At 43.5% G+C, this 144,179-nt stretch overlaps 1 protein-coding gene across 4 annotated transcripts; it reads left to right on the top strand.

Moving 5' to 3' along the window:
* The first annotated feature begins 84,656 nt into the window (after positions 1-84,656).
* Positions 84,657-132,149, top strand: MECOM (MDS1 and EVI1 complex locus). Of its 4 annotated transcripts, none has more exons than XM_053986705.1 (15): positions 84,657-84,749; positions 95,023-95,125; positions 96,888-97,104; positions 100,151-100,298; positions 101,306-101,462; positions 106,799-108,161; positions 110,267-110,354; positions 113,226-113,252; positions 120,305-120,471; positions 122,810-122,887; positions 124,623-124,792; positions 125,872-126,016; positions 128,731-128,967; positions 129,529-129,715; positions 130,655-132,149. In XM_053986705.1, exons 2-15 carry the CDS (start codon positions 95,077-95,079, stop codon positions 130,787-130,789), a joined length of 3,168 nt encoding a protein of 1,055 aa, XP_053842680.1. In that variant the 5' UTR covers positions 84,657-84,749; positions 95,023-95,076; the 3' UTR covers positions 130,790-132,149. The 4 variants fall into 4 exon arrangements, with proteins under 4 accessions (XP_053842680.1, XP_053842681.1, XP_053842683.1 ...); XM_053986706.1 differs by having other exon boundaries at positions 84,676-84,749; positions 101,309-101,462; XM_053986708.1 differs by lacking the exon at positions 113,226-113,252 and having other exon boundaries at positions 84,676-84,749; positions 101,309-101,462.
* Positions 132,150-144,179: the final 12,030 nt, after the last annotated feature.

Below are 144,179 nucleotides of genomic sequence, written 5' to 3'. Positions count from 1 at the left end.
GGGTTGGATCATTTCATGGCCGATAGAATGTGGAGCAATAAAAGTTGATATAATAAGAAGTATAGTGCAATGACATGTTTTAGGGCATAAATGGATCCAAATGTTGGGGTGGAAAAGGAGATGCCACTGCCATGCCCACATCTCATGGCACACAAGCTTCTTCTATATCTTTAGCTAGGACAGATATGGGACATCTGTTTCAACAATGTACGTGATATTAAGGAAGACTCTGGCACACTAAAGCAGCTCTGGGATGGGCTGGTTTTGGCATTGAGCTGTTTTTCTTGTTTTTAACGCATTTTCCACAACAAAAACTGGTGGATCTTGTCACTGCAGAGAAATTACTTTTTTTCCTTTAGGTGTTTGAGTGGGAGCTGAGCTTGTGTCACAGGTAAATGAGTGCATAACTAGGACTTGGCTGAGCTGGCCAAATCCTCAAAGCTAATGATAAATAATTTTTTCTGTGAAAGAGGAAAGACTAAGATTTCCCATTTATATTCCTTAAAACAAACAAGCACCAGCATCTTTTGTAGGTCTTGAAGGAAACAGGGAAAAGCACATATGTGAGATGACTTGAAGTGGAAGAAATAGAAGGATAATATTTAAAAAGGACATAACTCAATCACTTTAATTCCTTTGGGAAATCCACCCTGTGGTATAGATGAGACCAGACCCTTTCATTCCCCCTGTTGTCCAACATCCGTCTTCATTAGGAGTTTTGCCCTTCCAGGGTCCAAAGATCTCAGACTTTTGATTAGTTTCAGCTGGGCTCGAGTAGCAAACCTGAAAACCAGTTATTTTGTCTGCACATGTTACTTTTCCGTAAGCAAAGGCACATCCTACAAATAAAATCTTCAGGGAGGTTTAAAACTGGCCTGCAACAGCAAGAAGAGAGAAACAAGCTGGCTTGCTTTATAGGAAAGACTACACAGGTACTGACCCCAGAAAATTTGTCAAGTCAACACCTAATGATGGCTTAGCTGCCGGGCTTGGCTATGCAATATTTAGATCAGGCTCTGTTTTTTTACACCTTGGGGTTTCACATATGGAGCCCGAATGAGTGAAGAGAAACAGAAGCGCCGTGTGAGCATTTCTCCCCGGGAGCCGGCTGGAGCTGCTCTGCTGAATTTTCTCCATAAACTCTTTAACCTGCCAGGTCTCTGAGGAAGGTCCAGGTGAGCGTCCCCACAGCTGCCATCTGCTGTTAAAAACCAATCCTCCAGCACCACTGGGGAAGGGAGAAGACTCTTTCCAGAGGCAGGATGCTCATCACAGGCAGCAGGCGAAGTGTAGAGCGCAGGGAGGGTGGGCAGAGCGGTCCCAGCAGTGGGATGGGCACTCTCAGTCCAGGGCACTGGGAACACCTGATAAATAGCTGCTTCCTAAGCAGAAAGATGTGACCTTGAGGCAAAACCAGTGTCCAGCCTGGAGCTGTTGGTGATTCTCTTGCTCGAATAAAGGAAATGGTTTTCTGTCAGGAAATATGGATTCATTAAACCCAAGAGGCTTTCCTGAGAATCTTCTCCTTGCATTGAGGTTTCCCTTTGGAAATGCGTCTCAGGGTTGGGCGTGGTGGTTCTAGGCACAGAAAATATGACCATCCTGGTTGGTAAGTGTGTCTGCAATGTGTCAGTGCCCAGCTGAGCTGGTGTTACCGTTCCGTGAGCCGTCTTTTGCTTGGTCAGGTGTTTGATCCAGAGCAGGGAGTTAAACCCAGCTCCTGCATATCACAACACATGTCCTGACCACCAACTCTCTCCTTGAGGTCTTGGTCTCACCTGGGAGAGAGATTAGAAATAATAGGAAATTCCAAAAATTCATTGACAAATAAAATGAACATGGAAGTTTTTTCCTTTTCAGCCACCTGAGTCACTGAAGGCATGAAAAGACAGGGTGGTTCCATTCCCCTTCCAGGCCTTTTGGTTCGTGAGAAACAAAATGTGTAGCAGGTGCTATTTATCAGTTGTCTTCTGAAAGAAGGTGACTATGCAGATACCAAGGAACATCTGGTGTCTTCATCCACCTGATGGTGATATTGTTTCACTGTAGGCAAAACCATTGAGAAATCTTCCAATAGGACACCAGTGTTTTGTGGGACAGTGTCTACATTTCCACACTTTTAATGGGAAAGTTGAAGTGACTTATTTAAAAATTAAAATTTGTGTTCAGTTTTCCCACTTTGTTTCTCCAGTGTCAGCATATTTCTTGTTTTGAGAGATATATATAATAGAATAATTTTTTATATTAAATACAATTTTGTAATACAACATTTTTTTTCTTAACATTTTTCAGGCTTTAAAATAAAAATTAAAAGTGAACAGACTTAACCTAGGCAAGTTTAAATATTAAATGAAATATTGACATATGTGTTTAAGTGTCTCTGAATCCAGGAATTTTTCCTGAGTATTTGTTTCAAAGGCAGCATCGGCCTTTTGGTTTTCAGTTCTGATTTAGAGGTTTTTTCCTCCAAAATTGAAATTTCCCGTTTCTACTATGCAGCTCTGACAATTCTATAACCTGGGATTTCCAGGATATGGAAGAGTTTCATAAGCAGCTGAAATGCACAGAAATATTGCGGTAGAGTTAGGAACTGAACCTAAGTTTATCTTAATCCCAGTCCAGTGATTTAGATAGAGGGATTTTAACATTTCTTCTCGTGATCACAGATAGTGCCAAGAGCTGGATGGGGGCTTTTTCTGAGTGTAAGAATAGATGCTCACGCACACTGAAAGGTGTTCCTGATGTTGCTTTAATAAAACATGAATTCTGAGCTGTGCTCCCTGCCAGGCTGACGGGGTGGACTCTGTTCAGGTTTTCTGGGAGGCTGGGCTGGGAAAGCCGCTCTGGCTGGATGCAGTCCAGGGAGGAACTCCACTCAGAGCACAGCCAAGGCTGGAGAACTCCTTCCACGTCCTCTAAAGTCAGAGCAGGCCAGAGCTGGAGTGCTCCACTGACCTAACAGGGAAATGTGATTTTGGGGAGGTTCCCCAGCTGTCTGGGGGGGCTTTTGAGGGGCCCTGGGTGTGGGGAGCTGCCTGCAGAGGCTCTTGGTCAACAAAGGGGATAAACCCTTACAGCAAACCCGATGGGTAATGGGCACATTCCTCATCCCCCTGGAACTGTGCTATTTCTGGGAGTGTTTGAGCCAGATCCAGGATTTTCAGCTGCTTTCAAGGGTGCCTGAGTAAAATACAATAGCCTGAGCAGTGTAGTCACATGGGATAGCTGCTTCTGCCCTTTTGTCTTGTGAGTGTACTAATAAATCTGATTCAGTGCAAGCCAGTATTTGAGTTGGCTATTTGTTTACCCAATAGTAGTTTTTAAGCTGGGCTGATTGTCAGCATCCCTGTCTGAATGGAATGCCCCAGTATAAAAACTGGACAGTTTTGATATTAAGCAAAACTTGTGGATGCAGTTACAAGGACTGTAATTTTTTAAATGACAGCCCTTTGGGGTGCAGTGGGGTGGGAGGCTCTATCATTTATTTTTCTTTTGGGTAATGACAAAGAGAAAGAAACATGCTGCTTGTTTAAACTGACAATTCACAAGTTTAGCATTTGAATCAGGCAAATTTGTACAGTGAGTTTTTGAAACCAAGGAAGTATTAATCTTACCCCATTTATGCAGTGATCCAAAAACGAATATAGCATTTGTAGCCAAAAATTAAGGCAGGCTTTTCCAGCTCTGAGTTGTGACTCTGTTTCATATTCAGTATCAGAAAAACATAACATCCCATTATTTTGTACAGATTAAAAAAAAAAATAAAAGAAGAAAAAGAAAGTTAAAGGAGAACGAGCAAGTTGTATGCCTGTGATTTCCTTTCCCATGCAAAAAGCAGGGCGACACACTGGGCTGAAATCTCATCAGAGAAAACGCCAGGTACCGTTGTTAACAAAATGACAACAATTTGATATTTAGTTCTTATAAAAATGACTTTAGAAAAGAGTCTGGCTCAAAGCGGGAAGTTCACTAATAGGTCTGAAGCAAACGTGTTCCTGATTACACCCCATTAAGAAGGTGGAATGCAGCGAGTGCTGCTTCCCCCGAGGAAGCCCCAGCGCACGCGATGCGGAGTCTGCAGCCAGCCCAGCAGACGATGCCAGACCCACTGACCCTGGGAATTCTGCAGCATATTTTCGAAGATAATGTGTCTTTTGGGCTTCAGTGGCAGGGAGGGGAAGAGGGACTTCACTGCATGGATTTTGAGAGGGTCTGGAATAAGATCAGTTAATTGTGTGCTTTGTTCTCGGATGGGTTTGTTCATCTCTAATAAGATATTAAAACTCAGAAGCGTCTTGAGCTCTGCTATATTTTGGCGTGCTCATTTGTTCCATGGCTGCCTTGTGCACATCCAAAGCAATGATCCTGTTCCAAGTGGTTTCTGGTGAGGCAGAGCTGTATGATTCCTTTGAATCATAACATAAGTCTGGTATGAGTCTTGTCGTGATGTGTCCCTGTCTGTGGAATATGAGAAATTTGTTCATTATTTTTCATCAGACAGTCCCATGGAAAATAAAGTTCACGTGGCGAAACTGCAGAGGCAGAGTGAGGTGAGGATATTGCAAGGACCATTGTACATGCTGTCCTGTTGGTCTGTATGGCCAGGGAGAGAAATGCATGACTGGCTGGTGATTAACCATCCCTGGAGGTGGCTGGGAAACCTGCACATGCTGGCTCAGAGGTAGGACCAAGGGAAGGAAGGCTTGGGCATCTTATCAGAAATCACACCACTAATGCCATCAGCATTTCTTGGGAAGACTGGGTTATAACTCAGCTTTATAACTGGGAATTTGTACCTATGCCAGCCATCCCGGGGGGTGCAGATTTTAAATGCGCACACATTTCATTCTGCATGACAACACCTTGAAAATGTAGGTTAGTTAAGACAGACCACCGTCAATTAAGTTTATTGGATGATGTCAGTGATGTAGGTGATATATATATATATACATAATCATGGATTTAGAAAAAGGCCCACTCATCTCTGGATCTGCAAACAGTTTGTCAATAACAAGAGAAAATTTACAGTGACAGTCAGTGTGATTTTGCAATACGCAAAATGGACTGAATTATCAGTATGAGAAATCATGGCAGGAAGAGTAGGGATTTTGATCTGTGTTTTGTTCTTAGTTTTGAAAAAAACACCATCTGCCAATAGTAGAATTCTTTTCACAGCCATTTCCTATGGATGTACTAGAAAAAGAGCCATGCTCTGCCCTTCAGCTGGAGCTGGTGGTCCCTAGAAAGGTGCACACAGAAGCAGCCATGCCTGGTCCATTGGACTTTAATTATAATCAGACACCAGGTAGTTTAATTTTCCCTGGTGCTATTTTTTGCCAGTGGTAGATGATGCTAACAGCTGGCACTGAATTTTCATAGCATTTTATTTAATTGCAAGCTGTGAGGAGAGACAACAAAGAGTAAAGGAATGAAGACTTCAGACACTGTCCCAAATTATGTGGATGTGCTGGCTTTGGTAATTCAGTTTTGAATTTCTGAAGAAAATAATTAAATTGTTATCTTCACATTCTGAAAATTATTCTTCTTAGATCTCAGTGTGTAATTCCTTCTGCTTTGGACTATAAAAGTACTTGTGACTTTTTCACCTCAGGTGTCTTCAGCTCAAATTAAAGCCAAAAAGATTGCACTGGAATTCTTGTCTTCCACAGCCTTCTGATGGGACCAAAAATCACACTGGCTTTCAAAAAGAATATGATTCAAACTCCTTCCAAACTCATACAAGATTAAATAGATTTAAGTTTACGGCCAAAATATGTATTAAATATTATAAGGGCAATATAATAAGTTTAGTTACTGACATTTGTAACTGGGGCAATGTATTGCAAAATGACATTTGTAATTGTTAGAGTATTTATATAATTATTACTAACAGCTAAAATATTAAAAAGCAAGAGCAATGACCTTAGCCTCAATACAGGATTTGCAGTGCAAGCCATTGGGTACTGAGGGATGTCTCATCCACTTTCACACTTAGAAATAAGGCATCTGCTTCTCTCACTCAATTGGAGTGGTTCGAGTGCAGGATTTAGCCCTTCAGTTTCCTCTTTTTCATTCCTTCTGTTTTTCCCCTTGGCAGGGTGGGGGAAGGCAATCTCAGCGTGTTGGGGATTATCTAAGGGCTCAGGCATTGCACTGAAGTGTGCTCTCTAGGACTGATTTCATATTTGATCAGTCTCTCAAGATGGGTTTCAAATCCAATATTGATGCATTTTTTTCTCAGGACTGTAAATTGTTTGACAATTCCTGGGAGCGACTCTTGTAAGGGCTTAACCCCCTATTTGCTTATACAAAGTAAACAGTTGCAATAACAACTTCAGTAATTTCTAAATCCCTACTCCTTCGTTTATTAGGTTAATACAAACTGAGCACTGCCCCATTCTCTTGCAGGCTACTAATGCTGGATTTCTGTGTTGGGTTTTGAAGCAGTCCATGGTTTTAGAAGGCCTGACCATCTCCCCTTCAGTGTGTTACAATTCCTTTATTATTTGTTTTAATGTCCTCTCCCTCAGCTTGGCTTACTCAAGTCTGTGCTTGGACCTGGCTAATGGTAATTGATCCAAATGAAATTAAATTGGAGAAAAGCCATTGCTTATGAAGAAAGATCTGTGTGACTTCAGCTGGACTGATGGGTTCTCAAGTCCTCGATTTTTCTTACTTCTTCCATAATGTCATCCCTATTTACCGAACCAGATCTTAAATTATCTCCTCTGCCTCTGATCCAAAGACTTTTTGAATTTATTTTTGTTTTTCCTGTTCTTTTGCTCCTTGCCTGGCAGTCATGTTCCAGCTATAGCCTTGTTCCCGGAGCAAAGGTGCCTAATATTACACGTACTGCACGCTTCTTCCATTGGGGCAGCTGTAATTTGCACTGATAATTCTTATTTTTGCACAAAGTAATTTGTATTCTCTCAGAGGTTTTTGTTTTTTTTTTTCAATACTGATGAAGAAAGGAGCTTCAGCATCTCAGATGCATGTTTTGACATATGATTTCTTACAAAGTGATCTGTGGTTCAGAAATAGGTTATCCTTGTGGGTCAAGAGCTGTTGCTTTAACTAGTGCTCATGCCTTGTATTCATGAGAGGCTGTAATTGATTCCCATCTCTTTTATGGAATAGTCCTATTTTCTCACTGAATAGATACTTCTGGTTCTTTTAAAGGCAGCATTCATCTCAATCAGCTCACTGTTGCTTTTTCACTACTGTCACCCAAGGAGGAGCCCCCTCAACCTCCTCCTCCTCACTTCAAATCATAGCATTCAAATACTAATTTTCTTTTCTGGGTAGATCCAGACTCATTGAAGAGCTACTCCCCAACAGCAGGAAAAATACCAAAGGTTTTGAGATTTAAGATAAAATACTAAAAGTTGGCACCTGTGCTTTGAAGTGTCTTTGAAACAGGTGCAATTTCTGGGGAGGAAGCTGAACTGAGCTGAAGGATTTCCAGAGGCTGTACCTAATAATATGGACTTGAGGCTGCAGCCTCAGAGCTTAACATTGTAAAACGGCAGAATCAAAGGGTTAATAGAAAAAGTTAAGTGCAAATTGGGTAAAATAAGAGAAAATCAATGTTTGTAACCTGCCATGAAGAGGGCATTCAGTCTCTTTGTTGTCTTTTTTCAATTTGGAAATCTATAGGTACGTGGGCTTCATGGCCACAGGATCCCTAGTGAATAAAGCTGCATGTGGGGAATAAAAATCCAGAGTTCACATCAAGGAGGTGTGGGTTTTTGAGATACTCATTGCAGTATCTCTAAATACTGCAAAAAATAAATAGCTTGGCATTGGTTATTTATTTTTACTGTTTTCTACCAAAGAAGAAATTAAATGTTCCTTTGGCCATCCCTCTACAGTAATCTTTTTGGCACCTTCTTTGAGACTTATGGGACAATTTGTTTCATAAAAATTTTCATAGATACAGGCACAATGTGTTATTAAAACTAGCTGATTTTAACAGAGAATGAGAATGTCTTAAGATTTCTGCTTTATTGCATCATGGCATGTAACTCCATAGTGGGGAAGGCCAGGAGCAATTGGAATGAGAAACCAGAGCCCTGAGAAGTATTTGCCAGGAAACCTGAGGTCCCATAGAATGTGCTGCCTGTTGAAGGCAGCTGTCTAGGCTGAGGTTTGCAAATTTTTTGCACAAATCTAAGCTCAATTTCCAGTAAAACCCATCTTGATTTATCAATTCAAATCAAAGCCAGGTGGGATTTCATGTGCTTGCAGGTGAGATCCGCTGGCCTCTCAAGGGTTTTGCTCCCTGAGCTGAGGCAATGGAACCCTCTGCCAGATAATGCTGATTTTTATTTCCATGGGCTCCTGCAAATTGACGCTGGCACAGTTTATATGAGGACAAGGTTTTGGTGTGGCTGGAGGGCAAATTTCACCAGAGCAATGTTGTGTGACAGCTGAACTGGTGTTCTCCCAAAGCTGCTGTGGTAGCCAGGGCTGGTGTTATAGCCTAGAGTGAAATAATCTGTGAAAGGGCCTTAAATCTGATATAACCGCAATTAAATTCTTCCATAGTGGGCATGCCATAATCCTATCATAATTGCCAGCATGGGTTAACAGCACTGTTCTTATGGCACATAAACAGCAGAAAATGCATGCTCCAATGGATTTTCCTTTCTCCCCTTCATATTGCCCTGATAAAGTAATAGGCAATTAGGAATAGTTGGAAATTCCTTTGGAATTTACCATTTAATTAAGATACTCGTATTAAATAGCCCCAGGCCGCCAGCACGTGCACCAAATCCTCAGGCTATCACTGCCCCCCGTCCCAAGCTCCTCCATTTCCTTGGAGCTTGGCTGGAAGTTTGGACACTGGAGGTCCCGAGCTCTGTTTTTAAGACTTTTTCAAGGGGTTTGTGGCATTTTGTGATACTGGTTTTAGTGCAGAGATAAACCAGTTGGACACACGCTCCTGTGTTAAAACAAACTGATGCCCTGTATTGTGCTGTTCACTTTATCACCAGGGAGGAAGGGTGGAGAGGTGGTGGGAATGGTTAGGGAGGAGAGAGAGGTATTGAAGACTCAGGTGAGTTGAATTTCCAGTGAAAATACTTTGACTTGATGGGTCCAGTTTTATCCTCAGAATAGATTAATCCATGAAGGACCCAATTCCACTTTAATTTTTCTTACAGCTCTCACTGATGTCATTAAAACATACATTCCTCGGGACAGGCAGGATAAATGGGCCAGGATTTAAAAGTCCATAAGGATCGTTAAAGAGCAGAGTTAAAATATTCGTTTGCCCATGAATGGCACACAAAGACATTGAACCTTTGATGCCTTTATGCTTCTCAACAGAGAAACAGGGATTGAAGCAGATTTCCCAAATAAACCAATAAATAATCTCAGTAATGTCTCCACACTAGTGTGCTCAGACTCAGTTAAACTGTTAACCCTCTTGAGGAAGGTTGATGTTCCAACCGAAGCTGTGTTGGGGTAAACACTTTTAAAAATATTTATATAAGAAATGCAGTCAATAAATGCCAGGAAAAACCACCTCAGCTTTCCTGCAGTGGGACAGCTACTGTGGACTTCAAACCTCCCTGGCTGCTGGCAGTGGGAATCCACCTGTACCAGACTGTTTGCCCATGGTTTTACGGGGTTGGCTGTCACAAACCTTCCACACACTTCAAAAGGCACAGCTTACCTTGGTACTCTTTGTCCCAGAAAGGGATTACAAGCTGGCTTCATGCTATTCCTGGTGTGCTGTCTTAGAGCTGCCCAGACACAACTGAGAGCTGGGTAATTGTTTTATGGGTTACTTAGCAAATCCAGACGTATTTATTTAGCATTAAGGCCTCGATAAGTGAGAACTACTGAGGTGGTACCAGAGTTCTGTGCATCTCCTCAGTTCAGTGCTTTGCCACATAATCTCTGGTAGAATAAGAAGGATTTTGGACATCATATTGTATATTTAAACCAGCATCCTGCATCAGCCATTGAATTCCTTAAAATAATCAGTTGGGGTCAGATAACTGCTTTAATAAATGCTCTTGAAATGCCAGTTGGTCTGTAAACAGCACTAAATGATATGACAGAAAATGCAGCAGCCCAGTTGAGAGATGGTGTGTGTCTGTTCTCAGAATTTGTTTGGCAGATAATGCCAGAAAATTGGATGCACCTTTTGTAGACTTTGATAATTCATAAAACTATTGATCAAGGTGTTCCATCATTAACCTTTAATCTTTTAGAAGCAAGTTGGCTGGAATCTATTTACTTTAACTAGCTTGTTCACTGATAATGCATGATTTTTAAATTTCCCTTTGTGCATTCCTTAGCTAAAGAAAAACACAGCTGTGTGTGAGACAAATTCTATTTATTTTCTCGTTAAGAAAAGTACAAGAAGATAGCATCATTTGAAAGCTAATAATAAAGAACTACTAAAGAACGCCCTTCATCTGTTTGCTCTGCCACTTTACGAAGGCTTTCCAAACAATCTTTTCAGCTGTATTAATAAGGAAAGATATCTTAAAAGTCAAAGGAAGACAGAGTTAATGCATTTATAGAAGTACCATTTCAGATAACATTTTACCTGAGTGTTTAGATTAGTTAAATATTAGAAAGGTAGAGATAATAGCGTTGTTTGTATTCATAAATGTGGAAAGTTGCATTTTCAGGGCAGTGAAGTGTAAGGCATATCAAAGGTTTATCATCCTGGAATGTGTGGGGAGCTGTGTTCCCATCCACACCAGGAGGCTGCAGGGTGCTCCCTCCTGCCAAAACCCCACTGAAGAACGGGAATGCTTTGGTTTAGATTTGTAAATCCCTTTCCTTCCCCCCGCTTTTCTATCCATAGTTAAATATTGGGAATTAGGAAAATTACTTGGCACTACCTAACTACCTGCCTGGACCTAAACAGTCCAGGCAAGCACTGAGGGAGATCCACTGATTCAGCAAGGAAAATGAGACCAGGCAACTGTCTGGCCATTTTTAGGACCTTCTGCAAACCTCAAACACCTTCTTTTCTGTAAATAATATATAAAATGAACATCCACAAAGCACCCTGGGAACAGCCAGCACACAAACACCCCTCCAGTCACACACACGTGTCACACACGACCCTGCCAGTCCAGCCACAGGGGTGTGCGTTTGGCAGGGGGGTGGAGGAGACGTGGCCTGCACCCACAGGGGCACAGGTGGGCACATCGAGCTCCTCTGGCATTGCCATCCCCTCTCTGCTCATCCAAACCTGAGGAGGAGCCCACAGCCTTGCAGAGCTGACCAGTGGAAACAGCCCACGTGCAAACTTCTTCCACAGGGGTGCAGCAGTCCTGCCAGCAAATCCCAGCCACTCTTTTTCGTCTCGTTACCATCCTCACAGTCAAATCTTCAAATATATGTGTTGAAACGATCTGACAATAATGGCCCTGGCTAAAATATGATGTTGTTTTGACTGAATGTGGTTTAAACTGCCATCTGCTGGCTTGTACTTTTCAGGGCCAATATTAAAAACAATGTTCCCTCTTACAGTAACCCTCATTCATATGAAAATAAAGCAGGCTGAGTAATGCCTCCCCTCCTGCAATGCACAGCTGAAAATTGCACCGAGGAATACAAATGTTGCTGAGTGCAAAGGCAAATCCCAGTGCTTGTAGGTAGATTCCTCAGGGATGTTTTTGTTCAATTTACACCTAGAAGAGAAGTTTTAGTTGCAAATACACGTGTGCAACTTCCCCTGAAGTAAATGAGATGTGCACATACGCATGGTGAGTTCAGATAGTTGCTTACGGGTTTCTATGCCTATAAAAGCAGCTTCCTGGAATATTACCTGGGACTTCTGCCAGAGCAGGAACCAAAGATGGCCTAACTCATTCTATTCAGAGTTACATAATGAAGTTTTGCTTTTTTCCTCCCCTTTCCTAGACTGTGAGAAAAAACGCCAACTATTCCGCTCGAAATTTGGCAGCTTCTTGCGAAGGAGGAGTTTAATACCTGTATAGCTGCTTTGAATTATTTTCCCACTGGTTTTCTTTTAAAGCCTTTGAAATATCAGGGTGTCGTTGTCACTTGTTGCTCAGAGGCATTGGCAAGATCCCTGGAGGACATGAGTAGTGATGGGGTGATGTGCAGGACCATGACGTGAGCTCCGGCTGACTGTCCCTGCTGGGAACGGAACAGGATGCTTGGCTGGAGGGTGGAGGGATCCAGTGGCAGAGGATGTTACTGCCTTGTGTCTCTCTGCTTGCCAGAAATTTAAAAATAAAATAAAATAAATCCATAAGCAGAGAAAGAAAAGGGAGAAATTTGGCGTTTCTCATTAAAAAGCAACAGAACTTGTTCTGCAGGTTTAGGGAATATTGTGTATCCTTGAGAGAAATAGCAAGGAGAAGGATGGCTAAGAGGCAGGATGGGCCAGATCTGCAAACACCAGCAAGGACCTCATTTGCAGAGTCTTCCAGCAAGCCCCATAAACCTTGCCATGTTTATTGTAGAACCATAAAATGGTTTGGGTTGGAAGGGCCTTTAACGATCATCTTGGTCCAATTCCCTGCCAAGGTAGGGACAGCTTCCACTAGAGGAGGTTGCTCAGAACTCCATCCAGCCTGAACACTTCTGGGGGAGGGGCATCCACAACTTTTCTGAGTACCCTGTGCCAGGGCCTCACTCAGGGCCTCACAGAGAAGAGTTTTTTCTGTTCATGGTGGCAAAGTGAACTCAGAGCACCGTGCACAAGTGCATCCTGCAGCCTGGGTGATGTTTGACCCTGTTCCCACCAGCATATGCAGGGCTGTTCCACACCCCAACACACCAGCACGTGGCACATGGGCACCTCCAAAGCCACAAAAAAACCCTACAGGTCCAGTGCTGCTGGCTTCTCTCATTGGCTGGCATAGTCAGGGCAATCCAGGAGGGGATTATAAACCACCTTTCACCTGGGGGATCTCAAGGTGCTTTGCAAACATTGAGTCATTAATTCCCCCAGGCGCCCCTTTGAAGCTGGCAGATACTGGGGGAGCAGAAGAGGGAGCAGAGGCAGCTGTGCAGTGGCTGGGGCAGAGGAATGCAGTGACGACATTGATGACATGACTAATTTATTTAGCAAACTGAGTTTAGCATGGTAATGAGGATGTATTTGCCATCATCCCATCACTCATCGGATTTATGAGGCTCTTTGGGCAATGAGCGCTGCTGTGACTAAGTTTAGTTTGATTTGTTTAATTAATTCATCTAATTCATTTTGACTGAAGAACACCCTGTAAGTTGTTTTGCAGATTAGAGGGACTCCAGTGCTATAAATGTGTATGTGTATCTACCCATGTGCATCTATTTATCTACCTCGACACGTGGCTAGGGGTGCCTATGACTATAAAGTGCATTAAGGTTTTATATTTTACTTTAAATCAAATTACTACATAAACTTCTTGCTTTTGGCTCCATAAATATTAGTGTACATAGTCTAATCTAGACTGTTTCAAGTTAAAGTATAGGGTTTTTGGTAGCATTCCTGTTCTCTTTTTTTGGTATAATTCACCATCCATAATGCTCAGCAAAGCAAAACACTCAGGTTTTATGTCCCATGTGGAGCAAATGACAATGTTGTTCCTGGTCCCAGAAACACAATGTGGCAGAGTTGTGACATCACTGTCTAGCTGAAGCCAAAGGGATCCCTGGAGCTCTCAGGCTCCAAGTGCTGGGAGTTGCTCTGGGATCTGCTTTGAAAGCATTTTTCTGCCATGTCCCTTTTTAAAGTAAATTTTAAAAATTTGCATGTGATTTATTATTGAATTCATCCTCAGCAAAGGTGAGGAAAAATGAAAGCAAAGTCCTGGTGAAAAAGTATCACTTTGACTTGTCTCTGATGCCAGATATTTAAACAGAGACAAGAAGGAAAAAATCCACTTGCAGTCTCATGTGCTGGTTTAAATCAATCATGTGCTTAATACACCTTTTGGGTTTGTCTTCTCAGCAACCATCCTCCATCTACAATGTTGAAACATTTTACCTCTTCCAAATCAGACAGATATAACTGGGAAATTGATTGCCAAAAACTCATGCCAAGGCCTCTCTGCAGCCCGTGGATTCACCTGGCCACTGCCTGTGGCGGCAGTGCAGATGAATGATGCTGGTTTTATAGGAAAATCTGTTCATGGGAACTCAAAAAAGCAGATTCTGGTCAGGCTGTCACTCAGCACAGAGCATTGGTGGTTCCTTTAACAGCAGATTTCTGCCCTGCTCGTAGCCTTTAGCCGAGGCAGCATATGGAGCCTGATGAAGAAATCAGTCTCCAAGCCATGCAGGATGCTCTAGCAGGCAGCCAGCAGCAAGGAGTTGGAGGTATAATTTTCACAGATTTAACCAAGAGCAATGACACTATTTGCAACCAAGGGGCACAGCCAAAAATTATTTGCCAGAGTGCCAATGTGCATTCCCTAGTGAGTAATTGGAAAATGAGAACAACCTGACAAAGATTAGCCCAATTTCTAAAGCAAGCACAAGACAGTCTGATTTTGTTTATGCAAAAGAGGCGTCTAATTACAACTCAGATTTGGGTTTCAGAGCCAGTTATTTGGAGCTTTTGAATTGTGTGTACACACTCATTATCAGCGTGGGGTTACAGAGCATGGCAAATTCCAGCCAAGGTGGGTTTAACTCCACCAGAGCCCAGCACAGCTTCTCCCAGGCTGGTGTCTGTCTCCCCCTGACATCAGCACCAGCTTTACAGAAAGCAGCTGCTAATGCTCATAGGTTTGAGGGCTTTGGTAAAACCGGTTTTCATTACCATGTTTATTTTATGAGATACATAGTATATTCTGATGAGGGCTTCTGGTAGTAAATCTTCAGGATTTGGTTTGGCTTTTTGCTTTGTCTGCTGTGATAAGGCTCTGGGACAAAGTGTTTCCCTGGAGCTTGCAGTGGGATGAGGAAAGAGGAGACAGCTCAGGGACAGGGGGCAGAGCAGGGGTTGGCCCTCAGCAGTGTTTGCAACTCAAATGAGAGCCTTCCTGAGATGTTAACAGGGATTTACATCCACAAACCCACATTGGCAGCTGAGTTGTGTGCTTAAGAGCTGAGTCAAAATTCAGTCCTGGCTTGGAAATACTCCCATGCCTGCTGTGAGTGTCCCATGCACCTGTGGGTGACACGAGCTCCCTGTGATGGGCTCTTGGCATCACGTGGTTTTCAGTGGCTGATGGCAACACATCACTTCCAGTAGCAGGCCAGCAGTGAAGGATGATGCTTTTATGACCTACAGAGTGAAATTGTGTTATTTTTCTGTTATTTGATACTCTCCTGTACATTTAGGATGGCATCAGGTGAAGGGTGAATGTCCATTGGGTGTCTGAAGGGAAACCCTCCCATTTACTGGTGATACACTTGAGTTTTTACCCGGTGTCTGTCAGGGTGTAGCTACACAAAGGGGTTGTACTCCTGCTGACAGATGTGTTTTCACTAAGTCACTCTTCTGGTTTTCTTCTCAAACCCTTGTGGAGAGCAAAAAAGAGCTGATGGAGTGGCCATGGGGAACATATCCCTTGCTATGAAGGGACTGATGCCATCATCAGCAGGGTGATGGCAGCAGTCATCCCTAATGCTCCAAATCCTTCCAGGCTCCCAAAATTTTGTGCAAAAAGCAGCTTTTTCTGCAGAACACTTCAGTTTTGTTGATGTTTTGACACAAGGTGATTCAAGCCCTCAGCAAAGAGAGATTCTGGGGGTGCCAAGTGGATGCTGCTTCTCACAAGCAATTAGAGAAGCTACTAAACCTTGTCACAAGCCTAAAAACTGTTGTGGAGAGAAACTGGGGTAACCCTTGCTTGTTGTGAGAACATAGAAATGAGTCTCATTTTCACAGCAGTGGGAGACCACATTATAAGAAAATTAAGTGGAGGTATCTTCTGCTGCTGTATAAACCTTGGGTTCCTCCTTATCTTAATGCATGATCCAAAACCCTTGGAAAGATTGTGAATGTAGGTGACTGTCCTGGGCAGCAATTTGCGAGGGATTGAGAGCTTTCCATCACAGTGACAGCCCTGGGAGGGCAGCAATGCCCAAGCTTTTGGAAGATAATAGTTTGGAAACACGGGACGACCTTCCCCATCACTGGAGGTGGCCATGTCTAAGTGGTCTCTGTCTGGAAAAAGGTGGAAATATAAGAGAGGAAGAGATGAATACAGATTTCTGTCTCTCACCTTAGTTACTGTTTTTAAAGGCACCGAAGGTAGGATGTAATTCTGCCTCTCAGAAGCTCATCCAGCACTGGGAGTGTCTCTCCCTTCACACCAGTGCCCTCTGATCACATCAAAGTCCACTGAAAAGCGATGTGAGATTCCACCTTTGCAGGACAAATTTTGCAGTGTGACAGCAGGAAAATGATTTTGCTTTTACTGCATTATCTACTTCTGCTGTGGCATTTGTGGCCAAGCTGTGATGACCTCAGCTTGCCAAAGGGACTCTGCTCTGCCCCTTTCAGAGCACCCTCTGCCCACAGCTCAGCCCGTGAGGGTGGGAGGACTCGGGATGTCCCATTCCCCCAGCTGTGGGTGGTGGGAGGTTCCTGTGCTAGCATCCCCATGCTGGGCTGAGACAGCACTGCAGCCAGGCTGCTCCTCGCCAGGCTAAACCAATCACCTCCATGAAACATCTCCTGCCAGAGCCAGCCCAGGCTCTGGAATCTATGTGCTTGTCACCAGAGCTTTTGCACATAACAATACGATGCATTGCAACTGCGTTATAAGAACCATAAAAAATCCTGGCACACATAACACATTCACTTCATATAAATATTTCCAAAAATATTCAGTGATTGAAGACTCAAATCATATCGCAGTGCAGTCTTGTTTATTCCATAACATTATTTTTATTGCAGGTTGACTTATACATAACCTTGAATTTCAAGTTCAGTAGAACAGACAAAGTATTTGTTTAGAGGGCAGGACGATTAAAAGCATTTTTTTCCCTGTTTGAATTGGATAAAATTGTAATATATCCTTTACGTCACAGTAGCACCCTAGTGGTTATCATATTGCATGAGTTACATGAGTTTTCAGTGAACATTATACAGTATATACTACTTTCAGTAAATAGACCAGTCATGCTCATAGTTACATGGAAAACTCCAGGAAATTTGTGATGACATTCCCTGCAGGTTAGTAATTCTACCCATTATTTATACTGGTTTGATTTGAGCTTTAAAATAATCTGGTGAAATTAGATAAGGCTCAACATTCTGCAAAACCTTTATTTCAGACAACTCCAAAAATAGTTTAGGCTAAATATTTGGGATTTACTGAATTTTAAGATCAAGTGTGTTCTCTTTATATCTTTGCTACATCAGATTAAAAAAAAAATCCCCCCAAGCTCTTTGAGTAACATAATTGCAGAAAATTATGTTGATTTTTTTTTTTTTACATCTTTGTGTATCATTAAAAATAGCAGGAGTTTAGAGCAGAATTTATTTTCCAAGTGGGTTGGGAAAGTTCTTCTCTGGGACCAAATCCTTCCTAATCCCTCACTGTGTGCTCTGTGCCTCTCCAGCATAACATACAGCGACATTTGTGCTACAGCCCATCCTCACTGAGCCACCACCTGCCCCAAGCAACCATTACAAATGGTATTAAATAACCCCTGCTCCAGCATGACCAGAGACCACCCAGCATTTTTGCAACAACTTCTCAGCGTCAGGTTTTACTGCCCACAAGGAGCTCCTGGGGGACCCACCTGTGGCACCCACAGGCATCACCCAAAATTGTCCCAGGTCAGAGTTTGTGCACAGGATACAGGCACTTTCCATTATTTGGTGAATCCACCAGAGATTTTGCACGAGGTAACAGTTAAGGAACGCTGTGCACTTAACACGTGTCTGAGCATGTCCATCCTGATTTTGCAGAGCTCTTAAGTGTCTGCTCAAATTGATGCATATACTTAAGCTTATTCCTGTAGAGTTAAGCATGAAAAGTATGTATTTAACCTTAAACATATGCTTAAATGCTTTGCTGAATGAAGACCATAAGGCATAATCCAGTGATCATTTAAACCAGTATCCCATTATTTCCGTGGCTGCCGTGTGCATCTGTTCACTGAATGAACACTGGAGACAGATGAAGGAAAAGGAGCAGATATATCAGTCTTTTGTTGATATGGACTCCTTTATATACAAAACTCTTACAATTTGAAATATTCCTCTAAAGGCATTTTTAAATGGACAGGCAGTGTCATTTTTTTTTCTTTTCTATATTGCTAATATTCCCGCATTTTTAATCAGTTTTTCTGGTGTCTTACTCTGCGTGGCCTCTGCGTTCCTACACACAGCATCTCAGCTCTCTTTAATAAAAAAAAAAACAGTCTTGCTGTGAAAGAAACTATTTGTTAGCCCTGCAGATGTCTCATGGTGTGTGGTTTACTGACAACTCTGGCTGAAGCAGGTGACTTTCCAACTGGGGAAAAAAAGGAGAAGAAAACCCTTATGGCCACTTTTGCCTCCATGCAAAGCTGAGCTCTTCCACGTGCCTAAGAGCAGTGCATATGGGGATTTCAGCTTGCCAGGGCAGTCCTTGAGTCACATTTGCTGTGACCTGTGGGTTTTTAAAGGGATAATCTCAGTTATTCCTTACTGATGGCTGCTTTCGTCTTCCCCACCCCTGCTGCCCTGAGCCTGGGGAGTGGTCCCGTGCCCCAAAGCGTCTCTGCACATCCCTGCCAGCCCCTCGTGCAAGCCCAGGCATGTGGAGCCCCTGCACATGGATCCCCTCATCAGCACCAGCAGAAAGGCATAAGAAAAGGCTCAACTCCTGTCCAGCTGAAAGCCCACCCACCCATCCATCCCATATCTCAGGTAACACCAGTAGCAGATCCCAGTGAAAATGACTTAGGGATTAGGTGAGGTTGGAGTGACCCTCCCTTAGAGAGACTGTTTTGGTTTCCAGTGATCCAAGACAGAGGTGATACCTCTCGTTACAGCCCTGGGTGGACTTTAGGTCCATTAACTTGCCTAATTGTGCCTCTTGGCTGAATTCTACTCAAGCTTCCCGTTGTGCCCTAGTGCACCCCAGAGCTGCAATTCCTAATGCTGATGTATTTGCTGTGGGCAGTGCCAGGTCTGTCACTGTGCCACCACACACCAGCAAGCTGGGCAGTGGCACTTATCCCCTTCTAAACCTCCTCTTCTCCTCCAATGCAGATGGTAAAGCAGCCTCAAGGGACCTCAACCATCTTGCAAAATAAATTTGCTTGTAGATGTGCCCCTTTCTCAAGTGCTTTGGCACTTACAGATAAAAGGAAGCTGCTGTGTGTTATTTTTTGTTGATTGAGATGATTGGTCAATACTCAGCTACCAACACCCTGTGATTCACAGAATTTGGCTGCAAGAGGTAGAGTAAGGGAAAAAAACCCACATTTTTTGGCTTTTTTTCCTTCTCTCTAGTTGTCACCAACAGCTGAATGCCTAACTAAGGGACATTAGCAAAATCTCCCTGATTTATCCAAAATAGCTAGAGGGGGATCATATTTATGTGTCTTTGTAATTTAAATAAATTAAAAAAAAATCCTCAGCAATATATAACTTATATGCTAATGCTATAGAAAATAGGATAAGAATATACAGCTTTGTATAGTAGAAGCTCCTGTTAATTTTCAAACCTCCCAGAGCCTTTCCTTTGCTAAAGAGAGATAAACCACGTTTTGTTTAGCTTGACAAAGTCGTTCACTCCCAGACTGGGAAGCTGTACGCCAGCTTTCAGCCTGAAGTGGCTTTTTGTGGCTGAGCTGGAAACCCTTTAAAAAGGTTTGTAATGGAAATGCTGACAAACAGCACGAAAAGTGGCACTAAGCGAGCTATGATATTTCCAGCTTTCTAGGAAGTTCATAGACAGCAAGTGGTGAGTTAGGCTGCCTGGAAATAGACTTTTAGCAATCCTGGTTCTCTTTTTCCTCTGGTGCATGAATAGAATTTCAAGTTCAGAGGCAGGAGTTGGAGTAGGAGCTGTGGTCCTGCCCCGGCGTGGGGTCTGGCCCCATCCCCAGCTTGCTGCAATCACTCCAAGACACGCCACTGCTCCAGTTCACTCCCCAGACCTGTAAATCAGGTTCATATTTCTGTGTCTCTCACAGGACTACCTGTTCTATCTTTACACTAGTTCTCTAAAACCTTGCAATGGTGTTTAATTTACTGTTTTCTTTCTTGGCAAGAAGCATCTTCGTGCTCATTTTCCTTGATAGAATACTGTCTTTTTGTTGGATATATTTTAGCCTGTGACATACTTGTTAGTTATTTTATATAGGGATTACCACTGACTACAGCCTTTTATAAACCAGAAAAGGTCTCTTGGTGAATAACAGTGTTAATCTACATAGACATGTAACTAAATTCTTAGTGGGGAGAATAGCAGGTTGCACAGTATGGATATTGCTGGTTCGGATGTGCACAGTGGGATGCTTTTACTGCCACTAAAATCAATATTAGGTCTCACAGGTTTTACTGGGAAGAGACATGAATTTTTAAAATGTCCCATTAAGAGCCCAATTCTGCCACCCTTGCTCACATGTGAAATCCTATTGGTATCAGGGAGTCTATTTGCCTGATTAAGGACTAATTCTGTGAATAAGGATTTGCAGGAAGTGGCCTTATCTCCTCTGCATACCACAGATCCTGCTCTCTAAAAGTGTTTGCTGTGAGCGCTTATCATTTATGTAAGTGCCCTTCAATGGACATTTATATAATGGGGTAAATATTTAAAAAGTTGTGCAGCGCTTTAGCTATGCAGGGCTAAAGGACGTGAGTGCTCCTGGCTGGAGCATCAGGGACCTTCTCCCCAAGTGCCAGGAATTATGAAAGGAAAACCTGTGATTGCAGTGAGGTTTGGGAAACACAGTGCTGTGCAAGAGGGATCAAGACATTAGCGTTTTTTAAGTGGGATTCACTAGGACATAAAATCCACCTCTGCTGAAAACACAAGCAAAGCCAACTCAGAAATCATGTTGTTGCTTCTACAGTAAAAGGTTTGTTGTAACTTGGCTTTCTGGCGAGCTGTCAAGTGAAACTTCAGCCACATAAATAAAGGTGTTTCAAAATGAAATGAAGAGGGCAAAATGTTTTGAGGAGAAGGCAAACCCTGAGTAGTGTGACTTTCCCTGGGATATAGATACACCGTTATTTACAACCATTACTGGAAAAACACATGCAGTGGCTAAGAGCTTTGTTGGTTTTTTAAAATTGAACAAACTCTTTTGCATTGTTTGTTCATCACCATCAGAATACTACAGTCACCAAACTAATGAAAACCAAGTGATGCCTCTGAAGAATTTTTAAATGAACCTTAACCAGTGCCTACGGTGACTCACTCAAAATGAAGGAAAAAAAAAAATAAATAAAATAAAATTAAGGTGAACTAGCCACTGTTACTAAGAGTCAATTGACAGAAGGCATGGGTCATTAATTTTGTGTCCTTTGTTTTGTCAGTTTGTTTTCGTGAGGCCTGGTAGAGAAAGTAAAACCAGTCAAGCTGAAAATTGTCTGCTCTGTAGCTTATTTCCCCTCCCAGCATGCCCTGACCCAGGGGAGCGGCTGCGGGGCCGTGGCCCTCCCGGCCCACATCCCCATGGCAGGAGGGGTTTGTTAGCAGAATGTTAATTCTGCCCCAGCTCAGCTTTAATCATGTACAGGTTCTGGACATCGGGAGGAATGAAATGTTCCCCCATGTGCTGTAACTTCAGTGAGGGAAAAAGACCCCGCGGTGCTTTTGGCCTTAGAGTAAACTCTGACCGAAAGTCAGAAGGAAAAAAAAAAAGGCCGTGACCAAAGGCATAAAGAAATGTATTGCTAATTTTCAAACATCCTCACAATATTCTCCAGCCTTTTTCTCCTCTGCTTGTGCATCCTTCCCACCTGACTCCCTGGAGTGCCCATGTGGGGCGGGATGCTGCAGGTGAGGACCTTGGTGCCCCAGCTCATAGGTGGGATCTCTTCTTTCACCAGTTCCACAGAAAACCCCTGTGAGGCTGAAGTATTTTATTTTTACATAACCCTGAATTTCTTCACTGAATAATCATGGCTAGTCCAGTTTTATACTGATAGGAATGCTTAACTCTCTGATTGTGGTGGGCTCAGAGGTCCTACAGTTGACACAGCTCTCACTCCTGCACAGTCCATCCACAGAGGAATGCCTCACTCTGCGATAGTTTTCTCCTCAAAACACAAGAAAAGTTGTCGGCAATCAGAGAAAGCAAATATGACACATTTGCAACCAAATCCCATAAAATTAGCAGTGAAAACACTTTTCTTTCCGTGCCAGAGATGCAGGAGGTGATAGGTAGACATCGGATACACGAGGCAGATGCTCGTTGTTTTGCTTTTCCACACCAAGTGCACCCACGTGAGACCCAGCAGCCCTCCAGCACGACCACTCATTTCCGTGGCCGCCCACATAATCTCTCCCCAAGATGTAAAAGATAAATGTGAACCTTTGGTACATGATTATGCCAAATTAACGTGTTCCCCCGTGCCTGTAAGGTTTAGGTGGATAATTGGATTCCTCTTCATTTTCGGTTTGAAACAATCTTTTCCGTCATTAGGCTGGTTGCCAGAAGTGGGTGTTTGTGGCTGGGTGTTATTGCAAGGGCTGAGGGCCAGTGGGCTCATAAACAGAGAAGTGACATAATGTCTTTGGTATAATGAGACAGCTTAATGCAAAGCACTGCAGGAATTAGGGGGCATGCTTCAAGAATGGAAACGAAACGTATGGAAAATGTACCGTTAATGCTCTGTCAAAAAGACACTAGAAAAAAAACCCACCTATTTGATTAAACACTCTTGGAACGAGTTGTATTAAGAAAAAATATTGCTTTAGCTCCGTTATCTTAACGTTCATTGGAAATAAATTTCCATTAATTGAGTAGCCTTTAAACCAACAGTTAAAATTGATTTTGATACGTGCCAAAACCTCAGTTTTTGGCATTATCTCCTAGATGCTGGATGTTGGTAAGAATGCGCTAAAAATGTCTTTCTTCCTGTTGAGAGATGGCTAACTTTATTTTTTGTTGTATAAATTAGCATTGGTGTTGCTTAATATTTGTTTTTAAGAGACCAAAGCAGTTTGCTGAATCACTTTCATGGTTCATTAAAGCAAAAGCTGCAGCTTCTGTTCTGACTGCCCAGATAACATTTTCAGATAAACACAATTTCCTGGAGTTTGTACTTTTTTTTTTTTTTGGTGGGTTTTGTTTTGTTTTGTTTTGTTTTCTCCTAGGTCAAGCCCACAACCTTTACCTTATGAAACAGATTACGCTTTCCAAATATTGTATGTTAAGTGTGTGTTGTTGCTTGTTATCTATAAATCAGATGCAGAGTCTTAATGCCCAAGAATGTTCCGTTAACTCTAAAGAGAAACGTTCACTTTTATATAGGAAAAAAAGTCTTGGCAGACAAGTTGGAAGTACCAGATGGAATAGGTTGTGCCACACGGATTATAAGATTTCCCCCCCTCCTCCCTTCTTATTGATGTCTTAAATTGAACATGTTCCATCTGTCTGCTCTCAATAATGAATAGTAACTTTTTTTTTTTATTGTAAAGGTAACAAATTCCATATAGAATAAATTAATTCAAGCATGTAATGAAATGTGCTAGGAGTGTATGCGTTAGAATTATGTGTAGAAATCTAATATAGTTTGTAAACTGCAGCAGGTAAGACTGGTGGCAGAATTGACAGCTACTCAGGGAAGGGCAGGTAAAAATTGCTGTCCGAAATGATGCCAGGAGAAGTTTGCAGCGAGAACCTCAGGATCTCACAGGATGATAAATTTGGTTGTGCCCCCAGAGTTTATTTGATTTAACAGGGCTTGGATAAGGGGCTTTCAGTTGTGTCAGGTCCTCTTCCAGCATGAAGGGTCTGTGAGTAGGTAGAAATGTGGTGTTTTACCTGTGCCGAGGCCCCTTGGTGCTGCTGGAAGGAAACAGAGCAGTGTCCATTAGGCTCCAGTTCCCCCTGCATCTGCTTAAGAGGTTGAACATTGCTCTGTTAGACCAAAAGCATTTTTAATTTCTCCTCATTGGAAAAAATCCAAAGGACATAAACTTAAAGCAAACTCGAGTGCTTTGTACACTGAAGCAAAAAACAAAGTAACCTTTTAATGCAGTGATGAGCTGTTGGGTTTCAGACTGATATGTTTGGTTTGAGATAAATCCCTGCTCCTGCTTGGGACTGAATTTTACTTTCTCTTCTTTACTATGTAGTGGCTTGAGATAAAGGCACTGTGCCTTTTTTGCACATGTTTCTATAAATAGAGATTGAAATACAGAGCTTTAAATACTAAAACAGGCACACTTTTCTGTTAAAAGTTGATTTTATTTTCATCTGAACACACAAATACATGCATTTTTGCTCTTGTATCAATGAATTTGAAAAGGTTGGCTCTTTAAACTTTTGGGAACAGTTGGTTTTGATTTGGGATGTAATAATCTTTTCTTTCTGTGACAGGGGTTTTTATCTGGAATTGGAAATTACTCTTTCTTTACTTACAGATAATTGATGCAGACCGAACTTGTTAAAGTCAAAACAAACAACTCAGTTCTTTATTACATGCTTATGTGCTTAGTCACTGACTTTATATTAGATTCTGCAAATGGCACAATTTATGCAGTGACATGTCAGAGACTTAATGTTGTAATTTTCCTGTTCCTAATGGAGAATTAAGAACCTGGAGAAGCTTGGAGGTTCACATGCGCAGAATCCCTACTGCTCGGGTGCAGAGGTCTCGCAAAAATTTAGTAAGTGAGAAGGAGAACAAAGATCCTTAGTCGGGGGGGAAAAAAAAATTGGATAGCCTGTGGCTGAGAAGCTGATTGGGACAGGTAGGCACAGTGGGGCGCGGGATAATGAGGCACATGGCAAATGTGATGCACAGATGTGAAGCCAACTGTAGCTTTGGTTCCAGGAGCCGCGCATGCCACAGCGCTGCGCCTCGGGGCTATGTCTACACCAGAACATTTGGAGCAGTAAACGACGGGCAACATTAGGTTCAAATTAATCTATTACTCCAGAGCTGTGAAATGTTGGTTGCTTGTTGCGGAATTACATTGCCTCTGGGTGAAATGTTTTAGGGAGATTTTAATGCATGCTCATGGCTTGCAGAGCAGATTAAGAGGAGAAAGGGAAATTAGAAGGGTTAGGAGGGCTGTTGAGGTGCACATTTCTGGTTAAAGTATATGAAAAGGGTATTACATATTTCACAAACAGGCCTGCTCTCCTGTTGGCCACCTGCTGGGACTGAAATATCCTATGCCATAATGAAGGCAGGTTTGCAGAAGCCTTGTAAATAGTTTAGAACGCAGATAAAGGCAATCTTGGCCTTTCCGGAAAATTTGGGAACACAGCAAATTTCTTCTATCCTGCTCCAGGATCCCAAAAACCTTCACTGAGACAATGCCAAACTTCATCTCTTAGCTATTTACCACTTCAATTTTGACCACGATGCTAAATGACAGGTAGTCTCCTAAAGTTTCACAATATGTTATTAGGATTAAGTAATCAGATCCAAGCTGTTTTCCCCTGGTGCCTAAGTGGTCCTGGCAGGCCCTTTTAAACAGATCCATGGTCCAAAAGGACGTGTATTCCAAGTTGTAGCATAAGATATTCTAAATCCTCATCAATTAAATAAGCTTTATTAAATCGGCACAAACTGTTTGGAACTATCTATAAAGAATATATTCTTTTACTATATTGTTGCTTTTCTTATAAAAAAACACTTAATTGAAATGCCTAAGAGCTGCCTGGCACAAAAGTCAATAAAAAGCCTAGAATAGAGTTTATAGGGGTTGTCTATGTACATAATTAAATCCTTCAGGCACTTTAAAACTCTGCAAAATAAATGGTTATGCAAGAATGGCCTGCTGAGAGAAGAAATGCTTGTATCAGCTTTAAGCAGCTGCTCTCTGCTCGGTGTTTCTGTGCTGGAATGAGAAAGCTATTAGAAGAGGGGATGACTGCAAGCCCTATACAAATCATCTTTGTTACTGACACTTCAGGGAGTGCTTTATGGTGGCTGTAAGGCCCAATACAGAACTTGGGCCGTGCCTGCAAAAGTCAACCGGCGTTATTTGAAAAGGAGACGGTCGTGACAAAACCAGCATCTCTGCCCAAATAACGTTGGGGGCCAGGACGGAGGGAGCTGAGGCAGGAGTTAATGCTGGCTGCAGCCAGGCACTGCCGGGCGAGCGTGCGGCTGAGGCCTGGGTCTGATGGAATAACAGAGGTTAATTGCTTGCAATGGTCTATTGCTGTAATAGGAGTAAAAGGGGAGGACTGTACTTAGATTTGATTTCACTGTTCTTTAGGGAATACAGATCGAGGGGGTGGGATAGTTATTAGGGGCAAAGGAAGTGGTGCTAAAAAAAGAAGAGTTTAATGAATGTAACCAATAGAAAAATTGTAGGTTTGTTTCTCCCTCTGGCCCTCAAAGTTATGATAAATGATAGCACAAGGAAAAGATAACCTACCATGAGAGTAGGATCACCAAGGCCAAATACTAAAACTCCCAGCTGACTGCCCCATACACTGCAGCCTCTGTTCGTGTTTATTTTTTCTGCTCACTCTTGGTTTCGTCAATCAGTATGATAGACGATAACTCCTGACTAGAGCAGCCTGTGTCCTGCTCTCTCACGGTGGGTAGCATGTTGTGGTTGGCGCCGTGCAGTCGGAGGATCACCCGCATCAGAAGCATCAGGGGATGAGGTAGGGAGCAGTCTTCCAGCAGCCCCGCTCCTGGGAGAATAGCAGGCAGCGGTGTTATCAGCATGCAGCCACGCTGCCAAGAAAATGACCACACATTAGTAGCTTTGTTTGGGTAGAGTCTAGGGGGGATGTCGCTCGCAAAAAAATTGAGACGCTCTCTTTCTGTTAAATCATCCCGGTTGTGAGTGTTAAAAGATAGCTTGTTCAAAAAGAAACCATACGCGGCTGGCCCGAGGCGAGGCCGCGACAAGGCTGCGGGAGCAGCTCAGAATTTGTAGCGCTGCAGTCTCGGGGGCAGACACACACCCGTCTGTCTCTGTGAAGCAACAGGTTTTCCGCTTGCTTCTGCACCAAATCTTCTGCCCTGCCCCAGGGCAGCCTTGCCTTCCTTCCCGCTCCATGCCTTTCCCAACGCCTCGCCTTGCTTTTGCTTTGCCCCTGCCTTGCCTTTCCTATGCCTTTCCAGGGAACCAGCAAGAAAAGAAAATAGCCTTTGCTGGCCGCTGACATGTGAAGAGCTGCTTGTTAAGCCAACAGCTCATCAGATGGCTGGAATTTCCTGCGCCCGATCTGCGGATGGCTGGCGTTATTTATCTCCTCTCTCAGCACCAATATTTGCCATGTGTGTTGTTGTTGAAGGTTTTGCTCCCATTTTTGCTAATAAAGGAAAAGAGAAACTGCGTTTACTGTTGCTGAAACCTCAGCTCTTTTGGGGGGTTTGGGTAGGGCCTCTGGGGCCATTTTATTTTTGAGCCGAGCACCCCCTGCCTCCCCTCAGAGAAGGAAGTAGCCAATGTGAAATTCTTTTGATATCTTGTGATGTAGCAGTGGTCAAACATTTCCTGTTCAACATTTTTCCAGTGTATTTGTGGTTCTTTTCACAGGAACAAATGTTTCAGGATTCTGGTGGACTGGGCTTTACCAGACACTTTGGGCAAGGCTGACAAATGCATCCACCTTGGAGCAGGGAAGCTGATGTGACTGCAGTCACTTGAAGTATCCAAATGGGCTTTTTAGGAAATAACCCCTGTGTGTGCATTCCCACTCGGTGTAAATTTCTTAAATGAAACACATCTTTCCTCATTCTCACTGGTTTCTCCCTAATAAGTGCTGGTCTGTGTTGAGGTGAAATTTAACACTAGAATATTAGTTTTATTCCAGCTAATTATGTTACTGCTCATGAACCCTTGGATTTAGGGTTGGTCTGTTTCTAGTTATCCTGCCAAGTTTTTTACTTGACGGAGGGGGTCTGTTTCATACTACTTGGCCTCCCAACCTTTGTAACCCCTGGTTTCCTCTCTTTTCTGAATCACAAGTTTATGTTCTCCCCTTCTGTGAAAAGATTGAAAGCTTGCTCAAGCACAAACTGACCGAAAAGCAGTAGTAATTTTTAGTAGATTTTTTCTTAGCAAAACATTTTCGCTGAAAAATAAGGTAAATGCAGTAATGACTGCTGATAGAAAGGAATCCAACTATTAATAAAAAGCAGAGAGGGATTTTGAAACAGGGCTTCCACTGTTACAATGGAGACATTTTCTATTACTTTATTTAGAGCAACACCTGTGGCTGCTCACATTGCTCGTGGCTGAAACAGTCCAGGTCTACACAGAAAAAAAAATATTGCGGTTTCATTAACTTATTTGTCCTTTATGTCAGTGTTGTGGTGAGGGCTGGGCTTGCAGGGACCAGGTTTGGGAGGGGGAAGGGGGCCAGGAGCAGAGCCATGTGTAGTGGATAGGTCCTGGAAAACAGGAATCCTTTGGAGGATGCAGGGATGATCCCAAATCCCACATGCCATGAGTGGATGATCACTGGTGTGACCTACAGCTGGAGCTCTAATCAGAGAGGAAAGTGGAGCTAAAAGCATAGCAGATGGTAAGAAACTGTTAGCTATCTGTGCACTCAGTTTGTCCCAGGAAATATCCTTGAGTGATTAAACTTCCCTCTCTGAATCACTTTGTGCTCCTGCTTGCTATAAAAGAGATGCTCATTGTTTTCCGAGTCAGATATTGCTGCTTAAATTGAATCAAGAATATGTGACCTGGGTTTTGGCTGCTCCCTGTGTTCACAGACCTCTCCTCCCCCTGCCAATCCTGGTGCCTCAGGGAGTCCTCTGCCTTCCTCTGCAGTTGGTGTCCACCGTGCTCCTAAGGACAGTCAAGTCACCTCAGTGGGATGTAAACAAATGGATGTGTTTGCTAAATTTCATAGTTATGTTTGACAATCACCCATTCCCATTAGGTTTTAGTCACTGACTTGCCAATATTAATCCAGACTGTGGCTTTGTGCACTGTGTCTGAGAGGTATCATTGTCCATTCCACATCAAAAACTGCTGCAGAGGATCTGAATGGAGCATCTTCAGAGTCAGGCTCTAAAAGGTGTGTGGGAATGTTTATGCAACACACACTAATTCTTTCATTTAAAAACTGGGAGCAAGAGGAATTCAGGTGTGTATCATAGGTGTTAGGCTCTAATTGCTCTGAGCACAGGCGGACCAGCCAGTGGTGCTTTATTTGAGTGTGGATGAAAGTGGGTTTTGAGCATATTCAGGAAGTTTTAAAAAGGCAAACAAGATTCAGGTGCTTACAGTCTTTAAATGGGCCTCATTGGACTCTCCTCTTGGTTTCCATAAAAGTTAACTACTGAGATTTATCTTGGAAATAGAATGATGTGTCTAACAAAATAATTTACTTTCTGCTTGATAAATATATGGACAGTAAAACACCACTGAGCTGGTCATTGAAATTAGGGGCAGGAAATGGGATTCCAGTCTTTTGACAGTGCAGTGAAAGAGCTTCTGAATCCAAAGCATGGGAAAAAGCTGCTTTGTCTCTTTATTACTGTTTCTGTAGGCAAGATGATTTTTAACAAACATGTTTAATCACAAGAAAACAACATAGACTTACTTGAGCTAAATTAAAGCATGTCAAAAATTATATATATCCAGTACTAAACTCAATTAATTGTCTTGACCGACATAATTCAGTGATACGCGCTTCTTTTAGCTCATATTTCAATATGAGTTTTATTAGCTTTTTATAGCCCTTCTCAATTTAAACCAGAACGTGCTGGGTCTTTCCCAGCCCTGGCTCCTCTGGGTCCAATTCTGTTTTTCTTCTTCAAGATCTGATTCTGCTCCCATTGTATTCAACGACAAAACCCCCAGTAAAGTCAGGAAACCAGCAGCCTTTATTCCCACTGAAGCTGGTGGGAAGCAGAGCTGGGTAGGAATTGCCAGGTTCTTCTGTTTTCTTAAACTAAACAATCCAGGCTCCTTTGGTTCCCTCTCCCAGACCAAGTAACCCTATTGTAAACCTGTTCCAGTCTGGATTTTATTCTCCGTGGGTGACTCAGTCGCACGCGGTGTCCCTGAGAACACAGCAGAGTGTTGTGTAACACAGTGAATAATCCCTTGGCTTAATTCATGGAGATATTCTTTGGTCCTTATCAAGGTGTGCCTCCTTGATACCACACAGTCATCTCTAATCACCACTCCACGAGCCTTTCTCCCTCCTTGAAGGGTGAAGGATGAGTTTCGGTGTTGTAACAGATCACTTGCTATTTCTGTTATTAAATGTCAAACATCTTATACCCTTTTTGTTTACACAGCCCTACTCTCTGATAAAATCACTAATGAAAGGATTTAACAAGAGCAGAGGGAAAATTGCCCTATAGAAAATTCCATTAATAATCTTCCTTCAACCCATACCTCTCGCCTTTTCCTTCCAACAACAACTACTTGACGTTTCCAGACAAGCTGGAAGATAACTGAAAATCATGTCACAGAAATGCTGGAATAAATTTAAGTGTTGCCTAGTCTTCAGCATGGATTTGCAGATCCAAGTGTGCAGTAAGATTATAGTGCAGGATTTTATAAGAGAGAAGAGACCCACTAGATCTGACAGTCTTCCTGAGGAAACAAAAAAGCCTAGAGGTTTCCCTAAAGAGACTAATGAAGATGAGCCTGCACTGGAAATGCAACATATATGCTTTATTACTTTGCTAAGAGTTTTTCTGAAAGCCACACAAAATTTGTTCACCTACAAGTGAGGTGCACTTCTTTCTTTGATATGAAATTTCACCTTAAAATTCGAAATCTTTTACTATAACCGAAGGACCACAAAGTTTTGACCATTCTCTCTGTCCAGTGGCTTTCTCTGCATGGTCTTTCTTCCCATGAATTTAAAATAGTTTGCTTCCAAAATGTAAAATCACAGTGAATTCAAGTAAAGTGACAGCGTGCACTGGTTCATTACATTATGTGTCAGAGCAAATCAGAGGTCCTCCAGCTGGTTTTTGTTAGAGAGCTCCTCTGTGATGGCTTGGCAGATTGGCACTGCTCCTGTCTGTCTCCCATGTCACCTTGTTTCCTACTCATGTACAATTATGCTCTACACGTGAGCTGCTTTGGCCACTTGCTTGGCTTTAGGTCCTTGCAGTGTCAAAGAGAAGCTGCTTTGTTTTCAAGGCACCTGACGCCGATGCATCCTTAAATTAGAACATTCTTCCAATCTCTGTCTTTCCCTCTACCAAGAAGAAAAAGAGGCGAAAACACATAGTTTTCACACAGTGCTAACACACAGTGTTAGCAGTCTTTTAAGTTGTTGCTGCAATATTCATGTTATATATTTGAGGATTGCTGAAAAGAATTGGACTGTGCGACAAAACAAATGACTGGACCATTGAAATACCTGCAGACTTTGAGGTTACTTAATGTCCTGGGGTGAAGTTATGCCCTAAACCAGGACAAAAATGTATGAAGATGTGCTGGAAGTTTCTCTGTAGACCTCATCCTTCTGTAGAGCTATCACTGACCCTGAAACTTTACCTTTACTGTTGCTTTGTATAGGAGGATAATTTTTGTTGCAATAAGTTGGTAACGTCATTCATCTGTAATCTTTGCTGCTGTTTCTGCCATCCTCTGTGCATGCCCTGCTCTGGATTTGGTACAGACAGAGCTGTCCTCAACTGAGAGCACCATCTCAGCCAGCTGATTTACCAAAAATTTCCTTATCATGTACTGTCACACTGCACTGATGGTTGAACGTCACTTTGCGTTTGAAGCCTTTATGATCAGCATTGGCAAGGAGTGGGGGAAGGGCTCAGGGGAGGTTTGTGGTGAGAATTCAACACCTACAGTGAGAGGCTTCTATTAATTTTGGTGGTTTTATTTGGTAAGACCCTCCGAGGGCTTTGGAAGTCATGCTATTTGCACGGGTTAGTGGATGAGGCTCATCCTTGCAGAGCTGGAGGCTGTGCAATCCCACATTCCTTTCCACTGCACTAAATGTAGAGCCATGGCAGCGTGTGATGCACTTCCCACTGACGAGATGCCAGTCCTGGCTGGAACAAAGGGACATGTCCAGGGCTGATGCTGGGGCTGGGCTCCTGCTCCCCAGCCCCTTGGGCTTCATTCGGCGGCAGCGTCTCGCGGAGGCTTTGTTTATTTGTTCCACGATTACATGTATGAGCTTCCAGAATTTATGAGATCAGAGGTCAAGTGAAATGTCACAGTTCACAGGTCAAGTGAGAGGCTAAAATTTGTGAAACCAAGGAAATGACAGGACAGTGCCAAGTGAAAGGTCAAAAGCCAAGTGAAAGGTTCAGCGTGGATGAAAGTGAGCAGCCTGAGCGTCGGGCAGACCACACACCCAAGTGGATCCATACTGACATCCTTAGCATCAAAATGCAGCCTAAATTTAATTCCCTGGCACAAACCAGGGCAGGAGATGGGCTGAGCAGGCATCACTCAAATCAGGCTCCAGCACTGGCTCTGGTAGTGCCATTTGGGGGTAACTGAGGTTGATTCCATCTTAGGGCTCAGATGTATATCGACAACAATTAATTTTGAGCTTATCTCACAAAATTTTCATCAGGATGGGACAAGTCAGAATTCGATTCTTGTTCTTGCCAGTAGTTCCAGATTTATTTCTCCAGGATGAGTCAGCGTTGGTTTGTCCTCCCCATTCCTTTCACTGTATTTACATGCAAAATCAGTTTTCTGTGTATGTAGGTCAGATCAATCAAGATCACTGTTCCACATTTAAACCCTGTTGCATCAGAGAACAGTAATTTCCATTAGATTCTCATTTCAGCATGCTTCCCTAACAGCAGCTTGAGTCAGCAGGGCACACTCTCACTGCAAGCTCCTGGTTTGTCCATTAGGGATCTGTAATTGCATGTGCAAAAGTGTCTTATCTGCTTTTTTTTTTTTACTATAAAGCAGAAAAAAAAATTGAATGCCAGTCAAGACATCAGTTCCTCTAAAATAGTTTCTTTGAGCCTTACTGCTGTTCTGAGATGACTTTTGTCCTGATAAGTATAAATGAGTGAAGAAATCCTCATGAGCTGAGAAAAAGAAAAAAATACAAGGAAAAATTATATCACCCATCCTTTCTTCCAGTTGTCCCTTTGTTCAGAAAGAAGTCAAACAAAAGAGTTTTTTAATGCAGAACATTAACTAATTAGTGCAACACAGTTAATATTGTCACACCTTCTAATAGTGTGGACAATCATTGCACTAATTAAGCTTCATATTAAAAATATTGAGAGGCCTTCTTTCCCTTCCTAAACTGCTTTCTTGCTTCATGATAAACCCTGGTCCCCAGTGACACTATTCCTGGAATTTGTCTTCCATTTGTCTTCTGTTAAATTGCAGCCCTGAGAAGTGGACTCATCTCCTGGTCAGAAAAAAAAGAGGAAAACAAAAATTTAGACAGTAGGAGAATGTAAATCAGTGCTGTAGTTCCTCGAGTAGATAGTCCTCAAAATTCTTTATCTTGCCTACACCAGTTGCATCCTTTCTAGATAAAATTTCAGCCTCCCGGTGTTTGTCCAGCTTTCCACCCCCTCCAGAAAAAGTGGGATGTGGAGTGAAACATTGTGTGCTTGATAAGGGAGATGTAGATCTTAATGCCAACACGTCTACTCACAGGCTTCCTAGGAAATGGGCATTTATGCTGAGTAACAGCAACTGTAGAGAGGTTGCATGGTCTTTGGAAATCCCTTCCAACCCACTCCATTCTATGATTCTGTGAAAAAGAGATTAAAAACTGCAAAAGGCCACTAGCTGGTCTTTGATTTAAACCCAGCTCCAGAGAAGGATTTAGATGCTGCAGTGCTGGGGTCTTCAGCATCTAATCATGAAACATTTGGCTCCAGCAACAGCTTTGCAGTAGCTGTGTAGGAGTGATGCACTCCTCTGAACAGTGTCCCACCACCCCCAGACCCTCCCAGATGCCCCCAGCTGGGGTCTGCAAAGCCAACATGCTCTACCCACCCACATTCACCATCAGGGCCCACAGTGATATGTATGATATGTTGAATCCCTCTCCTCTGCCTCCCAAAGTGAAAGGATTAAGTTGCTTTAAAACCTTTGATTGTATTACAGAATCACAGAATCACAGAATAATGAGGTTGGAAGAGACCTCTAAGATCATCAAGTCCAACCTGTGCCCCAACACCTCAACTAGACTACAGCACCAAGTGCCATGTCCAGTCTTTTTTTAAACACATCCAGAGATGGTGATTCTACCACCTCCCTGGGAAGACAATTCCAGTACTTTATTATTCTTTTGGTGAAAAATTTCTTCCTAATATCCAACATGAATATTAATTTCATGTTTCTTCCATGAGGAATGCAGTCATCTGCTGTCTGGAGTTCTCTCACTCCAAATTACGCAGAATGTTATGTATTCTTAGGAGTCTTGTCGTGTTGGGAAGGAGAGTGAATCATGGCGCTGTTCTCATTTGCTGCACATTTGTTATCTGCCTTGCACGGTTCCCAGCAGCGTGGGGACAGTTTGCTGAGTGGCATGTTAATACCATTTATTTTTTTAAGCCTAACTAGGGGTATAAAATTCCTCGTCAAAATTCTGTCACGTTCTCCGGGCACTGGTAAATGAGTATCTCCTTACAACTGTTTTCTTTTTAGCAGAGAAGCCTGAGCTGGTGTATACATGTAGGAGTGTTCAGTGTTCTCTGGGAAATGGGGCTGACAAAGAAACCTCTGAAGTCATCTAAGGCCAAATTCTTTCCACAGAAATCTGTATATAGGGGACCCACTGAACTTGCACATGTATATCTGAGGGCAGATTTTGACCCTAGGTAAGCAAACAGCTACAACAAACGAGTTGTTTACTTTTCCTAAGGTTTTGCCTTTCCTGGTTATTAATATTGCTCTCATAAATTTTTTTGAGCTACACTTTCAAAACTCAAGACCCCAGGCCCCAGAGGATGAAATACAGCAGCCCAATTACACACAACCAGAGTCAGGCTCTAAAAGTCAGGAGTTTTTGAAAGACATGGACAATATTTAGAGAGCTGGTTAATATTAATTCCTTTGGGAGCTATAAGTCTGGCCATTAATAGGCTTAGAGTGATAAAAATGGCAATATGGTGTGCACGTATAGATGATATTGTCAAAAAGAGGCAATTAGCAGCACAGAAAGCACATGCACATATGGTGAGCAGGTTGAAATGAGAAATACTGCCAGCAACATGATAACAGAGCTAATGGCAAAAGAAGAATGAAACAGTAGCAAATTTGTTCCTCGGCTAAACAGAGTGGAGATTTTTTTCATCCAAACAGATTTTCTTTCTCATTCTCTCTGGCTGTTGCTAAGGTCCCAAGTCAAGACATCAGACAAATGCTTCTTGTCTACCTTCCTACACGTATTTGACTGAGACTAGAGAATGTGATTATTTGCCAGAGGAGCTCTCAGAAATTGGGGTTGAAAGCCACGATCTGAGTCTCTCTGGAGTCAGTGGAAATACTGGAAATGACATCCCAATCTGAAGCATCCCCCCCACTCAGGTCTAACTCGTGAAGTGTTTTAAATTGGCCAAACATTATGTTCCCTACCTACTCTTCTAATCCTGGCAGAGGAGTATTTGAGGCCAGACTCGCAGACTGACGGGCTCTGAGATAATGATTTCAGTGTGTGTCCAGCAGGTACTCAAGGACTGCAGGATGCTGTGCACAGAGCCTGCTCAGATGTTACAGATAATCGACTGACTTATCTCCCAAGTGCATCCAATACATCCTACAGCTTCATCTTTATCTCATTATGCTCTTTTAGGGTTAAAAATGAGGAGTTTACAGGGCAGCTAAAATGCTCCCTGTATCCTTGGGTGGGGACAGTTATCATAAACACAGCCCTGCCAGCCTTTGAGCTGAGTGAGAGCTTTTGCATTTTGGCTTTGGAAAGGTACACACCTGTCACTCTAAAATGGAGCAGATGGGTTATAATCTTATCTGCTCACCCTAGATTTGTTGTCAGAAGGAAGTGAGGTAAGGGCAAGTGGTAAATGCAGTGAGGTTTATCTGCGCTGCGGGCCATGCTTTTCCCTCAATGCACTGACTAAAGAAATTGGTGAAGGGGAACATTTTGACTTCCCCTGAACAATTGTGTTCTCAATTCTTATCTTATGTTGTTGAATAAATAATTGATATTATAGGAGGAAAAGGCCCTGAAAGCAAACTGGCCCATTTTACAGTTTCTTCTCATTTGATTACTTTTCTTGTTCTCACTAGTGTGCTTTGGCCTGTTCACTCCACTGACTGCTTCTGAAAACCTCAGCATTTGTGAAATATTTTGGCAAGACCACTGCCTAAGATAGTGCCATTCTCTTCCTTTGTACAAACCTTGTGAGAAAAACTTGTGCACCCTGTGCCAGTAAATAATGTCTTTTTATTAGTAAGAACTGCTGTTCTGTCCTATTGCATTACTCATTTTATTCTTCCTACTAGTTATTAAGAGTTTATTGCACAGACAATACAGTTTGAATGGCATTGATATAATCTATAGTAGATATTTACTCCTGCTGCTCTGCCTCTGGAATTGTCTGATTGTGCATATGGTATGTGAGAACTACTCATGCTTTCCTTAAGAGTTTGTCTTCTAAAAATTGCACATAACTTTAGAGATCCAGGTCTGATTATAGGGTCAGCAAAGGAAAAGGTAATCACTCAAGCTTCAGTGGGCCTAATCACTCCCTGTGGAGTGATAATTATTGTCCTTCAGCACACTTAGAGTGCAGGCAGTGTCTGCTCTGTCACATAGCTTTACTTGCTTCCTGCCCTCTATTAGAATATTAAATCCTCCAACTGGCAAAGCATTTTGACTCTCTAGGTTAAAAAAAAAAAAAATTGAGAAAAATGCTGTCCATTGGAGCAGAGCACTGAGTTATTCACGCAATAAAACGTGACACCTTATATATCACACACTGAGAGAAGCATCAGGAAAGTTTCCAGCATGAAAACTACTGAAAGCTATGTCAAATATGGGCATTTATCATTTGTATATAGAAAACAGGAAATTATTTGGCCCATCTCATCCCAGATGGAATGTGGAAGACAAATCCAGGACGGCAGAGCATAATTATTTACAACTCAGCAAATGAAAACCTGCACACCACTACTGAAAGCCAGCCAGGAAATAGCTAAAATATCAAAATGATCTGAAAAGGAACAGAAGGTGCCAAAAGGTTGAGAGCTTGTTAAAAATTGACCTGCACTCACGGGCTTCATAAAAAAATTGAGAAAGAATTGGAATAAGTTTGGGAGAGTTAGAGGAAAATATAAATCCTCTTCCCATCTTGGCAATTGGAAAAGACTGGATTAAGCTGAAATTTGTATTTCTTTATGTACTGGAAGTATTAGATATCCCATTAGGATGTTTTATTTCTAATTTCAGCTGCACAAAAATGCTTGTATTACCCTACAAGATGGGAATACTTGCACATTGGAGGTGATGATGCTCATATCCCAAGAATCTGCCATCTCTTAGTTTTGGGGCTAATCTAAGGGTCACTGGAGTCAAAAGGAGTCTTTCACAGGGATTTGGATCAAACTCTTTTATTCTATGTTTACATAATTACAAAGCTCTTATGGCAGGAGCAGTTCAATAATGGGAGAGCACAAGCCAAGGTCTTCACAAATTTTTTCTACTGCCTATTTAGAGAAGATCTATCCCTCTCCAGTCCCAGCTCTGCTTTTGGCATTCTTTTCCATCCTACAATATTTAGGTTGTCTGATTTCTCCAGATCCTGCAGAATCAGTCTTCCAGCAGTTAAACCTGGCTCCCAAAAAAATGTTGGTTGTGGTTTGCTTGTAGCATTCTTTGGAAAGGGAGCAAATAGCAAAGCTGAGCTGGTGTATTACAAAAACGTCAATTATGTTTTCCAAAAATCTCACAGCTGAGAAGCAGTCTTGACATGGCACGATGGGAGAGGTCTCACCTCACTAAGATGTAAATAAGGTTGCTGAGATGAGCAGATGTGGAGTAATCCTGGAGATTTTCATGCTTGAGTTAGGAACTGAAAACCTATGGAAAGATTCAGGGTGGGATTCACTTTTGAAAAAAAAGGCAATGAGAGCTGTTAGAAAATGCACCAAAAGTTTTAAAAAACAGATGCCTAAAGTTGGGCTCCTATGCCTGTGCTTAGAGTTCTGAAATAGTTTGTTCTGATTTAAAAGAGTGTTGGCACTGGGAATCAACATGTCCAGCTAAGAACCCTTCCCACTACATTTTAATGAAAAACTAGAACTTAGAAGCTGGATGATGTCTTTCACAAAGAGGCGTCCTTAAAAGAAAGACTTACTCAGCAGAGCAACTGCTGGAGCTGCAAAATGACCTTAGGAATCCACATACTGCGAGTAAATATTTATTGCCGTTAAATCGCTGGCCCCGAAAGCGAGCGCTCGTGTTCTGGCGAAACCGTGTGGAAACTGAGTTCATGCACATGTTGTCAGCCATGGGCCCTGCACCACATCATCAATCTGAGATAAGTATTTGGGAGGAAGAGGCTGGGTGTGTGGGGAGGCTGCGCGCTCAGCTCCGTGGCGTGAAGGGGAAGGTCGTGTAATAGCAGAGAAATAGAGTGGGTGTTGTGAAAAACAAGCCACAGAACTCCAGCAGTGGGGAAATGTATAGTAAAGTTTCTCTTCTTTTGCTACCACCATGAAAGAGCTGCTGCAATAAAGATTACTTTTTTTTTTTTTTTTTTTTTTTTTTTTTTGGTATAAATATCTGTTTTCATGGTACCCACTGTTACATTTCAATGAGCATGTCCCCCTCTAAAGGGCCAGAGAAACATCTCCAAAAACTTCAACTATTTCCTCACCACCTTTTCCCTCATTTTTCACACACTTATGAGATATTCTCTTAGTCCTGTCATTAATTTATAAGCTTCACTTTGGTATTATAGGTGTTTTTAAAAGTGTAATAGAGTTTTTGAAGTAATTTCATCATGACTCTGAGACTGATGATTGCCACCTCTTAATGAGCAGCTGGAAGAACCCTTACCACTGTCAAAATCAGTGAGTGCAAGATTTAAAAAATAAAAATAAAGGAAAGGTAGGGAAGAATTGGACTAAGATTACCTTGGACTCTTGGAGCTTCTTTATAATTTCTAGGAATTTGACCCAAAATCAATTGAATCAGAAGCTGCAGTTTGGTCAAAGCCAAAAATATCCCTGAAGTACTAAATTTACCTTTGTTCTGAGTTAAAGTAATTTGTTATGTTATCTAGGAAAAAAAAAGCCATTTTGCTAGAAGATTATGTAGAACATACATTTACTGTTTAAGGGGTTTTAAAGATGGTGGCTTTGGGCTGCAGTCTGAGGAAAATGGAAGAAGACAGTCTTGTCCTTCCCCATACGTAACAATAGTAATATATTTAAGAATTGCAGCTTATGTTTCATGGAAGTGTTAGGGCTGAAGCCAAGTCAAGCACACCAGTCAGAATAAAGATCATGGGCAGCACTTTCTGTGTGCAGTTCAAACCTCTTTGATGTTTATGGTGGACTCAACTGAGTGAATGAATGCAACAATATTAAATGAAAAGCTGAGATTTCCTGCACTACGACTGCTGCTTTTTCATTTCTGGCTGGTGTTGTGATCATGTACTAATTTCCATGGGTATCTGTTCTCTATCGTTAGGAAGTCTTTCTGGTGTTTTAATACCCATTTCCCACTAATTCCTCATCAAAAGGAATAATTTTAAAACTGTATTTTTTTGACAAAAATCATTATTATTTGCTCATACAAAACCTATTAAGGATTTCTTACATGACAGACCACTGCTAGGAGAAGAAAGGGATTTTTCCTGAGCTACCACAGCAGAAGTATTTGCACAATTGTTCCTAATCTGTTGGTGTGTAATCTGCCATTTGCTGCGGCTCTTTCCTCCATCAGCCTGAATTATTAACACTGCCTGTTGGCCAAGGCAAACACTATTCCAAACATCTCTGGAGGCCTAATTCAGGCTTTTCTAACTTGTCCATTTTGGAGCTGAGACTTTTAAATAGTTTAATCTAACACAAAATAAAAGGAATTAAAGGGTTTGCCCTCAGTTCAGTGAGAACTGAGCCTGGCCCTAACCCCATACAATAATTATTTCCTAGTTTTTCTTAACAGGGGCCTTGCTGGTTGCCCCCCATGATCAATATTTGCAGCAAGGAAGGAGTTCAGGGTTGAAAAGTTGCAATCTGAGACGATGTGTTCATTGCCATTGTGATTGGTTAGGGATAAAAGCTGGTGGAATACAAAACCCTTTTGAGTCTTAACTACAGTACTGAACGCTATAATTATTTTAAAAAATACATATCCTGACTCTGCTTAGAAGCCTGTTTGCTATAATTCACCCCTGTGTTAATAGCCTCCTAACATATATGAATGTATGCTAAAATGGGTTTTAAACTACCAGATTTATGGCTTGGCAGACTGGTAAATGCACAATTATAGTTCATAATAGGTAGGTATCTGCTGTCCATTGATTTTTCTCCTGTTCTATTTCCTTCCAGAGTGATGTCATTAGACATTGCAGGGATGACTAATATTCCCAAGGAATGACATTCACGTGCCAGAATGCCACATGTTGGTGTTCCAGTACGGGCTCCGGCACCTTCCCCCATAAGATGGCAAAAACACCCCAAGAGTTTTTGCTGCGGCAAAGTCTCAGCCTCGCCAGATCTGGGGTGGATTGGCAGCACAGAGGCAATTCAGCTAGGGGAAAAATAAAAAGAGATGAAACCACAAAAGCTGTTTAGGAGCTCTGGATATCTTTCTAATCAGATCGCTGGGAGTGCGTTTGGACTTGTATCTATTCATTCTGCGGTGACGGAAGTAAAGGAACTATCCAGTGAGCTATCTGGTTTTCCCAGAATTGTTTGTACTGCTGACCTTTATATCTACTCATTTATCCTAATTGTTTTTAGCTGTTTGAGGAAGAATCTCAGATGAGAAAAGCAACTCAGTATGTATCAGAGATCCTATCTGCTGCAACTTTTGTTTTAATTTAAAGCAGACCCAGCATCGTTTTGTGCGTTGGTTGCGTAGTACCAAAAGCAGGAATTTGTTGTGGGATTTTTTAATAAAATCACAGGCCTAAGACAGAGGTCCCTGGACAGAGGAGTGTGAGCTGGGGGTGGGGTTGCTTAGATGTCTCTTGCCCAAACACATTTCCTGATGTTCCCTGGCTGGAATAACTTTTGATGTGGTACTTTGTTGTGGGAGAGTGGGGAGCACCATTTCAGGGAGGTGGCCCAGCTGGCTCTGTCAGCTTTGCCTGAGTCCAAGACAGGGGAAAAGCACTGCCAGACTGTTATAGAGGGAAATCTGGCTCTTGATATCCACAAAACTCCCTCTCCATGTGGAATTTCCCAAATTAAATGAGGATATTGAGTTTTCTCTGTATGCCTTGTATGAAATTGAAGTTGGGCATGCTTTACTTCTTCCGGGGATATATTAAATTTATAATAGTTGTGTTTTCCTTCCTCCTTCCATCCAATCCCTATCTCTTGGAAGGGAGTGGGAGGCTCGTGACATACACAAAGTGTTTGCTGATGGCTACTAGAAAAGAATCTGGGTTATCCAATAAACATGCCCCAAACTTTCAACTCATAGGGAGCTCAGGTTCAAACAGTAGCTCTGACTACTGCGTGGTGGTTATGAAGCGAAATAGAGTGATATGCAAAAGCTCACACTGAGTATATCACTTTGCTTCAGAATTCCTGCATTTGCTGCTAATGCAAGGAATAGCCTTTGAACTCTAATCTGGTGTCTCCGGAGTAGTTCATAACCAAAGGCACTTCTTTCATCGTAACAGGGTGACAGTGATCCAGACTTGCAGAGCATTTGGTGCTGTCCCAAAGCGAGATAATAAAGCAGATAATACTGTGGGCTTTGCATTTCTGAGCATACCAGCCCTTCACAGAGACGTTGCAGGGAGCCTGCCTCGCAACTTCCTCCTGACACAAAGAGCTATTGGTGTCATTGTCTTGCATGAAGAAATATGAATATCATTGTCTTGTAAACAAGAAAAAAACAAAGCACGGCATTTTTTCCCTCGGTTTGTGCACTAACCCACCAGCACAACTATTTCTTCAGCATTTTTGAAGGCAGAGCAGGACCAGAGAGCAAAGTGTATGTTTTAGCACTGCTGCGAAGCCATCACCTGTAAGGAATATTTTACCTGTTATCCAGTCGTTACTGTCACCAGGGGTGGTCATTAAGATATTTATCTTAACTGCCTAAGATCTAGGCAAGCTGTATGTTTCTAATACTTTGTTGTAAGAATCATAAAATATTATGATACGACCTGTTTTTTCTTTCCATAAGAAATGCAGTTCCATCTCCATTTGTAAACCGTTTGTTTGCCTTGGTTCAGGCAGAAGAGGTCTTATCTTTCTCTTGGCCAGGACTGGGCTGTCCCTTGGAGCTGTTGGCTTCCAGTGCCCAGGGTCTGCAGAACTCCTGAGAAGCTGCTTAGCTGCACCCTGGTGTGGCCTTGTGCTCACTCAACCTGGGGAAAATTCTGAGATTTTTAGTGTTCTACAAGATACCTCAGTTTAGTTTTATACACCAGCAGTTTTTCCTCATCCCTTTAAAGGGGTGCATCCTTTCTGCTTTCATTAAAAAAATATTGCAACCTCTCTGTTTAGTTGAGTAAGACAAAATTCCTCCATAATAATATTAATTTTTTATTCAGTTTTTATGGTCTCTCAACTTGATTATGAAGACAATAATGTAATTTGAAAAACCTTTCTTTTTTATTTTAGCTTCAGCAGAGCTACTAAACGTGGGTGTAGATAAATGACCACAGGAAAACTTCACAAAATTACCGTTTACACATAATCTGACAATGAGCCATAATTTGATTGCTAAAAAAATCATTTTGTGTACCTCTGCCCCTGTTCTGCTGGATAATGAAAATTTATATCTATGTTTCATACATCTGGGGAGGATGTGACAGCTTTGGGGCTGAATGAAAGATTATGCCACAGTGACCCCTGTCAGCATTTCCTCATGGACTGGTTACCCGAAACCCAGCAGCATTCAGGCTACTTCTTTTTCCTTTTACTCTTCCTTTTCTCATCTCTTTTTCTTTTTGTCCTATTTTTAAAAAATTTCCTTTTTCTCCTTCTCTTTATTTTTCTCTCTAGTTTTTCCCCCTCCATTTTCTCTTACTTTTTCTCCTTATCTTTATTTTTCTTTTTTCTCATTCTCTGTCTTTTCCTTATTTTTATTTATTTACTTTCTTTTTTCTTTTCTTTTTTTTTCCACAATAACAGTAAATTCATTTTGGAAGGTTAATGACACTGTAAATCTAATAGGCCATTTTAGTGCTATCATGTGGGTATTAAAAGTCACGTGACCGGTCAGGATCTCATATGGAATGTCTTGGGGTTGTCTTCCCTAGGAATGGCAAGGCTCTTATACGGCTGTAGGAACTGGGTATGTTTTCAATTACTTCCTAGGACAGATCTGCTTTGAAATTAATTTGAAGTCTTTGCCTATGGTTGTGTTTGCCACCTCTCTTAGATTATCCTTAGTAAATGCTCGTGTATCAAATTCACCTTTGATTCTCTCTAGAGATAATCTGTGCTGTTTAATTTATTTTTGCCTCAGGACTAAGAACAAACATTTCTTTGTGCTTGAGGTGCACAAATGGATCAGAAAAAGAGGATTTTCACAAAGTCTGTGTATTCCTCTGCCTGTGTCAGCACAGGCTCCTTGTGCTTTATTTGCTGTCCCCAGATCAATGCACATCCCATATGTCATTATAGGAACACCCCTTAAAGACCCCAGTGCTGCCCAGTTGCACTGGTGGAGACATTTAAGGTCTTCTGGGTTGTACATGGGCTCTGAAGACAGGAGGGAAATCACACAGACAGGTGGATAGGTGGGAAACAAGTAGAAAAATGGCAGGTGGAGAGTACTGAGAGCATCCTGTGGAGAGAGAGGAGGTCTGAAGAGTCTGTTGGGGTCTGCTGTGAGTCCTCATTTGGTGCAGATATGTGTAGACCCAGGTTTGCTCTCGTGCACACAAAATACATCCAGATGTTTCCAAGAACTGACAGGTTTTAATGAGGGATTTGGATGCCAAGGCTCACCTTCAAAACTTGTGTTTCCCTCTTCTTGGTGACAAAATATTGAGACTGTAGAGGTTTTAGATGTGTTGTGTTCATTTGATTCACAGCCTTGTTTGAAAGTGGGGGCTTTTCTTCATAAATGTCCATTCTCTTAAATTGCTCTGTCTGCTGCAAAAGATTTCCACTAAGCCCCACCAAAATTTGTTTACTTTGGGAGGAGATTCTCCCAAAGCATCAGGATGATATAGAGTTCAAAAATGTGAATGACGTGGTAACGAAGAGAATTCCCTCATGCCTCGTACATTTGGATGTTTCAAACAGCAGTGACTGTATCACTTCCCATGGATGCGGCTCCAGGAAATGAATAATGCTGAGGAATGGTCAGAGATGAGCCTGCAAACATTCACCCACCTCCTTCCCTCCTGTGCTTCTCCCCTTCCACCTTGCACTCATTATTCTAAAATGTGATTTTCTGTGGGAAAGAGGAGTTTGGTGCCTGGGGAGTGGGGTGGTTCCTGAGGCCCTCCGAGCATTCCGACCCTTCCCTCTCTCTCTGTTGTTTCCTATTTAAGTGGGTGGGGGCACTGCAGGTCCAAAGGAGGGTTAACTCCAGATCTCAAAATTCCTGACCCAGGGACTTGTGCCTCAACTTTCCCTAACAGACCTGCCTAACCTATTTGGGAGTTTATTCAGCAGACCTGCTGTTTGAAAGAGACAATTTGTCTGTAACATGCAAAATCTCACCTCAGTCGCTCACAACCTCCTGTGACCCCAAAGGGAGTCCCACAGGCTGGTGCCACCAGCGTGTGCTGGGGGAGTTGGTCCATCAGGGAAGCCAGAGTGAATGTCCTGCTGCCCACACAGCTCAAGGTGCCTCCTGAAAGGCTGGCTTTAGGTTTTTTGGGAAAAAAAAAATTTCACTGAAAGAATAATAAAGTACTGGAATTGTCTTCCCAGGGAGGTGGTAGAATCACCATTTCTGGATGTGTTTAAAAACAGACTGGGCATGGCACTTGGTGCTATAGTCTAGTTGAGGTGTTGGGGCACAGGTTGGACTTGATGATCTTAGAGGTCTCTTCCAACCTCATTATTCTGTGATTCTGTGTGGTTCAGCCAACTTCAGTGAGTGGCAAAGGTCCTCATGCCGTGCTTATCAGGCCTCCAGCGGAGTGTCCCATGGCTCCCAGGGGACCACGCAGACGGATTTCCTTTCCAGAAAAAACAAAGAGCGGAGACATGGGATGTGTCCTGTGTCTCCCTGATATACTGCAGGATCACCCACATCAGACACAGCCAAATAGCTCCTCAGCAAGACACACGTTCCAAAATAAGAGACCTGATGGTTTTTGTGGAAGAAGGGACAACACTGCCTTTGCTGGCAGCCTCTGGGGTGGCTTTGGCTCAGCATTGCTGTAACAATGCCACCTCTTCTCTTTGCTGTTCTCACATCTCCTGAGCAGCTCTTGGCATCTGCTTTTCATGTTCACTCCTCATCACTTGCCTGGAGGCTGCTGCTTCCACCTCCAAAAGGTCCAAAAATTAAAATGCGTGCCCTCAAAATGAACATGTAGATCATGGTGCTCTTTTGCCTTGAACCTACCCCTACCTACCTTGCCCACAACTGGTCCTGAAGAGGCACATACTGCATTGTTGTGGTGGTTCTGCAGTGCAAGCACTGCAAACCCTCCAGTCTTTTTTGTGGAGTATCATGTTTAAACCTTGATTTGACTTTTTTTTTTTTTACCAAGTACGCAATATCTGTACTTTTCCAGCAGTGAGAGCAATGGAATCTCTTCACTTACGCTTCCTGAAATCTTTTTAGTGGATGGAAGGTCTCAGAGAAAGGACAAGTGTCAGCAGTAATCGCTACCTTCCCACATTCCACACCTGTCACCTGAAAGAATTAGCAGTATCTATCATAAAACCAATGTATTCGAATGCTTATTTGTAGTTTTCTTTTAAAGCTTTTATTTCTGCAATCTCTGTCAGAATGAATATCCCTCACTTTCACATTCACAGCCTGTGGTATCAAATTTCATCTTAGCATGACTTAAAATATTCACACTATCAGGTCCATAAGCATTACATCCACATTTTTTTGGAAGGAAAAAATATCCAAGTTATAAACCATAGAAAAATAGGGCTTGTAATGAAAATGCTGACAGCACATTAACTGTCACTGGGCAGTGCTATAAACAAGTGTTATGTTCATGTGCAGGAGAGAAAATCCATGCAGGGCTGGGCTTTACCAACTTTGGGGACCAGCAGTGCACAGTAACACAACATATTTATTTGTTTTCCATGAAAAGACACAGCACTGCAGCACTACATGGCAATATGTTGCTAGTTACCTTGTGCTCCACTGGAATGGTGACTGGCTCTCTGGATGCCTCGATTTCCAAACTGGAATTTGGAAAGCCATCTGAAAATGAGAGAAAACAAACAAACAAACAGGCATGTAATTGCTCTCCTAAACTGTGGAACAACTAATTGTTCTGTAAGCAGCGATCCATTCCCCTCTTTCATTTCTAAAGCAGCTCTGACAATGTGTTTTGCACCAGGAACCTGGCATATTAGGCAGTACTAAATGTTTTAACTGTGCCTGTAAATTTGAATCTGTCATTTGAAACTTTTCTCATTGCTAATTTTATGATTGAGAAGGGAGTTTCTGCTCCTTTGCCAAGAGCTTGAGCCTAGGAATTCCTGGGGTGCTCTGAGGGCTCTTGAAATCAGCCCCTTCCAAGGTCAGGTCTGCTAACCCTGTAAAAATCCCTCCGTTTTTTGGTAAATCTCGTGCATCCACCCTCCTGTGGTGGCCAGCAGAAGGTGGGGTTGATGTTGGACTGAGAGCAGATGTGAGGTTCCCCCAGTCCTGCAGCTGGTTTCACAGCTGGGGCTCTGTGGGACATTTCCAGTGCAGCCAGTACCATCTCCTGGCTGGGTATTTCAGGGCAAACATCTTCTGCTGGGAAAGGTGGTGGCTGCCTTTTTGTGTGAGCCTGGCCTGGAGAGCAAAACCATTTACAAACAGGTCATTTCCATTTTGGATTGTCAGAGCTGGCAGGAGGAGGAGGAATTTTAGGGAATCAAACAGCCACTCAGAGGAAAAGCTCATATTAAACAACACAAGGTGCACGGGGCAGTTGAGTAATTCTGTATTTACATGAATGTTGCAGCAAATGCCCTGTAATAACAACTCTTTTTTAAAATTTTTTTTGAGCTCTTTAGGTTTTGTGTTATGAGAAAATATGAAACATAAATCACACAGAGCTACTCCTGGCCTTAAGCCTTCAGGATGCATTTGTTTGAAATCAAGAGCCAAATTCCCTGGATCAGGGTAAACTGTTAGGTGCCAACTGGGGCGAAATGCCAGCCTTTGAACTCCTGCACATTATGGCTGATGTGATCCATATGCAGGACTTGAGTCGTGCTCCAAAGTGGTTTCTTTTAATTGATTTAGCAAATTAACAATATTAGGCCTTCTGTAGGATAGAGAGTACATTACTCACCGTGCCCTTATATTACCCTGAAAGGAAATCTATTGTTCTTTTGTAATGAAATGGTATCACAAGGAAAAAAAAAGGTAGCAGTAGCAGGTAAAAGGAATCACATTCAGCTGTCAAGCATGTTTAATGAGGAATTTTAATTATGAGGCTGGAAATCAATGGGCATAACTTTAGCAATGAAGTCTTGCAGGGAAACTAAATTGCTTTCTATCTTGCAAAGTTTACTGAAGCATCTTGAGCGGCTGCCAACCATCATTGTTCTGAGAAAAGGAACTTGAGGAAATTGCAAGTCACACTGTAGCATTTATTGTAGGCATATTCAACAACAACAAAAAAGAGGATTTCCATGGATTCATGTTTAATGGGTTCTTCCTAACTGATTCATCTCTGCCCCATGATTCTTTAGAGCCCTTGGTTTCATGTACTGTAAAAAAACCTGTTAGGAGAGCACTGAGGTAAGGTTGCATTGAAAACTGATAGTTTATGATTCATAGAAAATAAAGATCATCTCACTTGTTCCTTATTCCTGGAGAACGTGGGCTGTGAGGAACAACATGGCATAAATACTCCATGCAGTGGCGACCTAAACCTCCAAACCCAGAACTAACATTAAAAAATGGTACTCAGGTCTCTCTAGTGTTTCCCAACCAGGAGCTGTGGTGTTGTTCTCAGGATGCTGCTGTGAAATCCTTTTGGTGTTTCCAGGGCAATTGGAACTGCTGTAGTTTTGTAACTGCACTGTGATTTGTTTAGGCTAAGCACACCATGTAGGGCCAAATCCAGTGGCTACTGAAAAATACAACTCAACATCACCTGTGAGGCTGGGCTCAACTTCACAGCACAAAAGCTCAACCCTGCCTCCAGCGCCTTCTGGAGAAACTGTAGGGTAGAATTAAGCCAAAATGCTTTAGAGTACCACAAGAGGTGGTTTTGGAAAGCCACGTTTCCATCTCTGTTTTAGGCATTCTTGGTTCCTCATTAAGCGCTGAGAGCTGCAGTCTCTCAGCACTGACTCCTTGCTCCTGTAGCTGGTTGCTTCTCCTGCTTTTTGGGGGTGCTGCATTTCTCCCTCTGTGGTTTAAATCAAGGCACATCTCTGACTGCCCCGCTGTCCCTCGGAGCCCCACACCACGTGGGCACCCAGTGTTTTAGTGCCCTTGCTTGGGAATCAATGGCCTGAGTTAATATTTGGATATTGCAGCAGAGGGTATTCAACAAACCCTTAATGCAGGTAGGGGAGAAGTACTTTTGAAACCAATCTAGTTGCCATTCCATAGGAAATCCAAGTCATAGATCACAGTTATTGGTATTTTAAAAGTGGCAGTGCCTGTTAAAGGCTGGCTATTCCCTAGAATATAGAGATATTTGGGGCTGCAGTGGAGACACATTGGCAGCAGAGTGGAAGCTCTGAGTTCACCTGCCAATGCTCTGCCTGGCTTAACTGCTATCAGTCGCTCACTTTCATGAGTCTGAAATTCATGTAGCCCCAGAAGAAAGATAAATAAGAACAAGTCACTGTTCACCCTCCAGACACAGGCCAAGGAAATTATTTCAAATGAAATATATCATCTCAAGCAGGAGCAGATGAAATAGTTTTCTACTGAAGTTGTTCTCCCAGTTGACAGAACAAATTACTGAATCTCCTCCATTGGATATCTGAAGTATCTTTTCTAAAATCATAATTACATTCAACTCTTTGGCAAAAATACTGAATTCTTTGTTTGTGGTATTTAGTGATGCCTAAAAACCTTCATGGTGAAAGACAAAAGTAGTGTGTGAGCTTCAGAGGAGTATTTTGGTCTGTTCCCTGAGGAATATGAGGACCTTCTCCCCTCTCATCATCACCAAAACCACCACTTCCAGCAGTCCTCCAGTGAGCTAATTTCCCAAATGAATTTGTTGATTTAGCCTTGTTGTCTACAGCAGGGATTAATTTTATTAAGGACCACAGCATAACATGCAATTCAAACAACAGAAGGGTTCCTGGGCAGTTCAAAGCTTTCCTCTACCCCTTTTACTTTAAGGAAGTTTAGGGTTGTGTGTTTATGGTGCACATATTTGGCTTTCTCTATCTCTTGTGGGAACCACTCATCTTGACTGCCAGTATATTTTTGATAAAATCGAGGTAGAGATGAAGCAGACTATATTCCACAAGAAATCTCACCCACTGTATCTATAAATTCTCTCTCTCATCTCCTGTGAGTGTTGAATGAGCCTTCAGGTGTCCGCTGCTATTTCTCTTATGGTGCTCCAAGAGGCCACACGAGACGGAGTGGGGGCTGCAAAGCCCAGGAAATTTTACTATGGTCAAAAATAAAGTAAATCCTGCTCACCTCTCCCGTGTCTTCACCCTTCAAAGGCAAGTGTATTTTTTCATCACTGATGCATTTTATACTCCCATATTTATAGTGAATATAGGCATTCATGTCGCTTCAAAGAAAAGATCTTTCCTTTGAAAATGTTGAGATAGGTCGTTTTCAAGTATATGTGTGGTTTTTTTGGTCATATTGGGCGGCAAACCATTGATGTGTACATAGCAGAAATCCAAGCAGGACTCAAACATCTACATGTGGAGGAGCTGGGGACCAAGTGAGGAAAGGAAAAGAAGAAAATTCTACTCTTACACTCCTGATGGAGGTGTAAGAGAAGAATTGTTTTTTAAACATATTTTCAATTGCTGAAGGAATGTTTGTTGCTAAATATTCACATGCCAAGTGATGTGTAAGTCTGTAAGCTCATTTTAATGTCAGCTTTGGGGCCTGTTGCTACATTTTTCCTGCATCATTCCAGTCTCCTGTGCACAGCCGGGGGCTGCTGTGGAAATACCATGGTCAGTATGGTGCATGCACACAGCCAAACACCAAGTCATTGGGCTAAGGACTGCTTCTCCTAAGGGTTTTGTAACTTTGTTGTCTTTTCACAGCATTTCTCAACCTCTCTGTTGCTTGTACTCCCATAGAAATACATATTTTGTATGGACAGACCTTTATTTCCCAGTGTAGTCACTTGTTGATGAGTCTGTTCTGTGTCTATTCTTCCCTTCTTGACAATTTTTGCTGAAATCCACAAAATCCATTCCAGCCCATGCCATCGACCAAAATCCTCATCAATTTTTCAATGAATTTCTAATGCTATCAGAGGGCTAATATATGAGATGATCCCAGTGTTGTGTCAGAGGGAAACCTTTTGAGCAGAGGATGGATGTACAGTGTGGAGGGGCATATAAATCATTTTCAAATTAGTATTCTCTGCATCTGGAGAAGAGTACATTTGTGTGCCTGCATAAATTGCCTATGAACACATTTCAAAACCCTACGCTTAATCTTAGCAATGAACATTTCAAAAAGTAAATTAATATCTTCAAGGCGAAGAAATACAGTATATTAAGCAGAAGCCCACTGGAAACTGTATAGTTAAGAATCTGTCAGCCTTTCCATTATAAGCTCTGTTTTTTGAGGGGTTTATAACTCAGTTATAAAATTTCACACTGGGCTAAAGGTTGGCACGTATCGCCTCAGTTTGGCAGGGTGACATTTTATTAGCTCTGAAGGCGTTTTGGATCCCACGTCAATGGGATATTATTTTAAACCACAGAAATGAAGTTTAAATAACTTGGGGTATGGCTGGGCTGCAGGAAGGTGAGACAAGCAGGATTGAAGCCCAAAGTGATGCTGTTGACTCGCAGAGAGGTGACACCTGGGGTGCCAGGGCTGAGGTTGGGATCTCACATCAGCCCCAAAGCCAATTTTCTTTTCTTTTGTCCCTTCCCCTTAATGTGCCTTTAATTCACATATTTATAGTTAAATGTATGTTGTGCTGAGGTTACAGGTCTAGTTGGTGGTTTATAAATTAGGTTAATTAACATTACTATAGTACTTTCTGAGTGTGGGAGTCTGTTTGTGGGTGGATATGTGTGTGTGCAGACAAGAGTGCTCCTTGGAAACAGAAACAGGATTAAAGTGTCTGCAGGAATTGTAAATTTATTGTGTAAATAGCTTTATGATTTGTTGTGTGTTTGGATTAATGCAATATATATCCATTTTAAACATTGATCTTTAAGCAAGTAACGCAATAAATCTGAATATTCCTTCAAATTACTGTTTACACTGGCTGTGCTATAGATTAAAAGAGACAGTTGCCTTTATAAATTTAGTTGTAGGGTACATGGGTGTGTATAAATACTTCTGTTTCCAATTATACCAAACAATGATGATAAACTGTTGTGAGTTGTCCGGACAATTGTACACAGCCTGAGTCATGAGAGGGATGATGCTGGGCAGTGACCGATGCACACATGGCACAGGGGGCTGGGGGGAGCTATTGTTTGGGCCAGGAAATGTGTAAATAGGCACCTAGAATAAATTCTATGAATGTATTGAAATGAAGACACAGTTCCTTCCCAGCTGTAATGCTTCTAAAAGGGGCAAATGTGTCAACTCATGAAAATATGGGAGCCTGTTTTTTATTTACAGGATTTTAATGGTTTGTAGAAGGTGTTCAGGAAAATGAATTAGGTACCCTTGGCATGGGGTTGCTTTTGGTTTTCCATATCCAAGGCTGCTGATGATGCTGGTTTTCATGCTCTGTGTTGTTGATCAGACTTAATTTGACAGTTGGGTAGCACTTCAAAAGGGATAGTGGTTATCACTGTGACCCCTTAAAAATGTATTTGCACCAAACACTGTGGCTTTAAACACGGAGTTGAGACAAGCCAGAGTTCATACACGTGGAAGTGCATTTAAGGAAATAAATACATGGGCTTAGTTTTAATTTTGGTCTTCAAAGAGAAATTCTGTGGCCACCAGAAGCTCTCTGAAGAGACAATTGGCTCTCAGGCAGTGGCCAAGGTGGTCTGTTCTCAAGAGGCAAGTCTCTTCCCAGGCAGGTTCTTCCCTACCTGATTCACTGGGCAGCTCTGCCACAGCTGGGGGATGCGGCTGCCTGGCTTGTCCTGGTTGGGATCAATACCAAATATATCAATACCTGCTCTGGATCAGTACCATTTAGAGTGGTTCAACTGAGGGAACCATTTGGTCTTGCCACAGATGTCCTACAGTGACATCTTAAGTGCTCAGAGTCAGCTTCCAAACGATCCACAAAAAAACCAAATCCCTAAAAATTCTTCCTTCTTCAGACACAGCAGGGAACAGTTTTGTGTCGTCTATAAGAAAAAAAAAAAATGCTTTCTGAAGAGTTTGGTTTTCCCCAACTCAGGGGAAGTGTGGTTGTATTCTCTTCCACCAAATCCATGCCTTGTATGAAAGCTGGAGAAGAGCTGACCCATGTGGCAGCAACTGGGCAGGGGATGCCCTTGTCATACTGATGGGTTCCATTGACGAGAGCTGGCCAGACGTTAAATTAATCAAATGATGCAGTTTTAAAACTCAGGAAGGGGTGATCACAATTTGGCCCTCTTCCTTCTTTTTCCTTCTTTGTTATCCCTCCTCTTTCACATTATTATTTCTAAGAGCAACAAAAAAAAGAGTGATCATGATAAATTATAGGAAGCTGGCAGCAGTGGTAATTAACAGGTAATTATCAATAAACAATTTAACCACAAAAACTTGGATCCCACCTACCAGTTGTCAACAATAAAGTCATGGAGGCTCCACAGGCCACTGGACAAACAGTCCACGGGGAGCAGGGCCGGCGCTGTTAGTGCAAATAAACAACTCTGTGCCGGGAGGCCAAACAAAAGCACAGCACACAGTGACCGCGGGGAAGCGGGGAAGAAAAGGCTCCCTCGGCAGAAAGAAACAACAAAAAACCCACCAGCAGTTACAGTCTGAGGAGCCAACCTCAAACTGCTCGCAGTTTATTGCAGTCCCAAATAAGTATCCCATAAACAGCAGTCAAAGCCCAACGTTTGGTGTCTTAAAAAAAAAAAATCTCTTTGAAAGTGGGAAAAGAAAAGGCATTTTGGGGGAGGTAAGAAAAGAACATTGTTGTGTCAACTGGTTGACTACAACAGATGCCTGATTGTGTTGTGTCCAACTTGAATCTCTGTTTTTGTGATACTGAGGTGGGAGGAGATGTGTGGGGCAACCAGGTGCGTGCCAAAAGGGTCCCTCAGATGTGCATGCAGATGTGCTCGGCCAAACGTCCTTCCAGCCTCTCCCTTGGGAATCAGGAGAGTTTTTTTAGGTGACTTCCAATGCAACAAAGCCATCCCCTTCTTCATGTGCAAACAGGGTTACTTTTTTCTCTTTTTGTAACTTAAATATGACCATAAGCAGCTTGGAGGAATGACAGCCCTAGTTCACACCACTCTTTGCTAATGATCTTCATCTTGCATTCCTACATTGGGATTAAGGCCAATTTTCTGTTCAAGGGAGTCAGATAAGGACAGCAGAATGAATTGAGAATATATTGAATAGGGAGTAAGTTTTTTGTGAGTGACTATAACATCACAAACTAATGTAATGACATTTAAGCGCTTGGATTTGGGGGTTTTTCAAATTGATATCAAAATCTCTGGTAGAAATGCGCTACTTACGTGTTAAGTTTTATGTTAAACAATTGGCATGAGCCAATCTCTAAATTTGCACTCAATAAGGCATATCCTGGAATTCATGTATTTAAAGAGTGATGATGGGTTAATGTGGAGCCTTTGTTGTCTTCCACTCCACGAAAGCCCCCGGTCTCATCACATCTCATCTGTGCTGGCAAGCTCCCTATCAGCCCCACCACACCCACCCCACAGACCTGCTGCCCAGCCACTTCTGAGCCTGCCCTAGATGCTGCAATGTGTCTGCCTGGTTTTCCTTTAGACTGTCCAGTGCCTGCTGTCTTTTCCTCAGGTTCTTCAGTCGCAGCTGCATTTCCTGAGATTTTCTTAGATTTCCTTAATTCCAGTTTTTTTTTGGACAATCCTAGATCTTCTAACAAACCCTCATGCTGTGTCCCCCAGTAACTTAAAAGTAATTAAGCAAAAAGTAACGATTTTGGACATCTATCATTTAATTTGAAATTACATATGGATTTAATGGAGGGGGAGGAAACAGTGCTTTGAGAGATTAGTTCTTAAATTTTGATTTAAGAACTGAGTTATTAGCTGAAATAATATGAAGCGGGGCTGCTTTTTTGACCTTTCTAAAGTCTAGCCTAGTCAATTATTACAGCAGAGCAGGGAACCAGAGAACAGCTTTGAATCAGTCAGACCCAAACTGATTTAAGTTTGCATGGGGTCGAATAAGACATTAGTTAAAAATAACTAATGTATTCTTTGACCTCCATAATGAGAAAGGACATTTACAGGTTTTTCACAATATATCTGATACTGTTTATTTCGTTTTGTGATTTAAAGATGGACTGGATGTTCTTAGAGGGGTCTAGATAATACAGTTATTATTTTTTTTTGAAGTTTCCTGCTCCAAGTATTCTTTCAGTTGTGCATTTTGTCCATCACTTTATATCATGGTTATATTTCGAGGCAAGTTTGCATAGGAAAGACAACCACATTGCTGGAAGGAGCAGGATCACTAGGGCTCCTACCTCCCTACAACCTGCCTTAAGAGAAAAACCCAAGTTAGTGCTGATAAATCTGATTTATCATTGTTTTCCAGATGGAATTAAGCAGGAACTAGGGCTAGGAAACTCCTTCCCTCTGAGCTCTTAAATAGCTTGCCCTTCTCCTGTCTCTGAGCACCTCTGTGTTGAGGTTGAGGGAACCTAACTCACAGCCCTGCAAGCTGGGGAGGCAGCTAAGGGCAGATAAGGTCCCTGTACAGTAGGTAGAAAAGTTTTTGCAAAGTATTGGTTAAAAAGGGAAAAAAAAAACAAAAAGAAAAAAAGAGCAAGGGTGGGGACACAAGTGTGTGGAGAAAGGAGAAGGAAGCAAGAGGGAAAGAAAGGGGAAAGGAACATTGATGGCAAAGCAAACTCAACCCAGAAAGTTTTCCACGAGTTGAAAAGGTCCCAACTTTGGTTATGTCTCCAGGCCTCAGCTCTTCCTGAGAACAAGAAGAGAAAACAAAAGGTGTTTCCATTTTTTAATGTAGATATCTCTCATTTCTGCACCCAAGTAATTCTCACTTCGCTGCCGGACGATGCCTCTCTGGTTTGGCCCTTTGGTGTGCAAAGGCTTGGCAGCCCTGATTTATGCATCTGCCTTTTCCTGCTGTATAACCTGAGAAGATGCCTTTAAAACTGGTTCCTTTGGTGCCGTAAAGGAAACATTAGTATGTCAAGTTTCCAGAGAGTTTAAAATAGGCCAGCTGGCTGCTCGGAGTGCACAGCTTGAAACGGTCACTTCCATTTTCGGCTGAGCAGCGCTGCCGTCAGGACGAGCATTGATTGAATTGACCACAGTCCAAGGCTGGTAGAGAGCATAACACGAAGTGACTTCTCCCCAGAGCAAGCAGAAGATTTGTGATGTACACAGGGATAGAGTATGATCTTTCCCCCCCCCTCTGTACTGCAGTGTTTACTTTAAAATACTGGTTTTTCATAACAAAAGAAGCCTGAGCTTTTACCATTAAATTTGCTAAACAATTGAGGTTATATTTCATTGCTTGCACCCAGCTTCACACATAAATGTTTAGCAGTATAGATAGCCCATGTCCTCCTGAGCTTTCAGTAATACAATTTTCAGGAATAAAGACTCCTCATATGAGAAAGATTTTGTGAGATTAACAAATACCATAGAATGATGGAATATTTTGGGTTGGAAAGGACCTTAAGATTATCTAAGGACATCTTCCACTAGACCAGGTTGCTCAGAGCCCTATCCAACCTGACCCTGAACAATTCCAGGCTTTGTTTCACTGAGGACAAGGTTCCCACACTTATTTCTATTTAGTCAAAATGCTTCCATGTTTTCTTTCCTTATCTCCACTGAATCCTTTCAAAGGGATGTATCCCAGACAATGAAAATGCATGGGTAAGGGATTTATCTGCAAAATCTCTTGGTCCCATTGCCTGTGTGCTGCACCTTAGAGCAGCAAGACCCCAAACCAGCAAGGTTTTAGACCCCTCAGGTCCCATTGAAAACCCCTGAGGAATGCAGGGTTTTTACCACCTAAAAAAAAAAAAAAAATCAGAAAGATGTTTTAAAGAAAGAAATATTGTCAGTGTACCTTTCTCTTGGGGATAAAAGATGCCCCCAGGCCTTCCTCTAGCCCTGCAGCAGAACAAAACTGCTGAGTGAGAGGGGATAGTGGCAACCCTGGCTTAACGAGCATGTCTTCATGATTTCCCCTTACTTTGCACCTGAAACACTATTTATTATTCCTAGTTCTCCCCCAAATCCAACTAAATTGCTGTGTTTCTTCCTGGTCCCTCTTTGCACATTGGTTCTTGTTTGGGTTTTATTTTTATTTTCAGTTATGTTTGTAAGGCTCTCCCACAGCCTGGAACCAAGGGGGTGCTTTGGAAGCACAACACCTTAGCACTTATTGTGGATAGATCAGTAATCTTTTATAATCAGAAATAGGTATAATTGTGTGTCTCTGGCAAAGGAGCTTAACTCTCAAAGGATTAAGCCACATCCTGATCAATGCAAGTGCCTTCCTAGAAAACAGGCAGGGAAAGATTTCCTGTAGTTAGCAGCAATGAGGGAGAGGAACTTTAAAAACAACTTTCTATTTGATAACTACAGAAATCTAGCTAAGTCTTAGGGATTTAGCCAGGGAACATATTGGTTCCAGCAGACTATGGTAAAGTTAATTAAGGATGATTAATGGAGCATTTTCCTTCCAATGATATCTGTGACAGAACAAAGCTGTCTGAGGCTTGTCAAGCAGAATTTGAGTTGAATGAGTATTTATGTGATCAAATCTGAAGGGCTGCCTCTTGACAGAGCAAGGATTCATCAATCAATTGCGCTGGCTTGCAGTGGTGGGAAATTGGTCTATCAGCATAGCTCTGCTCCCATCCCCCATTTTTTCATTCAATCATCCCTCAGGCTACAATGCATCTTTAGCTTTTACCTCTGACCACCTTAAGGGCTATCAGAGAAAAGTAAAAGCAAGAGCTAAAACATCTATTATAGTGGTTATTTCTCAGCTGTACTCATACAATTGATTTCTTTTAAGTAAAGGCCCGGGCACTGTAAAGCGATACAAGCCTGTTCAATGAATTAATTGGTTTTAATAGAAGTTTAGCTTTGAGCCTGAAGAATATATAGTGCTCTCTTGCTAGAAAGTCTCCTATTAGGGAAACCACCTGCACAAAAGGCCCCAGTCCTCTCCTAATCCCACTGCCCTCATCATAATCACTTCATTTAAAAAGGCAAGATCCTTAATTTAAAAGAAAGGGGCACCACGTGTGCTCCAGTTTCTGTGCATTTTGTCGTGCATCAGTTCCTGGGAGGGAAGACTGACTGCCTGCACTTGGCTTCGGGTTGCCCTTGCAGCCTTTGGATGCCTGGGATGTAAAACAGGATGCCAGGATTTGGGCAGAGGAATGATACCATTGTGGATATACCAATATCTTTGTTTAATGAATGCCTCAGTTGCTTTCACTGCTGTAGGGATTGAATGGAACTAACCACAAATGATGTAAAATGATGCGTGTCTCATGGAAAACTCAGAGGAAGATAAGTCTTAGCCCTACTCTGAATAAAATCAGGGCAGGTATTCTATTTATGACAGGAGGCAGAGGTTTAGTTTCATTTTCTAACACAGCTCGTGGATGGCTTTTTGTTTAACTGCTGTGTGCTCAGGCTTTGTTCTTCTGGGCACTCACCAAGCAAAATACAGAAGTGGTATTTAAAACTGAAACACCAGATTGTCATCTCCATCATCAGCCTCATAAAATGCCATCATTAGACATCTGACCTACATTAGCCATCTACTGTTCAGTAATTTAAATTGACCATCAGTTCAAAAAGAGCAGTATCTCCTGGGGGCAATTCACCCATTTTCTAGACACCCAGAGAGGATGATGAGGGTTGCATTCAAGAAGTCTGATCTCTCTCTAAGGGGAACTTGGACTTCATATGCACCTTTGAAATGTGCAAAGCTTCCAGTAAAAATAAAATCCCTGAGAGTGGATTACTTTCTTTGGTGCAGTTGTAAGCTCAGTGGCATGTATCCCTCATTGGATTTGCACACTAATCTTCCTTCTTAAGTTACTGGTAGAAGTAAGGTTTCTAGGACTTTTATGAATTGGAAAACTGAAGTTCTGCCTGGTAATAATTTTGAGGTTTGATACCTGCCTCAGCTAGGCCAGCTAAAAATAAGGGATGTTAAAGACAAGACTTCACTTTTTCTCCCAGACTTGTGCACTTTGCACAAAGAAGCACAGAGGAGAGCTCCAGTGTGCCTTGACCTATGGAAAAATGGCTCAGTCATGAGTTGTCTTTACTTTTTCATACAGGTTTCCATCTAGGACTATTCTCCTGAGTACCAATATCTTCCCTGTGAATACAAATTTTATATAAATCCAAAGAGGTCTCTAAATGCAAATATGTCCTTTAGACCTTATTAGTTGTCCCAATATGATTATTGTTGAAAGCATTTTTTTCCATCGGTAGAGAATACTATTTCATATGTGCAAGCAAGCTTGGAAACCAAATGTCTAAATATTTAACCAACGTTATTTCAAAGAATTTCATTATTTATCTTCTTTATGATTTATACTATCACATTCTCTGTCTGTAGTTGTGGTTTATCATAAGCAACCCATCTGCTGTAACAGCCAAATTGGAACATTCATATAAGATGCGTTCCGATATCATAAACATGACAAAAGATAGATTACATTTAGTCTTTCTCCATGTTTAACCAGTTTAATTTGTTTCCTATGCAGAAGAGGCTCTAAATTTACTTAATATATGTTAGCACTTAGGAACACAGTTAGGAACATGACTAGGGTCTTAACCTATTCGTAAATAAATGGGAAGCTTCCTGTCTGAGTAAAAGAAAGAGAGAGAATTTATGTCAAACAATCAGGAATTTAATACATAGTGCTCTATTAGGATGTCCAGTTTGTGTACATACTCTTAAGGCATGATTACGAATAACTTCACTTCTTATAAACAATGTGACTGAAGAAATTACTCACAGATACAACAAAAAGGGAAAGAAAGGTAGGAAGTTTTAGCTGCAGCCAATAAAGGAATTACTTTCCCTGAAAAGGTTAAAAACTCAGGCATTTATTTTTGTTGCCATAATATTTGTCTTTGCAGGTTTAGCTTTCTTAAGAATCCCAAAGAAGATGCTGCGTCGGGAAAGATTTTAGTGACCTGGGTTCAAAGTCATATCATAGATCCAACATTTTCTCCGACAGCTTTGGTTTTAAAGTAACCCTAATACTGGACCAAATCTGTGAAGTGAAGTGACTGTCCGTATTTATATCACTCTGAAGAGAGCTTTTAGTGATTACAAGGTTGATCCAGCAAGTTGCTGAATGCCTTCAACTTCTGTTGGCTTCAGAGGAAGCCAAGGGTGCTCAGTGCACGGGTGAGAGTGCTCAGCACCCTCAGGACCTGGCCCAATGGGGTTTTTCACATCGAAAGGTCAAGTAGAGGGCTTTGCATTTCAAGCTATAGAGTCACTCATTTTTCTCTCTTAAGGTAAAAACCATGTGATCGGAGAGTGTGTGATTAACTGCTAAGGAAACAATGTCCATAATGATATATAAAGGTGTTGCTTTCAAAAGGTGCGGTTGGATTTCTTCGGAGGTGTTAAATATATGGTGGTCCAACGCCATGCAATTCATGAATGCTAAGAATAAATATAAGCTTATTTCTGTGATGGTGATTTACTACTGAGCAATTTTGAGCAAATATATTCACATTATAGGATATGAATACAAATCAAACATAACTGAGCTGGTCTTTATGAGAATGAAGTGTCAGTACATTTGAAAATATGTGTAATGCCAAACTTTAATCATTTTACCAGCACGTTAATATTCCAATTGATTATTCTGTGTTCCTCCTGAATGTTTAAGGTTTTGCTACTGATTTGTCTGCTGCAAGCATTCCACACCTTCCAGGGCTATCTGGCACTTAGGCTCTCCCAGTTTGGGATACCACTGGTCTGATTCAGTTTGATAGAAGAGTTTATCCTGTTGCAAAGTCCTAGCCTCCAAAGAACATTAGCACAATAGAGTATAGAGAAAGGGAAAAATAATGGTGGAACTAACAAGTTCCATGTGGGCCTTCAGCAGCATCAGATTGGCTTTCATTGCACCTCTTCTGCAGGAAATGTGATTTTCCTGGAATGCAGATCCCAAGGTGAGACTCCATCTTCATGTCTGTGCATGAAGTATTTTATACAATCTCAGCACCAGGAAAAGTAATGGGGTTCTTATTGCAGTGACATTACATTTGCTCAGGTAGGAAGGTGGCACTGGGCTTACTTGAGTTCATTACTCTCCTATGTGTACAAAATTTAAGGAATCACTTTTTTCAGTCTTTACTCAAACATTTTTGGGGCTTCGCCACAAGGACAGAAAAAGCCATGAGACCTCGGTGGGGAATAAAGGGCACAAAGACGGTTTCTGCTTTAGGATCTTTCAATCCAAGAGAACATTAATGGGTGTATATAAGAGAGGAGGAAACCCAGAACTTGTCATCTTGACAGCAGCTGCAGCATACCAGGAGATTAATCCTTATGAATTCAAAGAGGAATTTGAAGGAGAGTTGGGAGGAAACTGGTGAAATAACTTTGGGGGTGTTTGCAGGGAAAGCTGCCTCTGTCTGGAGGGCTGGAGAAAATGCAGCATTTCAAGGGCTGCCTCTGCAGTCTGTAATTGGAAGGGGAGTTGATATTGTGTCCCTACACGGGTATGGCACACACCAAAGTGCCCTGAAAGTGAAGTTTTTACTTGAGGGGATGCATAGGAGAATGAGATGATAAAAGAGTTCATAGATAGACATTACAGGGAAAAGTAATGGAATAAGGAAAGAGCAGCAATATTTGTCTGTGATCGTGGTAGTTCTGGTCAAAATACAGATACTGAGGCTCTTAAAAATTCTGTATAGCCAAAATCCACTGTATTGGTAATTAAAATTATGGTGACAGTGCTAAAAACAGCTATGGCCTAGAGAACCTTTTAAAAGATGGACAGATCAACAGAAATGAAGCAGAAAGAAAGGAGGAACTATCTGGGAAGGCAGGAGTAAATCATGACCACAAACCCCTGGCTGTCTGGTGCTGTTTATCCCAGCCTTGCTCTGCTTCCCTGGCTGATAACACAGCCCACCATACACCCGGGCATTGTTCTGACACTGAAAGATGAAGCGGATTTTTACGAGCCGTAACCCTCCACCACGCTTTCCCTCACAACACCTACTGCCTCACTCTGGTCCCTTGATCCCACTTTCCTTCCCCCAAAACCAGTGTGTTTATTGGGACCAGCGCAATGGAAATTCCACTTACTGTTTATATCTTAGGTTTCTCTTCCCTTCCTATATTTTCCTGGGAATTGGGGCAGTATAGATTCTTGCTCCACACCCATGGCTTTGTCTTTGCCTTTTTTTCCTGAATAATTTTCCCCAACTGCATTCCCATGGAGCAGCTGTTTGTGTTTAAAAACCACCTGCACAAGTAGTTCTGTTTTCAGTGGAAGAAAATGTTGCTTGTAAAAGGAAAAAAGCCCTAAGGTGTTGGAGTTTGCTGGAAGTTTTAATTCGATGCGTATTTTTTCCTACTGATTGATGACTGTTCGAAGTGCAACTTTAGCCCTTGATAACTAATGAAACTGGGTGGTACTAACAGTCACTGCATGGCACAGTCATGTGTAGTTAAACTGAGATCCTGTTAGGAAGGAGATTGGGTTTTGACCCAGCAGGAAAATCCTAGATCCCTAATTTTTAGCAGAGGAGAGAGTAAGAGATGGTGAAAGAGGAGCAGCATCTTCACAGAGAGTGAAACTGCTGTGCAAAAAGCTGAACTCTTGCATGGTTGGACAAGGACTAAGAAAATGTGACACATGCAGAACGCAAGACCTCCTAGGAAAGGAGGATGGGCACCAGGGGAAAATCTCACCTTCGTTTAAAGCTTGTGGGAATTTTGGGGACTTTTTCTCAAGGGCTCCTGAAATATAATGGGGAGCGATAACATTATTTCCCAGCCATGGCTAATCTCGAGGAGTTGAGGCTTATGTTACACTCGTGTATTGTGCTGGGTGTTTGTGAAGCCATCAAGTGCAGCCAGAAGTGGTCCTGAGCCCAGCCCAGCCCCGGGAAAGCCCTGTTTGCTCTACCCAGGGGCCCTCCTTGGCCTTTCTCTTGCTGCTCCTAACGCCCTCCCACCTCTTACTCCTCTTCAATTCTCCTTGCTATGGCATGATTTCACTTTAATTTCTTTCCAAGTGGTGCTAATTCTTTAATTTCCAAAGAACCAGCTGGACTGAGTACCTGAATCCTCTCCAGTTTCCCAAAAAGCTCCTGTGTGCTTGGTGTTGCCTCTGCTTGGCAGCATGTGATGCTCACAGGAGTAACCACTTCAGGCCAACAGTAAATGGCAGCAAATTCTGGCTTTCAGCCCTAGCTGAGGCCATTAGATGATGATTTCTTGCTGCAAAGCTGGCACCAAACCTCTGCTGACCAGGGCTATAGTAGAAGGTCATTTATGTGTCCCATCCCAGATGATGGAAACAGTAGCAGTGAGCGTTATAGCACGCTAGGAAATAAATTGTACCAAGTTTTGAAGAACTTTACACCATTATTAACAGACATTTAGGTATATTTATATATATATTTTCAGATGTATTTAGGACTTAATGACTATACCTGTTTATTCTGCCATCAATCCCATCCAAACTGAAGAAATTGCCAGAAGCCAGACTCGCTGTGTGTCCCAGAAAAAAGTCTTCTGGAACATAAAAAACTGATTCCTACCTCCACTGCCTCCCAGTTTTCCCTTCTCCCTACCTGCAGCTTTGCTGTCCATAGGCAGCAGTGACTGTCCTCCAGCTGGGGTTTGGGTGGGATGGTGGAGCCTTCTTCATGCCAGCCAGACTCCTTTGCAGTAAACTGGAGAAATTGGAGAGGTCTTGGCATACCATGGCTTGTAAAGGTCTTGTAAATGGCTCGTGCAAAAAAATTTCCAAATGGAAACAGCACTGTGCCTTGAATTTAAAGTAGCTTTGATAGGAAAGAGCGGTAAATATAAGCCTTTCCACCTCTGCGGGTATATTGTAAATGCCAGACAGTGGAAAACCAGTAAAGAAAAAAGCATCTGAGAGCAAAGACAGCACTTGGGAAGTTAGACTTGCTTTTTGGCTGTGTATGAGCTGAACCCAGCAGGCATTTCAGACACAACTGGTTTTAGCATAAAGGCCACTGCTGGGTGTTGTTTGGGAAACCACTTGGTGTTGTGCACTGCTGGATGCTGCTCTTGCCATGCAAATCCCATGGTGTTTTAGGAGGGCTGTCAGCACAGAAAACCATTCTTTTCTCACTCAGTGCATCTTAGGCCTTAGAAACTGAGGAAGAATTTGGTGGAAAGTAGCCTGCTGGCTCCTGGTCGCTGTAACAAGATGGAAAACTCCACAAACTATTTTGGCATGAGGGTGGCATCTTTGGGACGTGTGAGAGAGAAGGGATAGCAAGGCAGATGAGCAGATGACACCTGATGGCCAAACAACAAAGGGACTCCCAGCAGAGGAGTTCTGACTGTGATCACTGTCCTCAGGGGAGGTGGCATCTCTCTCCTGACATGGACACTTGTATTTATCTAAAATCACAGAGCTGTAAAACCGGAGCTCAATGTTTGCAGGGTAAAGAAGTGACTTCACTGGGAAGGGTTCCTCAACAGAGCTGAAAGAAAAGTGGGCAAATCCATCACTGTTCCTTACTCAGCCTTCACGTGGGTTATCTTTCTGTCAGTTTTCTGCTAATCTCAGAGCATCAGAGCTTTGTTTGTGTAGATGCTGGTGCCTAAATAGGTCTGAAAAGAATTTCAAACATTGTGTTCATTTATAAATATCACTGCTTGCAATCATGTAGCCAAGACAAGCAGTTCTGCAAAACCTGCACGACTAAAATTTAAACAGGTTGCAAGAAACCACAGCAGTGTGGCTGGTTTGCTAAAGGAGTGTTATTTGCTGAAGAAGTCACCATGTAATGCTTAATAACAACAGCAGAGAGTGTGGTTGCCTGCATTTCATGAAAGAAGTGGAGAAAGTGCTCTGGCCAACCTTTTCGTTGCTATTTTGGAGCACAAATTCAGTTTGTGAGTGCTTGCAAAATATCTGTTGTCATCTGCTCATGCAGAACTTCTCTGCGACACCTCTGCAGGCAGGTGCTTTAAGTGTATATATAAATTCATCTTCGTAGTGGCCACTGGTGCCACAACAAATGTCATTCCAAACAAACTCTCTGCTACAGGCTCTGTTGGAAATCATCATTTAACACATCATTTAGAGTACATCAGAGTGAATCTCACACAACCTGACCGTAATAATTCCCTTCCCAAATTAACTCTTTTTTTAACATTTTGACATTATGAATAGGGGCAAAGTCCTTTAAACACGTGGCTGCTTTGGTTTGGTACTGAGCATTGGGAAATGAAGGTTTATAGTGCAATGGCTAATTATTATTTGTCATGTGAATTTCACAAAGTAAATCACAGTGTGTATACAAAAACTACACAGACAGCCTGTTTGCTTGCTCATTTATTAAAATTCAGCTTGCTGTGCCCAAGAGGGCTGCCCAGGAGTAATCCTCTCTGCTCTCCCAGCCTGTGCAGGAGAAATCTAGAAGATAGGATCTCAAACCTTTTGCCAACGTTCCCCCTGTGGTCAGTGAGGATGCATAACTTTCTTTTTATTAACACAATTAAATTCAGTGGCTCCTTTCAGCTGATTGAATTCATGCATTGCAAGTGGCCATGCAGTTGCACGTAGCCAGTCAGGCGTTGCACGCAGAGCCAGTGTATTTTTGGAAAGGCTCCATGCCTTACCAGGAAAGTAGAGAGAAGCTTCTTGAGAGACAACCCTCCCACCCTTCATCTTGATTTATAGTGCACATTATAGTTTAGAATAATATTTTTGATCAGGTAGGATGAGCTGTGACTCTCCTTTGTTTCCAGTCCATGCATTCAAGCTGGCTGTTTTCTAACTTGTCTTGGGCTCTTGCCCACCCCACACAGCTCTCTAAGGTGTAAAACAAGAGAGCAATTACTCTTTGTAGCACCTACTATCCATCTAACTTACATTTTCACTCTTATTTTGGAGTCAATGTTGCCTTAGATATAAATCAGTGCTCTGGGTTCAGTGTGTTCCTGTTCCAGCACTTCTGAAAGGGTGTGAACAGTTACATATTTATTCAGACTTGTGCCTTATAAAGTACATGGCTGCAGAGACAAATTCTTCTTGATTGTTTGTTTTACGGTGCTGTTAAAAAGGGTGACTCTGGCTAATGCCAGCTGATGAGTTCAACTGTAAAATTATGGTAATGTGACAGAAGAAACAGCAAGAAGAAACAACAAAATTCAGGATGCTGAGCCAGGAGAACAGAACTGCCACCATCCTCCAGCCTGTCCTCTTCCATGGCATTTTTATAATTTTATAAATCCATTTTCCAACCCCACCTTTCCCTGTGACTTTCCCATTGTATGCAGTGTGTGCAAATATCTGTTTTATAACATGTTTATCACAAAGCAATGCGGGCTGTACACCAAGTAATGTTCTTTCTCTGACGGTTAAACAAACACTTGAATTGTTGCCCTCTCTATCCAAAAGGCAGTCAGGGCTCTTCTATTGCCCTCAGTGGAGTCAGGATTTCATGATGGGAATATTTCACACCTCGCTCTTCACTTTGGGCGTGTTTCTGGTGACTTTACAGCAGATCTCTCCGTATGATCCTGGTTGTTTTCTTTGATCAAGCTGGCATCTTCAATACTGGCACGTCCCCAGCTGTGTAAGCAGTGCCTTCCCCCCTTCCCACAGTACTCCTGGAGGTCACTGGCACGGGGGCCAATTGTCATTCTGAGCCTCTTTGTGCCACAGCCATGAGTGTCTCACACGGCGCTTTGGGGCAGGTGAACAGGGCTGGTATCAGACCAGCTCTGCAGCCTCCTGGGGACTGCCCAGGAACAGCTAAATATATTTTTCCTAGTACATGACTTCACCACACCAGCAGTGAGATACCATCTTGCCCTTTGTGTTCGGGCTGGATGACATTTTCTCCTTTCCCAAGCGGCCCCGTCCCGGCTGGCAGGGAGGAGCGGCACAGCCCTCAGCCACTGCCCGGCAGCTTGCCCAGATCTCCCTGATAAGGAGCAGGGAGCTGGGAAACACCAGCCTGGGTTTCTGTTTTGGTGCTCAAGCTGGTCTCGATGCCATGTTCTTGATTTAAGCTTGGAGAGGATTATTTTTGAGTACTGCTCATGGAATAGCACTTGGCCTTGCTTTTCTTCCCTGGGAGCATTGGGTAACCGGTATTCATGTCAATACTCATTTTTATTTGTTTTGCTCGTTATTAAATGTGAGCAAACATTCGGGTCTGTGGAGGTGTGTGGATGTATCCATGTGCTTATCCCCCCACACGCACGCACAGGCTGCTGCTATAATTAGTTCTGCCTGGGAAGAGTGGCAGGAGGAAGGGTGAGCAGCTGGGTGCTGACACGACCTTCCCAGCCCCGTGCTCGGAAAGGCTCTGAGGTCACCCCTGTCCTTCCGAACGCGGCTCGCATCACCAGCTGATTTGCAAAGAGGTTAATTTGGAAAGAACCTCACTTTGGGTATTTGCAGGGTTTTCGTTTTAGAGCCTTCACCCCAAGGTCTGCAGTGAGGTCGGGTCTAACAGCTGGATTCGCACCTGCACAGGCTGGGTCTTCCCAACAGCGGGTTGGGCCTCCCATGTGCAACCTGGATGTGAAGTTCCTCTCATCTGAAGGCTCCACTGGTTGCTGAAAATATCACTTGCACAGAAAATATCACAGAATTCAGTATACGTATAGAGCTGGCATCTTAAAACTTGCACATTTTGCAAGGTCAATTTCTTATTGATTGTAACTCCAAGCTCCCCAAAGACTCACCATACCTGGCACAATATTTTTGTAGGTGTTGATAATTAATGGAATTAAACAAATCAGATGCTATCTGAAGCAGTGATATACCCCAGAAAAGAAAGGGCACAAAATTCCCCAAAGCATAAATCATTATTAATTATTAATTTTTACCAAATGCATGTGGCAGGAATACGGCTGGCACCAGTACAGAGGCGCCATTAAAAAGGAAGAGCATAATTTTAGGGTTGGACCAAGTAATTTATTTTCTGGGAAGCCTTTAGCAGAATCTACCCATTTGTGGGGTTTAAAGAGTTTGGTTCACTTATTTACTTTGGATTTTCATGTTCACTTTCATCCCCTTTTGTACTTCTTTGGACAAAATCCAAGCAGGCAAAGTAACTACAGAAAAGCTGTTCTCACCATAGGGAAATAATGTATTATGCTAATTCCAATTAAAGGAAATATCTTAAACTGCAAATATAGCCTTCAAGAGAGAAATGAAAAGTGTGGAAATTAACATTCTTGCCAGATTTTCAGCTCAGTTCTGCATACTCAGGGGGTTTGGGTCAGGCTCAGATAAGCATCCAAAATTTGGGGATGTTTATCCAAATGTTATTTCTGAACCTTCTAAGTTCACTCCTGACTAATCATAATGGAGTTAGTGGTAGCAGGATATGAATGTACAACATTTAGCTTAGAAATTGGCAGCTCTTCATCATTTCACAGCTAGGAGCCTTTGACCAAATATCAACTCTGCTAAGCAAAACAAAATAAAATAATGCCTTGACTTGGTCTCCAGCCATACCACCTTACCTACAGCCCTAGAAGACCTTCCAAGCAGGGCTGGGACAAGGCAGGCTCGGCTGGGGGACCTCCATGGAAAATATTGATGTTACTGGAAGCATCCCCCTGTGATTCAGGAGGTGACACTTTCCCCAGGTCGTGTTGAACCCACGTAATGGTTACATGTACGGAGTTGTCCTTTCAGATTTGGGAAGTCTCAGAGGGCTGGAGGGCATTAGAGATCTTTTCTTGAAGGCTCATACATTAACTCCATGTTCAGCTGAAATGCCAAGGCAATCACCAACCCCAATACACCACCAGTGAGGTCCTGGTGGGATGTGTCTCTCCCACTTCACTGGTTGCTGCTCCATCCCTGGGCTGTTTGCTTGTTCAGTCATGAGTGACACAAGCTCCCTGTAGAGTTTACTGTTAGAAGTGTTTGGAATATCATTAAGAAGCAGGTCTTTTTCTCTGGTTTTGCCATCACACCCTTGGTCTTAAACATGGGGGAGAGGAGCTGCATCCCGCTGCTCTGCTATAGGCACCTTCCAACTTACCTTGTAGCTTTTACCATAATTTGAAAGCCATAATATCAGCTAAGGAGGTGCTGTAGATCTATCCTGCACGGATATCATCCTTCAAAACACCATCAGGCTGCTTTTGAATCACTCACCCATCTTTTTTCCCCCATACATTTGATTTTAGTCAAAGGGTGTCACCCTAAGTAGTTGTATTTGAACTTTGAAATTCATGCCAGGAATAAATCCATCCAAGTGCAAATTCTCCCCTAGTAAAAAAACACCATAATACTCAGTGAAGTTATATCAGGAATGAATTTGACCACATTAATTTGGATTGCAGGTACATAGTCTAGCTCTTAAAATCCCTTCTGATTTGTTCAGACTTAACTCTGAATCACAGACAGTAAATCTGCAGGGTTGTAATAGAAGATGTTAGATATTGATATGGAAATAATAGGTATTGAAAGTTCTAGTTTAAAGGCAGAAAAGTCTCTCATTGAGAGAAATAACAGATGTCATAAAAACATGGTAAGAAATGTTCAAAATATATTTGAATATAGTCTCTAAGCTTTAGGACTTTTTAAAAGTGCAATGATTACTCATTCAAGACATGTAATGAAATACATTTTATAAAACTTTGCTGGTGTTCTTGCTATTTCCCTTGCATCTTCCTCCTGAAACCAGCAGAAATAATCCCTCACTTTCTACCAGGCCCTCTATTAACAAGCACATAGATGTACTACTGTGGAAGATTTTGACAGTTTAAACTAAGCACCTGTTTCCATCTAATGTAGGTTTGGCAGGATGCTGTGTTTGGTGTAGCTCATGCCACTCAGATGTCAATTTTTTCTTCATTAGGCCAATAAATTAGTGAACTACACCATGCTCTAAAACTCGCATCAATCTCCCATCACATTCACTCTTTTTTTTGTTGTTTGTGGTTGCCTTCTCCTTCCAAGGGAAATGAGCAACTTGAATTTGAAGTGGGTGCTTGGGTTAGGAAGTGAATTTTGCGTGTCTGTTTGCGCTATAATATCAATTATCACAGCAGCTGCATCAGGAGCATTTTAGCATCCAGCCGGATGAAAGTTTGTGGGGGGATCACTGCCCAATAAATTCAGTACTTACCACTATCGATGTCATCAAAATGTAACCGAGGATATTCAGAAAGAGCAGAGAAAATGTCAATAATCTGAATTGCCTGGTGCTTGTAGAAACAGTTCTTGCGAGTCATCGTTGTAGCTGGTTTTGGTTTTAGAAAAAGCAGAAACGGCAGAAAAACTGTTCCAAATGGTTGTGAGGACGTGATAGGCTGCTGTAATTTCAGGGAGAAAAATCGGAAAATCATGTAACATATGACTGTTGATAGCTGCAAGAGGAACAAATGCTTTCCATCCTGAAACACTTCGTACCATCAGTGTTTCAACAGCTCCTATTTAGACACTAAAAAGAAGACATTTTTTATTATGATTTCTTGGGCTCTGATCAGCAATGTAGAAAAAAGCAAGTAGGAGTGTATGGTTGCTTATCCTTCCTTCTTGTTTCCTTTTACTCTTAAGTTCTCGAAAGGTCGTAAAATAGAGGAATAAAAAAGCCACTGAAGTGTAGTTTTGTTAACTTTATCTTCTGAACATTAAACATTGTTTCAAATTTCTTACGGTACATAAAATGTTTTGCCTTGCCGTATCATGTGTACAGAACTTCAAAAAGTCAATGCGACAGCTCAGAAAACGTAATGGATGTGTAATAACAGCTCTTTAGATCTCCTGGTTTTAGCATAGCATCTTTTTGTTCCCAAAGGTGCTTTTAACATGATAGCTAAAGCTATTTCTGAAGTCATTTATTTTTGCATGGTGATAGGTCTTATTTTGTAATTAGCCCATGCTTCTATCTTGCTGGAGTGTGTGAGCCCCCCTGAAATGTTTAGTCCTCATCAATCCTTTTTTTTTGTTTCCCTTCCAAAGGCATCCACCCTAATAACTCCCATTTCACGGATGCAGTACATCCCAGCTGCCTTCAGCACCTTCTACGAAAACATTTGGAAATAGTTGCATTGGAACAGAGCTCAGCTCTTTCTGCTGGGCATTTTCAACATAAAGAAGTTTCTCCTGTTTCCCTTAAATTCATTCAGCACATGAATTTCAGCAGATGGTTTTTAACCACATTTGCCCCACATCCTGTCACCGCCGGCCACCGCGGCGCTGCGCAAGGGCTGCCAGCAGCAGGAGACCTGGGCTGCCCCGCTGAGCTGGAGTTTGGGCAGACATGAGTTGCTAAATCATGATTCAGGCAATGTGGGGCATCTCTTGTGTGTCCAGATGTAATTTGTTGTGATGCGAAGCGGTGCGAGCACAGTGGGAACGGCGGCATCGCTGGCGCTCGTTAATCTGCCGTCATTTGCATATATGCAATGCAGTGAGGTTAACAGGATTTCCCTGATGCCCTGTCAGCAGCAGCAATGGGGTTGGTTTCCTCCAGTGTGTCAAGCAGGTTGCTGTTAATCAGTCACCGTCGGGCTTTTTGTGCCAGCTCCTCTGCTCAGTCTGCTGCTGTGTCCACAGGAGCAGCTGCAGCAGGGAGGGGCTTCAGGTACCAGCACGGGTCCAAAAAATCTCCAGGGGTAAAAAGAACAAATTTTAATATTCAGTGCAAAGTTTTATCCCCCTCGTGTCTTCATAAGCCAGCACAAAGGGAAGTTTGAAGGCATGAATGGTGCCTTAAGTTTTAGCTTTCATGGCCACTGGGTAAGAAACACGTGGCTGCATTCAGTCCCTTGGGGTGGCAAAGCCTCCAGGGGAAGTTGGGGAGTGGCTCCACATCCAGCAGGGGCCGTGGGGCTATGGTGTTAGCAAAGGAGGTTTATGAACCTTACCTCATGCATTAACAGCCCTGGGTACCCTGTGTCAGCTCTTTACGTACAAAATTCCTTGGAATGTGACCAAGTGAGTGCCCACTGACACTGGGTACAGGGGCAAAAGGGGTGGTTGTGGTGGGACCCTCCTCGAGTGGCCTGGAAGTGTCAGGAAGCTTGGAAGCAAAGGCATGGAGAAAGGCTTGATAAATAAGATGATGTGAAACTGAATCACTGCATAGAGATGAATCAAAATTATAAAATCAATAGCTATCGATCTGTATATATCACACAAATAACTGCCTGAAGAGGTGCCCAGATTTAACATGCTGATTATACGGCAGTCAGTGGGAATAACTTGAGATCTGAAGAGCTATTATGTTTTAGTTGTTCAGTGCTGCAGCTGAAGCTGACAATATCGTAGCTGAAGTATCTTTTAAATATTTTCCTGCTTGAAGTTCTTGGTAACAAGTATATTTAATCAACAAACCAGAAGCGAAGAACAGATTTTTGGCTTGCAAAATACTCTTGAGCCATCTAAAGCTGGAGTCCAAACACTACAAATTCTTCTAAAAATATACATCTTTCATTTTGACTTCCATTTACTTTTACTACTGGCCTCACTCACACAAGCCAAGGTCACTGCACTTCAGATGTGTCTGCTGGACACTTGGCTACTGACTGGAGTCGCAATGAATCACCTGGAACAACATCATCCGGGGTCACCACACTCTTCGTGTGGCTGGCTGGAAATCAGATCAACAAGGTCTTTCTTATACCTGTTCATATAAACCCCATTTCTGTGTTATTCTTTTTGTACCCCGTAAACTGGTGGAGGCGCACTCTTTCAAAAGCAAAAGGATTTTCTGGAGTTTTGGGGGTTTTGGTCAGTCTTTGCCTCTGGCATTGACCTTCCTCCTTCTTTCCCATCAGTGGATGCATTAAGGAAGGAAGGATTGCTTAACTCAGTGTGGAGAGTAGCTGTCATTATTATTGCTTTCTTCAAGGTTACTGTCATGTTCTTTTTTCCCAAATTTTGTCTCCTAAACTCAGGGTAAATACAAACCTAACAGATGTGTAAAAAGGCTTCAGATCAGTTACTTGTCTACATGGGCAGGCACAGGCTGAATCTGCTGCAGAATTACTTCCCATCTTTATTCATGTATTGAGAATGTTCATTTTCCTTTGCTGGATTAGATTTGCTGCGTAGATTTCTGGGCATATAAATGATATTTTGGAATGAAACCCTCACATTTTATAAATCATTCAACCCAATTCAGTTTCTTCTTTTCATAGAAGTATTTCCCAGTCCACAGCAACCTTGATCTAAACCTACTGTTTTCCATTTGAGACAAAATTCATGGATTAATTTAGAGAATGAAATAATTAAGTAATTCTGAAGTGCTAATGAGCACTCATAACTCCCACTTGCATCTTTTATGGCCCTGTTAAATGCACCACAAGCTCTAGGGAAAATTGTGGTCATTCATATCGTGACAGATATTCTTGCTTTATCACCCAAGCTGACAGACATCCTTCGTGCAACACACAACTGGCTTGAGCTTCTGTTCACAGTGCCTGGCAGGACAGCTTCTAGCTCCCATTTATTTCTGGAGAGCTCTCAAATATAGCACTGAAATACTGTGCTCCAGCCCTCTGGTCCTGGAGCTGAAGGCAGTGGGAGGATCCAGGACTGACTCTTGTCTGGAGTTGGAGCAGCTCCTCCATCTACAGCCCTGGGACAGACCAGGACTGGTCTGAGTGTCCTGTCTGACCCCAGGAGTGACAGGAATCTTGTGTGGAAATGGGATTCTGTCTGGGCTTGATCAACACTTCTGGCCACCAGTTCAGCCCCAAGGCAGCCAATGGTCTCAAGTCAGTGCTGTGTTCAGGACATGGAGCTGCTGGTGTTTCCCTGGGGAATATGTGACAACCCTCACTATGACTCCTTGAAAAGCCCACAGAGATGACCACCTTCCTCAGCCAAAACACCCTGCAACAGCTCCTTAACCCAGTGGATCTCCTGGATTGTCCCATGTGAGCATTCCAGCACAGGGAAGCATACAGAAAGAAATTATCTTTAGTGCTGTATTTACTATACTGGCTTCTCAGTAAGACAGATCATGCAGCCTCTGAAATCCTTCTTGGTGGAAGACATCTGTTCTTAACACGTTGCCTCATTTTGCTTCTATGGACCCAAAACACTGTGACTGAGCACAGGCCCATTCCCTGCTGCTTTTTGCAGCCACTTAGTGAGGTTTAGGAGCACACAGTGGAGTGGCTGGGGCAGTTTCTCCCCCTCTCCCTGGTGGGGATCGTGATCCATCTTATGCTCAGCACTTGCATGATTGCTGGGGGGCTCCTAGCAACAAGACTTGACATCATGAACTCCGTTTCACATTTCTGCCACAAAAGTCAAAGGCAGAGTTTGACGTATCCTCCCCAAAACTGCTTCTATAGGAGGAGCTTTCATTTATGGCACCAATCAGCACAATGTGCTTATGTTTAAAGATGTGTTCCAAAGTATCAACTGCTCATTTCCAAGGCTAAAATATTTTCCTAGCTAAAAAAAGAGAGATAAAGTAGAATTTCTGCTACAAATGAGCCATATTATAGCATGCAGACCTGTTTTAACTGGCAGTGACCAAGCAGACTCCCACTATTTATCCATGAGAAGCTGTAAGCACCAGCAGGCAGAGAGTAGTTTCTGTTCATTGCAGACAAAGAAAAGGAATAAAAAACAACTTCTCAATGAATGAAAATTATGTGAAAAGATTGCATGAGAATCTGCCACTGATTTTCCCCATGAGCAGAACTCTGTATTCCATCTGTAAAAATAAAATGGTAATCTTCCCATTTGGCACATTTTTTATCCCATCCATGCCAACTGTAAGATTTCAGGACAGTGTCTCATGTTTATTATTTTTCTACCCACAAAGGGTCCCAGTTTCCACTGGACCTCTAGGTGCTCCTGTAATGCTAATAATACTAATGCTCATAATTCTGCTAGTGGCAAATTCAGCTCAACATCTTAGGCTTAAATAAATTATATGGTTATATTCTATCCTCCTTCAAATTCTGCAGGTCAATTTGCATCTGCAAAACTCAGCTTGTGGATTGATATGCATCTTATATGTTGTATCTTGGGAATGTTTTCTCTATGAATCTCACAAAAAATCTGCAGTATAGCTTGTGCATAAAAAAAAAAGAAAAGCCAGAAAAAATTGCCTGAAGCTGTACCACTCACCTCTCTCCTCCTTCACATGCATGCCCAACTGCTGGTTTTTTTTTTTTTTTTTTTGGTTTTTTTTTTTTTTTTTCCTTCCCCTCTTTGTTTTATCAGTATGGTGCTAAATTACCAGGTTTGAAATTTCTTCAGCAAATAAGGGATGCATGCCAGAACACAAGTGCCCCGAGGGATCTGAGTCTTAGGGGAAAAAGCCCTTAATCTCCAAGTTTATAGGTAGCAGCACTTTCCTGAAATTGGAAAATGTTCAACTCATTTATGAAAGAAATCTGCCACAAGGATACGCTGATGTTCACAGCCATTTCATTAATAACCCATTGTGATCCATGGGTTATAGGACAGCTTTATTTGGACACCTGCATCAAATATATTCTCCCCATTCCCTGCCCTGAATTTTCCCGATGAGCAAGATCTTTTTAGAGCAAACCAGGTAGCTCTCAGGGTAAGATTTTTCCAAATGCATCAGGCACCTTTGCCCATGTGTGACTAATTTATGTGGAGCAGCACTTCTCCTGCACGCCCAGGTGGGCTGCTGTGCACGCACGGGGCCAGTTAAGCATTTACTGCTCAGGACTCTGAGCACAGCCAGGGTGGGGGACACGAAGGGCTCTGCCCACCCGGGCTGGGGAGCCTGAGCCACTCACAGGGCACTGCTGCCCCAACACTTTATGGCTTAATCCCAGGGAGATTGCCCGAGTATGGGATAAGGATCAGCTTTGCATGTTTCTTCACCAGCTGAATAAATTAACATTCCTGAATTTCAGTCCCTGGATTTATCTACCAAGCATGACTTGAACTGTTGACGGGGGTTTTAGTGTATTTATAGTTTCATCACAAGCCCATAACAAAAAATTCTCCCTCTCCTACCCGCATGTAAATAATGTTTAACACTGCCATCAGGGTTTAGCAAGGCAGATGTTTTGGAGGCACGGTGGATCCTCAGCCTGCCTGTAGTAGGGCATCTCTCTACTTGCAGGCAAGTGCCTTGCAATAGGAGGAGGATTAATCATCGCTATTAGAGCCCTCGCTTTCCTCCACAACCTTCTCTTCCCGGGGATGATGAGTTAATTCAGCTGGAACAATGTTAGTTCATCAAGTTTTGTGGTTTATCTGAAAATCGAATGGCAGTAATTTCATATGGCAACTGACTTAATGCCCATTTAGTTCAGGTTTTAGACAACTCCGGTCGATGATCACAATGGGTTTAATACAAAACGTAGGAGGGATGAAACTGTAACATTGGTGCTTTCAGGCAGGTTTTCTTCCCTGCTGTAGAGCTGGTTGTGCTGGCTGTGTGCACGTGTGTTTCTGTGTGTAGGATGTGTATCCACTTCTTCTGAGCCTCCCCCAGAACCATCCACACGTGTGACACTTAAAGCAGCAAATGCAAACCTGAAAATTTTAACATGAGTGTTTGACTTTTTATTGGGTGATAAATTGCTTCTTACTCTTATAAAGTCCACAGGTGTTTATGCCCACTCTCGCACGCCTAGTTAAAACTTTGGCTACAACAGGAATGCTTTGAAAATAGCCAGTCACTCCTAAAATTGATTATTAAAATAGAATTACCTGTTATGCATCACATTAATTCTTGTTGTGTAAAGTTTTGTTGTTTAACCCCTTCAGTCTCCTTTAGCCTGGCATTTTCCTTGCTTCCATATTTTCTTCTTCATCCTTTTGGCTTGCAAATTCTGCTTTCAAATCATGAATAGGACCTAAACCCAAATGGTTCCCCAGGACTTTCTCCCACACAACCTCCTTGCGTGGCTTTTCACATGCCATGAGGGCTTTGGGACTGGAAGGAGTCTTCCAAAGGAGGCCCTCAAATTATTTGTCAAATGAGAAGGCTTAAAAAAATTGGAAGAAATGGAGGGTTAATTGAGCCTTGTTGAATTCTTATGCATACAAAGGAAGTCTGCAAAATACTGTGCTTCCTACCTCCTGGATATTATGCCTTCTCAGGGAGTATTTCTTAGGGATCTTCCATTTTTAGGGCAGCTTCTGATAAAAGTTGTGTTTTCAGGCACAGAAGCAGCAGCTACATTGGGTGGGAGCTCTGGCCACCCCACATGGACCCTCTGTTGGCTTCACGGGTCCCACTGCTCCATCTCCAGATGAGCATATCATGGGAAGCAGGAGTGGCTACAAAACTGAGGATTTATTCAGTTGTATTTCAACAAGGATGAATGAGAGAGTGATTAAAAAACCCAAACAGATGCTTTTTTGGTCATGTTGGTAGGATTTGGAGGACTGAGCTCAAGGTATTTTACTCTCTGGGTGGTTAAGAAAGAAAAGAGCCTTCCAGGCTGCCCAGAACATGGGGAAATGCACAAGGGCATCACCAGTGGAATTACCCAGATTCTCCAGGATTTTGGCTTCCTTTCAAAGCATGAGAAAGGTGAAGCACAGGAAAACACAGCTTCTGAGTGGACAGGAGGCCAACAGCCACATCAGTCAGCCTTGCCTTGCCTTGCTTTGCCCTGGCTCTCGTAGGTGCTAAGACAAGCTGGCTAATGTGTGTTTCTCCCCAGACTTTTACTGTCGCCAAACTCGTGCCAGACTCATCCAGCAGGGGCTGTCTCACCCTGTGGGTGCAGTAACCTCGAGTGTGAAAATGGCCCTGGCTGGATTTGAGGGCTTCCAGACTCTTCTGTAATGGAAGTAATGATCATTCCAAAGGAAAACAGCAACAATCCTCAGCATCCAGACCTACAGCACGTGCCTTGGCAGGAAGAACTAGGGAAAGGTTTGGAGGAGGAAAGCATTGCAAGGAATGTGCTCACAGCAGGGGTGTGGACCAGCAGCACTGCATCCCTCAACATCAAATTTGGGGTGTGCTGTGAGGGCTGTGGTTTGTTTGCAGTAAGGCAAACATCTTGTCCTGCCACAAGGAAGGGTGTCTGCAGGATTTCCTCCCCAAGACAGGAGTAAAATCACCCAGGCAGCCAGATACCAGCCACTGACACATTTTTACATCTTCCTGATTTATGAAGTAGGTAAATCTGCTGCGATTTCCCTTCTCCTGGTTTGCAGCAACACCTAATACCCAAAAAGTTTCAGGCTCAAAACCCAGTGGCACAGCTGGGTTTTCTGCCAGAAAACTGCTCCCCATCAGGCAGCCCCTGCTCGAGGAGTGTGGGTACCACCACTGCAATGGCACCAATGCCCAGCCTCACCTTTGGAATGTGACAGAGCCACTGGGGTACAGGACACGAGGGCACTGGTCTGCTGAGATCACTCACAGCAGGACAGGAATACAGGGTTGGGCTGTCAAGCTCAGATTGGGATATGAAGGGCTGTTTTAGAGCCCACGTTTTAATGGGAGAGAAGACGTAGAGCCTTTCTGCTCAGTACTTGGGTAGCTGGCTTGTGCCAACAGCACCTGTGTGCTGTCACCCCTGTAAGAGGGGGTGCAGCAGCACTTGTGGGAGCATGGGGATGGCTGCACCCACACCTGGACCCCAACACTACCAGGGACACTCACGTGTCCCTACCGTGTATCCCCCCTGCGTGGGCACCGTGCATTCCCGATGGATCGTGCTGTGACTGCTCAGCAGTCGGGGAGAGCACACCAACACACGCTCTGCCTCTGGGCAGGGCTGGGGCAGCTCCCCGAGCACAGCTCTGTCCCCACAGGCATAGCAGAGGTCCTTCGATTTTTTTATTGCCTGCACATGCACTGCTGTAACTTTTTTGCAAGGATACGGGGTCGTTTGTTTTTTTTCCCCCAAGGCAGTAGGTACTTTTAGGGGAGGCGGGGGGAAATGTGTGTTTTTCTGCACGGCCCTTATTTCACACTGGTAAATGTCCCACTCTGCCTGGCTATGGCGGGGTGGGGAAGGCAGTGTGGGGGTCCTTGACTCAGCTGGAGCTTCCAGGCTTCGCTGCCAAAACGGGACCCCCTCCACTGGCAGGGTGAGCCCCAGGGGTCCCTGGAGCCCTGCACTGCCCTGGGGAAGGGGGTGCAGGGCTCAGCACTGATCCCCCTGCATCCCACAGCCGGGCTGGAGGGAGGAAACCCACCCTCGAGCAGTGCCGGCAAAGCCAGTCTGACCCGAGCAAATGAAAATAATCAAAAGTAATTAGAAGCGTGCTGGACTGCTCCTCAGAGATCTGTGCGAGAGAATAAACATGCCGGAGCCCTCCGAGCCACTGCAAAGGCCCATGTCTGAGCTGTTAGGTGCCCTGACCTTGTCCACATAAAGACGTGATTTATGAAGTGCAGGGCACAGCAGCAGGGCTTCTGTCTTCTCCAGGAGAACCAAATTACTGAGGTGGAGATTAACATGCTTTCAGTTGGGCCCATTTCCAGACCAAGGGAAATTTCTTATTTACATTTTTTTTTTACCTTTAATTTTCTCCTCCTCTCCCTCACTTGAAAACTGCCTTTTGGCTGGGAGGGATGAGCCAGGCAGCGTGTGAGGGCAGGAGGGGCAGCAGGGACAGGGCAGCGACATGGAGGGCACTGCAATGCCCACCCCACTCCTTCATCAAGTGCTATCTGACTCTTCCTCCTGAAATTAGCAGCAACACTCATGTTTTCACCTGTTTTTATTTTTCTTTTCAAGTTGATATCCACAACACGGGGTGGGAGGAATTGACATGCAGAAACTGTGTTGCCTTTCGTTCTTGTTGTTGTTTCCCAGGTCTGTCCTGGAGCATTTGGATATGTTAGGAAGCTGTTGTTTTCTGGTGTTTGTTTTGCTTTGCTTTTCCTTTCTCTCTCCACGACAATGCACAGTGTTTCAAACACTCATCACACTGTTAGCCAGGATGCTCGGTTTAGTCACCTTGAGATATAAAACATTAAACCCCTCTCAAAAAGGTGGTTGTGAAGTGGCTTGTCTACAAACGAAAGGATAATATTAAGCATAATATGAACATTTATGGTATTTAAAAAATCACCAGTGACTTGTCTGATTTTCCCCCATTGTCCTCGGCAGCGTTTGGCCCCAGGAAGCCCATTAAACGTGGACAGTGCCGTTATTTCATCTGGCTGTGGCCGAGCTGCTTTGCTTTGCTTTAATGATGTGCTGGAATGCACGATGCCCATAGGGTCTCCATTAGAAGAACTTTTACTTCTGGGACGACCATGAAGTTAAAGGCTTAAAAGAGGCATCAGTTTACAGCCTGGTGGGAATTACTAGCAGACTGGAGTACTAACTCCTGACTGCTCCACTAATAGAGCGACTTGTTTTAAATAAACAATTGCCAAGGGGACCCTGTGGAAATATTTGGGCCTCTTGAAGCGCCCACCGAACCGTCTGAGGGGAGAGGGGAAGGGCGGCAAGAGACGTTTGAAAGATTTTCGCTTGAAAGAAGAAATACATGGCCGTGTGTTGACGTGTGTATCCACATCCCCGGATCGGGACGTTGGAGGTCCCGACCGGCGGCGGGGCCAGGCTTGACCCCCCGCGCCTCCCAGCCCCGGCTCGGGGGCATGAGCCTTCCTCCCCCTCTTCTTCCTCCTCCTCTTCTGGCCGCGCTGGCTTACAGCCGAACCGCTGGGAGCGCTGCATGAAGGGGGACTATTTAAAAAAAAGGGGTTTTCCCCCCCAAAAAAAGGGGAGCGGCGGCCCCGCTCCCGCGGAGGGCGCGTCCCGCGGTGTCCCGGCGGCGAGCGCCACCCAGCGGCGGCGGGCGGCGCGGCGGGCGAGCCCCGGTGCGGGCCGGGCCCGGCCCCGCTCCGCCGGTACCGGGAGCCGCTTTTGTTTATCCACCGGCGTTTCCTCCCTTTGTGGCACGGCCGAGGGGGAGGGAAGGGGGGGGGGGGCGCGGGGCTCCGGCTCGCTATCGGGGGCTCTGATCAGGCCGATGGGCCCGAGCAATCAGTTTCCCAGATTACTTGTATTTAATACACAATGCATCATAAAGCAAATCCCTCATCCTGACAGGGAGAAAATAGAACAGCTCATAGCGCGAGCCGGGCCAATTTATGGCTAAATTAAAAAAAAAAAAAAAAAAAAAAAAAAGAAAAAAAGAGAAGAAAAAAAAAAAAAAAAGAGAGAGAGAGAGAGGGAGGAAAAATAAGGAAAAATAAAAAAAAGCAAACCAAAAACCAAAAAAAAAACAACAATGGGGAGCGGAGGGAGGGCAGGAACCCACGGCCCCGCACACCGGCCGGGCTCCGGTTCCCAGGCCCGGGCGCTCTGGGAATCTCCCACCGGGTTTTTTGAGGTTATTGACAAAGGATTTATTTTTTTTTTTTTTTTTCCTGTCCTACCTACCACCACTGCGTGCGGGTTTTGTTTTTTTCCCCCCCATCTCTCTCCCCTCGGACAATAGCCATTATCTGAGCTAACAGGTCAATGTCACAGATAACGGGCCGCTGAGACGAATCCATCAGCATCTCCTGTCACTCGGCTTCTCGCCCTCCCCCCCGCTCTACTTCCCCGGCCCCTCTTGGCCCCCCAGGGAAGAAAAATTCACTTTTAGTTTGAAAAATATATCTGCACTTAAAAAAAAAAAAAAAAAAAAAAAAGTGGGTGGCACTTCTGTATGGTGCAATAAAAGATACAGCTCAGCCCTCTTATTTTTTCTTTTCCCCCTGCCCTCTTCCCAAAGCACATATACGAGGATCTCTCCGTAGTGAGCCCGGGCCGTTCCCAACTTGGCGGACGTTTGCGGCTTTGCGGCACGGTTGGATTTCGGGTCCATTTAAGCCGGGAGAGCCCCGAGGCGGGGGAGCTGCGCTGCCCCGCGGGAGGGAGCGGGCCCGGCCCCGCCGCCCCCGCCGGCAGGTAGAGCCCGGCCTCCCGCCGCTCCATTCATGGGATTCATTACCAAAGAAATAAAGGGAGAAAAAAAAAAAAAGTGGAAAAAACGTTTAGGAAGCGGCGGCAAGCGGGGTGGTAGTTCCGCGGAACCAAACGGGGTCGTCGCGAAATTGGCCGGGGGAAAAAAAAAAAAAAAAAAAAAAAAAAAAGAAGTTGCATTTCATTAAAAATCGTTATTAATAACCAGAGTGATGCGATGACGGGAACAATTCGGGTAACGCGCCGGCTCCCGGAGCGCCGGGAGCAGCCGTCGGGGCGAGCGCGGCGCGGCTCCCGCTCGCCGCAGCCCCCGCTGCGGGGCGGCCGCGACGGCGCTCGGGGCTGCGGGCACCGGGGCGAGCGGCGGCGGCGGCGAATAAATAGTGGCGAGCGGCGAGGGCCCGAGGCAGAGCGCACCGCCGGCCCCGGGCGGGGGATGCGTCCGGGGGGGGCTGGCGGGGGCTGCCCCCGCGGGCTGCCGGTGAGCCCCCGCGGCGGGGCCGCTCCTCCGCGACCTGGCGGTGACCCCCGGCCGCGGGGCCGCTGTCGCTTTAAGCGCGCCGGGAGCGCCGCCGCCGCCCCGGACGGGGGGGCCGAGGAGCGGGGTGGGGGGGAAAGGCGGCCGGAGCTGCCCCGCTTTAAAGAGACAGTGCCCGAAAGGGGAGCGGCGGGAGGGCACGGCCCGACGGGGTGGGCGGGGAGGGGGGGCGGAGAGGGCCGCGCCGGGCCGGGCCGGGCCGGGCGCTGCCCGGGGGTGCGGCGGGGAAGCAGCGCCGCGGGCAGGCTGCGGGCGTGGGGAGGGGGAGAGCCGCCCGCCCGTCCGCCCTCCCACGCGCACTCACTTTTCTCCCATCCCCGGCGGAGAAGTGAAAGAAGTTTGTTTTGTTGAGCGGTGCGCCGTGGGGTTTGTTGTTGTTGTTTTTCTTTTTCCTTTTTTTTTCTTTTTTTTTTTTTTTTCTTCCCCCCCCTCCTTCCTTTCCCTGAAGAGGCTTGTGTGGGTTTGGGGTGTTTTTTTTTTTTTTTTTTTTTTTTCTTTCCCCTTCCTCCCCCTTCCCCGATAACTTTTTTCGCACACGCCGCCCCAAAGCCAGCCGATAAGACCAGGAGGGGCCGAAAGGGGACGGTGATGACGAGCCGGCAGGAGCCCGCCGAGCCCCGCCGCCGCTGAGCCCTCCGGGGCCAGCAGCCCCCGCCCGGGCCCCGCCGCCCCCCGCACATGGTGGAGCGCCCCGCGCCGCGCCCGCCGCTCCCCGGACCCCGACGGCCGCGGCCTCCGCACGCGTTTAACGCCGAGATGTTGCTTCCAGCCGCCTGAAGGATATTTGTCCCTCTCCCCCCTCCCTGCCCCCGCGGGCTCCAGGCGACACAAGGTAAGAGCGGCGAGCGCGGCGGCGGCGCTGCCACGGCCCCGCGGGACGGGGCCGCTTTGCCCCGTCGGTGCCGCCGCGCCGCCGGCCCCAGGGCAGAGCCCAGACGCCGGCGAGTGCGGGGTGAGCCCCCCTTCCCTCCTTGGGGGTTTCTCTGAAAGGGAAAATTAAACGTCCCGTTCCCAAGAGCAGCCGGAGGTGCGGGCGGCGGGGCAGCGTGCGCGCCCGTGGGGACCGAGCTCGCCTGGCGCGGCCGCGGGGCCCGGGGGTCTCCGGGCTTCGGGGGCCTCCGGGCTGGGGCTGAGGTTTTCCACCTTCTCATTTGGAGGTTCGGCGGGGCGATGCTCGGCAGCCCCGCGGGCTGCGCGCACCCACCGCACCCCCCACCCCACGGCCGGGCCCGATCGCGGCCCCGCGGGCGCGGGGGGGGTGACCGGGGCAGGTCCCGCGGGGACAGCGCGTCCCGCGGGGCTCGGTCAGGGACCGCCGAGGGTCAGCGACTTCCGTGGGCTGCCGGTGTCCGGGCAGCGGCAGCGCCGGCTCCGGCCGCGGCTGCGGGCGCTCCCCGGCGGGGCACAGCCTCCCGCGCCCTTCGCTTTCGTTTGGGGCGTTTAAGGTTGTTTCCTTCATTTTGCTGTTAAAACGGGGTGGCTGCTGCCGGTGCCAAGGCGCAGAAGTTACAATTTAGCAGTCAGCTCCCTGGGAAGCTGTGGGAAGTTTGGGATAGGCCGATGGTGAAGCTTGCAAGTAATGATATTCAGTCCGCTGTAATGATTAGTAATTTGTCATAATATTAGAATAGAACATCGTCTTTAGCTTGTCTGCGAGCAGTCTCATTATATTTGTTTATTGTCTGCATAATTGGAACCATTTATTGGTGTGTATTGAATACTGCCATGGTTTGCATGAGTGTTTACATTGTTTTTCATTTATTCTCTTTATTTTGACATAAGGAGTTCTGTTATTTGCTTCGATTAAGGGGAGGGATTTAAGTGTTGCACAGGACTGTTTGGGAAGTGTAATATTAAAACAAGATAAATAACTCTGCCTACCAGATAAAGTTTGGTTCAGAGCAACAAATATAAAAATTCTAAATGAGTGCTGCAATCAACGTAGATCCTGAAACAAAACAGAAACCCTAAATGAAGCCAATGCCATCTATTTTAATAATTTTTTGTTATATTCTTGTCAGATTCTTATTTAATTAAAATAATAATTTCAGACACAGTCATTGATGAATGCATAGAAAATCAGGTGCCTCTTAACATAGTGTTTCATTGCAATAATTAGACAACATTTCAATTACTTGTAAATATTTGTCAAGACATTTTTCAGAATATTTGTTGCCTTTTTGTTATTATGTATGTGTTCTGACAGTTCCTAAAAAAATCTCAGCAGGGAAGCAGATTTCTGAATAAACACGTCACTATTATTATTATTATCATTATTATTATTAATTATTATTATTGTTATTGTTGATGTTATTATTGTTATTGCTATATTATTATTATGCTTGTTTATTTGGAAACCTATGATTTATCTTTTGATTAGAATACTCAGCCAGCAACAGAAAGATTTACTCTTTCATATTCTTTTTTTTAGATCTTGGATGAGTTTTGCAATGTGAAGTTCTGCATAGATGCCAGTCAACCAGATGTAGGAAACTGGCTCAAATATATCAAGTTTGCTGGATGCTACAATCAGCACAACCTTGTTGCATGTCAAATAAGTGATCAGGTACGTGGTGTTCACTTTCTGGACTTACTTTTTTAAGGAACTTTCTAGTGTCAATGGAAAAAAAAAACCAGCAATTCACAACAGCTTTTGGCCTGTTTGCTTTTATGGCAAAAGATAAGGTACAGATGGAAATGCAGAATGGAATAATTTTGATTATGGGCGGTAGAAAATACAAATTTTCAGTTTTCCATATTGTTTTTCAATTCCTATATGATTTTTTTTTTTGGTCTTATAGCTGATAAAATTCAGGACTGCGTTCTAAGGGATACAAAGGCATTATGTGCTGATTTTGAATTAGGAACATTTTCTGGCTCCTGTTGCAGTCCATTTGGATTGCTGTGGTAAATCGTGGAGTTGGTTGGATGCTGTAACGTGAATTTAATGCAAAGAGGGGAGGACACAAAAGCAATAATGTTACCAGTGTACTTGCATGTGTGGGGCTTTGGGTTTGAATGCATATGTGCACATGTGCATGGATATTTTTGTGCCTTCCCATACAGTTTGCTGCAACTCGTAGTACTTATGTGCTGAATCAGGGTCTTCAGTGGTTTTCTTTTTCTTTTCATTTATTGCACTTAAATCCACTCTTTGTTGGGCTGAAACATTATTTATCCTTGTGTGTTGGAAAAAAGGCTGGGATAGGCAGAGGAAGAATGCAGTAAAGCAGTAAAGCATTTTGTTTTCAATTATGCTGATGAGTTATTAGGTGTTTCCTAAATCAGAGTTTGCTTTTGTCTGCGGATAACACAGGCCATTATGAAATATTTTAATGGGCAAAGTTAGGCTGAGGAAGCTTTGCTTCTTTAAAGTAAAATACCTAAAACAGCAAAGCAACAGCTGATTGTGAATTCTTGTTTCCAATTTAAACTTCGCTACCTGCAATGTAGGATTCGATTCATTTAATCAGTGTTTCATTTTTCATCACTTAATTAACTGCATCAGGTGAATGTTAAAGATTATCTTTAGCTGATTTAATTGCCTTGACAGTACTGAAAGAAGAATCGCAACCAGACACAAAGCTTCAATTAGAAATCATTCTTTCTAATCAAATTCCTTACATATAGGAAATGAATGTGAGGGAGCCTGCTATTTCCAGCTCAGTGCTACGTATTTCACTCGTGCAAGATAGCTGATTAAAACTGGGTTAAATAACTTTCTCAGAAACTATGAGAGAAGATCTTTTTCATTTCCAACTTTTACAGTTCAGCCCTGAGCACACGCAGCATAGAACGAGCCAGCGGACCGAGAGATAATTTCTTTTTTATACAGCAGCTGGTTTAACTAAAGAAACCATAAAGGTTATTAGTAAAAGCAAGTTACGTTTTCCAAGCTGAAATATGCTTTGTGCTGAAAAACAATAAATTCTCTCCATGCAGAGCATTTATGGAACAGTGATAGGAAAAGGAAACTATGTAGATTAATTGAAACAGTAAATTCAAGTATTTTACATTGAGCAGGAGCTGGTGTAAGTAGGAAAGATCAGAAGTGAAATCACGTGCATTGGTCAGAGCAACTCACTGTCTTTGGGTTGGTGTTGGGGATCTGCAGCTGAAAGTGCAGGCGAGGCTGAACCATCAGCATCTCCCTCCGAGTGCACACCCGCGCTTTGACGTTTTTGGAAGGAAAGTTATGGCGCTTTTAACTTTCTCTTTTTTTTTAGTGTTTACATTTCTGACATTTGGTAATGGTGGCTGTACTGCTGCCAATAATTCCCTTCATTCACTGGAGACTTGTTATTTATTTTGCACAGTATCGTGCTGTTCATAATTCCATATTTTTATAGTGTTTTGCTGCTGAGATTTGCAAATTAAGATTTGGTTGTCTTTCAAGTAGCTTGTTGTGATCTGGGTGCTGTCAGCAAGAGATTGTTGTTCATTTGGCCCTCTGGAAACGCTGCACATTTCCCCACAAAATCGTCCGTGTACTCCAGCGTTTTATGACCAGAGCCTAAAAAGTTAATGCTAAAAATGTGCTCTCGAATCTTAAAGCAAGAAAGTCTTTCTAACAGCTCCTCCTTCTGCTTTCTTCTGGCACAAGCTCACCAGAGGTAATATAAAATATAATGGGAAGGCAAACTGGGAAATGGACGTTACATGGCCAAACGTGTGCATGTACAAGGAGTGACAAATGCAAGTCAGGGCTGAGCGTGCACATACAGACCGTGTGGGGCTGCCTGGGGTCACTCAGCCTCAGTAGCTCCTGGAAAAGGGGGGAAAAAAGAAAAAGAAGGGAATAAAAAGGGGAAATAAAAATAAGGTGAAGCTGAGGATGTGTGTCAGTGGTTGTGGCTAGAGCTGGAGGGCAGAGACGACGCAGCCCAGCTGGTGCAGGAGACCCCAGCTCAGCTGGAGCCACAGCCAGTGCTGGGTGCAGGCATGGGGGGACACTCCAGTTCTTCCTGCCTCCCCCAGGGACACAAAGCAGCTCAGCAGCCCTGGAAGCACGGGGAGCATCCCCAGTCTCTGCTCGCTCCCGAGCCACAGACACTCGATCAGCAGGAATTGTTCACCTCTAGTTGCTTCAACTCATCTGTAAAATTCACAAGCAAACATGGGGCTGTACCTGAGAAGGTAAAAGATCCTTCCAGTGTTCCCAGCCTCATGCTGCCCACAAGTTTATACTACTAAATTCAAGCTTGACTGATAGGTATGGTTCCCAGACTGCTCGAGGCAGGATTGAGATGAACTCAGGGCAGTGTGTAATCTGGTCTCTCTGCTGTGTTCTACCTACTGTATTTAACAAAAAGAGGGAAAGAAAAACATTTTTTTGTCATTTTCCCTCCTAGAGTTTTTTCAGAGACATACCACCCCACCCCCTGACTCACGGCTGAGGTTAGGTTTCATCACTTAGGATCAACTTTACAAAAGGCCTGGGCTCTTTCTTATGACTGTATAAATGAGCTTTGCTGAGATGAACAGCTCGATAATGGTGGGATGCAGTCAAAACATGCACGCTGGATGCAACTCATGTTTCATTTGATTGCAGCTGGAGTAGGGCTTAAAAGCTGCATTTTTTTAGTTTTTTTTTTATTCCAAATGAGGTCGATCTAGGATTTCTTTTTGCTGTTTTACTATTATCTCCTGTCATACCCAATCTAACCTGAACATATGTAATTTTAGGTGTATATCAATAATGAAATTCCACAAACAGGGCACTCAGTTTTTTTCTTTTCCCCAAAGAGACTACAGTGTGTGCAGAGCTGCAGAGAGTCTTGTCACTGTTTTTGCCCTGGAATGTGTTTTTTTCAGCTCAGAGTCAGTTTAGGATTCTAGAGCAGTTTCTGCTAACTTGGACGACTCCTCTCTGTTATCGTTAAATATCTATTAGTTCAACTTTTTAATGACTTCAGAATGATTGGCTCTATTTAGGCTTTCTGGCAGTGCTGTCAGCCCAGCAAAAGCACTATTTTTAAAGATATATGTTAATGAAAGTGCAGTTGCAAATCAAGCAGTGGCATGGCAGCGTCTGTCACACATTCCAGGCTGAGATCACGGTCACCTTCAAACTACAAAATTTTTTTTTTAAACTTTTTTATTTTTAGAAAGATTGTTGGTAGGTGTTGAAGTTAAAACCCCAGAATATTGTTTCTATCTTGCTTATTGCTTGGAGAGTTCTGACAGTGATACAGACACGTAGTGCTGTGAAACTGCCCGGGGCTTCCAGGTCTCTTTCCCCTCAGCAAAGCAGCTCCTGAAGAGTCCCCTTGGTTTATCCATGGAAAATTCAGAGTGACTCAAGATCACTTTACCGAGGTTTTAGATTGCTGTGCGTGCTGAAATAGGTTTTTGGTGGGTTTTTGTGTGTGTGTTTTGTTTCCTTGCCTTATACTCAAGTACGTGCCTCTGCGAAGGGAGCAAAACCAGTAGTATCACTCTCTTAACAACATGCCCGATGTCAGTAATATAAACTTACAGGAGTGAACCTACTGCTGTAGGTTCCACCAGATCTGATCCCACCTTACACGTTTTACAAACTTTTTTAATCTGCAGGCACAGCTTCATGTTTCAGGTTTTACGGCCGCGGCCCCCTGTCCGTGGCGGGCAGGGGTTCCTTGCACAGCCACCTGCAAAAGTTGTGTATTTAAGGAATAGTTTTGAGGCTTTGTTGTCAAGAGAGTGAAATTAAGGTTTTGGCTGTTGTGGGTCAGGAGGGCATACACACACTGAGCTCATACGGGGCCCTGCTCTGCCGTGATTCTTCCTATGAGTTGTTGGTTATTAAGCAAATAAAGCTTAATCCAACTCCCACTAAAAATCTGTCTCCAGTGGAGCAGGGATGTTTTAGCTTGGGGCTGGTGGAACGAAGAGCTGCTCAGTGGTGATTTTCCACTTGCTGCAGTTAGAGCTGAGGCTGTGGATGAAATTCCTGCCTGGGCTTTATGACTGCCTGTGTTATCTGGAATTTGATGCACTGGTGGTGTTATTGCTCTCAGCATTGGACTGTCCTGATATGACCTAAAGTAAACTGTTTAAAACCAAACCTAGAAACTTCTTGTTGCCCTTTCAGAAAAGTGATGAGGTTTTTTTTGATGATTTATGTTTCATAAAAGTGATGAGGGATTTTCTATGATGAGGGCTGTTAAATCCTACTTATCTGCTTGTTAAAGCTTAGAGAATTATGGGCAACCACAGGGCCCATAAGGACAAGACTGCACCTTGCTTGGTATTGGTGTGGTTCATTAATGGAGGTTCATGGGTGTTGGAGGACAACAGATTGGTTAGATCAGCTCAGGAGAACAGGTGGGTGACAGAAGCAGGGGTCTGGTGTCAGTGGTTAGTGACCCCAGGGAAGAGATTCTGCAGGACCAGAGCAGCTTGGATGAACCAAGGCTTTCACAGAAACTAAACTTCACAGACACTGGAGGAACACCTGAGTGATACTGGGGAGAGAGGTGGCCTGCAGCCTTCCAAGATGCCAAAAAGGATGCCCTGCAGAGAGGTATCCTGGAGTTCCCTTCTTGTTTTGGGGAGCAGGAGGCACCTTTTCCTTCACAAGGTGGAAAAATGGGGATTCCTGGGAAATCCTTCCTCTAGTCCTTCCTGCATAGAGATTTTGGGGTATTTTGGAAATGAAGAAGGAAAGAATTCACAGCCCTGGTGCTGAAGCACTGTGGTGCTCCCCTGCCCTCTCTGCGGGGGGACGGGGAGGGTCCTTTCTCCCCACTGGGCTCCCACTTGTGCCCCCGCAGCTCCTTGCATGCAGAGACTTGCTGACTTTTGCCTCTGGATTTTTGCTGAAGTTTTCTTTGGGCCCAGTACAGCTCTCAGGCAGGACTCCTCTACCTTGGCCCTTGAAAAAACTCCAGTTTGTTTCAATTTATCATTTGCCTAAGTATAGCAAAAAGAACCTGGCTCGGGTTTCATCACACAGCTCTCCAGCTGCACAAGTTGTTCATCACAGGAGCTAAAATTGAAGCTGTACCATTTGGACCTTTTTATTTCTTGTTTTTTCCCTTCAAACTCTTAATTGCAGCTTGTTGTGAAGTTGTGTGTCCGTTCGTCCTTCTCATTATCTGGCGGGTGTAATTCCTGATTTTGATGGAGCTCCTTGGACATAACGCTCATTAGTAGTTTTGGACATTTAATTTGTTTTGCTTTTCGAGCAAATTCCACTCGTGCTCCGAAGCAGTGGATGCCAGCTGGCAGCATGCACGCTGCCTCTTGGGGCACATTCCCCAGGGGAGCTGGGAGATGAGGCTGCCTTGCTTGGGGTGGGTGTACGCATGGAATGTGCTCCAGTGAGTGCTGCATGTGGGTGCTGGTGGGGCTCTCCAGGGAGCAATCCACTTTTGGGGTCTTCTGTTCCATCCCACCATCCCAAGCTGGGTCCTCCTGGTTGCTCCAGTGCAGGACAGGATCCGTGGGTGTCTCCCCTGTGGTGGGAGCTGTGAGTTCAGCACGTGGCCTGGGGGTTAAAGGACAAACTGCATCGACTTGCCCTAAAATCTGAATTTCCCAGGCAGCTCTGGGGCACGTGCAACGCTTTCCAAAGCTGTAGGCAGGAATAAAGGGTTCAGTTGGATGCACCAGAACACAGCTCCTCTTTGGGGCGCCACAAATGTGTGCATGGCAGTTCCTGCCTTCGCTCACGCTCAGTGACTGAATTGCTGCTTTTCCCCCCAAAACCTTAACTTCAATTAACCCCTCCTGGTTCTGGGGGCTGCTGAGGGGAGCAGAGGGGGGTCCAGGCAGGGGCAGTGTGGGGCTGGCAGGGGCAGGGGGGTGGCTGGGGTGCTTCAAAGCACATGGGCTCAGCGGCCGAGCGTGGCCCCAGCCGAGCTCGCGGGGAGCGCGTTTCGCTATTATTTCAATTATTACAACTTCCTGAATAGGTCGAAGGTCGTTCATAATTCACGCTTCTGTCATCTTTACACATGCCAAATGCAGTCTATTAAGCATAAATAAAATTTCAAGTGCCTGACCAGGAAAAGTAAACTGGGATTCATAACAATGAGGCCTTATTCATCCATTTAAAAGTGAATTGTGTGTGTTCCTTTTTTTTTTCCCCCCGCCTCCCCTTTCCCTTTATGGCTTTGCAGTTTGGGAGCTTTTATTTCTGCTCGGTAGCACAGATCTCTGACCTGCAGTGTGGGCAGGCACAGAGCACTGATGAGCCAGGCCTCCCCCAGCTTCTCCTCACCTCAGACCCCCTGAACTTTGAAAATGTTTCCAGACCTGAATCCGATTTTGCTCTTCCTACGTAAACTCTAGTCACACACTGTTGATCCCAGGGCATGTGAAATGAGCATCTGGACTTTGCTTTTATTTTCCCCCCCTCCACCTCCTCTGGTTGTTCCTCTCCTGTGCAGAAGCTCTTCCTATAGTTGTTCTCAAGCAGGCCAGTGCAGGTGAACCCAAAAAAGTTGGTTAATGGGACAGGCTCTGTCAGCTGGAGAAATGATAGCCAGAAAATTGAAACCTTTCATTAATTACAGTAGAGTCAGGACTATGCGCCAGAAATCTTCAAGCTCTGCAATTGAAAAAATCCACTTTCTAATTTTCTAATACAAAAAATACTGCCCAGGGTAAGAGGTGCTGTTCTTGCAAAACACCAAGGGGTACCTGTGGAGCTAGGGGGAATTTGTGAGGTTTCTCATCTGGGGGTTGCAGGACTTCCCCCCCCTGCCTGCCCTCAGTCATCTGCTGCTACCTCAAAATTTGGGTAATGTGGTTCATTTCAACAGTTGGCTTCTCACTTTTTGCAAGACAGGGTAATTCCAGGAGGTTTTTGGTGGGAAGAGTGAGAAAAAAAAACTATTCATGTGAAGTAAGGACAGCTCTTAAAATCAGAACAAATTTACCTGCTGCATGATCATTTTGGTTTAAACTTCAATATGTTTTATTTTAGATTCTCACTGCAATGCAAATTGATGTATAAAGGGTTAGTACAGGTGAATTTTTTCTGTATATATATAAATTTTTAAGATTATTTTTAATAATAATTAAAGTTAATACTCTAATGATGTGAAAATGCCGGAGCTGGAAATCTGTCACTCAGCCTTTGTTTTGGAGAATGTTAGGTCTGAGATGCAAAATAAAGAAACATTACTCAGCTTAAAAAATTGAGTTTTTTTAAATACTCATCTTGTTTCCCTGCTGAGGGACAGAGAGGCTGGCCAGGCAGTTTCTGGTAGGTAGCTGGATCATCTCTGGATGTTTAAATACCAATGCAGACAAGACAGCTGGCTGCAGTCTGCTCCCTGCTCAGGGAGGTGTCCCACAGCTGCAGGAAAGATGCTGCATCCTCCTGGGCTGCCCCAAGAGAAGCCATGCTCCCCAGCACAGCACCTGTGAACAAGACCCTCTTTATGTCCCAGTCCATGTGTCCTCCCTCTGTGATGAGAGGTGGAAAGCTCTGTCCAGACACCTTTGATGGGACAGGGGAAACACCGGAGAAGGCTCTGCTGTGGTTTTTGTTCGCTCCTTGGTGTGGGTGCAAAACCAACCCGGGAACAACAGCGGCGTTTACCTGACTGGGAAACAAAACCTGGGAGAAGAAGCAAGTCCTGGGCAGAGCAGAAGCTTTGGCACAGTCCCTCTGGGATGGTGGAAGTCCTTCTGCGTCCTGGCTGTGTGCTGCTCCTTCTGTGTCCTGTCCTTCTGATTCCACCCCAAGATGGAGGTTTCCAGAAGTCTCTCCAGTCAGTGTGCACATGTCGTTATTCCACACATTATTTTCAGCCCAAATCAGCCAGCAACTGGGCCTATCTTCCACAGATCCAACTGCAGCTTACCTTTCAGATATGCAGAGGCTATTATGCTTCTGGAATTGAAAATCCACTTTTCAATATGCTCATCATAACAAATGGAAAACCAAGCGTTGCTTGCAGCAAATATTCACTGGATGTGGCGCTGTCACCAGGTTTATTTGCAGGAGGTAAAAGCTGGCTCCATTTAAATGTGTTTTGGCCTTTGGTGGGATGAGCTGTGTTGCCTCAGTGCAGCCCCAGCACGCTGAAGCCCACCAGGAAGCCCTGTATCCTTTGGCACTGACAGCAGCATTGGATCCACAGGAGATTGTGGTACCAGAGACTTGCCTGGCTGCATGAAGGGATATACACAGGACACTGCCAGGCTCTCTCAGCCTCCAAAACACTCAGTGGAGTTTGAAATCCCCTCGACAAGAGATACAAATGGGAAGCCCTAGCAGCCCGGGCTGGTGGTTTGATGAGGGTGGTGTGGATGAGGAGGGAGGGTGGATCACACTGCCCATAAACTCCTTCTCTGGGGGAAAATTGGCCACAAGCAGGGGGTTGAGGCACCGGTACCTTGTGCCTGATGTGTTTTGCCAGCACTTCTGTCACCTGGTGAGGGGTGAGCCCGGGGTGTGGGATGAGCCGCCCCAGCAGCCTCCACTGCCACTCCCCGCACTGTTCTCCGGAGTGGTTTTTGGGACAAACTGTGGGGAAAAACCCTCCAAATCTGAGGAAATGCATCCAAATTCGCTATTTGTAGGTGTTTAGCCCATATCCGTGGGCATGGCTTGTGCAGGCAGAAAGGATGAGGCTGTACGGCCACCTCCTGGAGGACACCGGTATGTGCTGGCTGCCGCTGCGTGTGCCTGGGCAGGGAAAGCATCACCGTGGGTGACAGTCCTGGTGTGACCGGGCAGGGGAGGTACCCTCAAACCTCCAGACACCTGTCCCTACCTGTGACAAGCTCACCTGTGGGACTTTGAACACTGGAGGTGATTTGCTGCCTCTCTCCCCATGCGCTGCAATGAGTGTTGAGAGTTGAGAGTTTGGGAGCAAACCCTTTAAAAAGACGTTAGTGTGAGAAAAAGCAAAGGCATCATTTTTTTAGCATAGGAAACATAGCTGTCGTGTGGTTTCGTTTAACAAGGCCCGAGGAAGTTACTAATATTTATTTGAGCTGCTTCATGGAGCTTTTTAGTGCTCTTCACATTTCCTGCTGAGACAGAAAGCAGCCAGATGGATTTTGGGAATTTCCTTTCGGCAGAGTCTCGTGGTGCTGGCATGTGCTTCCTCTGGTGCATGGACCCAAGGGAGGGTGTCCCCTTTGCCCTCCCCCACAGCCTCCTGCCACCCCAAAGGGCTCCTTCCCACAACCCAGCATCACCTGTATGAGGGGACAAGCTGTCACCAGCCAGGGCCACCACCAGCAGCTTTGGCTGCTCATGGTGTTTCTTCATCCAGGACTGATTTTTCCCTTGGTTTCCATTTGAAGCTGAGGAATATCCAGGTGCACTGGTTCTTACAAGCTTCTCTCCTCATAGCTTTTTGGACTGTGTAGATGATTACAGTGGGGGCTGGATGGCTATGGCTTAACCAGCAGCATCTTCTCATGTCTGCTTTAGAATTATAGAAACATTAAGGTTGGAAAAGACGTCTAAGATAATCCAGTCCAAGCATTAAAGTTACTTTAGTACTTCTCCCCAGTGCAACAGGAGTTGCTTCTCTTACCAGGATCACTCAGGGATGTGTTTTATGGCTGCTCTGTACTTTGGTTTGGTATAACTCAGCAGACAAGTTACTGGTGATATCTGCAGTCATCACACAGCTCATTTTGCAGCAGAGGCTGTTGAAAGCAGTCCTCTTTATCCTCACAGAGCCCAAAACACAATGGCTTTGGGGCTGGAAGGAGCAGACTTGCCACGGTCAATCAGCTCCTCTCCAGCAGCACACCATGAGTGGGCAGGCTCAGGCCACAGGGTCTGCCACACTCACCAGCAGGAGCTGGTGCTTCTTTGCCTATTGTGGTGCTTACCTTGCTTTTTCTTTCTTTTTTTTTTTTTTTTTTTTTTTTTCTTCCAGATATTCTACAGAGTGGTGGCAGATATTGAACCAGGAGAGGAGCTCTTACTGTTCATGAAGAGTGAAGATTATTCACATGAAACAATGGCTCCGGACATCCACGGTTAGCCTCTTCTTACTGTTTCATCTGACAGAAAATATCACTGAAATTAACCCAGAATTTAGGAAGACTTTTTCTTCTGTTGAAATCTGGGATGGCTTCACTGCAGCCAGAGAGGAGAGCTGGACTGTGGTTGCATTTGTCCATCTTCTGCCCTTCTGTTCCTGATTGAAACTTGATAGTTTTGTGGGGTTGCAAAAGAAGAACAACAGTCCATGTCCTTATCTCAAGACTGTGCTGCTCCTGCAGGACACATATGGGCCCTGGTTATAGGTTATTTTTTGTCATTTAGCCAAACAACTGTGACCTTGAAAAGTGGAAATCTGAGGTTGTCAATGTTGGTCACTTGTGAGGACATCTCAGCCATTTTTACTCCTCATACTTGTCTTTTACTCCTCCCACACACAGATTTTTCATCTGAAACTCCTGAGTTGCTTCTCAGATTTCTCCCCCAGTCTCCAAAATCTCCTTTAGCTGTGCTGCCTGTTGGGCAGTGGGTTATCAGCCACAGTGGGAACTGGGTGTGGGATATCTGCTTAATGCCCAGCATGTTGCAGTTTGTGCCCAGAGGTTCATTTTACAAATTTTCAGGGGTTCAGGGACAATTCACAGGGCAGGAATTATCAAGATCTCCACTTCCTTGTACATTTAAAGTAGTATTTCATGTTCTCTTAAGAAAAAAGTGGGGGTTATACATTCATTCCCATTCGTTTTTGTGTTTGGGTTTTCCCCCCAGTGATAACTTTGTTTAGTTATTGCTGAAGGTGTCCCCCATCCAGCACACTCTTCTCCCTGCCTAGTCCCCATGGTCAAGCAGCTATTGTATAAATGACACCAGAGGAAATCTCTGCAGTCACATGCAGGATCATGTCCCACGGGGCTAATTTAGAAGCAGACTGAGCCAAAGTGTTGCTCGTGGACAGCCAAGAACAGAGCCCCATGACACTTTCTCTGGATCAGCTCAACTGTCGAGTAGCAACCAAGAACATTTGTTGGGGATTCCAGCCAGTGCCTTTGTGACTCAGAGCCTCAGGGCATTTATATCTGGAACCAAACCAGGGTGTCTGGCTCCTTGTGTGGACCAACACTAGAAAATACAGCAGAAAAAAAAAAAAAAAACATTGTGGGATGCTCTTCTCCAAGTTTGTTTTTTGGGGATTTTCTTCAGCTAATCTATTCGTTTGCAGGAATTACTAATTAAGGGAATGCAGTACTCACTCCAAAGTAACACTTTGCTGATACTCTACACTTTCCAACAAGAAATTATGACCAATTTTTTGGAATTTAAAGCAAAGAATTTAACTTCATGTGTCTCTGGCTTATTTTTAACAGGGCTGTGATGAAAATGAAGAGGCTTTTCAAAACTCTAAACACCCTTCTGGCTATTTTAGATGCTGGTTTTTGTGTCTGAGTCAGTCCCTTTCATTGAGAAATGCAGAGACTGGCAGCCTCTGCTGGATATCCATGTTAGACCCTGTATAATTCCATTTAGGATGGTATTTAAACACTTGTCCTTGGTATTTAAACTTTTGTCCTAAGCCAGTGTTAGGGATTCCTGTTGGATGTCACCCAGGCAGTTAACGTGGAATCAAAGCATTATTATAAAGCATTCTTAGGAATCCTTCTTTCTTTTGAGGGTCTTCTCTTTTTTTTAATTGAGGAGCAATTCGTTAACCACACCATCATCCAACTTCTGATGGGGTGGTGGTTAAAGAGGAGTGAAAACTGAGGTGGTGTCCCTGTGCCCAACCCCTGTGTGTTGCAGAGGAGCGCCAGTACCGCTGCGAGGACTGTGACCAGCTCTTTGAGTCCAAGGCTGAGCTGGTGGACCACCAGAAGTTCCCCTGCAGCACACCTCACTCCGCCTTCTCCATGGTGGAGGAGGACTTCCAGAAGAAGCTCGAGAATGAGAATGACCTTCAGGACGTGCATGAAATCCAGGAGTGTAAAGAGTGTGACCAAGTCTTCCCAGACTTACAAAGGTAGGAGAAGGTGCTTAAAACGTGATTGAATGGGGCAGATTCTGTGGTGGCTTCAGCTGGATCCTGCAGGGCATCAGAACCTGATACTTTCACCTTCTGCAGAAGCCAAGGGTGAAGATGAGCAGGATTTCTATCCCACCTGGTGGTTTATGGTATAAAAAGCAATAGAGTCTAAATAAATCAGAAATTTGGTCCTTGTGCTTGAAGTCCTTAGTGAGGACCTTAGATTAAGAGCTGGATCTTTTGCTAATCAGATCTGAATTGCAGTAAAGTCACAGGAGTGGTTCTACTTCACATCAGCTGAGGTCTGGGTTCCTTAATCTTAGGTAGAAATAATTTGGACCATCTCTGAGTGTTGTTCACTGATGTTACCAATTTTGCCTTTGCAAATAAAGCATTTTAGTTAGAGACAGGTTCTAGATGTTAATAAATATGTCTATATGTGGATATTTATTTTTAGCAGAGCGGTATGGTCATGACAGAGTTTGTTGTTTTCTTGAGTTTATCTCTCTGTTAAAACAGATAGACCTGTGTGCATTTGTACCCAAAATACACAAAGAATGTAAACAGTACAACTTTCCTCTCACTATAGTTTCTGTGATTACTTAAAATACAATATTGCAGTGCAGATTAACAGCAAATTTTGCAAGTTGCTGGAAGATACTGGGAGTACACAGGAATTTTTGCAGCACATCCCTTACAGATTCACATCTTGGTGATTTCTTCACCTGGGGAAGGATAGCCTCAACCAATATTTGATAGTAATGTTGAAATAGCTCAATAGCAAAGTCCTGGGCCAGATGCTCTGCTGAGATGGGGCAGTGCCTTTCGTAGGAAGCTGGTTGATATCCAGGGTCTCTTGTTTTTTCAGAGTCTTGGCACCATTCCCACTCTCCCATCCTGTCTTCTTTCTTTTTGTTGTTTTTTCCCATTGTGTGGGCACACCAGAGTGACAGTGAACTGTCCTTTTTCAGCACATATGCAAATCATTTGCCCCTTAAAAGCTGGCTTGTCAATTTAGAATATTTTGTGTGTTTCACAGAAATTCTCACTAGTCCATGACCCGGGGTCTGGTGGTGTCTGTTGGAGATTAGCATGGTTTTCTGCATGCCCAGAGTTGGTCCCTTTGGATAATTGCTCCTGGATGCTCCAGGTGCTGGTTCTGCAGATGGAGCCCTCTCTCCTAAAACTGAAATGTTCCTTCACTCCTCTCCATGGAGCACTTACCCCAGAATCATGTGGGGTGTCTCAGATCAGTGGATGATCCTTGCACTTGGACAAAACTGATGACACTGAAATTGAAACATGACGTGCCAAACATCACTGCCCAGCACAGGTCACCCCGCTGAGCAGGAATTTGTACAGGCACAAGGTCTTGTTCATTGGCTGATATTGGGCAGTGTGTGGCTCCATGTGTCTGATTTTCAGCCTGAGGGATTGATTCCAAGGGGCTGATGGAGGCAGATCAAGTCAGAAGAATTGCCTGGGTGAGGCAGGACTCTGGTCTGTGAGGTTTTTGCATGTTGGGAGTTATTCAGTGTTAAAGTTCTTTTCTCCCTGCGAATGAGAGGACAATATCTAACATATGGGAATCATTGAGGAAATGTAAATTTAGCTTAAAATATTAAATATTGAAGAGAAAAGGCAGAAAACAAAGAACGAGTCATCATAAATAGATGGGCAGTACTGTGAGAAAGAGTGAAAAATGAGCGTGAATGCAGCCATTCTGTGAACTTCTGAATTATTGAAAGGCTCATACACCACACAGACAGTTCACTGCAAAAAAGTGCCAAAGTGTGCTATATCCAGATTATATAAAACAAAAGGCCCAGATGAGCCGTGCTTGAGGGTGTGAGTAATTACATGGAGAAATAGCTGAGCAGGAAGATGGGGGTGTTGGGTCCAGGAGTGCCCAATGCTGATGGTCAGACACAGAGTCTGGGAGCTGCTGCCACAGCCAGGGACAAGATTCTCTCTAGGTCTTGTGGCATATTTGTTTACGTGATGGAAAGTCAGTTGTTATAAAAGTATTAGGAGGTGAAGCCAGAATTATTTCCCCCCCCCTTCCAAAAGAAAAGAGGGAAGTAAGAGCATCTGCAGAGTGAAAGCATTTCCATTGTCTGTGGCTGAGAATGGAGGTTGCTGTTTGGGCTACTCAACCCAAACAAGGCTGTAACCCCAGGAGGTTTTGTCACTGATTCAGCAGAGATCAGTGGGCATTTAATATGAAAATGGTTTAGGCATCCCAGGCTAAAGTTCCCATTTTCCAGTGGGTTTTTTGTGAATCCACTCTTGCATTATGTAGTGACCTTCCCTCAAGCAGCGGTGTGAGTTATGACTCTGTATGGGACCAAGCAATACAGCTGTTTAAAAATACATATTTGCTACAAATGAATGATAAAAATTCAGAAACAAAAATTAATTTAAAGATGTGCTACAGAATTTAGGTGGGCATTGAATATCCTAATAATAGACTGAATAAACCACTAAGAAATGAATGACTAAACAACCACACAATTGCACACAGTTAGTAATAATCATCAAGAATAATTTCAGTTGTGGTGTACCTTATCTAAAGGCTTCTTAAACTCATCCTGTCCTACTCCAGATGAGTTATTCCTCATCTATTCCTGCTGTAAGAAAAATTGACTCCCATCAAAGGAGTGGATTTAAAGCAGGTGGTGGCATCCAAGGTGTGTTTAGAGGGAAAGTCATAAGGCAGAAATAATTCAGACTGCAGGGAAGAATTACCAGAGTGAAATACTGAGAAGTGTATGAAATAATCTCCTTGGGGAGTGATGGCAGCAGCATCTCCTGGAGCATTTGCAAGTGGCCTGGCAAAACATGAGAGGTTATGTTATTCTGGTGGGGAGAAGGAGGTTCTGCCTCCTGGCTGGGGTGAGCCTGGAACTCACAGGACTAATTTCTGTCGGGATTGGGCCTTTGGGGCTTTTTAATTTTTTTTCTTTTGGCTGTAACTATGTGCTCTGCTCTCTCCTCTTCCTATAAACACACATCTCACTGAGCCCTGTTCCTGTTTCCACAGCCTGGAGAAGCACATGCTGTCACACAGTGAGGAGAGGGAGTACAAGTGTGACCAGTGCCCCAAAGCTTTTAACTGGAAGTCCAACTTGATACGTCACCAAATGTCACACGACAGCGGGAAGCACTACGAGTGTGAGAACTGTGCCAAGGTACAGTGAATTTTTAGGCTGCCTGGCACTTCTTGTGCTGCTGGATGCAGGGGAGCCTGGGAGTGGGGGTGCCCCAGGCTGGGATGCAGGAGGGCATAGGGCTTCTGCTGTGCTCCAGATGGTTTCTCAAGGGTTTTCATGTCTGCTTTGAAAATATGTTCTTTTTCTTTCCCTTTTGATTTGGAAATGGCTGTGGAGTCTGAAATGGGCACTGATGCAGGATGCTCAGCATTCTTGAGCTCAGGGCTTGGCTTCTTGAAAGGATTGGGGGGGTGTAAGAGGGTCAGTGAGGGGCAAGAACCCCCAGGGAAACACAAGGCAGAGGACTCCCTAGGCTGTGTGTCAGCTGCTGGGTACAGAAACTTCAGGACACTACTGCAATATAAATAAAAAATAAGCAATAGCAATGCACTCCAGGTGCACTGAGTACAACTCTCATCTCTAAAGCATCTCCATCACATCCCAGCACTGGGCTTGCTGTGGGGATTATTTGTATAGTATGTGGTACCCTGCATTTGCTTGGCCCTTTTTCATGAGGACTTTTGGGTAGATTTGCTGCAATATTGGGAATTTCATATTGAGCTGACACTTATAAGATGTAACCAAGCCCTGGTTTCTAGCTCTGAGTTGTGTACAGGATTATTACTTGTTGTCACACACTCAGGTATCAGTATAAAGTATTTCTATTGCAGTAACACTTAGAGGTTTTGAGCAGCCACATTTTCACTCATTTCCCATGAAAACCGTGACCTCAAATGTGCAATTTCAAACAGCAAAGTCAAATGTTTCTGCTGCAAAGGGGTTAACAGACCCACACAATACTTGGGTGATCCTGGGAAACTGAGGCCCCTTCCTGCAGGCACAGCTCCCATTGCTGTCCATTAGCAAGGGTTTTAACCTTAGAATGCTCCCAGAAATAGCTCCAAGGCTTGAATTTGAAAAGACTCTTGTAATAACTGCCTTCTTCCACAGTCAAGTTTCTTGGTTAATCAGTACTCATTTCCTAGCAGGTTTTCACGGACCCCAGCAACCTTCAGAGGCACATTCGTTCCCAGCATGTGGGGGCTCGTGCTCACGCTTGTCCAGAGTGTGGCAAAACCTTTGCCACTTCTTCAGGCCTCAAACAGCATAAACACATCCACAGCAGTGTCAAACCTTTTATATGTAAGTCTTCAACTAAACGTCTTTGATTAAGTGTTGTTTCTCTTGCCGTGAAGCAGCGCAGCCTGGAAGCAGGAGGTTGTGTCCTGCTCCCTTTGAATTCCCCAGCCGTGTCACAAGGGCTGTGACTCACTGAATGAGTTCTGGGTAATTTGTGGTCCAATGCAAGGAGTTATTTTCATGTGATTTTCCTTTTCAGACAGACACTGTGTGCTGTGTAAATGTGCCTGTTGTCGCGGGGATGGTTTTCCATGCACAGATGCAAAGTGAGGAGTGGGATTTAGCCAGAAGGAGCCATGCCAGGCTTGGTGGCTGCAGCCTCATTGCTCTGCACCGTGCTGAACTGGCTGCTCTCCTCCTGCTGTAGGAGCAGATTTTGGGCTGCAGAGTCTCCACAGCAGATGCCATGACTTTTGCTGGGTTTGGAAAACAAATCTCAGAGGCAGTGAGATTCATGTTGCCACCTTCCTTGAGGCTCCTCTGCATGCCCCAAGTTTAAGGACTAAGTTGAGCTGTTAGATCTTCACTAACAGCTTCTCCAGCAATAAAGCTGGCCTGGGATGTGAGCCTAGCTCTGTACTGGGCTTAAATGGGATCCTCAGCACCTCACAGGTTGCATTTGCTGCTGAGCCAGACCCTGCTTGGGAAGGGTGCAGGTTGCTTTCCCTCCCTTTCACTGGGGAAGCAGAGGCAGAAAATATTTTAAAGTATTGTTGGTACTGCTGTTCTCCACCACAGCCTTTTCAGGCACCTGCTGTGACCATCTCCCCTACTTGTCTGCTAAACCTTTCAATCTTTTGCTGCTCTCAGCAATAATTTACTGAAATATCTGCACCACACCTGTGAAAAGCATTGGCCACAAACTAATATATTTCCTCAAGAGGAGGAGTATTGGCTTAAGCAACTCATTTGTGCAAAATCTGTAACCTGCCATTGGATTAGTAATACTTTTGTTTTGGACTCCTTCAATGAGAAAATGTATAATAGATCCAATATTAAATATCACTAATAATTTTTAAAGCTTATTGCAGATTAAATTATTAAACTTAATTAAGAAACTAACTTCTGGTTAGGTAGGGACTCCTCAGGTAGGCCTATTGCAATGTCCTACATAGAAATCTCTAAGTGGAAGCTCTCATGAATGAAATAATCTCTCAAATGCTTTTTTGTTGCTATTTTTCCTGAGAAATCAAAACAACAACTGGTATATTCGCATGTAGTGCAAGGGATGAAACCCCATGGAGCAACCTACGGATAACAGACGTGTAATTGCAGAACAAAAAGGTTTGGAGAGCACATGTTTGGTCAGCTTTGCTGAGCTGTGAGAGTGAGGTAGGGTCACCTAGAGCAGATATCTGCTTTCCACCAGAAGGCCACACACCATGATTTACTCATACCAGTCTGTTTATGGCAACTGTCTCTTATTACAGTGTGCCGCCCAAGCTTGAGTGAAAACTCACCAACACTAAGGTAATTACTCACTGCCTTCACAAATTCTCCAGCCTCCCCAAATAGAAACCACATGCCATAATAGACTGAACAGATTCTAAATAGTACTTACAGTAATTTTTTTAATAAGCAGAAAATATGCAAACTTAACTGCTGGCTAATTTGGGATTCAGAGACAATCACCGTACAGAGTGCGTAGGCACGAGATTAATTTTTTGCAATTTTTGGGGGTTTGTGTTAAACCTGGGGTCCGTAGAGCAATAAAAGCTGCAAGGAGGGGAGGCTTCTCTTACAAGTTAGTTGCTTAAAAGCATGGCAGTGAGATTTAAAGGCTGTAATAAGGTGTAACAGCAGAAATCAAACCCAGCTTCTGTTGCTTTCATGCATGGAAACAATTAAAGTTGATAACCACCCCGCATCTACTAAAGTTTAAGTCATGTGATGAAAAGGAGGCGGATCTTATAACACAAATTTATCTGAGGAGTCCTGGCTCTTGGGAGTATCCATGGAGGTGTCACAGTCAGTTTAGACACAGAGTCTCCTCCAGAGTCCCTGTGGCACTGGGTGTGCCCATCATTGATGCCTGACACGCCCAAGCTTCAGGTGACAGTCCCCAAGAGGAAGAGTACTCCAGGCAGCAAGGGCTGCCACCTGGGCACAAAATTTCTTTGCCAGCCCTAAAAATGAAATAGAATGCCTGTTGAATGCAAGAGGCACCTTGAGCAAGCAGCACCTCACTGAATGGTTTTAAATAATTTCAGTGCTCCAAAAGGTAAATTGTTGGTACAGCTGTTAACTGTTTGCTGAGATTATAATAATAAATATTTATGTATTTTAATGGTATTGCCATTATCGATTGAACTTTGTTTGAAGCTGAGATAAAATGCATTTAGTCAAATTATTAATTTGCATCTCCCTTAATAGCCTGTAAGGATATCTTAAAATTTTAAGTGCATATTTTTGCTTTTCTTCAGAGTAGAATATTTTTTATATAGAATAATATATATATATGTAGATATATTCTTGATAATATAATAATATTCTTCAACAAGAATATAATCTTGTTGACAATGGAATATATTAATGGAGAATAATAGTTTAATAATGTACCACTGTTCTTTAAGGGAAAGCTTTCCAGATTTTAGGAAGACTGAATCTGTGCCAATACCCCTCTTTTCAGTCCTTTGCCACTCCAGCCAACCTGATCAAGACCTTATCTTTATTAAAGCCATGTGAATAAGAAGCAGGACCTCAAGGCAACCTGGTAGAAGATCTAAAGTTCATAAAACATGATTTCTTTTTAATTTTACAATAGCATATCCTTGGAAATGCATGCATTTGAGATATTTCTTTTTCTGGAAACATACATATGGTCTATCCTGCTTTAGACATGGGAGAGGAGTAGATTCATAATATCCAGCTTGTGTGAACCTATGGATGCAACACTCGAGTCACCATTTGGGTCAGTTTAATTTTGGTTTCTGTGATCAGTGTGGTGGGAGCTGGGGGAAATTACTGTGTAAAGCCTCAACAGTGAAGGTAAGGGGCCTGGTTTTGTACCCTGGAGTGTGGAATAGAAATCTTATGCCTGCAATTAGGTAAAAATAGGAGAAAATTGAAGAAAAATCAGAGCAAAAATGAATGATAAATAATTCTATGTTAAAAAAAAATCTATGTTAAATGGCAAATAAATTATTTTTAAAGGGACAAAAACTACTTAACAAGAGAAAATCAAGAATTTTCAAGAAACTAGTATAGTCTCTTCTCATCCTCTTGTCTCTCTTATTTCTTTCTCTTCCATTTTTTTCCTGTCTATTTTTTGCTTGATTTTTGATTTTCTCTCTCTTCTTTCTTGCCTTTCCTTGTGAATGAAGATTTCCAGCAGGAACAGTGACTGATACACAGAAACAAACCTCCTTCCTGAATTACCACACTGCAAATTTCCTGTGTTTGGGCTCGATCCTGCACCGTTTACCCCACGAATTGTCCCGGGGATGTCAGTGTGGGATGTGAGCAGGGGAAAAACGGGTGGATGGGGCAGGATCAGGCCCGGGAACAATAGGAGCATTGTTGGTGAGATACGGAGCAGGCTGCTGAAGAGGTAAACAGTTAGGAGATGACAACAAGTGGTGGAGTTTCTCAAGGGCAGGGATTTGGAGGAGCAGGAAGGTTAGCGCGGGCCCCGGTGCGAGTGGAAGTTAGAGGACGTGATTGCAGTTCATGGGAACCAAGAGTGCAGGATGGGATACATTCAATTCAGTTTCCTCTGCAGGCTTAAAATAGAGCCATTGTAAATTATGTCAGACTGTCTCAAATCATGAAAATGATTGTTAAAAAGGCCTCGGAATACACAATGCGCATTGTTGTGCGGCTTTGATGTGTGAAAGATGAGAGTTTATGATATAACAGAAATTAAATAAAAAATAAAGCGGCCACATGCTTTCTTCTGGCTGGGAAAAAAAAAAAAAGGATTTATTGCAGGGATAACAGTGTTTGCTGATAGTGGTTGTTTTCAAACACGTCTGGAGCTGATACTGTTAGAAGCAAGGTAGTGCAGAGGTACAGACAAATTTTGGCATAATGAAAAGCACAAGGCACAGCACAGCCTTGGGGCTTGCCCGATGCTCCTGCTCATCCAAAAGGTGCCAAGAAAGGGCATAAAAAGTCACTGGGGAGCTAAGCATTGCCCTCTTCCAAACCCCGCTTCTACTTACAGACTCTTAACTGGGTTGCTGCCCCAGTTTGCTCCCTAAGGTTTGTAGCAGCCAGAAAACCAGGAGCCTGCAAAATCCTGTTTGCCTCAGTGATGTGATTGTCTCTCTAGTGTCTCACTCTGCACCACTGGGACCACTTCCAGCCTCCTGCCACTGTGGAAGGTTGCTGGAAGCTGAGCTCCAACGTGCAGAGTGTCACAGGCTAGATCAGGCCCTGACCTCAAGGCAGATCTGCTCCCCTGTGTGTTCCCAGACCTTCTCCCAGATGCTGCATTTGTGAGACTGAAATCATTCTCATCCCAGAGGTGTTTGAAAGGAAATTCATCGGGCTCTTACTGAGCATCAGACATGCAAATAAAGAGGGTTTCATTCTTAAAGGAAATTGTTGTTGAAATATGGTCTATCTTGTCATGTGCAAGAGGCAAATAAGTAATATTAAGACTAGGAAAGTTAAGATGTGGAATTTAGAGTTACAGGCACCTGTGAGCACTGTATGCATTGCATGAATAGAAATGCATTGGACATATGAGAGTACTGAGGTTTTCCAGGTTCCAGCCTGGACTTCCATGAGATTAAATTTTTCATTGTAAGTGGAAAAAAAAAAATGTTTGTTGCATTTATACTTGGAAATAGGAAATGCCTGGTTGCCTCCTCCTTCACCTCTTTCCTATTCTTGCAGAGTGAAAGCTCTGTGAGGCAGCTTCATCTCTGTCTGGTCCTGCAAATATTTATTTTAATGATTCATTTCCACATGGGAATAGTGACATAAATGGATGCCATTTGAAGACACCTGTGCTCTCGCACAGGAGCACCGTGGGTTCATGCGGGGTCACAGCACGTGGGGGGCTCTGGGGGTTAATGCAACGTGGAATAATGGTACTGAACGAGCAGCACTGTGCAGTGCAAAGAGCAAACGAGGAGAGAGTGTCTTTTAGTGATTCCAGACCTTTTCTGCTTGGTTGGAGCGGGTTTTGGTGTTGTCTTCTGACATTTGTCTGCTCGGATGCCTTGCTTTGGACAGCACAGTTGCTTTTATACATTTGTGCACCTAGATCTCTCCCTGTGGCTTCCTCATTGACATTTGGCGGGTAAAAAATGGTATTATTTGCACAACTTTGAGGGTGGGGGCAATTACCACAAAGCCTGAGATGTGTTGTTGTTGTTGTTTACATACAGGTGAGGTCTGCCATAAATCCTATACTCAGTTTTCAAACCTTTGTCGTCATAAGCGCATGCATGCTGATTGCAGAACCCAAATCAAGTGCAAAGACTGTGGACAAATGTTCAGCACTACGTCTTCCTTAAATAAACACAGGAGATTTTGTGAGGGCAAGAACCATTTTGCAGCAGGAGGATTTTTTGGCCAAGGCATTTCTCTTCCTGGAACCCCAGCTATGGATAAAACGTCCATGGTTAATATGAATCATGCAAATCCGGGCCTTGCTGACTATTTTGGAGCCAATAGGCATCCTGCTGGTCTTACCTTTCCAACAGCTCCTGGATTTTCTTTTAGCTTCCCCGGTCTGTTTCCTTCAGGCTTGTACCACAGGCCACCTTTGCTACCTACTAGTTCTCCTGTTAAAGGACTTCCAAGCGCAGATCAGACAAACAAAAGCCAAAGTCCCCTCATGACAAATCCTCAGATACTGCCAGCCACCCAGGATATTTTGAAGGCACTAAATAAACAACCATCAGTAGGGGAGAATAAGCCAGTGGAGCTTCAACCAGAAGGGTCCTCTGAAGAGAGGCCACATGAGAAACTCAGTGACCAGTCAGAGAGTAGTGACCTTGACCTTGACGATGTCAGTACCCCCAGTGGCAGTGACCTGGAAACCACCTCGGGCTCTGATCTGGAAAGTGACATTGAAAGTGAGAAAGAGAAATTTAAAGAAAATGGTAAAATGTTCAAAGACAAAGTAAGCTCTCTGCAGAGCCTGGCGTCAATAAATAATAAGAAAGACCACAGCAATCATTCCATTTTCTCACCATCCTTAGAGGAGCAGACTGCGGTGTCAGGAGCGGTGAATGATTCTATAAAGGCTATTGCTTCTATTGCTGAAAAGTACTTTGGTTCAACAGGACTTGTGGGGCTGCAAGACAAAAAAGTCGGAGCCTTACCTTACCCTTCCATGTTTCCCCTCCCGTTTTTTCCAGCATTCTCTCAATCAATGTATCCATTTCCTGATAGAGACTTGAGACCGTTACCCTTGAAAGTGGAGCCCCAATCACCCAGTGAAATTAAGAAGATCCCAAAGGGAAGCTCTGAATCTCCCTTTGACCTCACCATAAAACGTAAGGAGGAGAAGCCACTTACTCCCATCCCCTCAAAGCCAGCAGCCCCCTCTGCATCCAGCCAGGACCAGCCCCTGGATCTCAGCATGGGCAGCCGAAGCCGAGCCAGCAGCACAAGGCAAGCTGAGCCTCGGAAAAACCACGTCTTTGGAGAGAAGAAAGGAGGAGACCTCGAGCAGAGGAAAGCTTCAGAGTCCTCTTTGCAGCACGCCAGGCCCACCCCGTTCTTTATGGATCCCATATACAGGTAAAGGACCCTCTGCTGCCTTTCAGCATCCTTTGGTGCAGGCAGCCAGGTCTGCCAGGGCTGCCACCCCGTCCCCCTCCCAGTGTCCCTGGAGGTGTCATTGCACTGCCAGGGCAGGGGGCCCAGGCCACATGCTGACCTGTACATGCCTTCTCACATCCCAGCTGCTCCAAGTGAGCCACGGGACCGGCAGTGCTGCAATTAGCAAGCCCTCGTTGCCATTAGTTCAACCTGCATAGCTTTTCATGCAGAGGTTGAATATATTCTCTGAGTTGGCATCAGTATTGAATGTTTGTTTATTTGATGTCACTGGTTTGCCTGAAGTTCACTTTCTTCCTCTGGCTTCCCCTGGAGATGACAGTACCCCTTGTACTCCACTTTGCCAGCTCCTCTTGGATTCAAGAGGAGTTTTTCACAAGTACAACAGAGAAACACATTCGCCCTAAGATGTGTAAAAAGTATGGGAATTGAGAATTATTTCTGCCCTTTTTTACCATTATTTGAGTACTGGGTTGATTTCTTTGGGCATTTTGTTCATAGAAATGAAGGCACAGCATCCTTGTGTGCACAAAGCCTCAGCAGTGGGCTCCTCGGAATCATCACAGAAAATCTTGGGTTGGAAAGGGCCTTAAAGCTCAGCTCATTCCAACCCCCTGCCATGGGCAGGGACACCTTCCACTCTGCCAGGCTGTGCAGATCCCCACCCATGGCCTACCTTGTGAAATCAGTGGGAGCACTGTTGGCTTTGAAAGGTGCACAGTGTCAGTGAGCTGAGATTTTTAAAACCAGTGGTAAAATCCAGACCTTCTGGTGTTTCCCAGCAGAACTGAGATGGATGTCACTGGCATGTGAATTTCACCTGCATCCTGTGTGTGTCAGCCTCCCTTTGCCCTTTCTGCATTTATATCTCTAACAAGTCAAAATCATGCATCTAAATTAGTTTAGAGAAATATTAGCCATAAAAATATTCGTCTGTAATATAAATGACTGATTTTACAGCCTCTTGTTATAAAAAAAGGATACTGCCACGTAAATTATGTTTATTTATTACTTTATCTGAAAAAGAAATGCTGTGGGCAAAGTTTTTGGAGAGTGCTGGTGCATAAGACAAGAAGTCTGCATTATGAAGAAACAGGATATGATGGTATTTAGTGAGATGGTTTTATTCATGCCAGATTGATATCTGTGTTGGACCATAAGTTTTCTTTGCGTCATATTCACTTAAAATGCCTGAAGCAGCGGAAATCATGATCTGTGTTTTATGGCCCTGCATTACCAACTAATTAAATTGCATTGCAAACTCCCCTGCCCAGGGCAGAGGGGTTGGAACAAGATGATCTTTAGGGTCCCTTCCAACCCTAACCATTCTGTGAGCCTACATTTCTATGATTTTAATGAAATCTGTACAAATTCTGGCAGCACAGCATGAGGCCAGTTATTACTGAGCCTTCCTTTGCCATGAGTTACCTCTACACATGGACAACATGATTCATCCAGGAAACCATGCACATCAGTACCAGAAAAAGCAAAATCCTCAAATTCCCATGCTGTTTCCAAATCGTCCACGCTGGGTTTTGCTGCCATGAGTGAATTGCAGGATTTGTTGCTGGCACAAATCAGATTCAGTGTGTTCCTGCAAGCCCACCTTTCTTGCCCTGCTTGGCCTTGGCTGTGCACAGGGGAGGTTCCCAGGGTGGTGGCTGTGATGTCGTGTGTGGACAGATGGCAAGGGACCCATTGCTCAAGGCTCTGTTGCCTTGAATTCCTCTCCTCTTAGTGCTGAGCGTACTCAGTTGCCTAATTTCTGTATAAAAGTTTTTGGTAGTTAGTCATTGGTTCCTATTATAATGGTTATCAACATTTTGAAATGGGACTATTCCCTATATAAATGGTATAATCTACTTTAGAGGTGATTCCCAGCCCCACCCTGGCAGTAATGAGCTATGTGTGGGAATCAAGACTTGAATCCTCCCTTATCTTTTACTGTTATCTCCTAGAAACAAATTGCTTGACGTGTAATTGCCTGTTTTAAGCCTGAGTAGCTGTATGATTATTAATATCTGAGACTGATTCATCACAAGCAAATCTAATTTTAACATTTACAGAGTAGAAAAAAGAAAGCTAACTGACCCACTGGAAGCTTTAAAAGAGAAATACTTGAGACCTTCCCCGGGATTCTTGTTTCATCCTCAAGTAAGTATTTTGGGAATTTTGATGTTGTAAACAAGCCTGTTGATGCTTCAAAGCAGGTGCAGAGAAATGAATGCAGTCTTAGTCATTTTTGGATTTCCTAAAACACACAGTTTTTGCTGGACCATTGTGGTGGAAAAGCATAAGCATTGTTCTGAGCTTCTTGATGTTTTGCAGATGAAACAACATGTTTTGATTGTAGAGGAAGCCAGATTCGAACTGAGTGTGTCTTTTAGAACCATTTTCCTCCAAAACCATAACGTAGCTACCAACATTTGCAGCCACTCGTGTCTTCAGCACCCTCCTGTGCTCTGAGCAAGGAGAGTCAGTATTGACTACGAGGAGTTAGTGCAGATTCACAGTAAGGCCAGAAAAGCTGAACATCCCACTTCAAAAGGGATTATATTTTGTTTAAGGACTCTCATAAAAGAGAGAAAAGTTTCCACCTGTTGTTTGCAAGCCTCATAGTGCAAACACTCCATGGTTTCTTTGGTAGCTGCTGTGGGCTGCAACGTGTGCAGTGTGTGTAGGATCCCTGCTCCTCCAGTCCTGAAGGGAGATTTTATGACTACAATCCTGGATGAAAAACATTTAGAAGGGTGTCCCAAAACAGTTTAACAACTGTGATGTGTATGTGGCATAGGAAGAGGATCTGTGTGCAAACTACACGTTGCTTTTCTTCACCAGCACTGCGCCCTCATTTTGTCTTCCTCCTCCTTGTTCAAGTAGATTTTGCTAAAAATCTCGATTCAGTCTTACACCTGCAATAAAATCCTCTGTGGTATTTACAGATTTGAACTCCTTGCTGACTGTGGGCTGTTTCAACTTAGTAATGACACCCTCTACACATCCTCTATTTTAAGCATGCAACCATGAGCTGCCGTCTCTGGTTCAGGTTCCTCTGAATCCTGGGCAAAACAGCCCAATTACCACTTGATTTTTTTTTTTTCCCAATGAAGTCCTAAGTTATGTCCTAACTTGCATGGAATATGTTCTGAAACATGGCACTTCTGCAGAGCTGGGAGGACCAGCTGATAGCATATATGGCTGCAGATGCTCAGCACCCCTTTCCAATTTCAATGTCTGAACAAAGCGTTGGATTGTGAATGAAAGTATTTAGTAGTATTTACATGCCATGAGTATTTTTGGCATTATGTAAGTATTTATAAGCATTAAATAAGAATTTAAGATGTATTAAAATCATTGAGAATTTATGTGCAAGGTTTAATAGCAGCTTAACACCTCCCGCTGAGTTACCTTAAATAAGGTAAATCTGCCCAAGTGGCAAAACAAGTGAAAATTCCCCTCTAGTAGCAGATAGTGCTAATGCACAAAGGACCTCAATCTGCTTTTTGTCCCTGCTGTGAAACACGCTGGTTCCTCCCCATCAAGTCAATGATTCTGTTAGAGCAGCTAAGGAGCTGTAAATTATGAGTAAATTATTTAAATGAGGGCATTTTAGATGCTGCATTGATGGGAAAAGCAGGATTATTTTGCTTAGTACTCTCTAGCTGTTCAGACGCTGTAACTCAGAGTGGTTCAGTGATGTTGGGTTTGGGGGTTCTGAAGGTGTTGCTGCAGGTTGGACTGATGCCAGTGCTAGGTGGGCTGGTCAGTGGGTGGGAAAGGGGCTACTGGGGTAAAATTCACTGTTTGGAGTTTGGTTGTGGTGGGCAGGAAAAGAGTTGGATATACTTTTATGGAGTTGGATATTCTTTTATGTATTCTTTTATGGAGTTGGATATTCTTTTGTGTGACTGAGTTATCTGGGGAGCTGGGAGTCAGACGAGGATATGTGGGTGAAATGGAGAAATTGGGCATTTCCCTGTTAATGGGAATGATGTCAGGCTTCCACCCTCTGTGTTTTGTCCCAGGGAGTTGTTGAATCTCTTGTTGGTGCCCGAGGAAGGTCCCAGTGCTGTCACCAAGGCTGGCAGTGTGAGGAGGAGGTGTCAGGTGCCACCTGAGCCAGCCCAGGTGGGGCAGAGCCAGCCCCCAGGGGCAGGAGGGAGGGCTGGCTCTGCAGAACCCCCTCCTCCACATTTCTCCCTGTGCAACAGAATAAAAAGTCCATGGCAAAGCCTGGCTTTGGTCTTAGCCCTTACCTGAGTGAGAGGGATGATGTCTGTAACTTGGTGTGAGCTGGATCGATACAGAGGTCAGGAGTGTAACGGGCACTAAGGAACGTTGTAAAAGAAAACCAAACCACCAGCACATGTCCTGTCAAAAAAGTAAATGTCAAAATGCTTTCTTGCAAACTTTAATGGAACAGAAAGGAGCCTCCTGTTTGCAAAGGCAGAATCTGGCTTGGTATTTATAGAGGGCTGGGGAACGGCTTCCAGAAAAGCTGTTTTTCCTTTATAGTCCTGTTCACCCCTGTAAAAGTACAGGTGGGGAGTGCTCCACGAGTTTTCATTTTCTGCTGGCAGGATTTAAAATATTTACAAACTGATTGTTCATGTCCTAAAAGCTGGTTTTGTTGTTGAATTTATTCCTGAAAACTGCCATCTCAGGGACCAAGAATTTATTGTTTCTTAACTAGATGATATGACAGCAAACAGATGGATCTTTCAAATAGGTTTCTGAAATAGAACTTACAGACATAAACCCTGAAGTCTGTATCCTGTTCCTGGCTGGACAAAATTCCTCCCTGTGCCCAAAAGCTATGAAAATTAGATAATTTAGTGGCATTCCACAATAATTTGCCATTAGAAGGATTGTAATTTTTAAGAAGAGAACACCCCTGTCCAATAAATCATTCATAAAAAGCATTTTAATTAATATCTTTAAATAAAATCTTAATAAGTACATTGATTGCAATAAGGATTCCAATGCAGGAATAATGTGTTGTTTTTGTTTCAATTTTGCTCCCAGTTCCAATTGCCTGATCAAAGAATTTGGGTAAGTTCATTGCTTATATTTTTAATTTAATCACTGTGAAATAAATTGCATAAGAAAAATATAATATGAAAGATAACTTACCTCTCAATTATGGAGCATGCCACTCTTTCCTACAGGGTCTTACAGCTGAGCAGATAAATATGCTCTTATGAAAAATTGGCTTTATTTTTATGTACCTGATCCTGCTGGTTTTGTTTGGTGAAGGCAATGGGAGCTTTACCTGAGTGAGGGTTGCAGAATGCAGTCTTTTGTTCATATGTGACTGAAATTGTTCCAAGCCATTTTCCTTCAGAGATTGCAGTGAAATTTTCAGGCTGAAATCTTGTTAGATAGCAATAGTTAATAAATATTTAATCTGCATTAAAATACAGAGTCTCTGAGGATTTTATGTTTTTCTCTCACTTGACTTCGGTGGTAGTCACTTTAATAGTTACTTTAATAGCTTTGAAATTTTGAGCCTAATTGCTCATTGCAGTGCTTAAAGCAGAAATAAAACACCCATTTATTTGCTGTGTTTAAGTCAAATTTGTCCTCTGTGTATACTTACATCATCCTCCTTACACGAACAGGAATTGTGCTTTAAGTGCACAGTGGGATAAATTCAGGCTTTCTCCTCTATTTTTATAAAACCTTGTTTTTAATACATCTAAATTGTTCATGAGAAGGGAAAAAAAAAAAAAAAAAACAAACCAAAAAAAAGAACCAGAGCAACTGCTTTTGCAGATGCAACTCCAAAAACGCCGTGTTCTGATCTCGCACTGCTGGCTCCTCAGCTGCAGCGCCGAACCCAAAAATGCTCGTCCCAGATTTTCCCCACCTTTGGGCTTTGGAGGGGAGAGCTGGAGCCAGGAGGCAGGGCTGGGGTCCTGACTCACTGCTGCTCCTCGCTCTCGCTGCCACCTGGACTCATTTCACCAGGCGACGCCAGAATTCTGCAGAGCGAGCGCTGAGATCTTCTCGTGCTCCTCTGCCTGTGTGTCCCTGCACGGGGCTGCTGCAGGAGGTGCTGCCCCTGGGCTCTGAGCCCTGCCCTCTGCTCCGTGCCCTCCTTGGCACACTTCTGGAGCAGCGCTGGACCTTTGCTTTGTGTGAGTTTCATCCCCCTTTCTTCTGCAAAGAGCTGTCTTATGCAGCTGCAAAGATGCTCTGGGAGCCTGAGCTGGAAGGAGCTGAGCAGGCACCAAAGGACTCCTGAGAGTACCCAGAGGTGCTGCAGGAGCTCAGCAAGCAGGAGGTGGGGTTAGATGCCAGACTTGGAGAGAACAGGAGGTGGATCCCAAATATTTTCTTTGGGAAATTTGTTGTAGGACATGAAGGGGCCATAGCAGGATTTGTGATTTGGCCCAGGCACCCTTAATCCTCTGCTCTGAGAAAAGTGGCTCTGCTTCAGCAGGTTTGGGAAGTGGAAAAACCCAGTGGAGTCTGTTTCTTCTGTCTGATTTCCTTGACTTTGGCTTAGTCCTCAAATTTCCATCATTCTGCTCCTTTTGTGAGTGTACGTCTCCTGGCCGTGCTCACGCCTTGAGCAGCTCCAGCAGAAATAGGTGTTTAAAACATGGAGTGACTGAGCAGGATGCTGATTCATGGATGGATCTCCATCTTGAGAGATTTGGTTATGTGACACAAGCCTTTCCATCTCAATTCCCAGTTGCATGTGCCACATATTTCAACATTATTTGAGACTGGTTTTTCATTCTTTGGCAGGAGCGCTATGGTGCAAATCAATGGGCTTCTCTTTTGAATGGATCAGGATTAATTTGATCTATTTATGCCATTTTGGTCCCATCAGGAGAAGGTTGCTCTAAGGAGGTTCTGTAATTTTAGGCACACAGTATTTGCTTTAGGAAGAACCATTGTAAATAATTAAAACAATTGTACAAATAAATGGAAAGGAATTTGGTGAGTGCCTTAACAAAGCTTTTGTTTTACTGGGCATAGTTTTAGGGCATGATCCATTCTCTTAATTGAGCTTAATCCCCACCAACTGGATTAGTACAAATCCAGTTATTTTGGAGCCATACCGCAGATCAGAAGGAGTTTCTTGCTACTGCTTCATAAAGTGCAGCCACATGTGATAGGTCTCTTGAACGTGAATATAACTCAGCCAAGTTCCAGGGCTGACTGTCCAAATACATGCAGTTTCAAGTCAGCACGATTCACAAATTGCAGATTTTAGAGGCAACATTATAACTTCAGCTGGGGGAGGGAGAAATCCTGAGCTTTAGCAGTTGGATTTTGAAGAGTTCCCCAAATAACAGTAGTAAAAATAGAAAGCAAACACTTGAACAGTTTTTTTTTTTTTTTTTCCCAAGAGGTCTGGCCATAAAGTCAGTTGTTTTTGTGATAGTAGCAATGAAGCAGTCACGTTTGTCAAACAGGAGGTCATGTAATTCATGACATTGTCTGCGAGATTATTTCATATCATCAGGTTATTCTTAAAAAGCAGCAACAGCAAACCTTTGCTTTATTTATGCCACTTTTTCTTGGGTTGGTTAATAAATTTTAAGACAAATGTTCAAGGCCCCCGCTGATGATATCTTGCCCGCTGAAATGTTTATAAATACTTGTTTTAGCCGATTATGGTAATGTCTGCATTTTTGAGTCGGAGCTGGGGAATTGTGACTGCACATTAGTTTGCGTCAGTCGGAGGTTAATAGCCTCTCAGGGAGGTGGGGGAGAGCTGCTTCCTTTTCCAGACATCTGGACACAGATAGAATCAACAACTCTTATATATGTAAATCAAAAGTTACTGTTCTATATAAAACACTGTCATTCACTGATCGCAGATTAGGAGCGCACGTGACTTGTCCGTAAGGCAATAGCTGTATGTAAAATACGTAATAGGATCTTCTCCCTCTCCTGCCTCCTCAGAGAGCTTTCTCCATGGGCATGGCAATTCCACTAATTCAATCCTTGGGGTCAAGCAGTGCTTGCCCCCCCCCCGTGCCCCATTCAGGGATCACCACAGCCCTTGGGTGTTGGGTTATGGTGCAGAACCCCCTGAAAGCACAGCTGGTGGCTTTAGCCACACACCTGCCTCCCTGGTGGTCCCAGGGACCATCCCTGGAGAGGGGAGGTGACCGTGAGCACCCACCCAACCCCCAGGACCTGAACTCTCACCAACATCTCTCTCCAGGAGTTTGGTGGATTGAGTTTCATCTCCATGGCCAACACAACTCCTGTGGAGGCAGGTCTTGCTTTGCCATCAGTACTAACAGTGTTTGGAAGGAAGAGCAGTTACTTCAGTTGTGTTTCAGTGTGGAAGAGGGAGGTTCATTGTGGAAGAAGGAAAGTCATCTCCTGGGTTAACATTTAGTCATTAAAAAAAGAGAGGGGAAAGGGGAAGAACGAAATAGTGATTTTTACAATCATTGAAGATCATTGGTGGGTCCACCTTGGAGTGTCACTGGGCCCTGAACTGTGGCATATGTCTGTAAATGGCATAGGAAGAAGGGTGAGCAGGCAGAGAGTTTGTGACTCTTCACTGCGAGTATCCAAATCCAGAACTGACTATGAAGATTCTGCAGAAGATTCAGAGGAAGCTGAGTCACCAGGATTAAAACAGCCATAAAAGTCAATGTCAGTAAATACCCACTAATACCATGGGGAAAGTGTGACTTTTAACTCCTGTCATTCAGGAAAAAGATCTTGAAGTTGGTAGTCTTATGAAAATATCACCTGAGTGCTTAGCAGAAAGGAGTTGAAAACATCATTATGGCTTCAGTTCTTGAATACAGCTAATATTCCTCTCAAAAAGGCCATAGCAGAATTAGAAAAGACACAGAAAAGTGCAACAATGATGATCACAGGTAGGGAGCAGCTTCCATTCAAAAACAGGCTAAGTAGACTTTGATTTTTTCAGCTGGGAAAAAAAAAATCCTGAGGGAGCTGTGCCCCAGCTCTGGGAGCCTATGAATGGTGAGCAGAAGTTGAATGAGGAATGGTTATTCATTAGTGATAACAATACAAAAAAAAAAAAAAAAAACACCACAAAAATATCAGGCAAAAGGCTTAGAAGGAACAAAAGCCAGTATCTTTTCATATGCACCTAATTAAATTGGTGACCTCTCCTTGACAGAAATAGAAATGGGTTTGAAAAGGTTTAGCCAAGTGAATGGAGCAGTGGCCGATGGCTGTTCAATGTTGTAACGGAGATGAAGCCTCCAGTTAATGCTCCTGCACCTCCCTGGGCTGGTGTGTGGCAGTGGGGAGATCTGTCCCTTGCTCGCCCTCCTGTGTATCCCCTGGAGCCCCTGCTTGGCACCAAGTACCACCTTCCAGAAGCTCACGTGGCAGGTTTAGCGTTCCTGCTTGGTTTTGGTGTCTGAATGAGTCCTCAATGCAAACCCCCTGGATTTCTCACTGCTCAGCTGGTGTTTTGCAAGTACACTGGTGAGCAGGGGCTGTCTGCCTGCGCTGAAGGCGATGGACAGCATGTTGTGGATCAGGGCTGCAGGATTGCATGAGCTGCCCCCACAGCCCAGGAACCCATCTCACAATAGGGATTTGCATCTTGAAGGCTCTGAGCACCAACACACTCCAGGACTTCTTGAGAAAATGCCCCAGTTTTGGTTCTTGGGACCCCTAACTCCAGCAGATAGTACCAGCTATAATTATCCTGGTAGCAGTGGAGTGACAGTGCCTTGGATCAGCAGAGCCGTGGGGCCAAACACTTCCCGTTGGTGCTGGAGCAGTTCTTGAAAAACATAAATCATATCAGGTCACCACATAAGTCAGGCTTAAAAAAAAAAACAACACCTAAACAGCAAAACAGCAAGCACAATAGTCATTCCTATGGTGAGAAACATATTTATAGAAAGCGAGTAATACTTTAAAATAATTGGAAGTGCTCGTGTTTCCTCTGGATGAGGGATTTAAGATTAGGTGCTGATTTCATACCTATTTTGGGACTGATGTAATCCTGGAGGCAGTGTTGGAGGTAGAGTTGATCTGCGTTGCTGTGCATGAAACAAGAGTCTGTCTCAGTTTCTACTCTGCAAAATCCTGGAAATAAGAACTAAAACAAAAATCAGCATGACTAAGCCATTTTAAATATAAAGGGGAGAATAGTTGCTTTAATATATTACTGGCAGGCACCATGTGCATGAGAAATTATGATCCAAAAATGATTTAAACCCACTAGATAATGAAATGGACTTGAATATTAAATATACATAAATAAAACATTTATTATACTTCTCAGTACCCTTATTATTCTTCACCATAAATATGTGATATCATAACCCATGCACTGTCTTGTCATTGCTAATCAGCCCGAAGGCCAAAGGGCATTTTTCATTCAAACCATTTATTTTCAGCAGTTGTAAAATAGATGAGTGAATTTTTTGTGGGGAACAATTAGAAGGAATTAAAGGCAGTGGAACAACTGCTTTAAAAGCTTTACGAATCAATTCCAACTAAAGGAGAATATGAAGTAGTATAAAAAGAAATATATGGTAATGTTGAGGTGTATGGGTTGATAATGACATCTCAGTGCTGAGATAGAATTACCTCCTCTCCCAGCAGCATCATCATTACATATCTCATGCCTGTGATCAGTACATGTCAAAATCCTTCATATTGACAAATGTGCTGTCCACTTGCATCTGTGGAGAATGTTTTAGCAGCTGAGTGATTATGAATCAAATCCCAGAGCTTACAGCCCTTACTGCCTTGCAATGCTTTCACATTTGTTGCCTGACAAGTAAATGTATCTTGACTTGCCTCTGAGATTTTTTATTTTTTTTTCACTGTGTTTGATGAAAGACATTTGGCAAATTGGCAGTGGTACCCTGTACGTTGCAATTTGTACTCAGCATTAGGAATCTGAGCATGAAATGAGAGGGCAGGCTACAGGCTAAAGGGAAAAAAACAACCCAGCCCAAAGGCAGAGCTAACCAGCATGGAAATAGTCATGCCAGGAGACAACCATGTAATTCTGCCAATGAAAATAAAATTAAATAAACCTGCAAAATTCCCCAGTTCTTTCAGTTAAAATTTCAATTTTCCAACAATCAGAGGAGCCTTTTATGGATTTTGAAGAACAGTCTGTGGAGGTGTTCCAGCTGAGAAGGGTTCAACATCTTGTCTTTCATATAATTTCCTTCTTTGTTACAAGCAAGATCTTGCACATGGCCCATGCTGTGGGTTTTGTGCTCTGTAGGTTGGCTTGGCTCTTTTTTTTTTTTTTTTTTCATTTGTTTGTGGTGTTGTGGAGAGGTGGATGGTTATTCTCACCTGTCAGTCGGCTCAGCAGCATTCTTGAACTCTTCAAGTGGCAATATTTGAGGTTTTGGAGGAGCTTTTCATGGTCATTTCCAGACAGCTTAAAGGAAACTGTTCTCCAGAAATTATTTAATCCCCACTCCCTGCAAATTACAGACAGCTAATCAAGAGCGGAGCCATCCCAAAGCACAAAGGAGTTACAAGCAACTAAAAGTAGAGCAAGAATATTAAGAGGTGGAAAAATAGCATAGACATCTAACAGACAATGTGAACATAGAGCACCAAACCCACCAAAGCTTCATTTCTTCTCTCTTTATCTAATAGTCTTTGGCTATGATGGGCTAGAACACTGGACTGGGTGGTTGGATGTGCCTGGGACATTGATGGAGCCTCTTTGGATCTGGATTATTGCAGACCTTGGTTGAGCTAGAGTGTTCATAAGGTTTCCTCTGCAATAAGCATCCTCTGAGAGTCCTTAACAAAAAATAAAATTAGAAATTCAGTTATTATTTCTGTTCATTTGGTAATAAATATTCAATGATTTCTGTAGATGGGATGCATAGACTTGTAGGCATAAAACCACAGAGCATGACTGCAAAACTTAGAATTTTATTGAAGCTGGGACTTAAAAATAAGAAGAAATGAACACTGGCTGATGATTACCCTCATGACCTATAATTTTCGAGACTGCATCTCTACCCTGGCTTTTTTTCCCTTTTCTTCTTTCACTTGTCAGTTGATGTTCTCTGCATTTCGGGTTCCCGGTGGGGGCAGAAATCCACAGGGTTTATTTACCGTGGTGGGCTCTGTGCTCTCTCCTGCTGCAGGTGTCAGCTATAGAAAACATGGCTGAGAAGCTGGAGAGCTTCAGCGCCCTGAAGCCGGAGGCCAGCGAGCTGATCCAGTCGGTGCCATCCATGTTCAACTTCCGCGCGCCGCCCAGCGCGCTCCCCGAGACGCTGCTGCGCAAGGGCAAGGAGCGCTACACCTGCAGGTAGCCCCGCGGCCACCCCGCGCTGCCCTCCCCGAGCCCCCCCTGCTCTGAGTCCAGCAGCGAGGCTCTCAGGCCTCTCCGTGCCCAGCATGGGAAGAGTTTCCCTGTGGGGTTCCTGGATCAGGAATGGTGTGGCCAGCAGGGAGGTCATTCTGCCCCTGTGCTTGGCTCTGGTGAGGGCACACCTCCAGTTCTGACCCCTCAGTTTGGGAAGGACTTTGAGATGCTTGGGCATGTCCAGAGGGTGCAACGAGGCTGGAGAGGGGCTGGGAACCCAAACCCTGTGAGGAACCACTGAGGGAGCTGGGGGTGCTCAGCCTGGAGAAAAGGAGACTCAGGGGTGACCTCAGCACTCTCTGCAGCTCCTGAAAGGTGGCTGTGCTCAGGTGAGGTTGGGCTCTTTCTCTAGGCAGCACTGACAGCAGCAGAGGACACAGCCTTAAGCTGCACCAAGGGAAATATAGGTTGGATATTAGGAAAAAGTTTTTTACAGAAAGAGTGATAAAGTACTGGAATTGTCTGCCCAGGGAGGTGGTGGAGTCACCATCCCTGGATGTGTTTAACAAAGCCTGGATGTGGCACTGGGTGCCAGGGTTTGGTTGAGGTGTTGGCGCTGGGTTGGACTCGATGATCTTGAAGGTCTCTTCCAACCTGGTGATTCTGTGAGTCTGTGATTCTGTTTATTAAATTATTGGTGTTACGAAACAAAGAGCTCTTCCTTGATGCCTTGGAGTGGCTGCCTAGAATAGAGGCTGGATAAGATTAAGAGAATAAAAGCAGGTATTTATTAACACCTTGGGCTGTCAGAAGCCTCCCAGAGGCTACACCCAAGATGGATGACGGTCACGAGTTTTTCAGACAGTTATAAGTTTGGTCCATTTACATATCAGAGGTTAATCCTCCAATTACAATTTCAGGTAATGAAGTAATTTACTCCAACTTTGCCCCTCCCAATTCACTGTTGTTTACCTCTCTCAGGGCCTTAGGCAGTAAGGTGTCCTTGAGTTTCAGGCCCAGAGACGAATTGTTTTGTCTGACCAAAATGTGAAGACAGTAGCTAACAGTCTACATGGAGTTTTAGAGTTACACACTAAAGCAGTACAGGATTTGAAAAATATAAATGTTAAATCCTAAGGCATCACCCTGTATCACAGCAGTTTTGATAAATGAGGTGGAAATCGTTATATAAACAATTCTTTTTTTTCCAAATTTTCTCATCACTTTCATATATAAAAGTGTGCTTTCATAATTGATTTTTTTGATCATAAACTACAGACGTGTTTTCTCTCTGGCTTCTGGTTTTAATATCCAAAGGGATCAGTGATAAAATACATGACTTATTAGGACTTGTGTGTATGGACTTTAAAGAAAAACCCACAATGAAGATAGTCATTGAATGTGCACCCAAAATGAATGGGAGCTTTGTCCAGAAGAGTGGAATTAGCTGTGTGGGTATTTTGAAGGCTTATACATCATGTTGTGAAAAAATAAATGGGATGTTAACAGTGAAGGGATGCAATCTTCAAAGTCATTGCTTGGAGCAGCCACCACCCTCATTCACTTAAGAGAGTGCTGTGTGTGCTCTGCCCCCATGCAAAAATGGGCTCAATGTCCTCAACAGAATGGGCCAATTATAAACTGAATATTAATATGCTACTTGAATGAAGGGGGAGAACTCACAATATTTTTTTTTTTTGCCATTATTTTTCCTGTGACATATTATTGAGTTTGGAGAATGGTTTTTAAATTGCTCTGCTTAGGTCTCTCTATCATCTCCAGAATGTGCAGGCATTTGACACTGGCATATCGGTTTATCTGATCTTTTTGAAAACATGTCACCTTCTTTCAAGACATGTTGTTATAGAAACATACCTTGATGGATTAGGTCTTTGAGTCTTGTCTGCTCTGATCCTATTCAATGCACAGAACTGTGTCACGTTTGCTGACACGTAGAATTGGTTGAAAGGTTTGAAATTTGCTTGCACAGAGGCAGAAATCCAAGGCTTTAATAACAGATTCTCTTGATTCCAAATCTGAACGAGGCTGATAATCGCCAGTGGGCTTAGAACCTTGGGGTGATCTTTAAAACAGGTTTTTCATATAACCCTTGCTTCTGCACAAGTGAAGCTGGCTGGTGCCAGCAGTTCCAGTCCCACTCCTGTGTGTGTGTCGATCCCTTACATTTGCTGAATGCTTTTATTGGGATGTTGTTGCACCAAAGCAATGCCAGTAGGGCCGTACCGTGATGATTCCATTTGGGCTGTGCATCCAGTGCAGCTCAAACTGGGACGAAGCCACTGAAGGCTGTGTTGTCTTATCAAACATTTTCTTATCACAGATACTGTGGCAAGATTTTCCCGAGATCTGCAAACCTGACCCGTCACCTGAGGACGCACACTGGAGAGCAGCCCTATAGGTACCACACCCCTCACCCCTGTCTGTGCTGTGGCCAAGCTTTAGGGTCCCTTCCAATGCAGACATTTTCTCTGAATAAAGCCAGGGAATTCAACATCCTTGCTGGACCAGCTCCAGCTCTTCCTCGTTAGCTTTGGACACACCATTGCATTTTGGTCTCAGAGTTTTGTGCTGATCCTCGGTGTTGGAGCTGCAGAAAGGGGGAGAGTTTTGGTCTTAGTAAAGTTCTTTTGGCTGGGGCACCTTCCCAACACAATTCCCAAGTCCTGCCTTTGCTGGCAGGGTGGCTGGCACTGCTGAACCAGTGTGATTGAAGTGATGTTCAGTAGGGCTCATGGACGTATTTTCCCTTGCAAAAATGTTTTTTACTGGAACTCTGTGGTGTTATTTGCAGCCTAAATTTGGGTGATTTGTCAGTCATCTGGTTTCTGAAAGGTCCTGGTTGCAAAGGCGTTACTGTATTTATTTGTTTCCTGCCTAATCTGGATCCTTTCTGAGGTCTGCTTAACCAAAACCCATGTGGGTGTACTCTCCTGTTGATAAGAATATGTGTGTGATACTGAATCCAGGACGGTCACACGCAGAAATGTGTATAAAGCTTCACCTTATTGAAAATGAAAGGCTAATTTGAACTGGAAAGAGGCCAGTTCATGTTCCAGTAAAACAAATACACAGATTTCTGCATTTTATGAGCTGTAAAGAGCAGAGTAAGCTCATTGTTTGTGAGGAAACAATATGTTTTTTGCATGTAGTCTCTTTGGGAAATGAGATTCACATCTAATTTTATTGAAGGAAGGTCTTGATGCATGTTATACCCATCCACTGCATAAAAGCCACAAGCAATTAGTAGCATAATGGGCGATTTCAGCACTAAAAAAAATTTTACGTCATTGACAAGTGTAAGAGAGGCACGGGAGAAGTAAAAGATTGAAAAAACTAAAGTGGTGAAGACTCTTGGCTAGTTGCCAGCCAGAGAATTTGGAATAGTTATAGTATGACTTAGTAATGGCTTAAAGAGCAATACAGTAAAGGCTTTAGGGACTCCAAATCGCTACAGAGTATGAAAATTGATGCCTCTGGTACCAGAGTGATAGACTAAACTACTCACATTGGCACAGTATTAAAGGTTGGGATTGTTTATTGCTGGTTTTTGCAAGATAACCGAATTTCCTCTGGGATTAGCAATCAAGCAAGCTAATTCCTCAAGAAAAGATTTAATCACACAGTATAATTTAGAATAGGAAAAGAAATAGCCCTTTTTACCTTATTTGAGAATTAGAAGAGATCTGTTTCATGTTTTTTCCAAAAGTGTTTAATTGTATTGTATTGGCAGCACATGAAACAATAGAGTTATTGCTCTACTGTTTTCAAACTTCCCAACTTTGCGTGCAACAGTTTTAAAAGCATGAGACTCAATTACCATAGCTAATTTGATGCCATTAGCTCAGAAATATTATGCTCATTCCTAAAGGCAGTATTTAAAATACAAAGTCTAATATGAATTAAAGCTGAAAACCCCACCATAGAAGTTATGTCTCCATTCTAAGAGCACAGCTCTCCAGTTAGCCAAAATTTGTCTTTATGTCAGGGAGGATTGAACCTCAGTAGGGAACAAGGAAGTGTGGTTGAGGTGCTGAGACTGAGCCCAGAAGGCTCGTCATGTATTTTAGGACAAATCTTACGATTCCAGCAACTAACAAACTCTTTCCTACCCACTTGTTTTGTTGTTTTTTTAGATGCAAATACTGTGACAGATCCTTTAGCATATCCTCTAACCTGCAGAGACATGTGCGTAACATCCACAATAAAGAGAAGCCATTCAAGTGTCACTTGTGTGACAGGTGTTTTGGTCAACAAACCAATCTTGACAGACATCTAAAAAAGCACGAGAACGGGAACATGTCTGGTATGTTCTGTCTTTTCCCTCCTGTCTCTTCCCTCCCCAGCCTGCCCCACGTCCCATGTGCAGGGACTGCCCCTTCCCTCTCAGCACTGCCGGGTGTCCACAGGCACACGCTGCTCCAGCGGGTGGGGGGTAGCAAAATATGTAAGTGCCTAAGCTCTGCTGACATTTAAAGTGCTTTGAAAATCCCAGCATAAACTCTCCCCTTGTATAACTTAAGACCACTGGATGATGTCTTTTCTTTTGGTTTTAATTAAGCCAACCCATAGCTTTTTGAGAGCAGACTGGGAAAATTGGTTTAATCCCATCTCTGCAATCACTTGGCTCTCAATAGGAGTCCTAGATTTAGAGTCTCAGGGGGCACTCTAAAAGATTTTCCTGGCACCTTCTGAAATATTCCCACTGTCAGGAGCTGAAAAGCGCTGGCTATTATGGAGCTAATGGTGCCTCTCAAGCCCCACAGCAAATTGGTCACTGCACAGCAGCAGCACAGGCAGTGGCAAAAGGGGATGTCATTGGGCTGGTTTGGGTGTCTGCAGGGTTTAATGAAAACCCTCTCTGCAGTCCTTTCAGTCTGCGTTTTGCCTCAATGGAGATAACCTGGGGCATGCAGTGAATGCAGAGCTGTCCCTTCCCCAGTGCTCAGAGAAAGGCGTCTGCCACTGGTCTCTCAGTGCTAATGAGCTGTGCTGATTTTGTCCATGGCTGCTCCATATGTTGAACAAATCTGCACAATTGATAGATAAAAATTAAGTTCCATTTGCTCAGCCATTGGTCTAAGGAGGACAGTTATCAATGGACAGTCTTGGAATCACAAGGAGAAGGAGGGAGATATTAAAACAGGGACATGGCAAAAGTGATGATAAATCATGGAAATTCAGCCAAGTCATTTTGGCTGGAAATCACCTTTGCCCATGAATAATTGCTAATTACTGGTTCTATGGCCAAAAGCTGATAGTTCACACTGACCAGCTTTTGGCTCTCACCCGTATCAACCAGAGTTTCAATTTCATTTTGATTTAAATGGTTAAATATAGAAAATGTAAAGGAGCAGCAACAGACATCATATGTTTTGCTTTAAGGTACTGCAACATCTTCACCTCACTCAGAACTGGAAAGCACAGGGGCAATCCTAGATGACAAGGAAGACTCTTACTTCACAGAAATTAGGAATTTTATTGGAAACAGCAACCACAACAATCAATCCCCCCGAAACTCAGAGGAGAGGTGAGTTGTGTCTGATCTGCCTTCCAGAGGTGCCCACCGCTCCTTTTCCAGGTGTGCAGACCTGATTGTTCACTTTTGATGATGTCTGGAGCCAGAGTTATTTTTTAATCTGGTTAGTTCAGTGGCCACCTTGGTGTCCCAGGAAAAGAAATGTGTTGATTCCCTCCCCACTGTGTACGAAGATGTTCCAAGTGGCAGATGCTGGACAAGAGATTCCATCTGTGATTTCTCTTTGTATCTGGAGCTCTCAGTTTCAGGCTCCCGCCGCTGATTTAAGTCTGCTGAAAAATTCCTTCTCTTTACATTCACGGCAGAACAGGTGACTTCTACATCCTGTGGGTAAATGCATGGAGCCTTAGGATTTAAGTGCAATTTAAATGTGTAATTAATAAAGTAGACCAGGCTAAATTCTTGGATCAAATGAAAGATTGTAGCTGAAAGTCCTTTCCCGTAAGTAACTCAATCCCAAGAAAGATGCTGAGTAGCCAAAAGCCCGTGAGGCTGCGGGTGGGCGTTGGGAGTCCACGGTGCTCCAGCATGTGAGAGAGCTTTTTCTACTAAGATTTATTAAGTATATGGGTGTTTGAATTCTTCTGAACTAACAGAAAAGAGACCACTTCCAAATATTTTCAGTTAATAAAAGCTCAGCTAAGCAGATAGGCTGTGGTGGGATGGAGCCCCAAATATTTCTTTGGGATTGGTGTTGCATTATGCATTATTTTCCCTTTTGAATTGGCATTACATTATCAACATCAAAAACTTCTTACTGTTGGTGACAAACTTTGCTGTCTCCTCAATTTCTAGATCCCTTTTTGAAGGGATAAAAAGGGTGGACACAACACAATCTCCACTATAGTATTGGATTAAGTGATTACATGCATATTCAAATTTCATTCCATCTTGATTGGCAATGAGGGCTTGGGATTTTTTTCCTTGCACATCTGGTCTCAACATGTCTTCTGACAGGAAGTCAGCAAAGTGGAAAGGTTGCTGGGTTGTGCAGTGTTTCCTTTCTAAATTTGGCACTTCAGACTGCTCTTGACGGATATTTTATCCCTGGCAAATTGCTGCATTTGAAAGCATAATTAGAGAATCTGTTTTCTTAATCACATGGCTTTTGTTACTTTGGTTGTAGTCCATCTCCCTTTCATTTCTAGCAGCCTCAATTGAGCATAACGAGCAAGTTGGCAGCCCAAACTGAGCTCAACAATTTCTTACTCCTGCCTATTTAAATAAAAGATGATAAAGAGATATTTCTCTGATGATCTTAGAGGGAGATGGCTGCTTCAGCTCTCCCTGTTCTGCACAACCTCAGATTTTTTTGATACTGTTCTAAAGACAGACTGTTCCCTAGAGTTTTTTTTTCAATGCAATACTAAACTCATGGCAGTCAGCTGGAATTTGCTCGGAAAATAGATGAAACTCTAATATGTTCAGGACATTATTGTGGCAGAGACCAGCTTTGCTCCTCAGAAAGTCAAATGTTAAACACCAACACGGCTGTGAGGGTTCATCTTATCTTGCTCCAGCATTGGGTCTATCCCATATTGTCCCGCACAGTTTGAAGCACGCGGAGTCTGAAGCAAACGGCGTGCGGACAATAAGGTTTCCATTTTTGTAACTGTATTCCTGGAAGAGTTAAGGACCTTTTGCACAATGAGAACAATAGATGAATCAAGGCCTCTGTGCTGCATGACGTGGTGGGGGCAGATACAGTGGTATCATGAATTTTGGGGGGGGCTCTACTGGGTGCAGCTCATTCACATCCCTGTGCCTCTGGCTGGGTGTTCGTTGAGGCCGCGGTGCCGAATTTCTTTAGCTCTCATTTGATGTGATGGACACAATGCAGCGCCGGATGCTCTGAATCCTACAGGCTTGAGACCATTACCAAACGAGCCCCTACTTCAGCGTGGGTATTATGTCCTTGATAAAAATCCCGTAGGAAGTAGTTAAGAGAAGTCATTGTCTGAGAGCAAAGGGCAGCGCAATAACAGTTTGTAGACCAAATGGTTTTCCATGTGTGTATTGCTGTAATTACTCATTTAATAAGAATAAATGCACTTAAATTGCCATATGACCTTTCTTTTCATTGCTTTTCACCCCTCAAATCATTCAATAACCTAGTTCAGCACAGAGGTGATATTGCAGACCACTCTTCAGGTCTCCATTTGAAGTCCCTTAGGTTCCCATGTACGAAATCCGTACATTCAGTGAAGGAATATGGCTTCCAGAGGGGTGGTAGTGGGCAAAATTAATTATGCATGTAATTTTGACTTTAAAACTCTGAATGCAATATTAGATGTCATTTTTTGTTATAAATGACAGATCCGATTTTCAGAGTTTCTTGGCCCCTACAGCTTCTGTTAAAAGGCAGTGAGTTGTTTTGCCCAGACTATGTATAACTGGAAGCTTGAGCTGAAATAACGCATGAGAAAATTTGGAATGGTTATCTGAACATGCCTCTGTTAGAACAGTAGTTTTAGCAGGATAATAGGAAAATCCCGTGCTGCTGGTTCTGTAACGTGCCACTGATTTCTGAGTGGAATTTTCTCCAACGCTGCCTGAATGTCTGAAGCTAAGCAAGATATAAAATACAGAAATCACTTTATTCTGCTGGGACAGATGCTCTTCAGATCTGCCTCCAGGAGTCTGCCCATGAGGAGCTTTCATATCTGATCTGTGTTTATAGCTTGCATTTGTTTTGCTACTTTCAGAATGAATGGCAGCCACTTTAAGGATGAAAAAGCCATGGTAGCCAGCCAGAACTCGGATCTGCTGGATGACGAGGAGGCAGAAGATGAAGTAATGATGGATGAAGAGGATGAAGAGAGCGAAATGGCAGGGAAGGCAGTCAAAGAGCCCGTGCCGAGTGACATGCACGAGGGCACTCCCGAGGAGGATTATGAGGAAACGAGTACTTTGGACATGAACTGCAAAGCTTCCCCTGGCAGGTTGGTTCCTTCCGAGTATTGGTGTGCCCGATAGGCGGAATAAAAACAATAAACCATACAAGAGTGCCAGCACCAAACCGGCTGCCGTGGGAACCGCTCCGGAGCAGCCGCTTCCCACTCACAATAGCAACGTGCGTCTGTGTTTGGGTCAGCACCAGCCCTGCTTTCAGCCTCTTCATGCAGTCTGGAGCCCTTGTTAGCAAAATTGACTGTGCTTGGGGAGCTATTGTGAGGTTCTGGGTGAGACAGGAAGCAGGGTGAGACAGTTCCATGGGAGAGACGTTATCTGCTCCGTGAACCGTCCTGGATCTCTCATAATGGCCTTGTGAAAGGCCATGGGGACACCATGAGAGAGACAAACTCTCCCTCCCCCACTCGACTGCCCTTTCTTTAGAGCAGAAAAGGGAATTTCTTTTACTTCAGCATCACCGTTCCATGAGGCAAGGTGTTTTATGAATGTGAAAAAGGGGGAAGTTGCTTAGATGTGTAAATCTGAGAAGATGAGGGAACACAGAGAGGATCATTTAATTGACATTTAAAACCTCCACGGTGTTTTTGTAGGTATAAAGAAGAGGAGTATAATAAGACTGGACTTTCAGCTTTGGACCACATAAGGCACTTCACAGATAGCCTCAAAATGAGGAAAGTGGAAGAAAATCAATACAGTGAAGCTGAATTGGCAGCTTTCAATGCTTCCCAGCTGCCAGAGGACCTCAAGCAACCGTTGTACAGGAAATCCAAATCCCAGGTAAAAGCTTAACTCAGTTAAAATATTATTGTCACCAAATACCCGCAGGATTAAGCTGTTAGTGTGTGGCAGTCAGGGTTGTTCCAGCTTTGTCAGACAGGGCTGTGCTCCATGTCCACAAACCTCAGGCTCACCCAACATCCCACTGCACCCCAGAAATATGGCAGGGTGCTCTGGTCCCTGAGAACAGAGGATTTCCATAATTTTTTCTTACTTTTTTACTATTTTTGTTCTGCCTGCTGCCTCCAGAAATGCCATGATAAGAACTAGTCCCACTCTGCTGACACTGATGCTGCAGAGTTTAGCTGCAGCCTCACAGGGATGTGACTTGATCTTCTGGCTGGCTTGGCTTTTTGGTATTTTTTAATAGCCTGATGGATGGTACCACCTCTAGGTCCTCAGCGTGTTTTACAAACAGCAATAACTGAAATGGTATCCTTGTGCTATTTTTTGCCATTTTCTAAACATTAACTAATTAAAATGGGTTTTTTTTAGCCCCTTTGAAAGATTCCTGTTTTAAAAACTGCAGAATATGCATGTAGGAAAGGTCAGCAAAGGAGACTGTTACATTTGGTGAAATACAGGACGAGACAAGGGATAATGTGATTCCTCAGCCTCTTGAAAAGAGCCTCCGGTGCCAAGAATCTGAAAGCAAAGGAGACTTTGGGACCTTGTCGACTATCAAAGCTTTCTCTGAGCTTTGTGAAACCAGATGAAAGCAGAAATTATTATTGCTATTAGTGAGTCAAAAGTGTCAGTGAAAGGGTTGACAGTGGTTTTACCTAAAACATTTTGTTGGGGTGTTTTTTTTTTTAACTAAGCTGAGCCCAGTGGCTGTAGCCTGACTGCTGCCCTGGCCACGCACGGGTGGCGCGGGTCCAAGCTCAGATCCCCACCACGGGAGTGTGACCTCCTTGTCCTTCTTCTGCCCCCGTCCAGGCCTATGCCATGATGCTCTCTCTCTCCGACAAGGACTCCCTTCATTCTGCATCCCACAGTTCTCCCAACATGTGGCACAGTATGGCGAGAGCCGCCGCGGAATCCAGCGCCATCCAGTCCATCAGCCACGTATGACAGTGCGGAGTCGTTCCGAGGATGGGACCAAGTCCAAACCAGTAGCATGGCTCTTTCATATATGACTATTTAAAAGACTGCTGAGCAGAATGCCTTATAAATCTGCAGGGTCACTCATTTAAAGTCCGGTGACCTTAAACGGAATAATTTTAAAAAAAAAAAGAAAGAAACTATTTATTCTCAATATTTTGTTTTGCACAGCAAAGGCAGCTGCTGACTTCTGGAGGATCAATGCGACTTTAAAAAAAAAAAAAAAAAAATTGTTTCAGTGGATTATGTGAACGGGGCTGAGAAAAAGTGTCTTCCAGTTCACCCGGCTTTGAGGGGCATGGGCAGAAGGGTTAAGACTGCATTGATACACACATGGGCACTCCTTTAAAGTAGGAACTGAATTGATTTTCTTTTTGTATAAGATAGTTTGACACAGGATTTGGAACAGTTGCTTTTATGTACAAATCTCTTCATTAAAGCTTTATGCATTTTAGCCCTTCAAAGAAAGAAAATAGTTCTATCAAATGCGCACTATCCGTCGTAAATGTAGAAAGAAATAACAGGGAATATTTTGTTCTCTCCATAATTCTTTTACCTTCTCAACTGCATTGTTTAAAAAAAAGGAAAAATGAGGAGAAAAAAAAAATGACGGAAAAAGAAAGAACTCTGAGAAACAATACATAAGAAGCTTGTGTATATTGTAAACTATGAATGTTCAATACTCCAAGAAGCTAAATCATCCAGATAATTCCGTGAAAGCACCGTGTTCATCAACAGCACCACTAGTTCGAATCATTTTAAGGAGATTTTTAATTTTCGACAATCATGTCACTATTTTGTTGTATTGTTTCCTTTCCCCCTGCCCTCCTAATTTCTCCTTTGTGTTGTGTGTACCGTGTATTTATTTGTTGGCAAACGATTGTTTGTTGATTACAATAGCACTGTTCCTGTAACAAACAGCACTGCTCCAGTCCCCCACTGCGTTACGATGTAAGGCACCCATGTACTTCCAAAAAAGTGAGGTGAACTGATCTGTGTATATGGGAGTGCAAAACAGTGTTTGAAATTTTCTTACATTCCTCTTCTATTTTTTTTTTTTTGCCTTTTAATGAACTAAATAACTAATAGATGCGACTTAGTTTTGTTCTGTTTTGTTTTTTTTTTTTTGTAATACAGTAAATCGATTCGATTGTATAAACAGTTATAATTTCTTCATGAAAGCATGATTCTTCTGATTAAAAAAACTGTACCCAATATTTTATGCTGGTTGTCTGCGAGCTTGTGTGATGTTATGTTCATGTTAATCCTATTTGTAAGATGAAGTGTTCCAAATTTATGTTTTAAAAAAATAAATAAATAACGGAAGGTATTCAGTTATTTTTGGGGTTTTTTTTGGCCTTTAGTGAGGGACCAGATTTATTTTTCCTTTTGTTTATAATCTCATTTTGAAATAATCGGCAAGTTGAGGTACTTTCTTTAAATGCTTTGTACAATGTAACTGTTACGCATTTCAGTACATTACTATGGGAGGATCAACTTAAAAAAAATAATAAAGGACTACAAAACTGAAGGGATCTATTTCCTTTTTGTCTTGGTTTTGTCTGAGCTGGGGCGAAAAAGGAGCATTTCCTCTGCAGCAAAGATGGATCTGTGGGGTCATGAGGGCAACCAGAGGATGGGGCACTGGGGGGTGTCTTGGACTTGGCCATGAAATGTGGGACACGAGCCAGAGCCTCTCAATAGACTGACTGTTGGAGGGGTTTAGTTAAGTCCTTTAAGCTTCAAAACACTACCTTGGAAAAGAGGGATATTTAGGTCATTTCACAGAAGAGGTTGGTGCAGTGTCACCTTCAAAGGCGCTTGTGGAGCCCTGAGTTTGAGGTTTGCCTGCCTGCTGCTTGTGGGGACAGCATTGGGAAGCAGTGACTTGGCTGGTGCATAGTGAAATATTCATTCACCAGAGTGATCAAACTCCATGGCTGAGAAGCTAAATGGGCCTCCAACTGCATAAAGTGAGCCTTCTAGAATCTAAAAGGGAAAAAAAAATACAGGATTTTAATTTGCGTTCCCTTTGAAATCAGGTCCGAATCCCTGCTTCTGGGCAACCTGTGGAGGAGGGATGTCAGGAAAAAACAGCATTTTCCCAGGGAATGCCCATCTTGCTGATTCTCTTATCAGCAGAGATGGAAGGGCTGAGATGCTCCTCTCTCAGCCTGTGTCAGTGCCCAAAGACCTCTCATAGCTCAGAAGATATTTTAAGTTATATTTCAGAATAACTTGTATGTGTCATTCTTCTCTTCAGCCCAGGTGTGGGCTTGTTTGGTTTGCTCCTTCAGCACAAGTTGGTAGCAAGCTGAGAACCTACACTGGAATAGTTTTCATGCAGGAAAACTAAACCCCACCTGGAAAAAAAGTAAATAGATTAAAAAAAAAAAATCCTGTCTGCATATTCTTGTACTGCACTGGCCTGAGGGAATGGCCACGTACATGCAGATAATTGCATAAATAGGTTATTATTTTTAGTGCAGTTAAAGTCACTGTGAAACTTGGTTTTAGGTTTCTGCCAAATACAGAGAACAAATAGCTTAATCAAGTCAAGTTTTATCTGCAAACAACTTTCCAGATCATTTTCCCCTTTAATTTGATGCAATGACAGTTCTTATCAGCTCTGCCCTCACCTGCCCTAGATGAAAGAGGGTTTGGGAGGTGGAGAAGGGGTGGGACAGTGTCCCCTGGGTTTAATGTTCTGGGTTACAGTAGCACACGTATCATGGACCTGTCAGGAAAAGTACTCCTTGAGCTGAGCTCAGGGTTAGTTCAACCTGCCCATAACCGGGTCTGGTGACCATTAGGGAGAGACTGCCACCAATCCCTGGGCTGATCTTCCCATTGGTTGTCTGGAACTTGGTATTTTCTTGTCACAGTGTCCCACCCATGGGCACTGCCCATGGGGTTTGATGGGCAGAGAGGACAAAGTGTATTTCTGTAATATCAACAAGTCCTTCAGCTCCATGTAGAACCCTTACCATGACCTTGATTTTCACTGCCTTGTCTCAGTACCAGAGTTGCTCACCCAGAGGAATAGCTGAAAAGCAAACCCAGATTTGATAACTCATCTCATCCCCCAATAAACAAAGAAAACTGGATAATGTCTGTCTTTGTGTCATACCCTCCCCAATGGACCACACAGGTGCAATTGCCCAGATGCAAACAGATGCTGAGTGAGGATTGATGTTTCTGGCTTTCTATTACAGTGATTTAATTTTTTCTAAGAAAAAAAAAAAAAAGTCAATACTTTTCAAAAATCCCTTCAGCTTATTTCAGCATCATCTTACTGTTCACCCCACACTTTTCTGTACTTTTCTGTAAGTCAACAAATCATTCCCATGTGATCCAGCAGCCTTCCTAGGTGGAGGAGCTGCACATTAGCCTCTCAGTTCCCATCTACAGAACTGAACAAAGCCCCAGCATGACAAGATGATTAATCAATATTTCACCCTGGCCCAGCTCCTCAATACCCCTGTGGGTCTCAGTCACCGTTCCCGTGTCAGCTGCTGTTTCCAATGGGTACATTTGTGGAGTAATGGGAGGGGAAGTTATTATAAAAGCATTTGCAGGGCTGCTTTTGCTCAGCTATTCAGTTTGGCCCGTTGCTCCATGCGTGTTTTGAACTTTAAAACATTCTGTCAGGTCTCTCACATGTGGAGGCTCACTGTGAGCTCCTGGATGGCTCCACTGTGCTCTCCAGCTATATTTAGTCCCAGTTGTGGTTTTGTTGCTCACTCGTAGAGTGGTGTGGAAAAGTCAGTTTTAAAGATGCTTCCAGTAATGATTTAAACAAAACAAAGGTATCCAGCAGCAAACAGAAACACCTTTTTCCATGTCAAAGCCCATGCTCCTTGCCAGGACTCCAGTTAGCAGGAAAATGTTTTTGGCAGCCTGGCCAAAACCAGCCTTTCTCCCTTCCATTGACTGGCTCTGTAGGTCTGTGAGTACACCTAGCCTGGGGCTGGCAAGAGCCAAGTTAATTCAACTTCTGTTTCTGCACAGAAAATGGTGCCAGCTTTAGGAAAGGCTCAACTCAAGTTCAGAGTCATTTAGGGAAGTGTGGGGAGATGGTGAGCATCAAATAAAAAGTAAAAAAATAAGTACTGTGTACACCTTCTTTTCCATCATTTTCTTTCCTCTGGTTCAGACTTATTTGCTGCTAGAGGAAAACAATTTTCAGCAAAATTATCCCAGAATTTAGATTCTAACAAGACTAACATTTAGCTAATCCCTGGAAAGAGGCCCCACTGCCACACATGATCCAGGAACTCATGGAATATCTTGCCAGCCTTTATCCCAAAACCACTGCCTAAACTTTGCTTGGGACTGGTTGCCCCCCTAGGTATGAACACAAACCAGACTGAACAGAGATCCTTTTGCCTGATGGAAGCAAAGCCTGCTTTCTTTGGTCCAAGAGGGTGCACATTTTAAAGGCAATTGAAGCTATTTATATGTATAAATCCATTTGGGGACGTTTGGGGAACCTTTTATTATGAAAGGTGTTGTGGAAATATGAAAGTATTGTGGTACAATGAGCTTTAGCCATCTAAGCGGGGGGTCTGAGAGAAGGCACCTCCAGCAGGCACTCGCCTTTCCCCTGCTTTATTTTAATACTAATTAATTCCAGAGAAGCTGAAGAAATTTGATGAAATGTTACACTTCTAAGAAAAAGTTTTGCCCAAGAGTCTTCAAGCAGGCCTCCCAGCTTGGGAGGGTCTAGTGGGAGAAGAGGGTTAGTGGTGATTTTGATGCTTAAATTATCAGTAATTAAGAAGTTGATTTTCAGGGATTGAAGAAAATTTTAAACAGCTGCTTCTTGCGGGCCTTTTACTCCTCATTTTCATTAGCATGTGCTAAGGCAATCTGGAAAATATACTTAGATCCACATTATGCTGTGTCAAGACCTCAGCATCTGTACCTTGGGGCAGATACATGTGAGATAGCCGAGGGTGGATGTGCCAGCGCGCACATGTGGAAGCGTTCAATTTGTAATATGATTACAGCCCCAACACAAAGCCCGCTTGATACCTGTGGCAGGCTTGTTTCATGGTAAGCTCAGAAAATTCTCCAAGATCATGTCATGTTTCACATCAGCAGCCAACTCAAACCAGAGGAGTAGCGCTTTAATTCCTGGGGAATCTCTTTCAACAGGCGCGTGTCAGGCCCAATTAAGGTCCAGGCTAATTGGGGTGAGGTATGCAGCGGTGTAACGTGGTCCTGCAGCAAAGCAGCCCCTTTGTCCAGGCCACACCAGCCTGTCTGCCTTCCCGAGGGTGGCCACTGGAGGAACTCCTGCTAGAAAAGCTCCTGGAAAAGTTCACAAGCGGAGGGAGAGATTTCAGCATGGATAAGAGAGCTCAGGGTGCTCAGCAGCAGCTCACTGTGGGGTCTCCTGCATTAAAGTTGCCATCAAAGAAGAGAAAGGTGGTGAGCTGCCTTCTCCACACACAAAGTGCAAACATGACCTCAGCATCCTCCAAGGATCCTCTCTCATCTCATCCACACATCTTTCTCCACTCCCAAAATAAAAAAAAGGTTTTTTGACATCTGAAGTGCTCATACATTAGAAAAAAAAAATAAAATTCAGGCGTGAGCTGAGATGTTGAAATTAATTTAAACATTCAGCCTTTCCTGAATTTCAGAGGGATTTATGTGAAAATCCCAGCTGACTCAGTATCAGGTCATCCATAATCCAAATGAAAGTAAAACATTGGAGGATAAAACCTAATGGTCTAATCCAAAACTGATTCCTACAAATATTTGAATGATTTTGATCTTCCTAATTAAGGAACCAAGTGTTTTACTGTACCCAGCTGTTTCACAGAGTCATACAATAGTTTGGACTAGAGGGGACCTTTAAAGGTCCTCCAGTTCCAATCCCTTTGCCATGGGCTGGGCCACCTTCCACAACCTGGCCTTGGACACCTCCAGGGCCAGGGCAGCCTCTGCTTTTCTGGGCAACCAGAGGCCCTCAACACCCACATTGTAAAAAATTCTTCTTTATGTCTACTCTAAATAGATCTTCTTTTAATTTAAAACCATCACTCCTTGTCCAGTTGAACAAGCCCCATTAGAGTCTGTCCCCTGCACCCTGTGGCTGCAGGGCCTGTTGGGCACCAGTCTGGTGGGAGTTCTCCTGAATTCATCTCTCATTTGAGCATGGCCAGGAATATTTTCTAGCACTCAGCCTCAGGCTCAGGTCTTAAGGGAGGAAAATCTTTGCCACTCTCAGACTAATGAGAGGTCCTAGTACATTGACATGTCTACCCTTCCTCAGGAGGCACTCCCAGAGGTGTGACTGGCACTCCCAGTCAGCTGCAACCACACTGGTGTAATAAAAGTTTGGTTCAGAAGGATCCACAGCCCCTCTGCTCTGTGCAACCACAAGCCACAAAACACTTTGCAATCCACCGTAACGAAGGAGAGACCTTTATTACATTTAGACTTGATTCCCTGGTACTCCCTGGAAGCACTTCTACTGTTTTTATTACTTAAGAGCTATTAAAACCTTAACCACTGCATGGAGCAACTCGCTCCAGCTTTACACTCATCCATAAAAACTTTGAATGGGAGATCAAGAACTACTTTTTGGACCTAACACCACATCAGCTGAGGAGTGCCAGAGTCAGGTCTGAATTTGTCCCTGCCCTGGCTGAGCACAGAGACCAGGCTGAGAGGTGCTGAAGGGCAGGAGCATGGCTTGTAGCTGAGTTTTTCCCCATGCTTTTCTCTGCTGCCTGTAAGGATAGACAGGGATTGGGATGCCAGTTACGTCTCCTTCCCCTCATGCCAGCTGTAAGCCAAGCTCTGAACATGCCACCCTCTGTTAGCTTAGGAAACAGCAAAATTGGACAGAAGGACATTGTGTGAAGAATAAAGTAGAGCAGGAACTGGGACTGGGGTAAATCTCACCCAAAAAAAAACCCCAACAAAAATCTTGAACCACCCTAAACTTGTCACGGTGCTGGGGGAAAAGAAACAGGAGTGGATAACCAACAGGGGCATTGACCAGCTCAGTCACCTCTCCAAAAAATCCTTCTGAAGCACAAGTGCAAGACCAAAACAACCTGACGTGGTGTAAGGGAAATGGCAGCAGCCAGAACCTGCTATAAGGGAACTCCCTATGTTGCTCTTTATGCTGCCCCAATATCGGTGGGGTGTAACACAGAAGTCAGCTCAAAACCTTTCATTATTTTCAGGGGGTTTTATTATAGAGTTGAAAAATCTGGCTTTCTCAGCTCGCCGCTATTCCAAAGTATAACTTACTCTTCCTCCACTCTGCCACTGAATTTTTAATGTTTCCTCTTTGGAAAATGTCAGGAGTCTCAGCAGGGTGTGGGTTTCTGCTCTAATACAGCTCTGCCAGGGGCAAGCGAGGCTGAGGTGCCTTAGGGCAACACTTTGCCCTTGGAAAATAAATTCTAGCTACTGTCCCCACAGAACAACAAGGGAAAAAAAAACAAAAAGAAGCATTTTCCCAAAACCTGAGGAACCAGCCTCATAAATTATCCATTTGTAATGTTTCTTCATTTCAGCTGAAACAATGATCCCAGTACATTCTCTTTTAAACTTTGTATCCCAGTCCAAGTGGCCACCTACTTTGTTGTCCAAATTTCTCGTGCAGTTTGAATCTTACAATGTGTAATCTCAGTAGGGTTATCAGTTATGTCATGCATTATACAGCCTCCAATCAGCGTAGTGGGAAACAACATTTTCATTTAATACCAGGAGAAACAGTGGAAGTCAGCGATTGATACCAACACAATGATGGGAAAAAGTGTCCAGAGGTGCTACTCACATAATCTCACTTTACAACATCTTGAAAATTCAATAGAAAGGACTTTGCTAACAATACCAGAATGACATACCACTGATTATTGTTCCTAAAGCTCTTAACAATAAGAAAGCTCTCTAAATATATCTCAACAAAAAACATATAACAGTTTGTTTCTTCTTCTTTTTTTTTTTTTTTTCTTTGCAAAGCACATAGTATTAGTCAACAATTGTTGTGTGGCGTGAGCCCATTAGAGCTGTTGGCTGGTAATGTTCTGGGAAATGAGCTCTTGAAAGATCTTTTTTTCTTTTTAAAACATGCCTAACAATTGTATCTTAAAACAATCCTGGATCAGCAAACTGCAAGGACCCACTCTAACTTATTTTCTTAAGGATGACAAAAGAACTAACTCCGCTTGCATTTTAGTCATTGGCTTCAAACTGCCGTGAGAAATTTTAGCTCAGAGCAGAAATGAGAACCTGTTTAAGGACCAACTTCTTGGTCTCTCTTTCCCCAGCAGCCCATCCTCAGCATAAAGTGACTTTTAGAAATGCAGTTAAATTAAACCTTAAATACACTATGATATTTCCCTCAGAAGGAAACTGGAAATATTTACTTCTAAAGGCACATATTTACTTCTAAACCCACACATTAGGGGATGAACTAGAAACCCCTTAGGAGTCAGTGTCTACTACAGAAGAGCCCTGAAAGTAATTCATTGCTCAGCATCTTCCAAGAGCAGTATCCACCTTTGGGGCCATTCCTGTTGACCCCAAAGCACACAAATGAAGACAGATATGGGAATAAAACCCTTCTTTTGCATTGCAGCATCGAGCCCATTGCTATGTTTCATCACTGTGTCACTGTACAATGCTTTCAGGGGTTTATGGTCTTCCAGAAACTTGTTAGTGAAGATTAAATCATAATTTAAATTCCTTTTATATGGTTTACATTTCAAAACCAAACTGAACCCTTACATGTCTTGCAGATCTTCACTGCATTTATAGCCCCAAAAGATCAATGAAAGATCCCTAAAAATCATTAGCTGAAGTAAACATTGAATCACATTACAGAGTCAACAACAAAGAATTTTTGAATGAAATAAATGTGTCGTGCTTGAGGATATTGAGTGAAATATCCACTGGATTTTCTTTTATTGCATGCCCTTAGTCTCTCTGTTTATTATTGAAGTGGTTAATAAGCAATTCCTAAAACTGATCCAGAAGGTGTCTTTAGCAGCCTGACTGTCAGCCCATGCCATCCAATATGTTTTCCACCAGCCTTTTGCAATCCCAGCTTGATTTCACCTTAAACACTCTTTGGAATGATTATTTTTCTTCACTGAACTTAGACATCAGTTGCAGAGATTCAGTTAAGATTTGTTTGCGGTCGATATAAACAACATTTACTGGCTACAACATATCTCAGGAGGACAAATTTCAACTTCTGAAAATATTTTAGGATGATCAAATGAAGGGAATTGAGAAAACTTTGTGAAAATTTAACTTGAGCACTGGCTGCTTGGCACTGCTTTTCCTGTGGTACCATCTGTTATTGCCTGTCAGTAATCTCAAATTTATTTAAAGGAATAGATACATTATGTACTTCACTTGGAGGGTTTTTTTCACTTCTCCACCAAACACTATGGGTGTCCTTCAAAGCACCTTCTACTACATTTCATAGTACCTGGTTATTGAACCAGCTACCTGATCTCTCTCAGCTGAGCATATTGACATAAAACTTTTTATTAAGCACTAAATATTAAGTGTGTATTAAGTATCAAGCAAGATTTTATTTTCTTACCATTTCTCTGATATTTAAGTGTAGACTTAATTAGTGGTATTTCTACAACAGGGTAACTTGAATGAAGCCTCTGCTGAATTAGGCTGACTCTCCCCAAGGCAGGGCTGGAAATATGCCTGGAGTTAAAGTGGTTTCAAACTCATTTTGCTGCTTTTCACTCCCCCCTGATTTTATGTACTTACAATACTCATATATTGCATATAATAATAAGTACTTACATGTAAGTATTGCATTTAATTGCAAATACATTAATGTAATTTGGAGAAAGTGCTCACCTAAGGGACAGAGGCAGCCACAATGGCTGTGAATGAGGAGGTGACTTCAAACTCCCCTGGCTGAAAGGTGAGGGGGTTCACCCACCTGTCCTGGGTGGGCTGTGTGTGTTCTGTCCCAGGGTTGGTGCAGGTCAGGGGTGGCAGAGCTGCTGGTTCTTGGTGGTGCTGCTTGGTTTTGAAGTCAAGGGATAGGAAACTGCTTGAATGGCTGGAGCCAGAGCGTCTCTGCGAGGGGCTGCCAAAGGAAAAAAAAAAAAAACACACATGGCTGTACTGGTGGTTAATTACTTTATTGTTTTTTTAACTTTACTTTTTGTTTATTGTTAGGGTTTGTTTTTTTTTTTTTTTCTGTTGTAATCCTCCAACTTGACAGTACCTGGGAGTGGGCTGGTGCTGCAGAGGCTCCTCACTGGGAGCTCGGTGCCTTTGAGGATGTGGGGCAAAGCACTGAAATCCCATTGAAGACACCTCAGCCTAGGGCCCACTGTCCCTCCTCCTCTTCTTCCTTCTCCCAAGAGAAAGTCCTGGGAGCAAAGTATCTCCCCAAGGGATGGAGCCCCAGCTCAGGGACACCCCACAGCTGAACCCAAAGAGCCAAAGCCCCTTTGCTGAGGGTGCTCACGGTGCCATGCAGGGCACTGACCCCAGCCTGGCAAAAGCACAGCCAGGCCATGTCTGGAGGTGTGCAAGGCTCTGGCAGTGGGATGGGATTGAGCCTTGGACATCCCAGCTCTGGGCTGGGCACGTTGCCCCGGACTCGTGCCCGGGAGTCGCTGTTACATGCCTGTGAAAATATGTACCCAAGTAACCACACAAGTAAACATGTGCCTCGTGAACTACATGATTCATGTGTGATCTGAGGTTTCAGGGGATTTCGGCATTTTTTAAATACTATCCGTGTTTGAAAGTATTGTCCAGGAACATTAATAATTGTCTATTATTTATAATATTTGTTTTCCTTTCTTGATAGCTCACCCCAAACCTCACAGTAAAAAGCTCTTTGAACAAAAAGGTTTGAGTTTATAACCAAGAGTTTAATATATTCTGGGAGTGCAGCAGTTCTTCACAGGAGCATCAAGAATAGACGGACTCGATGATTTTAGAGGTTTTTTCCAACCTAAATGATTCTATGATTCAATAGAATGCGCCCTGGCAGGGACAGCAGCAGGCAAGAGACCCCCACAGACCCCCTCCCTGTGCCTGCTTGTCCACACAACATTTCTTGCCTCTATCACTGTATCTAACATGTGAGAAATAAAGTGTGTTATACTTATTTCAGCTGTGTCTCACGGGGCAGGCGCTTTGATCAGCCAATGCCTGAGTTTATTCTTCAGCACACAGGGAAATGGACAACTTAACTTTCAGACTTTTAGGTACAGAGCTGCCGCCGTGAAAGGGCAGTCGAAGTTGCCAGCAGTCATTAGGCAGCCTTTGGCTTTGAATAAGAATATCCTAAGCCAGGGGACAAACTCCCCCATGCCCTGCTCCGGGGCAGCATCCACAGCCTCCACCCCACCCACGCACCACCAACCCACGGCCAAACCTCGCCGCGACTCAAAACAAGCAGCGCGGGTTTAGTTAACCCCGGCTTGACTCAAATTTTGTCTGAAGAGCGCAAGGCGAGGAGGGAAGTGCGAGCAGGGCTTTTTGTCGGAGCGCTGCGGGTGATTTGCGCTCTCCCCTCGCTGCCGGAGCCCTCCAGCCCTAATTGCCGGGTGCTCTCTCGTGGCTGCGCGGGGAAGTGCTCACGGTCCCCCCGCTCAGACCGCACTTCTTCAAAACACATCCAAGCAAGGGGCCCGTCGCCAACTGCAGATCAGGAGGGGTGTCTGTAAAGTCCCCTGTAAGAGGACTTTTTACAGCCCAGTACCTCAGCGCCGGACTAGCACAGCTCCTTTCTGTGGAGCAAATTCAGTTTTTTTACTTAATTTTTGCCTGTTTGAGAAGCCGAGAAACATCCAGGAGATAAACCGAGGTAGAGGTACCAATTTTGACCTCCTTATGCTGGCAGTGTCGCTCTGTTAGCTGCTAGGTACTGTTAGGATTTTGGAATTCAGCTGTACCTTTTTTTTTTGTTTTGTTTTTTTTTTTTTTTAATATATGTTAGTCTGTGGAGCAGAACGCACGAGCCAGACCTGAGCAGTGCGGAAAGGCTGTCTTGATTCATTGCACTCATATGATTTTGGCTGCAGTAAATTCACTCTCCTGCTACAGCATGCAATTTGAGGGTTTATTGAATGCTGGCACAACCAGAGGGGAATCATCAAAGTGGAGATAATTGCAGGGCTCTCGTTGCTTCCGCTGTCATTGCTTTACCAGCTATTGTCTCACTGCTCGGGAGAGCATGGCCAAAGACCTCTCAAAAGAAATAAAATAGTAAAAAAAAGTCAATTTTATCCCCTCTTCTATTTCTTTTGCTTGTGGTAGGACTTACGTGATTCTTTATAGTCTCCACAAAGCTTTCGGTTTCTTCTCCTATTTCACTATCCCTTTATTCAGCACTGTCTCTGAAAAACATTATACAACATCCTGTCCTTTTTGTATTGTTAGCACCCAAAATCTTGGCCTCTTTCTGTTTGAGGTGGAAACCTAACACGTCTTCTCCAGCAGCAGGAGTTTGGCCAGTGGCATCCCTGGAGAAGATCTCTGTTCACCTCAGCAAACACCAGAGCGGCCGGGAGAGCGTCTTGTCCCCGCAGCCTTCCCCTGCTATTTGTCTTTCCTGCTCTCCCTCCACTTCAATTCCCCTAAAAATCGCCTGGAGATCATTGGCCAGTTCAGCAAAGACAACTGCTCCATCACAGCCGAAATCTGAGCTCGCACATATGGTTGAAGTTAAGCTAAGGTCTTCTTCCCAGAAATGCTTTGTGAAGTTCTTCTCCAGGCAAGTCTTTTCCAGTAAGATAGTGTCTCCTCGCCTGCTATTTTGCTTAGTCTCACTTTCTTTTATCTTCCTTGTTGAACTTAAATGTCGCCATTCACTGCTAGCAGATGTGGTTTGGGATTCCTACATTCTTTTATGCCTTCATTTCAGTGCTTTCATCACATCTTCTCTTTCAGCTAGGTGAATCAAAGGCCTTTCCATAGTCCAGTCAATGCGAGCTATACATGATGGCTTGTTTTATTTGGCAATCTTCTCCAGAATGTGATTCATTGTCTGCAGGTGATTCATAGTTAGGAAATTACTTCTGAACCCTGCCAGTGCTTGTGGTTGATTAAAGTTCAGAAGTCCCTGTAGTCTGTTCACCAGTGCTTTTTTGTCAACTCAAATATTTGTGCTCAGTAAAGAACAGTAAAAAGTGGATGTGCTACTGACATGAGCAATTTACTTGAATGTTTGCATCTTTAGAAAGTTCTACCAAAATATCTAGAACTGGCATGAAACTGTTTCACAATGTCTGACTAAATGAATCACGTTTTACAAATAAATATCTGTCAAATCGCTCAATTACTTGAGATCCAGTCATTAAGCAATAAAATAAAGCAGTAAATAGGAGAC

Source organism: Vidua macroura, chromosome 10 (assembly GCF_024509145.1).
Source record: "Vidua macroura isolate BioBank_ID:100142 chromosome 10, ASM2450914v1, whole genome shotgun sequence".
Taxonomy (NCBI): Eukaryota; Metazoa; Chordata; class Aves; order Passeriformes; family Viduidae; genus Vidua; species Vidua macroura.
This window is presented reverse-complemented; position numbering and strand designations above follow the sequence as displayed.

What these genes read in the sequence shown, in the direction of transcription:
- MECOM (XM_053986705.1), top strand. Translation starts at nt 95,077, where the DNA reads ATGAAGAGTGAAGATTATTCACATGAAACAATGGCTCCGGACATCCAC. An exon ending in AATGGCTCCGGACATCCACG is followed by an intron (nt 95,126 to 96,887) that starts GTTAGCCTCTTC and finishes TGTGTGTTGCAG; the next exon opens with AGGAGCGCCAGTACCGCTGC. An exon ending in AGTGTGAGAACTGTGCCAAG is followed by an intron (nt 100,299 to 101,305) that starts GTACAGTGAATT and finishes CTCATTTCCTAG; the next exon opens with CAGGTTTTCACGGACCCCAG.